Source organism: Mercenaria mercenaria, chromosome 9 (genome assembly GCF_021730395.1).
Source record: "Mercenaria mercenaria strain notata chromosome 9, MADL_Memer_1, whole genome shotgun sequence".
Taxonomy (NCBI): Eukaryota; Metazoa; Mollusca; class Bivalvia; order Venerida; family Veneridae; genus Mercenaria; species Mercenaria mercenaria.
The window spans coordinates 39,391,135-39,508,904 of record NC_069369.1 but is presented as its reverse complement, the minus strand read 5'-3'; the positions used below and the strand labels follow the sequence as shown (position 1 = coordinate 39,508,904).

Here is a 117,770-nt window from a genome sequence, read left to right as displayed (position 1 = left end):
ACTGAAAATCTAATTACCGAATACCCCTAGACTGGCTCCCATCTCAATATTAACAAGAGCTGTCCTTAAGACAGCCAATGCTGGACTGTTGTTGTCCCAGAAGCAGGAATTATACCCAAAATGTTGAAATATCTATAGAGTTTCAATCCAATATCTGCATTAGTTTTGGAGATAGTAACTTGCATGCAAAACTTTACCCAGGATTTTCTAAGTCCAAAAGGGGGCCTAATTTGGCCAAAATACCTGTCAGAGTTATGGGACTTGACTAAAAAAAAAATAAGTTTCAAAGCTATATGCCTTTAAATAATAGCTATATGTACCTTTCAACCTAGGATTTTTAAGTCCAAAAGGGGGCATAATTTAGCTTAAAATGCATGTCACAGTTATGGGACTTGATGATATCGCCTAGTTTTATAACAACAAAGACACATGTGAAATTTAAATTCAATATCTATTTTCGTTTTGGAGGTACTAAAACTTTAACCAGGATTTTCCAAGTCCATAAGAGAGCCTAAATTTGGCCAAAATACATGTCAAAGTTATGGGTTTTGACTAGTGAGGTAAGTAATTGACTTGGAAATAGAAAAAATAAGCTTCAAAGGTATATGCCTTTAAATGGTAGCTATACATACTTACATTGCACTTTAAGGTGTGACGCCGACGCCTGGGTGAGTAGAATAGCTCGAACTATTCTTCGAATATTATTCTGTGATATTCCTCACATACTAAGTTTTTTTCATTAATGTAGTTCTGCACATCTGATAAACCTAAAGCAATGGCGTCTCTTGTCCGGTTACTGTAGAAAAAAGCCTGGGCCGGTATATGGAAATGAAAACCATTTTATGAATTAATGGCAACCCGTGAGAAAATGTATTTAAGCTGCATTATTTAAAGGTAAAATATGATATTAAAACATTTAGCATGTTAAGTAATTCCAACTAATGATAAAATCAGCATGTGATGTACAGATCTTTAATCATTGGCAAATATCTCAAAAACGAGCGCATGGACCTTTACATTTTATTTCACCATTATAGACCACGTTTATTTATGACTGTGATAAGTTCAGCAGAAAAATTATTGTTTGCGAAAAAGTTATCAAAATTGTGGTTTTTCCGTACACACCCATTACGGGAACTTGTACGAGGTTCAAATCTTTCAAATCAGTCTAGCAAAAAATCAAGCAGTACACGACCCTATACTTTTGTTTGCCGAATTTTCCTAGTACATTCTGAAATTTTGAAAAATCAGGGTTTTATCAAATTCTACATTTTAGAATAATTTTTATTCAAACGTGCAGAACTACATATACCTTAATGGTGGAAGTATAAACTTCAGGTTGTTTATATGATGAAATTATTGGCCTTTGCTCCAAACAGGAATGGTTCAGCCATCAGATGAAAGTGTTTCTAGTTGTGTATTTGCAATATTTATTAACTAAGCTCCATGCTAGAATATCCTGTGGTGCCATTTTGGTTGTTACATAAGTCATAATGTCATGATGTGACACTTCAGAAAAGCAGTAAAATCGATATTTACTAGGTGTTTTCTCCTGTATAATGCATGATGGCCTTAATAAAATTCAATACAGTTTCAATTTTACAATGTGTTTGATAAGAAAAAGTCAGAAATATGTGTTTAACTTTTTTATCCTTAGGTAGTTTACAGAGAAGTTGCCATATCATAAAATTTGACAAAGGAGCATAACTTCTTTGAAAATTACTGAACAGTCTATAATGCACATAATAAATTGGCAATGATCACTCCTGTAAGGTTTTGTGGAAATCCGATCAATAATATGAGAGAAGCAGCCAGACCTTCGTAAAAATTGATGGATTAAGGACCTTATAATGATGTTACAGACGAAGATTGATGAAGATCCATCAAGTGGTTCATGAGAAGTTGTTTAAAGGTATTTCTATTTTTAGCTCTAGCGGCCCTAAAAGGGGCCAAGTGCCCCAATTTGAACAAACTTTACATAGGACCATATACTGATTCTACAGACCATGTTTGATGAAGATCAATCAAGCGGTTCATAATAAGAAGTCAGTTAAAGGTATTTCTTCTTTTAGCTCCCTAAAAGGGCCCAAGTGCCCCCATTTGAACAAATTTGGGAGAGGACCTTATAATGATGCTACAGACCAAGTTTGATGAATATCCATCAAGCGGTTCATGAGAAGAAGTTGTTTAAAGTTATTTCTATTTTCAGCTCTAGCGGCGCCTAAAAGGGGCCAAGTGACCCCAATTGAACAAGTTTGAGAGAGGACCTTATAATGATGCTACAGACCAAGCTTGATGAAGATCCATTAAGCAGTTCATGAGAAGAAGTCGTTTAAAAGTATTTCTATTTTTAGCTCTATCGGCCCTAAAAAGGGGCCAAGTGCCCCCATTTAAACAAATTTGGGAGAGGACTATATAACGACACTACAGTCCAAGTTTGATGAAGATCCATCAAGCAGTTCATGAGAAGAAGTCGTTTAAAGGTATTTCTATTTTAATCTCTAGCGGCCCCTAAAAGGGGCCAAGTGCCCCCATTTGAACAAACTTGGGAGAGGGCCATATAATGATGCTACATACCAAGTTTGATGAAGATCCATGAAGCAGTTAATGAGAAGTTGTTTAATGGTATTTCTATTTTTAGCTCTAGCGGCTTCTAAAAGACGCCAAGTGCCCCCATTTGAACATACAAAGTTTGATGAAGATCCATCAAGCAGTTCATGAGAAGAGGTTGTTTAAAGGTATTTCTATTTTTAGCTCTAGTGGCCCCTAAAAGGGGCCAAGTGCCCCCATCTGAACAATTTTGGGAGAGGACCATATATTGATGCTACAGATTAGATCTGATGAAGAGCCATCAAGCGGTTCATGAGAAGAAGTCGTTTAAAGGCTTACGCTAGAATTCCTTGTATATTAGATGGGCGAAAATTTTCCCAGTAACAGAATTTCTTTAAACTTTGGATATTGAAGGACAATTAAACATCTAAAAAACAAAAAAATGCAATAAAAATCATCGGTCACCGGATTCGAAAAAGAGTTATCTGCCCTTGAAAACGTCTTTTTTGGGGGAAATGCCGTTTTCAAGGGCAGATAACTCTTTTTCAATACCGGTGACCTATGATTTTTATTGCATTTTTTTGTTTCTTAGATGATTGTCCTTTAATATCCAACCATCCAGCTGGCTTACGGAAGGTCGGTGGTTCTACCCAGGTGCCCGCTCGTGATGAAATTATGCACGGAGGGGCACCTGGGGTCTTCCTCCACCATTAAAGCTGGAAAGTCGCCATATGACCCAAAATTGTGTCGGTGCGACGTTAAACCCAACAAAATAAAAAAAAAAAATAAATAAATAAATTTAATATCCAAAGTTTGAAGAAATTCTGTTATTGGGAAAATTTTGGCACCAAATTCTAGCATACGTCCTTAAAGGTAATTCTATTTCTAGCTCAGTGTCCCCATTTGAACAAATTTGGAGAGGACCATATAATGATCTTACAGACCAAGTTTGATGAAGATCTATCAAGTAGTTCATGAGAAGAGGTTGTTTAAAGGTATTTCTATTTTTAGCTCTAGCCGCCCCTAAAAGGGGCCTAGTGCCCCCATTTGAACAAATTTGGGAGAGAGGACCATATAATGATGCTATATACCAAGTTTGATGAAAATCCATCAAGAGGTTCATGAGAAGAAGTTGTTTAAAGGTATTTATATTTTTAGCTCTAGCGGCCCATAAAAGGGCCAAGTGCCCCAATTTGAACAAAGTTTACAGAGGACCATATAATAATGCTACAGACCAAGTTTGATGAAGATCAATCAAGCGTTTCATGATAAGAAGTCGTTTAAAGGTATTTCTATTTTTAGCTCCCTAAAAGGGGCCAAGTGACCCCGTTTGAACAAGTTTGGGAGAGACCTTATAATGATGCTACAGACCAAGTTTGATGAATATCCATCAAGCAGTTCATGAGAAGAGGTTGTTTAAAGGTATTTCTATTTTTAGCTCTAGCGGCCCCTAAAAGGGGCCAAGTGCCCCCATTTGAACAAACTTGGGAGAGGACCATATATTGATGCTACAGACCAAGATTGATGAAGATCCATCAAGCGGTCCATTAGAAGAATTTGTTTAAAGGTATTTCTATTTTTAGCTCTAGCGGCCCTAAAAGGGGCCAAGTGCCCCAATTTGAACAAACTTTACAGAGGACCATATACTAATGCTACAGACCAAGTTTGATGAAGATCAAACAAGCGGTTCATAATAAGAAGTCGTTTAAATTTATATTCTAAGTTTGATAACTTTATGTACACAACAGATTCTGCAGTGCATACAACAAATTTATTAATATCTACTCAGTAACTGGCAATAAACCTGTTATTACGGAGTGAAAACTCAAATTAAACTTCTGGACATAAAAGTTCACATGCTTATTATCAGAAATGTGAAATTTTGATAAGGGTGAGACACATAATATCAAAGTAATTCAAGAGCATTAACTTTGTTGCTACCGGGTGAAAGCATCTACTTATCCCCCGACGAAAGTTGGAGGGATATAGTTTTGGCGTCCGTCCTTCCGAGCTCACATTTGCATACTTAGGTGGCTATAGGAACAATAGGTAACTGTACTTTTTCTTTGATGTCATTCATTCCGTAAGGCTTTTATGTGGCTATTTTTTCTCTTACGTGGCTAAAAGAACAATAGAGAGAACAAAAGAGTAGCCACATAAGTATCCATATGTAGAAACGTCCGTCCGTCTTTCCGTCCGGAGCCATATCTAGGAAATGGTTGGGAATATGTATTTAAAACTTCATTACATGTTCACCACTATGAGTTCTTGCGGCCCATCAAGATTCAGTCAGATTGCCCAAGTAACATCAGAGTTATGGCCCTTAGAAGTTTCTAGTGTTAACTATATAGGGTACTATAAATATGGCAATTTCTGCATCATAACTTTTGATATATTTGACCTAGAACTATGAAACTTAAACAGAATTTAGATCACCATAATGTGGCTGTGTACACACAATTTCTTCCGAATCGGATTAATTTGTAAATTAAGAGTTATTGCCCTTTAATTGTATAAAAATCCACATATTTGTACATAACAAACTTACCATTTGGTAGAATTTCATTAAATGTCTTTCATTCTTTTCCATGAACTTTTATTGTAAACATGTGAAGTTGTGTACCCACACTAGTCTCTCCATTACCTTGATCACTACCCTCCCCCTCCCGATCCTCACCCCCCACACCCCCAAAAAAATTTATTCCTTATTTTAGATTTTTTTCAAACTTCATATACATGTTCACCACTATGAGGTTATGGGGACCATCAAGTTTCAGATAGATTGCCCAAGTAACATCAGAGTTATGGCCCTAAGAAGTTTCTAGTGTTAACTATATTGGGTACTATAGATATGGCAATTTCTGCATCATAACTTTTGATATATTTGACCTTGAACTATGAAACTTTAACAGAATTTAGAACACTATAATGTGGTTGTGCACACATAATTTTGTACGGATTTCTTTTGTAACTTCAGAGTTATTACCCTTTAATTGGACATCTGTTCTTTTAAGTTCAAATGTACATGTTAAACAGCAACACCTGGTGCCAAACCACTCAAAGACAATATTTCGTTCCAGTTAAACTTCAAGCTCACATTTCAATTAACTGCATTTAATCTTAAAAGCTAAGCTTATTACAGTAAGCATATCCCATTCAAAATAAATTCTTTAGTCAGGATCAAAGTAATACCATACATTTATTATGTACTCTTTAATTAAACATTTGTTTTCTGTTAAATTGATTTTGACTAATGAAATTATTTGCTTCTTATTAACATCCTTAACTTTTTGCCGGATATATTTTTTTGCCATTCCTCACCACAAACCCTTTCAGCCGGGGATACCAATTCATCGAATTTGCTTGTTTTATTTATTTTTTGTTTTTGTTGTTGTTGGGTTTAAAGTCGCACTGACACAATTTAGGTCATATGACGACTTTCCAGCTTTGATGGTGGAGCAAGACCCAAGGTGCCCCTCTGTGCATTATTTCATCATCAGCAGGCACCTGGGTAGAACCAACAACCTTCTGTAAGCCAGTTGGATGGCTTCCTCACATGAAGAATTCAACGTCCCGAGTGAGGCTCGAATCCACATTGATGAAGGGTAAGTGATTAGGGTAAAGTTTAATCAGCTACATATAGGTCAGGTCTCTTTCAACAACACTGAATGATGAATCATAAATATATAGTCGAAACTCAGTAACTCAAATTTCAAGGGTTCTAGGGTTTTACTCCAAGATAACCCAAATGTGGCTTAAAATGATATTTTGTGCATGTATTTTCGGGACAGGACTAGAAAATTTCTTCGAGATTGCCAAAATTTTGAGATAAGCAAGTTCAAGATGTCGAGTTTCCACTGTAATAGAAATCTGCAGACAATTTTTTAACACATTATGACAAGTGATCTATGATGGTCACATCTCTTGTAAAGATATAATGCACAGAAGTTAACAATGATAAAAAGGAATTTTACAAATTTATTTGCGGATGTACAGATTACTCAAATACACCTATATTTCTTACAACATTTTTGTTACACAATTATACAAATATTGTGTACACAATTATTTTGCAGTTACAGAAATCTGTGTCTATGTATAAATATAAACAGAAAGAAACACAAAATTTAATGCAAATAGTATTACAAACTGATGCTCACAGAGCTGGGAAAGAGTGCATGAAAAATAGAAAATTTACAACAGAAATGAATGCAAATAATCCGCTTGACATTGTTCTCTCACAGGACAAGCTATCACAATAATTATGCAGATATTCTTCTTAATCCTGGTCATAAATGGATTGCTGGCCAAGGATTACTTTGGCAACCTTCTCAGTTCAAGTGCCAGCCATGTTGCCATACTAAGTAACACCACAGAGCCAGACTGGTGCGTGGCTGCCAGATGAGTTGGTACATACCACAGCAACGTTAATATTCCCATTGTGGCCTGAAAAATAAACAGGAACATTTTTTTTTTTCAAAATTTGTCTGTTTCCTTAAGTTAAGTCACAAAGACACAATTAAGGTTATAAAGTAACTTTCCTGCTTTGAATGATGGAGGAAGACCCTAGGTTCTCCTTGTACATAATACTAGCTTACACACAAAAGCTTAAATACCAAAATTTTCTAAGTTGAAAAAAGGGGAAATTCTGTAAACTGTAAGTTAGAGACATAGAACCTGGTTTAGAATGTTCATTTCATGATGATAAAGACTTGTAAAGTTTGTAGCATTCAATGGTATGTAACAATAGTTCCTGAGAAACTTGCTCACATGTGAAATTCTTATCAAAATGTCTAAAGTGAAAAAGAAGAAGAATGTTATTACTATATACTAGATTTATATAGCCCCCTTTTCATGATAAACACATTCAAAGGCACCTTACATGTTTCCAAATTTAAGCCATGTGAGGACATCTTGTGAAAATCCAAACACTGTTGTCAGTATTTTTAAAGACCAAGGTCACAGTAACATTGAACCACTATACCAAAGCACCATCTTTTACTTGTAAAACATTATACCTGTATGAAGGCCATTCCAGCCAGGCAGTTGACTGCTAGACGTGCACGTATTGGAAGTGGGTATTTCCTCACCATAAGCCAGAATGCACTTATTAATACAACTGTGCCTTGGGCCTGAAATTTGTTTTACAACATATGATCATAAACCTTTGTTTGATATGGATTTCATTTGGAGTTCATGTGACACGAACAATAAAATATGATCAGCAAATCAACAAATCCAATTAGCAGTTTACGGCTAATTTGCCAATCGTATTCTGTCAGTCATTTTGCATTAACTCTGAAAAAAATCAGTTCTTTTCACATGTTTATATTTCCTTTTTATAGGTTTTTTATTAATTGTACATATTCTATTGTATATAACCCAAGAATAACTGACAAGAAAGCAAAACTGACTTCATCCAAGGAATGTGCTCCCCGACCATATGCGAGCATCATCAAAACAGTGGTATGTTATCACTAAGCAGTGTTATTGTAACTTTGGCGCCTCTTCTTTTGCAGTTCGTCATAATTTTAAATGGAATTAAGATATAATGTAAAAGTTATATAATAAACACACCCTAGGAAAAAGTTAAATTCACACAAGTGCTGCTAAACACAGGGAGTCATTAAGAACCTCCAGACTGTAACTCCAATAACAAACAAACCAGGTATCTATGGTTGAACTGTACAGTTGTTGCATTCTCAAATATGTTTTTCCACTTGGGTGAGATTGCCAGCAGATCATCAGGTATCCATCTATCAGCCATTTTAGGCCAGGAGTTGTAGGTAAGGCCAGCATCCAGGCCAGCGACAAATGCACCTAAAAACATGTAAACCATAGCATAGTCAAAATGAAGTTTTTAAATACATAGTGTAAGAACATATATAATCAGATGGATAAACACATTTATCAACCAAATTAAAAACATATATGAAGCCCATAATGATTAAAAATTCTATAAAATTTGCTCTCCTTATCTTTATGTTGAATTTCAGACATTTCATATTTGATTAAATTCCATTCTTCAGGTATGCAATGGCAGCAAGCACAGGTTATAAGTTGAATTCAGCAGTTTAAAGATATGAATTTCGAACAACTGTTAGCGCAGCTCCAAATTAATATCTTAAAACTGCTGTATTCAACTTATAACCGTTCTACAGTTAGCCCTAGGTACAGGTACAGTGTTATTGGGCGGAGTCTATTAAATCCCCAGATCTGAACGAAATGGAGCAATTCCATTGGCAGAGCAACTTAGGCAAACTGTAAATTAATCTGAACATTGTTCCTGGTTTCTTTTCCAGTACTAACTTGGTCGCTGTAATTAAATGTCAATTTCCTCTTATGCATCAGGAAATCTAAAATGGAGAACCATTGATTCAAGGTCTTGTGCTCTACAGACAGACCTTGCCTGGCCCGCCAAGTTTATGCCTGCAACAGGACAATCAGTAAGAGTACAAACATGCAGTAGAGAAAGAATTCCATGACTCCATGTAACACTATGTAACATCATTTATGAAATAAAATCCCACATTCTGTATCAAATACAGTAATTGAATATTTTTGTTTAGCAGATCTATTGTGTACTTAATACTATACACTTATTAAAGGGCAATGACGGGCCTGAGCTGGTTAGGAGCACAACTAAACATATACTGCCCAAGGCATAGCCCGAGTGCAAATAAAGATTTAGGAGTTCTAATAATCATATTTTGTTGTAGTTTTGTTACTATTTATAGTAAGGAATATAATATAATAACATTTAGGAAAGTTTGGTGAAAAGATGCTAAATATCAGGTCAGGTGTAATTTTTACAAAACATTATGACTCAATGCCAACAACCTTGAATTTGTTCAAATACACAACTTACCATATCGTTTTGTTATGTTTTACCCCGACCATTGATATAAATAACAGATCTGTGGAAGAATGATTGATCACTGAGGTAAAACCCGATCTTGCAAATAAAAAATATTCATTGGTGACTAATCGTCATGGATTACATGGTTCAGTCAATCTTGAGATAAAATTCCAACGAACAAGTAAAATTCACACTCACAAATTTACACCTGCTAGAAATAGTCATTTGGCTAACAACACAATGTATTGTGCCTGAGAAATAAATTGAATTTACAGTACCTGATAAAGCAGTTACAAACACTGCTGCCATCAAGCCATGAGCCATTCCTCTCACTCTAGCCAACTGCTTGAAATCTGGTATCTGAAATATTTTTATAACATTAGTTTTCATCATCCTTAATACTGATTTTATTTGTTTTGCTTCGTTAGATCACACTAACACTAGTGAGCTATTAGTTAGATCAGGTGGTTCTAATGTTGTTTCATGATGAAATTTGCACAAATCAAGGGTCACAATTCTGCTGAAAATCATTCACCAGTGCATGTGTCATGGTTCATGTCATATAAAACTCAAAGTACAAATTTACAAAATTTAATTGTTCCTACTTGTTAAATTTGATTTTTTAAAACTCACAAAACAACCATTTTTTTCAACATTTCCCAACATTTATTAAATTAAAGGTCCATTCTTTAAAATCAGTATCGACTTATAAACCAACAATATCACATACCATCCAATTATTTTGATATATGGGAATGACAAGATTATACTGGACAGGTTGCCGCACTAGGTTTGACACCCCTTTGTGAAGGGTTTAAAATGTTACCAACAACACATACATTGGCGTTATGCAACATGAAAATCTTTTTCACCTTTATCACTGGAAAAAATGTTCATTTATTTATCGTTTATAATTAAACAGTTTAGGGACTTAAACAGATTTTGATTCTCTTATCCAACAACTGAAACTCTATACATTGTATGTCCAAATTAAATCCAAAAATGAGCTTTTTGTGAATAGTCATGCTTCATTTAACACAGAAAAATTACCACCTAATACTCTTATTAATTTTGTTTCATAAATATATGCATATATGCATTCCTAAAATCTTCTTGGATCAAATTTTCCAATTGCATAGATGGGGCATTTTTAAAGTCATTGAGTGTACACTGAAATTATATATAACCATAAAAATAGCAAGAACATGAGACAATAAAAGAAAACATAGACTAGAATCATCATTTACAATGCTGAGTCTTTAAAAAATAAGTCCCACTACCATAACCTATAACATTTTGGAAGATTGATATTAACATTTGCTATAGAAAGGGAGAGACAAGCCTACAGTGTCCTGTATTTACCTGTGCTGGTGGTAAAACATGGGCCAGTCCATTCCACAAGAACAGGGTGTACAGCAGTAACGCAGAGCCAAGATGTGATGCCAGTCTATACTGGCTCACCCGTGGAATATCTGTAGAATTTGGTTGTTCTTGCAGTCCACTTTTCACCATATACCAACCAAGGAAACCCTATGATAAAAAAGTTATGTTCACAGCTAGAGAGAAAAAATTATAACAACCACTCATAACTTCAGTGTAAAATTGTCTAATGTTAATTAATTTGAATTTCTGTTGTCTACTGGCAAAATTATAAATTATATCATATCATATTTCATTACATTATTTATTTCTTTTTATATCTTTTATCAAACAGAAAATCAGTATGGGTCAGCTGCCAATGTTTTTTAATACCCCAGTCACACATACGGCGCGAACTGCTGCGTCTAGCCACGGATAGAAACATAGTAATCCGTATCGATCCGTACCTGAGCCGTACCTCTAAGTAGTAATCCGTATCAATCCGTACCAACACTTGGGATAAAACGTATTCAAGACTTGTCCCAAACTTGCAAGTTTCTCCAACCTTTGAACATGCACAAAAGTTTGAGAGATTCGTAGCCATTTGAGGGTGACTTCAGTCCAACTTGGTTGAAACTTATTCATCCGTAGTTAAACATGCTAAAATGTAGTTATCTGTACTGAAACGTATCTTGCCGTAGCTGAACGTAATTATCCGAGGCTGCCCGTTCTTAAGCATAGTTCAACGTAATTCACCGCAGACCCGTCCTAGCGTTCGGCGTTGCCAGATGAAGTATAACGTATTTCAACGTAGTACCCTGTACCTATCCGTACTTATTCGCATCCTGTATTGTTTTGTTTGTTCCATGTTTCTCACCATTTTTCCCGTACTAAGACGTACTGCTCCGTACTTAAACCCCCAAGACCAATCCCATCCGCACCGTACCTCAACGTATGGACATATCCGTATGTGTGACTGAAGCTTAAGTTTGAAGAACATAAGCCAAGTAGATAGTCGTCAATTATTAAATGGAAACATGTTCCTGTATTAAAGTCAATGTAACCATGACCTTGACCTAATACTACTGTTACCTACTAATCAGGCAATTCTGTGTACCAAATAGCCCAGAGACAATCATGATGAACAGTATAATAATTATTCAAAGGCAGCCATGAATATTTGGAAATGGCGTTTTTCTGAATATTTTTTTTCTTGCTTTTGCCTTTCTCAAGGTAAGAAGTCTTTATTACACTTTGACATTTCTTCATTAGAATTTATGGTCTGTTATCCAAAAATGAATTTTCTTTAACAACTGTGCTTTAACAAGAGCTCGTAGAACACGAAATGCCCCCCTTGATGCATTCAGTAATTGCACAAGGAACAAAAATTATTTGGTCACTGTGCACAAAACTTCTACTGTTCTTGGTCAAAATGACCTTGACCTTTGACCTATTGACCTCAAAATCAACAGGGGTCATCTGCTGGTCATGATAAACCTCCCTATTAAGTTTCGTGACCCTAGGCCCAACCATTCTCAAGTTATCGTCCGGACACATTTTAACTGGCCCTGTGACCTTGACCTTTGACCTAATGATCCCAAAATCAATAGGGGTTATGATCAACCCCCCTATTAAGTTTTGTGATCGTAGGCCAAAGTGTTCTCAAGTTATTGTCTGGAATCGATTTTACTGTTCCAGGTCCCTGTGTCCTTGACCTTTGGCCTACTGACCTCAAAATCACTTGGGGTCATCTGCTGGTCATGATCGACCTCCCTATCAACTTTCATGATCCTAGGCCCAAGCGTTCTTGAGTTATTATCCGGAAACCGTTAAATTGTTCTAGGTCAATTTGACCTTGACCTTTGACCTACTGACCTTAAAATCAATAGGGGTCATCTGCTAGTCATTATCAACCTCCCTATCAACTTTCATGATCCTAGGCCCAAGCGTTCTTGAGTTATCATCCAGAAACCGTTCAACTGTTCTAGGTCACTGTGACCTTTAACCTACTGACCTCAAAATCAATAGGGATCATTTGCTGGTCATGACCAACCACCCTATTAACTTTCATGATCCTAGGTCCAAGCATTCTTGAGTTATTATCCAGAAACGGTTTAACTGTTCTGGGTCACTGTTCTTAAGCATTCTTGAGTTATCATCCGGAAACAGATTGATCTACATACCGACCAACCGACAGACATCTGCAAAACAATATACACCTCCTTCTTCGAAGGGGTAAGGTGGGGGGGGGGGGGGGCATAATTAAACAAAACAAATAACATACCTTTTTATCAAACATCTACAGACTTGAAAACTGTTCAAGAAAATTTCTGGGTTGTTTTTAAAGGGTGAATGGAGCAAACTATCCTTTAGAAACATAGCTTTTTTCAGTGGTAGTGTTAAAAGTTAACTATGTACATCTTTCACTACACTATTTTATCATTAGATATAACCTTGTTGTTGTTAAATGGTTTTAACTTATTCAGTGTGTATGTAGGTCTGCACTAACAATTAAAGACTGTGTATTAACACACATTTTAGAAATAATATAAATTCTTACCATGGCAAGTTATACACCTACAAAGTGTGTTCTATTTTTAACCCAACACATTCAGGGGTGTAAAATTCTTTTTCACACCACTCGCCCTGCAGGACTAGTAGCTAGTAAAATCTACTCGCCCTTAGTGGACAGTCACTCGCCCTAATAATTGACACTTCTAATACTGTCACGTTTTATGGAAGGAGTATTATGTACAACAAGCAAATTTCAAACATAACACATAGCTCATACACTACGTTTCCTTTTTGATTATTCATTTTTGTTACTCTTAAATTTTCTTTTCACACCAGACATTTTTCTTTCACTAATTTTGTCATCTCCACCATCAAGTTGTTCTCCATAATAACTGCATTGATAGTAAAAATAATCACAGTCTAACCCCAGGCACGTGTCCAGGTGGGGGGCCAGGGGGCCTGGGCCCCCCCCAGCTGGCTGGCTAGTTACGATTTTTATTACTATGGGCCCCTCAATTAACAAATTTATACACCAGCGCAATTGGCTTGATTTGACAGCAATACACAGGCTAAAGAGCCATAAAACCGTGTCCGGTAGTGGAAATTAGCCCCAGGCATGTTACAGGTAAAAATTTATCTGTACATGCTTCATAGCCTGGGAATCCAGTCTGACAATTTCTAATGCTACATGCTTCATTGATCGCTTGCTTTTTAAACGTGGTATTTGATTGGGTAGTGGGTAGTTTTTCATTATATTTGCTTAGAACACAAGAAATGCAGAAAAAGTTCAAAAAAATATTTTTGTGTTTTTATTTATTTTATTACTAATACTTACTTGTGAACTTAGTAAATCATTTTTCTACAAATCATGTCATTTTGTTTATCAGTTTTGAGCAGTTTTTGGTAACTTTCTTTTTAGTGAAATTACACTTATTTTTATTTTTAAATTTAATTAAAAAACAGTTTTTTTTATATTATGATTGAAAGAAAAGGGTAGAATGAATGAAATTTTATTCATTTGATTAAAATGTAGTATAATTATTGCTGACAATCATATAGTTTGTTTTATTATGATAAATAAAGTTGATTTTCAAACCACTAGCTTCTTTATTACTGGTAGCTGGTTATACATTGGACTGGTAGATATCAGAGCCAATACACTGAGACCTGGGTATCATACAGAAAAATGAAGTCCATACACTGTGACTGTACAATCATACATACATTGAAAAGGCTTGATGAAATGATTAAACAAGAGCTGTCTCCGTAGGATGACACATGCCCCCGATGGCACTTTGAATGAATAGTTATGGCCGATGTTAGAGTTTAGGACCTTTGACCTACGGAGCTGGGTCTTGCGCGCGACACATCGTCTTACTGTGTCACACATTCATGCATAGTTATTTTAAAATCCATGCATGAATGACAAAGATATGGACCGGACATGCCCATCAATGCACGATCATGAAAAATGATCTTTAACGTCTAAGTGTGACCTTGACCTTCGAGCTACGGACCTGGGTCTTGCGTGTAACACGTCGTCTTATTGTGGTACACATTCATGCCAAGTTATTTGAAAATCCATCCATCGATGACAAAGATATGGACCGGACACGCCCATCAATGCACTATCCTTTAACGTCTAAGTGTGACCTTGACCTTTGAGCTACGGACCTGGGTCTTGCGCACTGCACGTCGTCTTACTGTGGTACACATTCATGCCAAGTTATTTGAAAATCCATCCATCGATGACAAAGATATGGACCGGACAGCCCATCAATGCACTATCCTTTAACGTCTAAGTGTGACCTTGACCTTTGAGCTACGGACCTGGGTCTTGCGCACTGCACGTCGTCTTACTGTGGTACACATTCATGCCAAGTTATTTGAAAATCCATCCATCGATGACAAAGATATGGACCGGACACGCCCATCAATGCACTATCCTTTAACGTCTAAGTGTGACCTTGACCTTTGAGCTACGGACCTGGGTCTTGCGCACTGCACGTCGTCTTACTGTGGTACACATTCATGCCAAGTTATTTGAAAATCCATCCATCGATGACAAAGATATGGACCGGACACGCCCATCAATGCACTATCCTTTAACGTCTAAGTGTGACCTTGACCTTTGAGCTACGGACCTGGGTCTTGCACACTGCACGTCGTCTTACTGTGGTACACATTCATGCCAAGTTATTTGAAAATCCATCCATCGATGACAAAGATATGGACCGGACACGCCCATCAATGCACTATCCTTTAACGTCTAAGTGTGACCTTGACCTTTGAGCTACGGACCTGGGTCTTGCGCACTGCACGTCGTCTTACTGTGGTACACATTCATGCCAAGTTATTTGAAAATCCATCCATCGATGACAAAGAAATGGACCGGACACGAAAATTGCGGACAGACCGACAGACGGTTCAAAAACTGTATGCCTCCCTTCGGGGGCATAAAAATAGACTTTTCCTTAATTATATTATACATTCATGCATCCTTAAAGGTGTTTCAGGTAGCAGGAAAATGCATCTTTTCATGTACCATATTAAAAATATTTCGACATCGGGAGGGGATACCCCTTCCAAACCCACCCCAGGTTGGGCCCCCCAGCAAAAAAATCCTGGACACGGGCCTGAACCCCTACCGTAGTTTCCCAAAGTGTCTGGAAAGTTTTAAATATCAGTTATTTTCATTTTCTCAAGACTTAGATTTTTCTATTTCCCGAAAAATAATTATTTTGAAAAGTGTCTTAAAAATATGGACACAATAATCATCATCCACCTACCCGTCTTGAAAGCGCAAAAAAAGTTGACGATCATCGGTAATTATTCTGTTGATAAACTAAGTAATTGGTTTGTTTTCATCATCAATTAACATCCTCTCAAAGAGCTAAAAGTGTGTCGGTATCATGAAATCTGAAGTGGAGATCAAAGCGGTATTGTTGCACGAGATTGTCATGGCATTACGTCATATTACAGTTTTCGCGCCATGTTACCTATTTGCCCTCAAGGAATTTACATTATCGTTTGAGAAGAATATTTTATATAAAAAAAAATACATGTACATGTACAAAGACTCATTTAAAACATAGGCCCCATCTAACGGTATCCTTATGGTATAGCATTATATAGTAAGAAAAGAAAAGGTAGGACACTTCCGAAACACCAAATCTGATTTGAAGCTAATATAGAACGTACGGTTCAAACGATACATTTAATTAATTGATATTATTGTAATAAACCTACGGCATAAGTTTAACCTTTATCACTACAGTTTTTTTAAAGAAATCAGCGATTTTCCACGAACTTAAGATTTCTACATCTTCCCTGCTTGTATACATCCGGTTTGCAACGGAGTGAATTTGTAGTCCTTATTGCGGTGGTCAAAAATAAACCTTCGGTATCGAAGGTATAAAATTTCGTGAAAATAAATCGAAAAATTTATATTCTGTAACGGCTTGGCCCGATATAATAATGTTGTGGTCACGCTTAGCAGCGCTCCTTAGTTGTTCTAACTGAATTGACATTTTTGTTTATTATTGTTTGTCGCTATTTTTTCATTCAGTTCTATTGAAGTAATGATGATGAAGGTATATAGCCGAGTTATATCGATTTTCCCGGTATCTGTCAAACTATACCTATTAACCAATGAAATCGCAGAGGATATTCGCACTGTAGATCCGGAAACAGCGAAGCAAAGCAAATGTTGGACTCGATTCAAAATGTAAAACATCGATTTTATAGCTATAATAGGACTTATTTGAACACTTTTTGTAATATATTTGTTAAAATTAATATTTCCAAATAACGTTTAAATTTTATTCTATTGAAATCGATCATATATTAATGAACAAGAGAATATGGCTATTCAGAAGTGTCCTACCTTTTCTTTTTTCTTACTATATAAATGCTTTACCATAAGGATGCGTTAGATGGGGCCTGTGATTTAAAACTTATTAAAAACCGCAACAACATCATTTTGTTTTATTTTAAAACCACATTTCTATTTACGTCCACGAGGTCACGTAACCTATTCCGCCGCACTAACAGAAACCTTTTTACCAAAAAATCGTTTTACTCAATGTATTTAAATTACTGCCGCTTTTTCATTATTTAAGATTTTTTAATTCTGTTTTTTGTTCTTTCTAGTCAAAAGTCTGAATTTTATGCCCATAGCATGTATCACTTATTTTCTCTTAGAAAGAAATCAGTAATTAAGATCGCGCTGTTTGAAATTTAACAAATGATTATATGCAAATTCGACCGTTTTAATACAAATTTGCTTACATTTCCGTCGATATTTTATTGAAATATTAATAGAATTCAAATTGTATTACTTCTCAAGCGGTGTTAAAAAACTGAAGCGATAATGTTAAAAAATGAATGCACTATGCGCGTTTTTGTGTACGTGTCGATAAAAGTAACGGAGATGTAAATTTGGTATTAGGATAGGTCGCACGTGCTCTCGGAATGGAAAATTACCGGCATGACGTTTTGATATCTTTACGATTCGCGGGTAAATTCCAGTCAATCAAAGTCAATGTTTGTTGACGTTTTTCAAGGTGTAGTTTTTGAATTTTATTAAAGCTACGACGTAAAAACCACTCGCCCGATCGGTCGAGTATACAGCGAGATCCACTCGTCCTATCCAGACTTTAACTCGCCAATGCGAGCGGGCGAGTGGAATTTTACACCCCTGGACATTCCTGCTAATACACACAAACATATTTTGTGTTTACATAGATGCTGTGTAGAAATTTTTTAATTGATGAGATGACAAAACTATGGTTTGTAAATATCATGAGAAATATGAGAAAATAACTACCTGAAATCCAATAAGAGCTGTATATATTGCTAATCTGGGCTTCAGGGCTTTTGAAATCCAACCTTTCTTTAAGAAGTATAATGCTGGTAAAGCAAACACAAGGCCCACACCTCTTCCCCACATCCTGTGACCCCATTCCATGTAATAGATAAACTTAAACTCTGATAGCGTCATGTCGCCTTTTTCCTGTGCAACACTGAAAAAAAAAAATCAAATGTTCAGGTACTGTTAACTGACCTATTGTTGCATTTTTTTATCTAAGTATTTCTTATGTACAGTTGAACTTCATTCACTCGAACTTGATGGGACCAGCAAAATTTGTGCATATTATCAAGAGTTCAACCCACTGAACAAAATGCTCTATATGGGGATTTCGTCAGGATCTGACGATGAGTTCGAGAAAAGGTAGGTGTTCGAAGTATCCAAGTTAAGTGAGTGAGTTGGGTTTTACAGCAAATCAACACAAAATCCAAGTTAAAGCATAGAAGTTTGACTGTATTTGCTAAAATGGCATTGCAGACAAGGCCATATTGATAGTCATATGACAAATTACCAGCTTCAACTAAGCTCTTCTTGGCACTGCCTTTAGCAAAGATGGACAGACAGGTATACTTAACCTGATAAGAATTCAATTAATTCAAATATGGAATGCACCTTAAATCTTAATGGGCTTTCTCTTTCAAAATTTATCCATACTGTCTTGTAGCTGATATCAGAATTCATACAGATAAAAAACTACATCTCTGCTGTTAATAACATTTTGAACGTTCATGTTTATTCACAGTTTAACGCCATGTTTCACCAGCATTCAGTTATGTAATAGCTGGCAGTTACCCCAACTATTTTTCCTGGATTCTGTACCAGTACTAACTTGTTCAAGTAACTGTCAACTTCTCCACATGGCTCGGAGGCAGAGGACAAATGATTTCAGACAATATAATGTCTTTTATCAATCATCATGGACAACAAAAGCTTCGCACTGGGATCAAACTCAGGCAGATTCAATCCATTGATATATGCTTTCCCTACTGAGCTAATCATGCGGGCTTACGTTCATTCAGACTACATGTAAATAATTATCATATATTATGGCTTTGTTAATTTTAAGACATCTTAAACTTCATTAACTGGCTCTTTATACCTAGCATCTTTTAACTAGTTGTACAAGTACCTACTACTTATACTCTGGATATTGTTTATATATTTCAAACTCTTCCTCCCACTCTTGCTGTGACCGTGGAGGCTTCATGTCCTTGAACAACTTCCAGTCAACCATGGACAGACCAGACTCTGTCAATCTGTAACAAACATTATTCTTTTACAGAATGCTGCAATTTTGATTACGTAAGCAAACCCCAGTTTCAGAATCTCCTGGTATAATGTGACCTTTATATAGAGAATATTTGTTTGTTTTAGTGAAATATCAATTTTATTTTACAAGTGAGCATCAAAAACTGATATTTTCACGAGTGGCATAGCCACGAGTGAAAATGACTTTTTTTTGGTGCTCACAAGTGAAATAAAATTGATATTTCACTGACACAAACAAATTTTCTTTTTATTTCATGTGTAAAACTCTACTTTTGTTGCGTAATTTATAAAGTGTCGAAAATCGCGGGAAAGGTCAACAGAAAGCATAAACACAAATGACGTCATTTTAACCCCGTCATCGTCATTATGGTCCCTGGTATTCATAACACTCGGTATACAATTTGACGTCAGTTGCGACGGAGAACCGGAACTAGTTCGGCAAAAACAGTGAAAAATAAAAATGATAATCTACTGTTTCAAAACTGTGGATTATCACTTTTATTTTACTGAGAAAACTCTATAATTCACTGGAAAGCATAAAATAAAATGGCTTCATTTGTCTCCAGATGTGTTTCTTTTCTTTTATCATTTAGCACGTCTTAAACTTATATAACAGCTTTCGAAATTATTTTCTTACAGCTATTAAGTGCAGAAAGGACCTAGGCACAATACTCAGGAGCTCAAGGTTATCAAAATAATACAGTTGAATATCGTTACCTCGATATCGGTTAGCTCGATACTCCGGTTAGCACGATGTATTTGAGTCGGTCCCGATATTTCCCTATTTATCTTAATGTTATTATTTATCATTACCTCGATATGATTAGCTCGATATTTTGTTTAGCTCGATGAGATTTTTCAGTCCCGTCAACTTACCTATACTGTTTTCACACCTGGTTTTATCGATATCACAGATTGTCAAAAAATATCCATGTTATTTGTACGGTGTGAAAATCAACCTATTGTTGCCCAGCGATGTATTAATCATATTCAAGTTAGTTTGTGTTTGTTTTGTTTGTTATTTAATCTTTAATCCAATTTTAATGTTAGGAAGTTATTTAACTCCCAATAATTAGTCTTATAAAACAAAGAAGTATAAAATAAAATTTATTTTTATAACGCTTTGTATAAAAGCAGGAAAGCTGTTTTCCAATAGAACAACTAATTTGGATGAAATATTTTCTGTTTGACGGAGGAAAACTCTGCCATTTAGGATTGAGTAACGGTATGCATACTTAACAGGCATATTTTCGTTATCGAAGCACTGTCAAAATGACTACTCAACTAGGAACATTATCGCTGCATTCGGACTTGTTTAGGGAAGGAATAAAAATGTTAATATTTAAATGTATATTTGAAAAATTAAAAAGTTGTATGTATGTATGTATTTAAATAAATTAAGATGCTTTGTTTGTCAATAAGATTAAAATCGTATTTACGTTTTATATTATTTCTTTCCCCCTTTAAACCTTCTGGAAAAAGCATTGGATATAATGACAATATAGACGTCCGACAAAAGTACAAAGTAGTCCCAGATATCGTCGATATCATCGATATCGTTACGTCAAACTTCGGATACGTCGATGCAATTTTTACAGTCCCTTGAATATCGAGGTAATGGTATTTGACTGTAGTTTCTTTATCAATTAATTCAGTAAAAATCTTTAAAACTGTCCTGGCTTCGAGACTGCATTTTAACCTTGGAACTTGTAAATTTGAAGATTAAGTTCCAAAACACTTCAGCTGGTGCCAAGTCTTAATATGTAAACTTGCCACTGGACAGTCTCAAAATTAAGCTCACATCAATCAAACACTGGAATTTTGTGACTGGCTCATGGAGGCTCAAACCAAAATCTTCTCATTAAATAACTTTTTTAAAAACCAAAACCACTTCATGGCTGAGAGGTTCCTCATACCTTGTAATACCACCCAGGAGAACAGCTCCAGCACACATGCCAGCACATGACAATAACCATCCTCCAACAATCTTCTGGGCTTTCTGGGAAATTTCTGGGGCAGCTGCTTCTGCTGCTGTGGCTGACTGACGTACAACTTGAGACAGCAAGCCAGGAAACAGCTTCTGAAAATTAATATAACCGTATATTGTAACTTATTACTGCATGACTTTTTAAAACCTGAAGAATTCACTGTCAAACCAGTCCATTCCAAGAAATGAATATTTTAAATTAGATTATGGATATTTTAATCTAATGATATAAAACAAACTTAACTTTTTATACCTTATGTCTTGTAAAGTGCTGTCTTGCAGCATTTAACCTGCTGTAGCTCACTCTACCTGTTGTAAAACATCTATGGAACCTCTGGCAACATGGCCCAGGCTGTAAAAAAAATGGAACAGCATTATACAGGCTTATCTGTATTATATTATACTGACTATCAACTATTATGTTAACACTTTAAGTAAAGAAAAAGGGGTTTCTTATAGGGTCGTAGATGATCAACATTGTGTTGTGAAAAGCATTTTAATATTATGATAATATGGTATGTACTTCAAAAGATTTGCCCATATTCTTATATGAGTAGAAATTGGCTCCAGTGGGTAAAACTTGCTCTAATACTTATCCTATAGGAAAAGTGCAATTTTTGGCCAAAAGTATGATAAATCCAATGAAAATGGAACCACACAGAAGTCAGATACAATTGAAAAAGGAAGTTTATTTATTGCCACAACTCAAAACTCAATCCTGTTCAATTAGTCATTATGATCATATCAGCTAGATACTCCATTGTCCATGACATGACTCCAATTATAAATGCAGAGTTTCCACTGGACCTTAAACTGATACAGTGGATAAATACAGTTTTTCCTTAGTGAATTGAAGTTGTGACAAATACAAATTGCAGTTTAGTACTTATAAGCAGCTTTTCCAACAGGACTTTATGTAGGACAACTTGCTTTCATAGAATTTGTAGAGACCTGGCTTGTTTTACTTCTAGAAATCACTGCTGTATGTGTTCATTGGCCACCAAATCACTGTATATATTTGTAAAAATCTCAAGCAGAAAGATTTTATTTTAATATTTTCACTTTGCAATATTAATGTTCCATTCCCACTACCTGTCAGCCAGCTCATTGATAACCTACCAGGGAATTGCTAGATGCATTAAATGCACATTGTTGGCATACAGATGGATGATTGGAATGATGATATTTTGCTATATCTTTTTAACTGGAAAATGACAGGTCAAATGCTGGCTGTCAGTCACAAAATACAGCACAACTGAATTAGATGAATATAGTTTACTTATTTTCCATCCTGGAAAGTCTATGGGTGTTGGTTGTCATAAAACATCAGATAACATCATATCTGATCAAACAAGAGGACCATGATGGTCCTGAATCGCTCACCTGTTCCCACATGACCCAGTTTTGAGTATGACGTTGTTTTTTCTATTATTTGATATAGTGACCTTGTTTTTGAGCTCATGTGACCCAGTTTTGAATTTGATCTAGATATCATCAAGATAAAAATTCTGACCAATTTTCATGAAGATCCATTGAAAAATATGGCCTCTACAGAGGTCACAAGGTTTTTCTATTATTTGACCTATTGACCTAGTTTTCAAAGGTACGTGACCCTGTTTTGAACTTGACCTAGATATCATCAAGGTGAACATTCTCACTAAATTTCATGAAGATCTCATGAAAAATATGGCCTCTAGAGAGGTCACAAGGTTTTTCTATTTTTATACCTACTGGCCTAGTTTTTGACCGCATGTGACCCAGTTTCAAAACTGACCTAGATACCATCAAGGTGAACATTCAGACCAATTTTAATGAAGATCTATTGAAAAATATGGCCTCTAGAGAGGTCAAAAGATTTTTCTAATTTTAGACCTACTGACCTAGTTTTTGACCGCAGCTGACCAAGTTTCAAACTTGACCTATATATCATCAAGATGAACAGTCAGACCAACTTTCATACATATCCCATGAAAAATATGGCCTCTAGAGAGGTCACAAGGTTTTTTCATTATTTGACCTACTGACCTACTTTTTGAAGGCACGTGACCCAGTTTCGAATTCGACCTAGATATCATCAGGATGAACATTCTGACCAATTTTTATGAAGATCCATTCAAAAGTATGGCCTCTAAAGAGGCTACAAGGTTTTTCTATTTTAAGACCTACTGACCTAGTTTTTGACCGCACGTGACCCAGTTTCAAACTTGACCTAGATATCATCAAGGTGAACATTCAGACCAACTTTCATACAGATCCCATGAAAAAATTGGCCTTTAGAGAGGTCACAAGGTTTTTCTATTATTTGACCTACTGACCTAGTTTTTGATGGCACGTGACCTAGATTCGAACTTGACCTAGATATCATCAAGGTGAATATTCTGACCAATTTTCATAAAGACCCCATGAAAAATTTGACCTCTAGAGTGGTCACAAGGTTTTTCTATTATTTGGCCTACTGACCTAGTTTTTAACGGCACGTAACCCAGTTTCAAACTTGACCTAGATATCATCAAGGTGAACATTCTGACCAATTTTCATGAAGATCTTGAGAAATATATGGCCTCTAGAGAGGTCACAAGGTTTTTCTATTTTTAGACCTACTGACCTAGTTTTTGACCGCACGTGACTCAGTTTCGAACTTGGCCTAGACATCATCAAGGTTAACATTCTGACCAATTTTCATAAAGATCCGATGAAAAATGTGACCTCTAGAGTGGTCACAAGCAAAAGTTTACGCACGGACGGACGGACGACGGACGCTGCGCGATCACAAAAGCTCACCTTGTCACTTTGTGACAGGTGAGCTAAAAATGCACAGAATGCCAGTACCAAACCTTAGATAATTTCATTATTGGTGGCAGAGTGTTTTTTTAAACTCTGGGGGAATGGTGGCGGGGCCTGTTAGGAGGGGAGAATTGCGCCGTAACTACTAAAATAGGGGGGAAATTGCACCGTGATAAAGGCAGTGTTTTTCATAAATAATTAAGTTACAATAAAAAAAAAAATTAGAAATACATTGTCTCATGTTTTAAATGGTACACTTTACTTTATCATGTAGCTCTACATCTAGAAAGGGTTTTGTTGGTTGGGATATTTAATTTTGTTTTTTTATGGCAATTTTTTTTCAGAAATAGGGGAAAAACATATTTTTTGACAGTGGAATGGGGCCGAATTTTGGTCCCAAAAACGGCCTAAAAAAACACTGTCAGACAACTGGACACATACAGTTTTGGACGCATAGGTCGAGATGGCTAAGATGCTTTCCTACGGAGGTGAAGGCCCTGGGTTTGATTCCTTGTTACTCCCATTGCGGTGTGTCCTTGGGCAAGCCACTTTAATAAAGATTTCCTCAGACAACACAGCTGCAAATTGGTGTCAGCAAATTGCTGGGGGTATAATTGGTTTTAACTGTTCTTAAAATAGGGTCGCCAAAAAGCTCTATAGAGCTTATGTAAATAAAATTTACTTTTACCTTTTGGAAGTGGCTATTCTTACGGTCCCGTAGGAATAGCCTTGCAGGCTATTCTTATGGCTCTCCCGTAAGAATGGTGAAAAGCCCGCAGGTGGTTATTTATATGGCAGTTTTGTATTACAATACATTGTACTGAAGTCATTCAACTGATATATTTTCAACCGATTTCGGAAATAACATGTAATCAAACGTCAAGTATAAAACTAAATTAAAGGGTAATAAACATGTTTAGAACTTGGTAAGAGATTTGTACGGTTGTGAAAAATTTGCATATATATATACACAAAACATGATCAATAATTCTCTAACTGGTTTAGTTGAAAACACTTGGTTAATATTTTTTAGGACGTGTTTCAATATTACTAATGCAGTACTATGTGAACGAACAATCGTTTTCCGATTTATTTAGAAGACAAATTTCAGTTAAATAAGTATTTTACACTTACGATGAATTCGTTGTATTAAAACTGTTTGTTTATGTAACAAATGGAAGTAATAAAATGTATTATACAAGGGGAAAAATCACTTCTCTTTTTTGTCTTCTCTGGATTTCCTTACCAGAAAAGTAAAGAAGCTGTGTGTAAGTAGGAGAGATCGCTGTGACGTCACGCATTAACACCTGTTTATCTGGTGGTAGGCAAACAGATGTTATTACATCGTTTATGTATGGGATCGGAATTTTTAATTTTTAATAACTTTTTCGCTAATACATGGATTTTAAAAATTCAAAAAGTTTTGAAATGCTTATGATTTTCATATTTCCTTATTTAAATATCTTTTTAAAATGAGTAACCATTTTAAATGACATGTGATTTTAATAGCACCATAATGATGCTCCAAACTTTTAGAAAAAACACTGTAAGTTAAGCGTTCATAATGAATCCATTTTATTTCGAAATAATAATTAAAAGTAATCAATAAAGTGCTTACAAGTTTTATATCCTTTCCATTGATCAAAAAAGTTATTGATATCATTTGTATTTTTAAAAACTTTAAGCCTTTAGAAAAATATCACTGTTTACAAAAAAGAAATAGACGCTTGGCGTCTGCCCACCCGACCTTTGTCTTATCAGTTCTAAAATTTACTAAAAATAGAAAATACAATGGATTTGCATACAAACACGATCTCTCTTATCATATCAGTCAGAAGAATTCAGTTAATGCGTAACACAAAACTGCATTAGGAATAACCACCTGTGGGCTTTTCATAATTCGTACGGGAGAGCCGTAGGAATAGGCACCTGCGGGCTTTTCACTATTCTTACGGGAGAGATGTAAGAATTGCCTGCGAGGCTATTCCTACGGGACAGTAAGAATAGCCACTTCCTTACCTTTTTACCTTGGAAGTGTCTAAGGGTACGGATCCGTACCTCTAGACAAGCCAGTTAGGGGTTTTCTAGGGGTACGGACCTCCGTTTTTCTAGAGATTAAGGGTTATTTACATTTCAAATTTTGTTGAAAATGGAATAACAAATAAGACTTTATCAGTATTCACCTTAAACTAGGATCTAAATTGTTTATAGATACCAACGTCACCTGACTAGTTACATTTTCTTTTCGAAACGTAAATAACTGAGGAACACCAAATAAATCACGAAGATTCGAACTGGCAGAAAAAAGGTTAAAGATTAAACAAAATAATGTTAAATTATGTTGTGAAAAAAACTATTTTTTAATAATGATTAACCCTTAGGGTATTTATGTTTTCCACACATTTGATAGCCGATACGAGATACAAGGAACGTTTTCACAAACAGTTTCTTTCACTTATGTCGGTTAAATGATTATTAAACAATCAGTTCCGTGCCGATTATCATTATATCTTGTTAAATAACAAAATAAACAGGTGCTCATTATAATGCCTAATTTTTTTTTTCTGCTGAATTTCAAATATATAATTCATTCCAGTGATAGTCGGAAATCGACGGTTGGATGAAAGATGTAGATGTAGATTCAAGGTTTAGAATCAGTCATTAATCTGTTATCAACTGTTTATTTTACAATAAACTAATCAACATGGAAGAGTGTATTCATTTGGAGCTCCTCGGTTATTTAGGTTTTGAAAGAAAAGGTAAACAATCGGGTGAATGCTGGTATCTGTAAACCATTTAGATCCAAGTTTTAAATGAACACTTATTTGTTATTTCATTTTCAACAAAATTAAAGATGTAAATAACCCTAAATCTCCAGAAAAAGGAGGTCCGTACCCCTAGAAAACCCCTAACAGGCTTGTCTAGAGGTACGGATCCGTACCCCTAGACACTTTCTTTTACCTTTACATAAAAGTAGGGAGAGCATTGTTCTACAAATCGCGAGGTCCCGAGTTCGATCCCTGGGCAGGGCAAATGTTCTCCGTGACTATTTGATCAAACACATTGTGTCTGAAATAATTCGTCCTCCACCTCTTAGTAATCATGCGGGGAAGTTGGCAGTTACCTGCCGAGAACAGGTTTGTACTGGTACAGAATCCAGGAACACTGCCACTGGTAACGTTAACTGCCCGCCGTTGCATGACTGAAATACTGTTGAAAAACGGCGTTAAATCCAACACAAACAAACAAACAAACAAACAAAACCTTTACATAACTTATGAAGTTATGTATGTCATAACACGCGAAAACATATGATAAATATCTATTTTGAACATATCATACCTTTATAATTAACGGCATCACATTTCTTCCAATGGGAGAAATTTGTATTAACAAATTCTGCATCTTTGATCAGATGACAACAATGTCTAAGCTTATAAATGAACGAAAATATTGTACTTGCGTAAGCTGTCAACAAATCAAGCGTTTTCCGGCGTGAAATTTGATTTGCAAACATTTAAGAGATACAGATTTTCCCGGAAAAAATTATGGAAGTTTGCATTGATTCTGTGCAATCAGCTATTCACGCAGAGAAAGGAGGTAAACATAATGCTCTTCTTATAATTTCGATGTTTTAACCCATATGTTTTTATTTAATTTAGGTTTTACCTATTTGTAAAATCGGCATGCCTGTAATATTGTAGGGGCAATCGGCTGGTGTTTTTTCGGATACTGACTGTTTCTGCTGTCAGGAAGGGCTAATACGGGGAGTACACACTCTGTATAAATCAATACATTTATCAGTATATGCTGTCGTCCCAGCAAATATCAACCAATCGTTAGCGGTCGATATTTTGTTTTCGCCACTATCGATTAGCATGTACAAAAGAGTTATAAAAATAAATAGATTGGCAACTTGAAAGGCAGATATAGCAAATCTTGCCAACATCCCGCGGCTGCAAATGAGATCTCCTTACCGGAAGTTCTCCACATGCCATTTTATATGCGAAAGATATGACACTCAGTTATTAGTTATCACCGTATGACCACGCTTTTTTGAAAGTAAGAAATGTGTATTTTGTGCTTAAGACTATTTCATATTAATCAAATGTTGTTTTAGAAGCTAACATGTATTTTACATGTAGTTTTAAAGGTACAAATTGTAACTCCATGCTCGCTTCACTAAGATAACGCCGAATCACGCTCGGACACGAGATTACAGGCAGTTGCCATTCTGTATATTTTATACTTCTTTGGCATGTAATTAGCATAATCACCTAATGTTAAGGACACATCACGGCTGAGATAGTTTAGCATTATTACAATACACAGTCGGTATTGAAATTGTGTTTCCAATACACGTGCTCATTAGATAAATCCTCAATATCTATGTGAAAATAAGGGATGTGTTTTGTATGATTGCAACACTGCGAGTTGCTCTAATTACTGACAAATGACTGAAACAATAGGAATTCGTATGAGACATGGATAGACAAAACGACAGTGAGGTAACAATATATTCTTTTATTGTTTTAATGTATGAGTTGTAAGCTATAATATAAAATACCCATTTTATGAAAATCAAACTGGAAGTTAGAAATAACAGAAAAAATTTAATTAGGTCATGAGTCATCATATACCTGTCAAAATTTGTCATTAGTTTTCATGAGCTGTCAAAATTATTTTTATCTCTCTATTCTGCAAATGCATTGTTTTTGAAAGTATCTTGGTCGGATGTTGTAGTGTGTAACTTACTTTACATTCCACATTAATATTTGTGCTTGAAATTGCTTTGTTGAGCTCAGCGAAGTCACATATGAATGTCTATTGTTTTAGTTTATTGTCTGTTATAAAGGTACCAACTCTCAGTATTAAGATATAAGAATTGTTCCTTTCTGGTAGACAAAGGAAACTATATGGTTGAATCATAATATAACGGTTTTTGGAAAAAACTGAATATTCTCTGGTTTTTTGTTATTCACCGGAAATTCAAAATGTGACATCACCTTAATCATGGAGGTACCGCATTTGTTGTTCAAAGGGTTTATCAGTCACATGTTAATTAGATGATCAGTGTTTGATCTAAAGAGACAGCATGTGACTGCATGTGGTGATATGCTTAATTATTATAAATTAACTAGAGCTCACTCCCCTGTATAAATATTTCACCATGTAACTTCGAACCTTTATCAAAGGACTGAATTTTGTTGATTTGAATAAACAAAATGTCAGCAGAAAGCTGACACTATTCTTAATCTTGTAGAACCATGTTTATAATTATTCTTTATAATGTTAGATTTCTACATACAGAAACATTATTTTTGTACGTGGAGAATAACTCAAACAAGATTGTTGTTTAAACTTAAAAAGAAGAAAATGAATTTAGTCGTAAATCCGATGAGTGAAAAATATGATATATTTACATTTAGTATAATAACAATGTTTTTTTAAAGAAAAAGGCCAACAATGAATTTATTTAAGTTGGAATTCCCTGCAATCGAGAAGGAAATATAGCAGTTTGGTTTTATTTTATAAAATGGTTCATAATCATGTTGATGTCGGTCCTAAACAATATCTCTCTCCAATCACTAGACAAACTAGACATTACCATCATTTACCTCTGCAAATACTTTCTACCACAGTTGACTACTACAAGTACTCATTCTTCCCCAGAACTGTGGTAGAGTGGAACATCTTTCCATCTAATGCAGTCAGTGTTGAAAGAATCATCGGATTCAAATCAGCACTGGCTGCATCGATGTTCCAACCATAATTACTATACATGTATATACCGGTACTTGCTTTTATCCTGTTTTTAATCCTACTAATATTTCCTGCACAACAGCTTATGTATAATGTACATGTTTTTACATTTAGGGCTATAAGGTGTTAGGTTTTGCACATTTTTTTTATCACCAACTGTCAGGGAGTACTACCAAGTAGGTGGATTGAGTAGCTTGGGAAACCTGATAGTCTTTCACTTTTTAACCCCCCATGCATGGTCAAAATGTATTAGTAATTGAACGAGGCCATTATCATAAAAAAAGAATAAGAAGAACTGAATCGGGTCCAATTTTCAAATGACAACTTTTGATTTCTCAGACTTCAAGTCATGAATTCATTCCTTCCCCGTGTAGAAAATACTAATAACAATAAAAAACACCATTATCATTATAAACAAATGATCTGATAGAAAGTTTTTACTACACCAATTTTTATCCTTCTGCTATCTGTTTCATACACAGTAAAACAAGATCTCATTCAGTTCCCACGTGATGTTGGCAAGATTTGCTCTATATGCCTTTCAAGTTGCAAATATATTTATTTTTATAGCTCTTTGGTTTAAATCGGACACCAGAAAATTCGTAATTTTGGAAATTATTTCATAATTTTTACATAAATCAATTAGGAATTGAATCCCCTTTTGATTGTATGTAAGTTTTATTTGAATATATCTCGCAACAAATCAGCAGTTAAACCCAAATCAGCAGTGATGATAATTTCATCGGAAATTTCCTCCTATTATTTTGGTCATTCGTGTGTTTGACCCAAGTGAAGAGATATTTCCCATAAGAAAATAACTCAGTATTTCCTAGGATCGCGTCAGATTAGTTGTACTAAATATGGACCATGCAATACAATTATTAGAAGACCAGTTAAACACAAAATTTAATATGGATAACGTCCGCAGTATTCTTCTCACCATTACAGTTGTTGCTTGACTGTAGATAGATCATCGAAAGTAATTGCCTCATCCCGTCAAGAGTGTATTTACAGTTTGATAAAACTATTGTACATACACATTATAAGCCGCAGGCAGATCTATCTCGATTCCAATATTTAATACCAGTTCCTGTATGTAGAGGAGATAGAAACATTCAAACCAGCTGGTAAAATGCCACAGAATGTAGTAGATTTCTGCATGAGTTGACCAGGCAGCTGGGACTATTTGGAAACCTTTCAGTATAGTCTGATCAACTGCAGCTTGAGGCAACTTGTTCCAGTTCATTTAAGATCATATGCTGCTAGTCTGGGCATAGTTGTTTTCCATGAATCTAACAGTTCTCCATTAAACCATCTCAAGTTGGTTGATAGGGCTTTGGGAGTCATACTCCACAAATGGACAGACATAGATCTTGAATGCATTGGCTTTGGTGCTGTGGGGGCTGGAATGGATGTTTCTTTTGTTAAAATACATGGTGAACTTCCCATTATGGGTCAAAGGTTAACAGGGTCTGTTTCGTGTCCGGTCCATAACTCTGCCATTCATCAAGGGATTTTGAAATAACTTGGCACAAATGTTCCCCATAATGAGATGACGTTTCTTGCGCAAAACCCAGGCTCCTAACTCCAAGGTCAAGGTCACACTTACAGGTCAAAGTTTAACATGGTCTGTTTCGTGTCTGGTTCATAAATCTGTCATTCTTCAAGGGATTTTGAAATTACTTGGCACAAATGTTCCCCATAATGAGAGGACATGTCAGGCGCAAGACCCAGGCCTCTAGCTCTAAAGTTCAAGGTTGTTTCTTGTCCGGTCAATAACTCTGCCATTCATCAAGGGATTTCAAAATTACTTGGCAATAATGATTCCTATAATGAGTTGATTTGTCATGCGTAACACCAAGACCTCTAGCTCCAAGGTTAAGGTCACCTTTGGAGAGTTTTTTATTATCTGATCTGTAACTTTTTAGCTCACCTGAGCACGAAGTGCTGAAGGTGAGCTATTGTGACTTACCATTGTCCGGCGGTGTCTTCCATCAACATTTGCCTTGTTACCGGTAACACTCTAGAGGCCACAGTTTTTTAACCAATCTTTATGAAACTTGGTTAGAATGTTTATCTTGATGATCCCTAGGACAAGTTCAAAACTGCTTCATATGGGATCAAAAACTAGGTCAGTAGGCCAGATCAAAGGAAAATGTTATTAACACTCTTGAGGCCACATTTATGACCCTATCATCATGAAACTTGGTCAGAATGTTTATCTTGATGATTTTTAGGCCAAGTTTGAAACTGGGTCAGGTTGGGTTAAAAACTAGGTCACTAGGCCTGATCAAAGGAAAATCTTGTTAACATTCTAGAGATCACATTTTAAGTTTGAAACTCATGAGAATTGGTCAGAATGTTTGTCTTGATGACCTCTAGGTCAAGTTAGAATTTGGGTTGTATGGGATCAAAAACTAGGTCACCCAATCAAAAATCAAAGAAAAACCTTTTGTATGCAATAGGGGCTGCATTTTTCACTGGATCTTCACTTTGACCAACTTTGATGAAAATGTTGTCATTTTGAAATAAGGTCAATTTCGAATATGGATCATCTGTGGTCAAACACTAGGTCACTTGGTCGAATCAAACATGCATAGGGGCTACATTTTTCACAGAATAGTTGTGGAATTTGAACAGAATGTTTGTCTTGATGAAATCTAGGTCAAGATCGAATATTGGTCATCTAGGGTCAAAAACTAGGTCACTTTGACCAACTTTGATGAAAATGTTGTCTTTTTGAAATATAGTTCAATTTTGAATACCGGGTATGGATCATCTGTGGTCAAACACTAGGTCACTTGGTCAAATCAAACATGCATAGGGGCTGCATTTTTCACAGAATAGTTGTGGAATTTGAACAGAATGTTTGTCTTGATGAAATCAAGGTCAAGATCGAATATTGGTCATCTAGGGTCAAAAACTAGGTCACCCGGTCAGATCAAAGAAAAATTGTGTATGTGCCTAATAGGGGCTGCATTTTTCACTAGATATTTGTAAAATTTGATCAGAATGATCTTCTTGACGAAATATAAGTAAAGTCCGAATATGGGTCATCTGGGGTCAGAACCTAGGTCACCTGGTCAAATCAAAGAAAAACCTTGTGTATGCAATAGGGGTTGCATTTTTCACTGGGTAACCCTTGCAACCATCAGGCTTAAGTAAAGGTTAAGTGCATATTTTTGCCAGTTTTTAGACACAAGTTGATATTTACATTCATATGACCAATGCATGCATGTGTTGTCATGGGCCATTTGTACTATCCTGGTTCGAAAGAACCAGTCTGGTGCAAAAGAGGCATCTCTCCAAACCTGCCCTTCCACACTGGTGTCTGAACAGAAAAAAAAACTAAACTGTATGTTGTGTGTATTTGTGCAGCAGAGGTAAAATATACCAACCATCTGTCATAATGCTCCTAATAATTTCTGTAAAATTAGAAGCCCGAGAAAAACGTAGGGAGTGCCTTCATGGCTGAGTGGTTAACGTTTCTAACTTTGAATCATTATGCCCCTCACCACTTTGGGTTTGAAACCTTGCTTGGGATGTACAATTCTTCATGTGAGGAATCCATCCAGCTGGCTTACAGTAGGTCAGTGATTCTACCTAGATGCCATCTTGTACCTGAAACAGTGCTTGTTCAATGTTGGAGCCCCCGCCCACTTAGCTCAGTAGGGAGGGCGTTGGTCTACGAATCGCGGGGTTCGATCCCTGGGCTGTTCTCTGTGACGATTTGATAAAAGACATTGTGTCTGCAATCATTCGTCCTCCACCTCTCATTCTTGTGGGGAAGTTGGCAGTTACTTGGGGAGAACAGGTTTGTACTGGTACAGAACCCAGGAACACTGGTTAGGTTAACTGCCCGCCGTTACATGACTGAAATACTGTTAAAAAATGGCATAAAACCCAAACCAAACAAAGAAAATTTATGTTGGAGCACCTGGGGTCTTCTTACCCGTCAAAAACTGGACAAGTTTGTGAACATTTTATTTTGAGCACTTTACATCTTGTCTTGCGTACACTATATTTTATCCCGAGCACACACCATTTGACAATGATCACACAACATACCTTGTGCACACAGAATACAACATGAAAACTGATTGAATGAAATCTTATCTTAAACTTATCACGAATGCACAAAATCTTATCTAAAGGTCCAGAAGTAAGAAAGTGTCTTAAACATATCACTGTAAAACCATAGATAAAATGAGATTCAAATAATATAATAATTGCACAAAGAATAATTCATGCCTGTAGTGTTTAATTGTCATATGGTTAACCTAGGGATGGGTACTGATGGAAATTAGCCACTTGCTACTTGCACTTTTTTTGGTCATAATATTTTTGATAGAACTTCCCTCAGAATTTCAAGTTCTGCAGTACTTAGTAGTTAGAATGATTAACAAACATCAAAATGATTTATATTATTGTTGGAATTATACATTATAACTTGAAGATTACCAATTCGAGTCTGCGATTATGTTTCTTCTCGGTTGTGCTGTATGCTTCTAAAAGATATATTTACAGATTTTATTATATGTTTTAGGTGCAGTTAGGGTAGAGCTATGTTCAAACTTAATGGAGGGAGGAACTACACCAAGTATTGGTAAATATTACGTGTTTGTATGATGTTTAGATGAGGGGTAGCTTCTAAGATAAATACATTCATTCTTGCATACGAATTTAGCTTTCTTGTTCAACTACATACAGAATAGAAATTTTCAAAGCTTTCAATTTTCAAATTTGCCAAGACAGAAACACATTAAATAGAGAGAAGAAATTGATTCATAAATCCTTCAAATAACCAAAAATTTAAGTTTTGTTTATATATCAATATTTTTCTTTCACACCCATGTTTGCAACAAAGAATGACAACTCTTGCCACAGATAGTTATTCATCGGGTTCTTTAAAGCAGTGATAATCTATTAGTTTACCTCCCTTGCACTGTCACTCTGGATTGAATTGAAATTGAAAACAGCAGTAGACACTATAGGATATATTTTTCTGTGTATGATTTACCCCTGAATGACTGTATCAGGTGATTCTGTTAGCTTACTACAGCAGTGGGCGGGAGCAGGTGGGAGGATGGCGTCCACTAAAACTGTCAGCTCTCTAACTTGAGCAGTTCGGGGGCAGGTAGGAGGATGGCGTCCACTAAAACTGTCAGCTCTCTAACTAAAGTGAGCAGTTCTTATCCAGTGTTCACCAAAACTGGTCACACTGTTTGTGGGCATAATGTCTCAGTGAGATCAAAAATCAGTTGGATAGTATTTAATGGCTCTGAAGTTAAGTCTCTTGAAGTAGAAAAAATTGCAAAAAATGTCAGTGTCCACTATTTAACTTGATTAGTTCTTATTCCATATTCACTACTTTTGGTTGCAGCCTTTATTGGCATTATATCACTGCCAGTTTTTGTTGAGCCCGCTTGTGGAAGCAAAGACATAGCCGTCCAAATGGCTATTCAGTGAATGTGCATGCATCCGTGCTTGTGTGCGTGTGTCTGTCTGGATTTGTTTGTCCAGACCAAAACTGTGACATGCATGGAGCAATCTTGTTTAAATTTGGCATGATTTTTAACCTCAGTGAGACAAAGTGTCATGCACAAACCCAGGTTCTTATCTCAAAGGTCAAGGTTACACTAATAATAGAGGTCAAATTCAATAATTACTTTGTTTGGAGCATTTCTTCATGCATGGAGGGATTTTGATGTAACTTGGCACAATTGTTCATCATATTGAGACAAAGTCATGCGCAAGAACCAGGTCCCTAGGTCTAAAGTCAAGGTCTCAGAGGTCAAAGGATACAAGAATGACAACTTTGTCTGGAGCATTTTCTTCTTCATGCAAGGTAGGGATTTTGATGTTACTTGGCACAAATGTTCACTATCATAAGACAGAGTGTCATGCACAAGAACCTAGAATTACTTCCCTTTGTTGTTACTATAAATAGATTATATTGTAATTTTTTTTATGCCCCAAAGGGAGGCATATCAGTTTTCAACTGTCCGTTCGTTCGTTCGTTCGTTCGTTCGTTCGTTCGTTCGTCACAATGTTAACTTTTTGCATGAAGGCACTTTACTCGCGAACCACTGCACCCAGGACCTTCAGACTTCACATGCTGATAGTACTTATTGAATACACGACCTCTATTGACTTTGGGGTCACCAGGTCAAAGGTCAAGGTCACCAGGTCAAAGGTCAAGGTGCTGCGGAGGCATTTGTCACCATTAGTGACAGCTCTTGTTTATTACAAGACCAATTTTCTGTAGTACAACATGCATGTTACATCCAATTTTGAGCTGTATTTTGACCTATCTCTACTGGTAAGGATTTTTGTTACTTCCCTTTGTTGTTACTACAAATAACTTGTATTGTAACTTTTTGCAGTCTTTTTTATGCCCCCGAAGGGAGGCATATAGTTTTTGAACCGTCTGTCTGTCGGTCTGTAGGTCTGTCGGTCTGTCCGCAATTTTCGTGTCCGGTCCATATCTTGTCATCGATGGATGGATTTTCAAATAACTTGGCATGAATATGTACCACAGTAAGACGACGTGTCGCACGCAAGACCCAGGTCCGAAACTCAAAGGTCAAGGTCACACTTAGACGTTAAAGGTCATTTTTCATGATAGTTGGGCGTGTCCGGTCCATATCTTTGTCATCGATGGATGGATTTCCAAGTAACTTGGCATGAATGTGTACCACAGTAAGACAACATGTTGCGCGCAAGACCCAGGTCCGAAACTCAAAGGTCAAGGTCACACTTAGACGTTAAAGGTCATTTTTCATGAAAGTTGGGCGTGTCCGGTCCATATCTTTGTCATCCATGGATAGATTTTAAATAACTTGGCATGAATGTGTACCACAGTAAGACGACATGTTACGCGCAAGACCCAGGTCCGTAGCTTAAAGGTCAAGGTCACACTTAGACGTTAAAGGTCATTTTTCATGAAAGTTGGGCGTGTCCGGTCCATATCTTTGTCATCCATGGATGGATTTTCAAGTTACTACGCATGAATGTGTGGCACAGTAAGACGACGTGTCGCGTGCAAGACCCAGGTCTGTAGCTCAAAGGTCAAGGTCACACTTAGACGTTAAAGGTCATATTACATGATAGTGCATTGATGGGCGTGTCCGGTCCATATCTTTGTCATTCATGCATGGATTTTAAAACAACTACGCATGAATGTGTGGCACAGTAAGACGACGTGTCGCGCGCAGAACCCAGGTCCGTAAGTCATAGGTCCTAAACTCTAACATCAGCCATAACTATTCATTCAAAGTGCCATCGGGGGCATGTGTCATCCTATGGAGACAGCTCTTGTTTTATTTGGCATTTGGCATAGATTTTTACCTCAGTGAGGCAGAGGCAAAGTGGCTCAATGGCTTTGAAGCTATGTCCCTTGAATTACTCAACATTGCAAAAAACTTACAGTGTCCACTCTAGCTTAAGCAGTTCTTATCCAGTGTTAAAAAAACCTTTGTCACAATGCTTATGGGCATAATGTCTTGGTGGATCCTCCAAGTCTTCCTGGAGTTATGGCCCTTGAGTTACTCATAATTGTGAAAATTGATAATCAGCTCTCTAACTTGAGCAGTTCTCATCCATTGTTCACCAAACTTGGTCACAATGTTTTATTACATTATCTGGAGCAGGTTTAAAAACCAGCCAGAAGCTCACGAGTCACTTTTAAGTTATGGCCATTGTGTTACTTGAAGTTGTGAAAATTGACAGTGTCCTCTCTCTAACTTAGTAGATCTTTTCCTGTGTAGACCAAACATAGTGAAAATTGACAGTGTCCTCTCTCTAACTTAGTAGATCTTTTCCTGTGTAGACCAAACATGGTCACAATTTTTGGGGTCATAATATCTCAGGCAAGTTCAATAAACAACTGGATACTCAGTCTTAAGTTGTGGCCCTTGACATACTTCAAACTGGAAATTGTCAATTGTTAACCAAACTAATAGCTGTTTATTGTTTGTTTGTTTGATTGTTTTATGTTAAACACTGTTTTTTAGCAGTATTTCAGTTATGTAACGACAGGAAGTTAACCTTACTAGTGTTCCTTGATGCTGTACCAGTACAAACCAGTTCTCCGCAAATCGTTACTGAGAACATATGACCCGCGCGGGAATGAAACTCACCATCCAGTGATCTGAAGATCTGTGCTCTCCATACTTGGCTTAGCGGGCAGGCAGAATGTTTATTGGTATTGTTGGTATTATTTTTTGCCAAGTTAGATAATCAGCCAGATGGTCTTTGTTAGTCTTTAATTAGTTGAAATTGAGAAAATTAGAAACTTTTCTGCCCAATAAGAAGAGTATTTTAAAAGTCAAAAGTAATTAGCTCTGACAAGGCTATTTTGTGACAGCTTGCCACTCTTGTTTTATAGTAAAGATACTTTTACTTGTAACAATTTATCACATTTATGTACAGGTGTTGCAGTGCATCACATGTAATATCAATAAAAAAGTGTAATTGTTTAGGTCTCTAGTACCAATGCCTAAATATTACTAATTTTGTCTCACAGGGAGACATATTCATTTAATGTTGTCCATTTGTCTGTCTGTCATGCCCATGCAACTCCTCAGGCACTTTCAGGCGTATTTACACCAAAAATTATCTTTGCGAAGCCTAGTATCTTTGTTACAGTTCGGTGATTTTTCAGCTATGGCTCCTTTTTCATCAAATTTCATGGTGTAATTACACCAAACTTCATAAAAGAGATAATTGCCAAACCATATTGTGCATGTTGTTTGCATGTTCAAGTTCAGTTATTTCCAGCATAGTCATGGCCCTTAAATATTTGACTTGTAGCATTGTGTAGTCAGGTTCTCTATCAAGTTTGTTCAAGTCATACTTCTAAGGTAAAAAATTAGGTTTTTATACCCCCACCAAACATGTTTGAGGGGGGTATATAGGAGTCAGTTTTGTCGCGTCCCGTCCCGTCCCGAAATATATTATCTCAGTTATTACCAAATGGATTTGATTCAAACTTAAAATACATGTTCCACCTTATCACCCACATCATGTGACACAAGGTGGATAACTCGTGACACCAAGTTTTCATGAATTATGTCCCCTTTTAATTAGAATTTAAGGTTAATTTTGTTGTATTTCACTATATCTCAGTTATTACTGAATGGATTTGATTCAAACTTAAATAGATGTTCCACCTCATCACCCACATCATATGACACAAGGTGCATAACTCTGACACCATTTTTTTATGAATTGTGCCCCTTTTTACTTAGAATTTAAGGTTGATTTTGATGTATTTTCACTATATCTCAGTTACTACTAAATGGATTTGATTCAAACTTAAAATAGATGTTCCACCTCATCACCCACATCATGTGCCCACATCATGTGACACAAGGTGCATAACTCTGACACCAAGTTTTCATGAATTATGTCCCCTTTTACTTAGAATTTAAGGTTAATTTTGTTGTATTTTCACTATATCTCAGTTATTACTAAATGGATTTGATTCAAACTTAAAATAGTTGTTCCACCTCATCACCCAGATGATGTGACATAAGGTGCTAAACTCTGACATAAATTTTTTATGAATTATGTCCCCCTTTACTTTAAATTTAAGGTTGATTTTGATGTATTTTCACTATATCTCAATTATTACAAAATGAATTTGCTTCAAACTTAAAATAGATGTTCCACCTCATCACCCACATCATGTGACACAAGGTGCATAACTCTGACACCAATTTTTCATGAATTATGCCCCTTTTTACTTAGAATTTAAGGTTCATTTTGATGTATTTTCACTATATCTCAGTTACTACTGAATGGATTTGATTCAGACTTAAAATAGATGTTCAACCTCATCACCCACATCATGTGACACAAGATGCATAACTCTGACACTAATTTTTCTTGAATTGTGTCCCCTTTTACCTAGAACTTAAGGTTAATTTTGATGTATTTTCACTATATCTCATTCTGATTGGCTTAGAGCCAAAAGGAAGTAACCTTTTTTTAACTTTTGTTCTGAGTTTCTTCCCCTTAAATTCCAGGAATTAGTCTATTTTTAGAAATCCTATTTTTAGATTTTCAATATTTTAGGTATTTTTCTAACTTTTTTATTGTAAGTCCTATGTAAAAAGTAAAAACATTTTTCTGTGGTAACATGGGTCGGTAAGACACCTTTTTGTATTCACTTTTAGTGTATCTCTAATATTAGAGATTTAATATATTTACTAGTATTACTATACTAGTATTATACTAGTATTACTTTAGTGGAAGCCCAGGATGAAGTACTCCAAAGTATTTTTAAGATTTCTTATGGTTGCCATTTTTCTGTGACAAGACCGTATGGTGGGGGTATGAGGCACTCCTGTGACAGTTCTAGTTTTGTTTGTCTTACATTATCTTACATAAGAAAAACTTTAAAAGTCTTCTTGTCTAAAACCTCAAGGCCTTTAGCTTAGACAGTTGGCATAATATTCTCAGTGCATCTAGAAACGCAACGTTTTTACCCTTGATTTTTTCATACTTTCCTTGTACATGTATTTTTGAATTTTGTTTAGTAGTATCGTAAAATTGTGTAGAAACCTGACCATCATCTAAAACCATAGCAAAAAAAACCTAGTAAGTGCAGATTTCTTGTCAATTATCAGGTTAAAAAATTGACCTTTGACCAAGTGTTGCATTTCTAGATGTACTTGGTATAGTTATAGGATTTTGTACAGGTCCTCCAGAAATCATTTACTAATTTGAAAAACTCCACCATACGATATTCCATTAGCAGGACATAACCCCTCCAGTGCATTTAACAGAATAAACATAGTCTAACATTATAATGTATGTAATTAATTATAAACATGTGTCTCCCCTCATTGTTTTTGACCTGTCCATCCATCACACTTCATTTCCAATCAATAACTGGAGAACCATTTGACCTAGAACCTTCAAACTTCATAGGGTGACAGGGTTATGGAGTAGACAACCCCTATCATTTTTGGGGTCACTCCAAAATTCAAGGTCACAGGAGCCTGAAAATGGAAAATCATTTCAGATCAATAACTTGAGAACCTTTGACCCAGAATGTTCAAACTTCATAGGATGATTGATCATGCAGAGTAGATGACCTCTATTGATTTTGGGGTCACTGTGGTAAAGACCAAGGTCACAGGGGCCTGAACATGGAAAGCCATTTCCGATCAATAACTTAAGAAACACTTGACCCAGAATGTTGAAACTTCTTAGGATGATTGGAGTGCAGAGCAGATGACCCCTGTCAATTTAGGTTTTACTCTAACAAAGGTCAAGGTCACAGGGGCCTGAACATGGAAAACCATTTCCAGTCAGTAACTTGAGAACCACTTGACCCAGAATGGTGAAGCTTCATAGGATGATTGGACATGCAGAGTAGATGATCCCTTCCGATTTTGGGGTCACTCTATTAAAGGTCAAGATTGCAGGTAATAGAACACGGAAATCCATTTCTGGTCAGTAACTTGAGAACCATTTGACCTAGAATGTTGAAACTCAATAGGGTGATAGGACTTAAAGAGTAGATGACCTCTATCGTTTTTAGGGTCACTCTGTTAAAAGTCTAGGTCGCAGTGGACAGAACATGGAAATCTATTACCAGTCAATAACTTGAGAACCATTTGACTAGAACCTTCAAACTTCATAGGGTGATAGGATTTACAAAGTAGATGACCCCTATTGTTTTTAGGGTCACTCCATCAAAGGTCAAGGTCACAGAGGGCTGAACATAGAAAACTCTTTTCAATCAATAACTTGAGAACCACTTGACCTAGAATATTGAAACTTAATAGGATGATTGGACATGCAGTGTAGATGACCCCTACTGATTTTGGGGTCACTTAATCAAAGGTCAAGGTCACAGGGGCCTGAACATGAAAAACCATTTCCAATTTATAACTTGAGAACCACTAGGCCCAGAATGTTGAAACTTAGTGGGATGTTGGACATGCCTAGGTAGATGATGCCTATTTCAGCCAACCATCGGTGTCTCTTTGACTTTTGCTCCTGTCACATACAGACTTCTTGCCTATACGGCTATGCATTGGGGGAGACATGCGCTTTTCTACAAAAGCCTCTTCTTGTTAAACCTTACTGTCCATGGAAATATCTTAGAATATGAAAATAAGGAAGTTTTGTGGGAAGGGTGTTGTCCACTTACACAAAATTCAGTGGGAGGGATTTTGACCTACACTAGTCTTGTTTTGATTCTTGTATTTGTTCACCCATATCTTTGTACAAAAATTACAAAAACAAAATGTTATTTTGCAGTATAGCCCAGTTTTAACCCTTATCATGCTGAACACAATTGATTCATGCAGTCTGGTCAAGATCTGCACTGTTCGCCATTCAGTCACTTTCTTTTTGGTAAGCACACCTTTTAACAGTTAATGGTACTGTCCAAATTGAAAGATGGACGAGTTCATAATAGAAATATAGCAGGGTAAGGGTAAATTTGATAGTGATTGGTAAAAAAAGAGTTGAAGCAGTGCAAAGTGGATTCACTAGAAAATTATTCCAGCATGAAAGTTAAACTTTTTCTTTCCTCTTATTTACAAATAGGCATGCTGAAGGTTATCAAAAGGTCAGTTAGCATACCTGTGTTTGTGATGATACGACCACGTGGTGGGGACTTCATATATACACCCAAGGAGTTTGATGTGATGTACCAAGATTTATGCATGCTGAAGGAAGCTGGCGCTGACGGATTTGTGTTCGGGATTTTAAATCAGTTGGTAAATTTGAAATATCTAGTTGTAACATTTTAAATATTCTCTGCCCCAGCCTGAAATCATTTGTTCATCAGTAAAATGACTACTGTTCCTCTGGGGGGGTGGGGAGTGAAAATTTTGTCAAATTTGTTGTTGTCCATGTAATTAAATTCTGATAAACAGAACTGATGAAATAATATACAGTCAAACTTGTGCTAGCGACCACCCATGAGTAGCGACCACCTGTTGACAACGACCGGTCCCCGATCCCCTCATAGAAAAATGCTCATAAAAAGACCGTGAATAGCGACCATCTGGCGACCACGACCAGCGACCAGTCTAATTCATTCCCAAGGGTCATATTGGTCCCCCAATAACGACCAAGTTTGACTGTTCTGGCATAATCTAAAATGAAATATAACATTGCATTCTTCGTTTCCAAAATTTAAAGGTATTTCTGTATTTCATTCCAAATGAGTGTAGTCCCATTTCTGAGTACCTTATGATGGTGATGATGTTGGCACGGGTGGTTTTGATTTATAAAAGGAATTAATACATAGAACATAAAGAAAGCAAGTGCTGTAGAAGCTGTAAAAATACTTTTTATCAGCATAATAATGGCTAACTGAGAAGTGACACTTCCCCCCGAATAAAGACCACTTTTGCTTGTTCCGATGAGTGGTCTTTGTTCACAGGTTTGACTGTAATGTTTAAAATTTGAAATCCACAGATTATTGTTCCCTTAGAGTAGCTATTTTACTCAAAATCACAAAATGTTACGCCAGCAAAATTAAATGATTTGATCATGCCACACCAAGCTACAAATGAGTTGTATTTTCAAATTATCTCTTCAATTTCTGGTCACTTCTGTTGTGCAGAAACTCGTGACATATTTTGCTATGCGTGTTTATTGCCAATGCTGATATTTACAAAAGAAAATTCAAATATAAAACTATGAGTTTTTGCCCTGGATTGATATAAGTGCTGGGACAGAGAGAGAAAAGAATATTTGCTAAAATGTAATTTCTTTTGATGTTCAAGCTGTTGTCAGGACTAAACAAGAAGATTCCAATCTTTCTTTGTAAAAAGTTTAATTTCCCAGACAAGCAGTAACTGTTGCCTATCTGTGAACAAGCTGTGTCCTTGAAAACTAATGGAGTAAACCTGTGACTGCTCTGTATCTCTGTCAAAGTCAATCCAGTATGATAAAACCAGGTTTTGTCCAGGAAAAAAATGGTCTCCTTTAGAGATGGTTTTTATATGCCTATTTGAAACACAGGACATGTTACGGGAAAGCCCATGGCAAGCGTGCAAGTGATTTGCATCCACAAGCTTGTTCGGAGCATGTCTCCTTTATGCATGGAGGTATTTTGATGTTAATTGGCACAGATGTTCACCACCATGAGACGGAGTGTCATACGCAAAAACCAGGTCCCTAAGTCTAAAGTCAAGGTCACAGAGGTCAAAGGTCAAATTCAAGAAAGACTTTGTCTGGAGCATTTTTTTCTTCCTCCATGGAGGGATTTTGATGAACTTGGCACATATGTTCACCACCATGAGATGGAGTGCCATTTGCAAGAACCAGGTCCCTAGGTCTAAGATCAAGGTCACACTTAGAGGTCAAAGGTCAGATACAAGAATGACAGCTTTGTCCGGAGCATTTCTTCTTCATGCATGGAGGGGTTTTGATGTAACTTGACACAATTGTTTACCATCATAAGACAGAGTGTCATGCGCAAGAACCAGGTCCCTAGGTCTAAGGTCAAAGGTCGGATACAAGAATGACAACAGGTCAGATACAAGAATGACAACATAACAAGCTTTCGACAGACGTATTTTGTGACTGTGGCACCATTGTTTATTTACAGATTGTAATTAAGTCTCCCCATTTCTTGGGAGACATATTGTCATTGATTTCACTGTCTGTCTGTCTGCCTGTCTTTTTATTCATCCATCTGCTGTCTGTCTGTCTGTCTGCTCCAAATTCACCTGGACGGATTTCATTTAAACTTCTTTGAACTTCCCAGGAGTCCAGTTTATTATTAGTATCAAACCTAGTTGTGCAAATTGTCAAATTATTTTCTTGCAGGTTTATGGCCAATTAAATTAGAAACAAACTTTCTTGCCCACTTTTCATATACTATTTGTGAGACTTAATAATGAATATTTAGCAACAGGTGTAGTTGCATTTGAATGATTTGTCTCTATTTTATAGCCTTTTGATTTTGATATATAAAGTCTGCAGAGCCCAACTCATAATTTCTGTATCACAGTAACAAACCTGTTTTGTATAATTATGTAAACCTTTACTGTCACATTCTGTTTCCTGAAACATCTACCTTCACAAGTTTAGATGCATTTACAAACAAATGTATTTTAATATTAAAAAAAAACACCCATCTTAAACTAATGGCTGTTAGAGGTCTCTGTTCACAGATGTACAGACTGAGGCAGAAATTCAGTTGATACTGTTGTAATAATATGTATGCATTGTAGAACAGGCTGATGTTTACATTCATACACATATAAAATATTTTTCTTTAAATATCCACACAAAAATATTATTTCTTGAAAAGCTGTAGATGATTGTGTCAAAGTCTTGTAAAATATCTATAATATTGTAAATAAACAAACATGTATCATGTATGCAGCATGGTTTAAACTTTCACTGTAAATATTTGCATTATGAAAAAACTTTATATTAAAGACATTTTCTACTTTAATGCCTACTTTACAAGATGCGCCCGAGTGGTTATAGGTCACTGACTTAGAATCACTTACTAATCAATTCTGTGGGTTTGAGACATGTTGGGTTCTCACATGAGGAAGTCATCCGGCTGGTGTGTGAAAGTGGTCTTTCTCCTGCATTAAGGTAGTTCTGCACGTTTGATAAACCGGAAGTGATGGCGTAACGTCATTTATCCGGAAAACGTAGAATAAAGCCTGGATTCGAATTACGGAAATGAAAATCATTTTATGAATTAATGACACCCTGTGAGTAAATTTATTAAAATGGCACTGTTACTATATTTCTAAAGTCAAAATATGATATTAAAACACATGACACGTTAAATAATTCAAAATAATGTCTCAAAATTAGCGTGAAATATTCGGTTCACTTTAAACATGGTCAAATATCTCAAAATTAAGCACACGGACCTGTTAATTTTATTTCACCATATTATAGGCCATATGTTTATTTACAACTGTGAGAAATTTCATTAAAATCTACATTGTAGAAAAATTTCTATTCGCAAAAATATTATGCAAGTTATGATTTTTCCATAGACTCCCATTATGAAAAATTGCATGGGGTCCAAATTTTTCAAATCAGTCCAGAAAAAAATCAAGCACATGACCCTATCCTTTTTATTTGCTGAATTTTCCAGGTATATTCTGAAGTTTTGAAAAATCGGTGTTTAATCAAATTCTACATTGTAGAAAAAATTTCGATCCAAACGTGCAGAACTACCTTAAAGCCGGAAGCAACCATGTGACCTTGGTATGACTGGAAACCAGATAAAACATAACTAATATTGTAATGAGTTAATTGTTTGTAATTATAAAAATGATTAACCTTTAGAGAAAAAACAAAACAACGTTTTATGGCTGTACAACTATATTATTTCAATGGTTTCATCGTTGATCGCCTATTCTTACAGAGATGGTTCAGTGGAACAAGAGATGTGTGAGGAACTCATTGGTAGGAATTTTTTTTTAAAAATTGTTTCTCAATATGTATATGGTGGAAATTTAAAAAATCTTCTTTTGTGAGACTGCTGCCTTGATTTTAAGATATTTTACACAAATGGTCCTTCTATGACCCTCTGATTATTTTGATTTGTCAAAAAAACATGGCCGCCAGAGAGCATGGTTACCTTTCCCTATATGTATGTAGTGGAAACTTTAAAGATTGTTTGACATGTATATATAATACAGGCTAGCATAAAAGAAACCCAACGCTGTACTTGTACCAATTAATTTATAGAAATGCAATTGAAGCCTAGTACAGGTGAGCGCTAGAGGGTCAATGACCCTCTTGTTTCATTCTTTTGATTTAAGATGGTAGACGGTCCTTCGAGTGCAGGAGGTAATGGGTTCGATCCACAGCCACTTCATACCAAAGATGTGAAAAATAGTAGCAGTAGCTCACTTGCTTGGTGATCAGCATTAAAAGAGAAACTGGCCATGCTTCTCTCATACCTTCATGGCAATTAACTCCATCAACAATAATGTCTTGAGATTGATTAACCCTTAGCCTGCTGGCGGCAAGTGATTCTGCCTTTGCGACCAGTGCAGACCAAGATCAGCCTGCACATCCGTGCAGTCTGATCATGGTCTGCACTGTTCGCTATTCAGTCAGTAAATTTTCAGTGAACACCCCTTCAAATGATAAATGGTATTGCCCAAATTGAATAAAAGACCAGTCCATTTTAGAAATTTAGCAGGCTAAGGGTTAATATAAATTGTAGATATTGTGTCAAAATTAACCTAAAACAAATGAGTATAATCCATTGATATTAACCTTCCACAAGAGGCTGTAAGTTATACCAATACAGTGTACAAATAGTCTGTCTACATCTCCAGTAAGCATGGGTAGTAGACTCACTAGCTCAACATACCTGAATTCAAATCTTTTCATCTTTTCTGGTCCTTTGGGATCATGCAGTCCATTCCAATTTACTGTGACAGAATTCCGCTCAAGCCTGTGCCAGAGGGTTTGAACGGTGTTGCACAGTTCAGTTCCTCTCATGAAAGACTGTCAAACGGAGTCTACCAATATTGTGATTGCATTCTGTGCTTCCAAAGGATTTTTGTATATATTTTATTATGCCCCCCTTCGAAGAAGGAGGGGTATATTGTTTTGCAAATGTCGGTCGGTCGGTCGGTCGGAATGTAGACCAATCCGTTTCCGGATGATAACTCAAGAACGCTTGGGCCTAGGATCATGAAATATAATAGGGAGGTTGGTCATCACCAGCAGATGACCCCTATTGATTTGGAGGTCTGTATGTCAAAGGTCAAGGTCACATTGACCCTGAATAGTAAAACGGTTTCCAGATGATAAATCAAGAACACTTGGACCTAGGATCATGAAAGTTGATAGGGAGGTTGGTAATGACCAGCAGATGACCCCTATTGATTTTGAGGTCAGTATGTTAAAGGTCAAGGTCACAGTGACCAGGAGCAGTAAAACAGTTTCCTGATGATAACTCAAGAACACTTAGGCCTAGGATCATGAAAATTAATAGTTAGGTTGGCCATGAACAGCAGATGACCCCTATTGATTTTGAGGTCATTAGGTCAAAGGTCAAGGTCACATTGGCCAGGAACAGTTAAACGGTTTCTGATCTTCTTGTCCAAAACCTTAGGGCCTAGGGCGTTGATATTTGGTATGTAGCAAAATCTATTGGTCCTCTACGAAGATTGTTCAGATTATTTCCCTGGGGTCAAATATGGCCCCACCCCGGGGGTCACATGGTTTATATAGACTTAAATAGGAAAAACTTTAAAAAACCTCTTGTCCAAAACCACAGGGCCTAGGGCTTTGATATTTTGTATATGACATCATCTAGTGGTCCTCTACTAAGATTATTCAAATTATTCCCCTAGGGTCAAATATGGCTCCGCCCTGGGGGTCACATGGTGTACATAGACTCATATAGGGAAAAACATTGAAAATCTTCTTGTCCAAACCACAAACACTATGACTTTGATATTTTGTAATGTAGCATCATTTAGTGGTTTCTATCAAGTTTGTTCAAATTATCCCTCTAGGGTCAAATATGGCCCTGCCCCAGGGGTCATATGGGTCATATAGACCACATGCATAGGTTTGTGTACCGAAAAAAAACTTTGACCTTGTTATTGACCTAGTGACCTACTTTCACATTTCCCAAGCTACAGCCTTCAAATTTGAACCACAAGCATAGTTTTGTGCACTGAAATGAACTTTGATATTGAGATTGACCTAGTGACCTAATTTCACATTTTTGAAGGCACAGGCTTCAAATTTGGACCACTTGCATAGTTTTGTGTTCCGAAATAAAATTTGACCTTGATTTTGACCTAGTGACCTACTTTCATATTTCTCAAGCTACAGCCTTCAAATTTGAACCACATGCATAGTTTTGTGTACCGGAATGAACTTTGATCTTAAGATTGACCTAGTGACCTACTTTCACATTTCTGAAGCTTCAGGCTTCAAATTTGGACCGCATGCATATTTTTGTGTTCTGAATTGAAATTTGACATTGATTTTTACCTATTATCTACTTTCATATTTCTCAAGCTAACAGCCTCCAAATTTGAAGCACATGCATAGTTCTGTATACCATAATGAACTTTGACCTTGAAATTGATCTAGTGACCTGCTTTCACCTTTCTCAAGCCACAGCTTTCAAATTTGGACCACATACACATTGTTTTGTACTGAAATGAAATTTGACCTTTATTTTGACCTTGAGCTAGTCTTGAAATTTGGAACATTCAAAAATGGCTCAGTGGATGGCGCCAAGATCACTCTGTAATCTCCTGTTAGGTTAATAGGTTAAAGGTCAAGGTCAGATTAAACCAGAATGGTAGAACTTTTGTTTACAATGAGCTTATAATTTCTGTTCATTTTGCTGTTACTGAATGCATAAAGGGGGGCATTTTGTGTTCGACGAGCTCTTGTTTACTAGCTAATATGCAGGAATAAATATTAAATGGCAATAGAATATGGCATTTAAGGCGCATATAAGTTACTTGCATAATGGTTCCTATATGTATCGTAGGTTAATATGTGACAAATAAAGTTTTTCTTTTTTCAGACTATGCCAAACCTTTACCATGCACGTTTCATAGAGGTAAGATTCTTACAGTGTTTATTAATCCCCTGCCATGAGTGGTGGGGGGTTATAGGAATGGTCTCCGTCCGTCCTTCCTTCCGTCTGTCCGTAACACTTTCGTGTCCGCTCCATATCTCCTAAATCCCTTGAAGGATTTTCATGAATCTTGTGTCAAATTTTAAGTCAGCCATGCCGGCTCAAGGTCAAGGTCACAACTCGAGGTCAAAGGTTTGAGCTCTGTATCTTCTAAACCCCTTTAGGGATTTTCATGAAACTTGAGTCATAATGATCACCTCATCAAGAACTTATGAGTCAGCCATGTCAACTCAAGGTCAAGGTCACAACTCAAGGTCAAAGGTTTGAGCTCTGTATCTCCTAAACTTCTTGAAGGATTTTCATGAAACTTTGGTCAAATGATCACCTCATCAAGATGATTTGCAGAATTCACGAGTCAGCCATGTCAGTTCAAGGTCAAGGTCACAGCTCAAGGTCAAATGTTTACCCTTTCACTATCCATAACAGTGGCGGGGGATTTAGCTGTCTTTCAGACTGCCTTGTTCTTATAAATATGTCTCCAATATCAATGTCTTAGCTGTATTTGTCATGTAAGTATGTAAATATCAAACGACAGCCCTACACTACAGTATATATGTAAGGGTGACGGCCCTACACTATGGTATATATGTAAGAGTGACAGCGCTACACTACGGTATATATTTAAGATTGACGGCCCTACACTACGGTATATATGTAAGAGTGACGGCCCTACACTACGGTATATATGTAAGAGTGACGGCCCTACACTACGGTATATATTTAAGAGTGACAGCCCTACACTACGGTATATATGTAAGAGTGACGGCCCAACACTACAGTATATAAGTAAGAGTGATGACCCTACACTACGGTATATATGTAAGTGATGGCCCTACACTGCGGTATACATGTAAGAGTGACGGCCCTACACTGCGGTATATATGTAAGAGTGACGGCCCTACACTACGGTATATATGTAAGAGTGATGGCCCTACACTACGGTATATATTAGAGTGACGGCCCTACACTGCGGTATATCTGTAAGAGTGATGGCCCTACACTACGGTATATATGTAAGAGTGATGGCCCTACACTATGGTATATATGTAAGAGTGACGGCCCTACACTACGGTATATATGTAAGAGTGATGGCCCTACACTACGGTATATATGTAAGAGTGATGGCCCTACACTACGGTATATATGTAAGAGTGATGGCCCCACACTATTGTATATATGTAAGTGTGACTTCTTTTTGTTTCAGCTATTGATATGACAAGCAACATCAGTGAAGCATTAGAAAAGGTTATTTCCCTTGGTTTCAAGAGAGTTCTCACAAGTGGAGGTGACTCTTCAGCATTAGAGGGACTTCCAGTCATAACAAGCATGGTCAAACAGGTTTGTCAAGAAAGCAATCTTTGCTCATTTGTCTTTCCAGTTCATCAGTTAGATTCATGTCCATAAGGTCTGCTATGTGATGAAAATTTATTTTGTAAAATTTCAAAATGGAAAGTTTTACAGATTATGCCCCTTTCATACTTATTTTTTTTACAAACTTTGTTTTCTTGACATAATTTGTTATTATATAAGATAATGACTAGAAACTCGCCTAACAATCTCAATAACTCTTATTTGTGTTCTTAACAGAATTATGCCCCTTGGTGTATCTTCCTTTTAAAGTAGAGGTCTCTTATTGAAACATATATTCATTTTACTGTCAAATCACCGAATAGTGGAGCACGCTGTCTTATGGACAGCTCTTGTCTTGTTTTCCTGTTACAAATTTATTGTTAATTCAGCATGAGAGTATATGATTCAGCAATGAAGTTAGTGGGATAAACTTACATAGATCCATGATGATGCAAAATGCAAGAAATTATTGCAAATTCTGTTAATATAAAAGATTTAAAAGTGATTACGTAACATTTATTTTAACTCATATGTTTAAAAGATTATTTGAAGAAAACTCTTTAAGAGTGCTTCCCTGGACAAAGCTGTATTGATAATCGAATAGAAGGGGTCCATCATGTCAACCAGGGACCTACAGAAGAAGCATTAGGCATTTTGATCTTACTCTGTACAGAAGTTTAAACTTGGGATGTCAGTAATTGAAACTAAATGTTTTTTAGCTCACCTGTCACATAGTGACAAGGTGAGCTTTTGTGATCACCCTTCGTCCGTCGTCTGTCGTGTGTGCGTGCGTGCGTCCGTGGGTCAACAATTTCTTGTCTGCACCATAGTGGTTTCATTTATTATTTTATTTTAACCAAACTTAAGTACAACTTGTATCACCATAAGATCTCGGTTCCTTTCTTGAACTGGCCAGATCCCATTATGGGTTCCAGAGTTATGGCCCCTGAAAGGGCCAAAATCAGCTATTTTGACCTTGTCTGCACAATAGCAGCTTTATTTATGATTTGATTTTTACCAAACTGGCACACAACTTGTATCACCATAAGATCTTGGTTCCTTTCTTGAACTGGCCAGATTCCATTATGGGTTCCAGAGTTATGGCCCCTGAAAGGACCAGAATTAGCTATTTTGCCCTTGTCTGCACAATAGCAGCTTCATTTATGATTTGAATTTAATCAAACTTGCACAAAACTTGTGTTGCCATAAGATCTCAGTTCCTTTATTGAACCGGCCAGATCCCCTAATGGGTTCCAGAGTTATGGCCCCTGAAAGGGCCAAAAATAGCTATTTTGACCTTGTCAGCACAATAGCAACTTCATTTATGATTTGATTTTAACCAAATTGCACACAACTTGTATCACCACAAGATCTTGGTTCCTTTCTTAAACTGGACAGATTCCATCATGGGTTCCAGAGTTATGGCCCCTTAAATGTCCAAAATTGGCTGTTTTGGCTTTTGCAGCCATATAGAGACTTCATTTATGGTTTTATTTGATACAAACTTCCAAAATATCTTCAACAACAATAAATCTTGGATTCCATGACAAATCAGATCCATTCGTAGTTTCCAGAATTATTTTATATCTGATTACCTCCCCTGATTGTTGTCAAAATGGATTTATATCAGTAAGTACTTACAGGACTTATTTGAAATTTCATTATTGTCATTAGTTGGACCGAGCCAATCAGGGTAGATAACTATGGACTGATTTTATGTCAAATTACCTCCCTTTATTTTTGAAATTAAAATGGGTATATCTCCGTAACTAATGAAGATACTGATCTGAAATTTCATTTATGTTAACAGATTTATTTGGCAGATCCTTCTTTTGTTAACTTACAATAATTTTCTTTTGAATTACTTCCCTTTTACGTTACTATAAATAGCCTATTTTTAGTAACTTTTTTATTATTAGCTGTAGGGAAAAACCAAGACCACTTTTCTGTGGTACAACATGGATGGTACCGCCAATTTTTAGCTCGACTATTCGAAGAATAGTCTAGCTATTCTACTCACCCTGGCGTCGGCGTCGGCTTCGGCGTCACACCTTGGTTAAGTTTTTGCATGCAAGTACATACAGCTATCATTTAAAGGCATATAGCTTTGAAACTTATTTATTCTTTTTCTAGGTCAATTACCAACCTCACTGGGTCAAGTTCCATAACTCTAACGTGTATTTTGAGCAAATTATGCCCCCTTTTGGACTTAGAATATTCTGGTTAAAGTTTTACATGCAAGTTACTATCTCCAAAACTAATGCAGATATTGAATTGAAACTTCACATGTGTCTTCGGGGTTATAAAACTAGTTGATAGCACCAAGTCCCATAACTCTGACCTTCATTTTGGCCAAATTATGCCCCCTTTTGTACTTAGAAAATTTTGGTTAAAGTTTTGCGTGCAAGTACATACAGCTATTACTAAAAGGCATATTGATTTGAAACTTATTTTTTCTTTTTCTAGATCAATTACCTACCTCACTGGGTCAAGTCCCATAACTCTGACATGTATTTTGAGCAAATTATGCCCCCTTTTGGACTTAGAAAATCCTGGTTAAAGTTTTACATGCAAGTTACTATCTCCAAAACTAATGCAGATATTAAATTGAAACTTCACATGTGTCTTCCGGGTTATAAAACTAGTTGATAGAATCAAGTCCCATAACTCTGACCTGTATTTTGGGCAAATTATGCCCCCTTTTGGACTTAGAAAATCCTGGTTAAAGTTTTGCGTGCAAGTACATACAGCTATTACCAAAAGGCATATAGCTTTGAAACTTATTTATTCTTTTTCTAGGTCAGTTACCAACCTCACTGGGTCAAGTTCCATAACTCTTAACATGTATTTTGAGCAAATTATGCCCCCTTTTGGACTTAGAAAATTCTGGTTAAAGTTTTACATGCAAGTTACTATCTCCAAAACTAATGCAGATATGGAATTGAAACTTAACATGTTTCTTTGGGGTTATTAAACTAGTTGATAGCATCAAGTCCTATAACTCTGATATGCATTTTGGTCAAATTATGTCCCATTTCAAACTTAAAACTCTTTTGATATTTAACATTTTGGGTAATAATTTCCTGCTTCTGTGAAATATTTCGAATAGTCGAGCTTGGCTGTCTTACGGACAGCTCTTGTTAGGTGTATTTTGACATATCTGTACCTTGTAAGAATTTTGTTTTTCATTTTGGTTAAATTTCTTTCCTTTGTTGTTCCTGTCCTTTGGACTTAGATATTTTTTCTGAGGACCTTCTTGTCCTCAAGTGCAATGATAACAGGTGAGCGATATAGGGCCATCATGGCCCTCTTGTTTATTATGGCATTTGCGTCTGTCAGTCTGCTGTTTGTCCCATCATACTTTGTGTGGAGAGCATAACTCGGTAAGCATTCAAGATACCGGTATTGGCTTTAAACTTGGTATATGGATGGGTGGCATTGAGACAATGAGCAGATTGAATGAACCAGGTCTGTAGGTTAAAGGTCAATGTCACATGATCTTAAAGGTCAAATTTTTCCTTCAATTTTCATATCCAGAGCAGAATTTAATAACCATTTAAGATACGGCTTCAGTGTTGGTCTTTGGGCAGGTGGCCATAAGATAAATTGCTTAGTGTATAAGGCAGGTCTGTAAGTGGAAGGTCAAGGTCACAGCAAGATCAAATCTGTCTGTTATATTATGTCCAGAGCATAAACTCAAATTTGGCATAAGGGTTACTAAGGCGACCATAAGATGATTTTAGGAGTAAAACAAATGTTTAGACATAGAAATATGCTCCTGTAACAAAGTTTTGCTATAATTGAGTTTGTTATTTCATATAAATGATACAGGATAAAAGTACGAGCAGAAAAATGAGCTTTTTATTAACAGAGATTTCCTTATAACCACATTTGCTATAAGTGAGTTTTAACATTTAAATATTCAAGCCGATACCCTTACTAATACCAGATTTGTACCTATATCAGTTTAAATCAAAATTAATGAGCTCCTCAGGCATCTTGAATAAAAAAATATTTGTGCCAGAATTTAAAATGTCCACTGCAGTAAGAACACTGAATATACTTACAGTATTAGAAGTGTTGTGACAAAATAGTCATCTGTCAGTAGAGAAATAGATGCAGTATATTTTTCAGAACATTTAAACATTAACCAGTTGTCAAAATAATAGAATATTGACATCACAAATTTTAACCCAAAATCTCTTACCATTTCATCTCATTGTGATAATTTTTTGTTCCAGGCAGCAGAACGGATTGTAATAATGCCAGGTAAGACAAGATACAGCTTGAGAAATGTTGAACTGTATCCTTTCCTGTAAGGAGACCCTAGTCTCCATAAATCATTATGTAGAATTCTGGTAAAGTTTTTCTCTTGTTGATTTTAGACTAGTCATAAAATGAAACAAGTCAGTTAAAACTTACATGGTAGATTTTCTAAGATTTTTCAACATTATATTAGCTTGACAATGTGAATTTTTTCATTTAGTAGAGCTTTTTATTGTCACCCTTTGGTCTTTTGTCTATGTCATAAAGTTTTTCAAGCGCATGTTCCTCAAACACTTCTCGGCAAAATGCATGTTATACATGTTTTGAAATCATGAGGTGACCTCAGGGAACAAGTAACATAACTCTTACTTGTATTTTGTCAAAATTATGCCCCATTTTAACCTAGAAACTTTGCGGAGGTATTGCATGTATTTGTTAGCATGGTTCTCAGAAACTCATCACACAAGTCTTTAGCATCAAGAAGTGATCTCACAGAGCAGGTTTTATAACTCTGGTTTACATTTTGTCAAATTTTCATCACTTCTTAACATAGTAATTTTCTGAAAATTTTGTATATTAGTCTTTTGCTTAGAAACTACTGGACCATTATGTTTTCAAACAGTACACACGTCTTAAGTATCTGGAGTTGACCACACTTGACCAAAACTATGCCCCTCTTTTGCTCAGAAATTTTGGTGTAAATTTGGCATGTAATCAGAACTGTTGTACTGAATGCTTACAGTTTTAGCAAGGTTCTATATGTATGGCGTAAAATTTACAAATAATGCCCTCTTTTTTAACCTGAAAAGTTTTAATAAGGCTCTTCAGTGCACCTGAGCATGAATAGCTTATGGTGAGCTTTTTGGATCAGTGGGTGATTTTTTGTCTTTCCGTCCATCTGCCTGTAATCTATCTATTGTCCACAATTTCTTAAAGAACATCTTCTCCTAATTCACCTTGTCAATTTCAATCAAATATTTCAGGAATGTTTCTTGGATGGTCCCCATTCAGATTCTTTCAAATCTAGGTTATCCATGCTGACTTCTTCTCAGAAACCTTTGGCCCAATATTGAAATGTTCCTTTGATGACCCTCTTCCAGAACCCTTCAAACCTGTTCTGTGAAAAAACATGGCTGCCACAAAAAGTTATTGTTCTTGACTGTGAAAAATACACACAAAGTGCTTTAAAATTTGTGTTGCTTATATCTTAAAAATATTTCGCCTAGAGTCATGACATCATGCAGGAATATTATCCAACATGTGAGTTTGTGCACCTGAGTTTTTTTGGGGGTGGTTAACTTCACTTCTAAGACCCATGACTTAGTCAAAAATTGAAAGTTTTTGTCCCATGTTTCTCAAAATGTACTTGATGTAGAGTCATAAAACAGAGGATTGTAATATAGCATGTGAAGTTGTGCACCTATAATGTTCTCTTTGGGATTTCACTCAGCTACATAACAGTTATGATTCTTCACTTAGTGAAAAATACACATAAAGTATGTGCTTTAATTTTTGTGTTGCATTTATTGTAAAATGTATTTCACCTAGAGTCATGAAGCTATATACATTGACAGGAGTAGGCGGGTACTTGTGTAGTATGGACACACATCTAGTTTCCTATATATTTGACATGAAAAATACATGGATATAACAAACTCTACATGTATCATATTGTTATATGAGCCATGCCATGGGCAAACCAACATAGTGGGTTTGCGACCAGCATGGATCCAGACCAGCCTGCGCATCCGCGCAGTCTGGTCAGGATCCATGCTGTTTGCTATTAGTTTCTCTAATTCCATTAGGTTTGAAAGCGAACAGCATGGATCCTGAACAGACTGCGCGGATGCGCAGGCTGGTCTGGATCCATGCAGGTCGCAAACCCACTATGTTGGTTTTCTCATGGCGCGGCTCATATTTATCTTGCATTACTTGGATGAAACTAGATACAGAATAAAACACTTTCCAGTTTCCTGCCATTGACAATAATATTCAGATACAATCAAACATTTTAAGCACAATTTATGTTTAACAAAATACCAAGAATTCAACAAAATAAGGTACTAAGTACAAAATTTCCTTATAAATCCCCCGCTACGAGTGGTTGTAGGATTGGTCTCTATCCGTCTGTCCATCCATCCGTGTCCTTCTGTAACATATTGTATCTCCTAAACCCCTTGAAGGATTTTCATGAAACTTTGGTCAAATGATCACCTCATCAAGATGATGTGGAGAACTCATGAGTCAGTCATGTCGGCTCAAGGTCAAGGTCACAACTCAGTGTCAAAGGTTTGAGCCTTCCATTTTGTGTCCCCTCTGTATCTCATAAACCCCTTGGAAGATTTTAATGAAACTTGGGTCAAATGATATTCTTATCAAGACAATGTGCAGAACTCATGCAGAACTCATGAGTCAGCCATATTGACTCAAGGTCAAGGTCACAAGTCAAGGTCAAAGGTTTGAACTTGCCATTTTGTGTCTGCTCTGTATCTTCTAAATCCCTTGAAGGATTTTCAAATTCATTGATGTTGTCATACATGGACTATATAAAATATACTTAAAAATGTCAGTGCTTCCACCCAATACCATCACCCCTTTCACTATCCATAACAACGGCTGGGGAAATAGCTGTCTTTCAGACTGCCTTGTTTTATTACAAAATGATACCTAGTAACAACTTAAGGTAACTTTTGTACATGCACACTTAGGAGGAAAAATTGATGCATATCGATGAAAATATTTTTTATAAAGATTATGAAGACTGCATTGCTAGAAGAAACAGATATAAATCAAGCTGTTACAGAATGCATATTTGATTTGACAAATACACTCTTAGTGAGATGAGACTCAGAATGTGTGTTTGTTCAATTGCTGTTTTAAAAAAAAAAATTCAACAGTATCTGAGTTATGTTATGGCAGTCATTAGACCTTACTTATATCTGTATTCTTGTTCTTCTCAGGGGCCTCCGTGACCGAGTGGTTAAGGTCGCTGACTTAAAATCACTTGCTCCTCATTGATGTGGGTTCAAGCCTCACTCGGGGCATTGAATTCTTCTTGTGAGGAAGCCATCCAGCTGGCTTACGGAAGGTCAGTGGTTCAACCATGGTGCCCACTTGTGATAAAATAATGCACGGAGTGGCACCTGGGGTCTTCCTCCACCATAAAAGCTGGAAGGTTGCCATATGACCTATAATTGTGTCAGTGCGACATTAAACCAAACAAAATAAAATAAATAAATAAATGTTCTTCTCAAGCAATGGACAACATCCAGACATGAATAGGATGGTAATAAGACAAATACACAAATGGTTTCAGATAAATAATAACTGAAAATATGAACTTAAGACTGAAGAAGACTTGATTAATAACTGAAGAATGCTTTGGACTAGGACTGTCAAATGTCATAAGATGGTTGCCTGTAAATGCCCCCTACTGTGTTGAGGGTCATTAGTTCAAAAGTCACAATGACCTTGAGGTGAAAATTATTTCTTACCAATAACTGTAGAATGCTCGAGTCTTAGGCAGTCAAATACCATAGCATGATTGTCTTTGGTCAATAAAAGATTTTGAAGTAATAAAGTCATAGGTGAAGTCACAATCTACTTCAGAATTCATATCGCCATGACATAGCCATTTATGCCAAAATCAGAAAGTGGTTGTTTTGGCCAAAACCACTAAGTTTCTTATCTACGAAATGCAAGAACTTCTTTGTTGTGCCTGAAAGTTGCTCGAGAATAAGATATAGTGTTTGTAGCTCAACTTTTTTATGAAAAATAGTTATTGTCATCACTTGGTCAGCGTCGGCATTGCCTGGTTAAGTTTTATGTTTAGGTCAGCTTTTCTCCTAAATTATCAAAGCTATTGCTTTAAAACTTGCAACACTTGTTCACCATCATAGCTGATTCTGTACATCAAGAAACATAACTCCATCCTTCTTTCTGCAAGAATTATAGCCCCTTTTGGACTTAGAAAATACCAGATTTCTTGGTTAAATTTTGCATTTAGGTCAACTTTTCTCCTTAATGGTCACAGCGATTGCTTTAAAACTTGGAGCAGTTATTCGCCAAAGGCTCAGGGTGAGCAATTGTGTTTGCTCACCGTCCGGCATCCACCACTTTCCTTAAAACAACATATCCTTCTAAACCACCAAGCCAATTTTGATGAAACTTCAAAGAGATGATTCTTGGATGGTCTTCTTTAAAAATTGTTCAAAGAATTGAATTCCATACAGAACTCTGGTTGCCATGGCAACCAAAAGGAAAAACTTCAAAAATCAAAACCACAAGGCCTAGGGCTTTGATATTTGGTATGTAGCATCATCTAGTGGGCCTCTACCATGATTGTTCAAATTATCCCCCTAGGATCAAATATGGCCCCACCCTTGGGGGTCACATGGTTTCTATAGACTTATATAGGGAAAAACTTTGAAAATCTTCTTGCCCAAAACCATAAGGCCTAGTGCTTTGATATTTAGTATGTAGCATCATCTAGTGTGCCTCTACCAAGATTGTTCAAATTATCCCCCTAGGATATAATATGGCCCCGCCCTGGGGGTCACATTGTTTCTATAGACTTGTTTAGGGAAAAACTTTGAAAATCTTTTTGTCAAAAACAAAAGGGCCTAGGGCTTTGATATTTGGTATGTAGCATTATATAGTGGGCCTCTACCAAGATTGTTCAAAGATCCCCCTAGGGTGAAATATGGCCCTGCCTAGGGGGGTCACATGATTTATATAGACTTGTATAGGAAAAAACTGTAAAAGTCTTCTTGTCTGAAACCACAAGACCTAGGCTTTTGATATTTGGTATAGAGCATTGCCTTATGCTTCTCTACCAAGATTATTCAAATTATTATCCTGGGGTGAAAAGAGGCCCTGCCACGGGGGTCCCTAGTTTTAAATAGACATATATAGGAAAAAACTTTAAAAATCTTCTTGTCTGAAATTGCAAGGCATAGGCTTTTGATATTAGGTATGTTGCATTGCATAGTGGTCCTCTACCAAGATTATTCAAATTATGCCCTAGAGTTGAAAAGAGGCCCCACCCAGGGGGTCCCAAGTTTTACATAGACTTACATAGGAAGACTTCAAAAATCTTCTTGGTATGTTGCATTGACTGGTGGTCTATTACCAAAATTGTTTAAATTATGCCCCTGGGGTGAAAGAGGCCCTGCCCTGGGGGTCCCAAGTTTTACATAGACTTATGTAGGAATAACTTTAAAAATATTCTTGTCTGAAAGTTCAAGGCCTATGCCTTTTATACTTTGTTTGTATCATTGCCTAGTTGATCTCTAACAAGAGTTTTCGAATTATGCCCCTGGGGTGAAAAGAGGCCCCGCCCCAGGAGTCACTTGATATATGAGTTATATAGGAAAAATACTTCAAAAATTATCAGATAATATTTCCTAGACTGTTTAATTATATTTACTGGATGACCCCAGTGATAAGGTGTCACCTGACAGTGACCTTGACCTACTGATCTACTTTCTTGTTTTTTAAGATGCAGCCTTGAAATTTGGATGACATGTACAGTTTTGCACATGGATTTTAAAACTGACTTTCAGTGACCATGAATATGACCTATGACCTACTGACGTACTTTCTTGTTTTTTAAGCTTTAGCAAAGAAATTTGTTCAAGCAAGCAATTTAACTCGGGTGAGCAATATAGGGTCATCATGGCCCTCTTGTTCTGTAGAGTTATGGCCCTTGATTTGTCAAATTTATGTTTTAGCCTTTTCTCTTGTATGATAGCACAGATTTACACTAAAGCTTACAGGAATGATCAGTGCCAAGTCGCATTATGTATATTATTGTCATGTTCCAGTTCAGTGATTTCATGGAAATTATTACCCTTTATTTGTCAAACTTTATATTTTGGGAACTTCTCTTAGAACACTAAGCAGATTTTCACCAAACCTTATAGGATTTACCAGTGCCAAGCCTAGTTATATTTTTCATGGGCATTTTCCAGTTCAGTGATTTTCAGCAGTTATGGCCCTTGATTTGTCATACTTCAACGATCATCACGAGTGATTAGTGTGAAATGTTTGTGGATATTATCGCCATGTTCAAATTAGATAATTTTCAGTGGAGTCATATCCCTCAATTTTTTTAGTACTTTTATTTGTGCTAGTTCTCCTATACTACTGAGTGAAATTCCATCAAACTTCTCAGGAGTTACTGCTGCCAAGCCTATATAGGTATCATATAAATGTTATGGTTCAGTGATTTTTCACTGAAGATACGGCTCTTCATCATGTGGCATTTTACAATTTTTGCATGGTAAGTGGTGGGAGGTTTTTCGTGGAAAGCAAACTCTAGTTATCTAAGTGAAATAGCAAAAGATATGAATTTATTTCATCAGAAAGTATCTGTATCTTACATTTCAGGTGGAGGAATAAATGAAAAAAACCTTCAGAGAATTTTACAACAAAGTGGTGCTAAAGAATTTCACTGCTCAGCTCGATCTAGTGTTTCATCTCATATGACTTTTAAGAAAGAGGGAATTTCCATGGGAGCAGCCTTGACACCACCAGAATTTAGTGTCAAGGTCACAGATGAAAGAAAAGTGAAAAGCTTGGTCACAATGGCTTCAGATCTCTGGGGCACTTAAAATTCTGTAAAGACATAAATTTTTACATTAAGAAAATGACTGCCATATTGAGTTTATAGACAACAAATAAATAGCATCTATGAGTCAGTGTTTATACATATCGTGTAGACTTAAGTGTAACATATTTTATAGATTTATTGTATCATCTTGATCACTTGTATCTGAGGAAATTTAATATTCAACTGTTCTTAACACTTGGCCTTACAAGGATATGCCTCAAGATGTTTTTTTCAAGCTTTAGAAGTAAGTAAGAAATATCAATATTTAGTAGCTTCTATGTTGTTTTTATACTGTATAGACTGGATTATATTCAGAAAGGTTTTATGTTTTGCTACTATTCATGTTCAGAGTGACTAATAACTCAAAACTCTGGTGAGTATTAACTCTTACCCTGCTAAATTTTTAAAATGAACTTGACCATCTTTCAGTTTAGACAGTACCATTAACTGTAAAAAAAGGATTTTTACAAAAAAAGATACTGACTGAATGGTAAACTGTGCAGATCTTGATCAGACTGCACAGATGTGCAGGCTGAACAAGATCTTCCCTGGTCGCAAAGGCAAAATCAATCATGTCCAGCTTGATCAGGGTTAAGAAACGTTATTGTTTGCATTGCATTCACTTGTTTTTGCCATTGCTGGATAAAGTCCTCTTGCAAGGCTATATAATTATGCTGAAATTTATGAATGAATGGGTAAATTCGTATGCTACTTTAATAAAAATGTGCTTAAAAAAGCATTTGTTTTGTTTTATTTCTTCTATTAATTAAAGAATATGGTATGCAAGAAAAAGAATTTATCACAAGTTTAAGGTGCGGATGGAATATAACTGTTCTGCAGTAACTAGCAAGAGCCTTGTTACCACCTAGACAGTTACGCTGGAGCCAGATGTTTCCATCCACACCTTCAACCAGTGAAAGATTTCTTCTATTCCAGAAGTACAGACAGAGACTTAAATGCGAAATCTCAGTAGGGCGAATAAGTCTACTTCCTATGAAATTGGGAAATAAAAGAGGCTTGAATATTACCAAATATTATTTTTTAGCTCACCTGAGCACAAAGAGCTCAAGGTGAGTTTTTGTGATTGCCCTGTGTCCGTTGTCAACAATTTGACTGTTAACACTCTAGAGGTCACATTTTTGATCCAATCTTAATGAAACGTGGTCAGAATGTTACCCTCAATAAAATCTTGGACGAGTTCGATATTGGGTCATCTGGAGTCAAAACCTAGGTCACCAGGTCAAATCAATAGAAAAGCTTGTTAACACTCTAGAGGCCACATTTATGACAGTATCTCTATGAAACTTGGTCAGAATGTTAATCTTGATGATTTTTAGGTCCGTTCTAAGTCTAGGTCATGTGGGGTCAAAAACTAGGTCACCAGGTCAAAAAATCAAAGGAAAGCTTCTAAAGGCCACAGTTGTATTGTATCTTCATGAAACATAGTCAGAATGTTAATCTTGATGATCTTTAGGTCAAGTTCCAATCTGGGTCAGGTAGGGTCAAAAACTAGGTCATCAGGTCAAATCAAAGGAAAAGCTAGTTAACACTCTAGAGGCCACATTTATGACCATATCTTAATGAAACTTGGTCAGAATGTTAATCTTGATGATCTTTAGGTCAGGTTCAAAACTGGGTCAGGTGGGGTCACCAGGTCAAATCAAAGGAAAAGCTAGTTAACACTCTAGAGGCCATATTTATGACCCTATCTCTATGAAACTTGGTCAGAATGTTAATCTTGATGATCTTTAGGTCAAGTTAGAATCTGGGTCATGTAGAATGTGACCTACTGACCTACTTTCTTGTTTTTAGCTCACCTGAGCAATGCTCAGGGAGTTATTGTGATCGCTCGATGTCTGGCGTCTGTCTGTCGTCTGTCAACATTTAGCTTGTGTATGCGATAGAGGCTGTATTTTTCAACTGATCTTCATGAAATTTTGTCAGAATGATTACCTTGATGAAATCTAGGCCAAGTTTGAAAATGGGTTATCTGGGATCAAAAACTAGGTCACTAGGTCAAATCAAAGAAAAGCCTTGTGTATGCGATAGAGGCTGTATTTTTCAACTGATCTTTATGAACTTTTATCAGAATGATTACCTTGATGAAATCTAGGCCAAGTTTGAAAATAGGTCATCTGTGGTCAAAAACTATGTCAGATAAAAGAAAAACTTTGTGTATGCGATAGAGGCTGTATTTTTCAATTGATCTTCATGAATTTTAGTCAGAATGATTGCCTTGATGAAATCTATATTAATTGCGAATATGGGTCATCAGGGTTCAAAAACTAGGTCACTATGTCAAATCAAAGAAAACCTTGTGTATGCAATAGGGGTTGCATTTTACACCGGATCTTCATGAAATTTGATTAGAATGTTTGTCTGGATGAAATTTAGGTTGCGATTGAATATGGGTCATCTAGGGTCAAAAACTAGGTCACTAGGTCAAATTAAATAAAAACTTTGTGTATGCAATAGGGGCTGCAATTTACACTGGATATTCATAAAATTTAGTCAGAATGATTGCCTTGATAAAATCTAGGTCAAGTTAGAATATGGGTCATCTGTGTTTAAAAACTATGTCACTAGGTCAAATCAAAGAAAAACCTTGTGTATGCAATAGAGACTGTATTTTTGAATTGATCTTCATGAAACTTGGTCAGAATGATAGCCTTGATGAAATTAAGGTCAGTTTGAATATGGGTCATCTGGGGTTAAAAACTAGGTCGCTAGGACAAATCAAAGAAAAACGTTTTGTATGGGATAGAGGCTGTATTTTTCAATTGAGGTTCAACCTAGGGCCATCTTGGCCCTCTTGTTTAAGACACAGCCTTGAAATTTGGATGACATGTACAGTTTTGCACACCAATCTTAAAACTGACTTTCAATGACCATAAATTTGACCTACTGACCTACTTTCTTAATATTTTAGCATCAGTTTGACATTAGAAACATGTAGCTCCTATTACTCGGGTGAGCAAGCCAGGGTCATCATGACCATCTTGTTTATAATATTCTTGAACATGAAATTGTAGTATTCACATACCCAAGACAGGATGTAGTAGAAAATGTATGTACTTAGTAATACATGCCTTTTCATAATATTCGTAACTGTACTGAACATTTTTCTATTTTTGGTGTTATGTTGCAAGTTTAAGTCCATGTCTATTGTTTATTGCTGTATATGGATTAAGTGGAAATGTTATTCTGATAGATTTCTATAGACACTTCACATGTTGTTGTTGAGTTATATACCATTAAAACATTAATGTAATTCCAGTATGCAGCTCGGGCTAAAAAAAAGAAAAAACCTTTAATTGACTTTTTCTCATGAACAGTGGTTTGATCTTCTTCAAACCTGGTCTGTAGCATTATTATAAGGTCCTCTCCAAAGTATTTCAAGTGGGAGCACTAGGCCCATTTTAGGGGCTGCTTGAGCTAAAATCAGAAATACTGTTAAACCACTTCTTCTCATGAACCACATGATGGATCTTCATCAAACTTGGTCTGTCACACCGTTATAATTAAGGTCCTCTCCCAAATTCTAGTGCAGTTTGTTCAGTTGGGAACAGTTAGCCCCTTTTAGGGTCAGCTAGGGCTACTCATCATTTTTGTCCAAGTAGGGACAATTTGCTCCGTTCAGGGGCCACTTGAACTAAAATGAATTATAGTTGATCTTCATTAAACTTGGTATATAGTGTCATTGTAAGGTCCTCTGCCAATCTTGTTTAAATGGGGGCACTTGGCCCCTTTTAGTAGCCTTTAGAGCTAAAAATAGCAAAACCTGTCATAAACCACTTGATGGATCTTTATCAAACTTTGTCTGTAGCATCATTGTAATTTAAGGTCCTCTCCCAAATTTGATTGTACTAATGGTAACCCATTTTTGGGTCGTTACAGCAAAATATAGAAAAAAAACTTTAAGTAACTTATATTTTCATGAACTTCTTAAAGGATGTTCACCAAAGTTTGTCAAAAGCAAGTTCAGATGATTAAGGTCCTCTTCAGGTCAGAGCAACATAGGCCCATTTGGGCCTCTTGCTTATCATTTCCTTATAAAGTAGAAGGAGAAGGTTACAAAAGGAAAATATCTCCGAGATGCTTCTAAGAATTATGATAAAAATAGAAATTTTCTTTATTTCCATGTATTCATTTTACCAGTAGTGCATCTCCATTGTTATTTTAAGTGTAAGATTAACATTTTATATCAGATTCTAAGTAAATGAAAATATCCACAGTTTTCTCACGAAAATTGTAAAGGAGAAGCTTTAAGGTATAAGAAGATGGAGTTTCGCTAAACTTCATTATCATATATGTAAAATATCAACTGAAATAATGCTGAGTTATTATATCCGATTGATGTAGGAACTCTGAGGGATTATCCAGTCAGGATGGCTAAACCAAGGGATCGTGTAGATGTTATAACATGTAACGAACATACATTAACCCTATTCTAGCGTAAAACTAAAACATGTAAAAAAGCTCATAAATGAAGATATTGTGGAGTAACATCAGTAAGAGGAAAATGATTTTTATGAAATTGAGAAAAGAAGTGGGGAAATTAAGTTTATACATACATGAAAATGTGCAATATTTAGAAATGGAGAGAGTATGTTGTACTTGCACATTGCAGGCAGTTCTACAAAGAAACACATTTAAATTGTTAACAAGATTCTTTATAAATGAAACATGTTAAGTTAGTATTATTTTAATCAAGTAATCCTTCAAACCTACTCAAAAGGGAGGCATATTGATATTGCATTGTCCATCACATTAGTTTGTTTATTTCCTTGTGTCTGTCTGTCGAACACAAAGTCATATTATGCCCTAGCTGTAACTTCTGAATGATTCACATGATTATAGTTGGTTGATGCTGACATTTTATACGTTAAAACTGATATTTAGTTAAATAATGCTGATAGTTTCTACATTAATACTGATACAGTGCAACCTCTCCAGAGGGACCCTCTCTATAGCAAAAAGCTCTCCACAACAGCATCATCAAAATTTCCCATAGCTGAAACTTACTATCAGTTTAACCTTTATAGAGCAACAACTCTCAACAGAGGTCAATATCTGCATCTCCCAAAGGGTGTTGCTTTGCAGAGGTTGCACTGTATTTAGTTGATTTTCCACATTAATACTGATATTTAGTTGATTTTCTACATTAATACTAATATTCAGTTGAATGATGCTGACATTTTCAACATTAAAACTGATATTTAGTTAAATAATGCTAACATTGTCTAGGTTATGATGTTGATGTCATTTTAAGTATAGATACATAGGTTAAGTTGACTTTGTCTACACTAGGTGCGGAAGGAATAAATTCTGGCGTTTCAGCAAAAAAAACTAACATATTCAACTTATTTAATAAATTCAGTATTAAAAGACATTCATGTAAAATTCTTTATATGGTTAAGTGAAACACTGAAATGCTGGTAATAAAGGAAGTCAGTGTGTTTATTTGTTGAGTTAAAACTTATTTTGAATCACCCCAACTGGCACTTTAAGATACCATCTCCACACATCCCAAGTAAATGTTTGTATACTTTAAACAGATTAAGTAAACGGTGATAGATTCACTGGGATGCTGAAGTGGATAATCTCTACTTAGTGTCAAGTACAGTACTTTGTGTCAGATATTATCAGTAGCTCTTTCTGTGAATATAGGATCCTGTATTTTTCTTAATAAAAGCATATTGCAACAACTGTATGACATTAACTTGAATACTGTAAAGTCACATATTTTCACTGGGTCAAAATTTCACAAATTTGAAATGTTGAGTATGTTCTTGAGGTTTAATATTCCCGAAATTGTAAAAATGGTATCCTACTTGAATTTGAATCATACTAATGATGGAATATTTCTACGAGGATTAATTTTCCCGATTATAGGGCTTCGCGAATATAGCAAAAATTAGACCCTCAAGAAAATTTCTGCTTTTACAGTATGTATGAAGCAACTGTCTTTTATTTGAGCAGAAGTTTTTGCTTGTTACACACATGCATAGACCCAGTCTCAAAGGTCAAGGTCACATTTAGGGGTCAGATGTCTTTTTAGAGCTTGTCTGAGCCATATCTTGCATGCATGGAGTAGATTTGGTTTTGATTTGCAGAAATGTTTGATTCAGTGAGACAGAATGTCTTGTGTGCCTACTATTTCAAAAGTCAAGGTTACACATGGGTATCAACGGTCATTTGTTATCCCTCACCGTCCATCCGGAGCCATATCTAGGAAGTGGTTTGAAATATTTTATCGAAACTTCATATGCATGTTCACCACTATAGGTGAATAGGCCCATCAAGTTTCAGTCAGATTGCTCAAGTAACACCAGAGCTATGACGCTTAGTAGTTTCTAGTGTTAACTATATAGGGTACTATAAATATGGCAATTTCTGCTTCATAATTTGTAACATATTTGACCTAGAACTATGAAACTTAAATTGAATTTAGATCACCATTGACAAACAATTTCGTCAGGATCTCTTTGGTAACTTCAGAGTTATTTCCCTTTAATTGTTTAAAAATCCATATATTTGTACATGACAAACTAACCAATTGGTAGAATTTCATTAAAATTCTTTCTTTTTTTCCATGAACATTTCCCCTCCAACTCCCCCACCCCGCAATTTTTTTTTTCATTTTTTCTTCTTTTTTTTTAAATTTTAAACCTTCCATGAATATTCATCAACATGCAAAGTTGTACCCTCCCCACAACTTGCTCCTCCAACCCAATCATGCACCCACCCACCAACAATTTTTAGCTCACCACATGTAGTGACAGACTGAGCTTTTGTGATTGCATTTTGTCCGTCGTACGTCTGTCCATCGTTCATTCACAATTTCTTGTGAACACGATAGAGACCACATTTTTTGAAATCAGTTTGAATTAAACTTGCACACAACTTGTGTTGGCATAATATCTCGGTTCCTTTCGAAAACTGGCCAGATCCCATCATGGGTTCCAGAGTTATGGCCCCTTAAAGGGCCAAAATTTGCTATTTTTGGCTTGTGAACACGATAGTGACCACAGTTTGCAATCAACTTTAATCAAACTTGCAGACAACTTGTATTATAAGTTGCAAAATATCTTTAACAAAAATAGATTTTGGATTCCATGACAAGTCCGTCATTAAATCAAAGGTTCCGGAGTTACGGCCCCTGATTGACCCCAGAAAGAGCAAAAATTTGTTAACTTTTACTTTGTGAACACAATAGAAGTGACATTTTACATTCGATTTTAACCACACTTACACATAACTTAAGTCACAATAAGATCATGGTTGCTTTCGAAATCTGGTTAGATTCCGTCTTTGGTTATAGAGTTACTGCCCCTGAAAGTGGCAAAATTTTCTATTTTGCCCCTTTCAGCCATATAGAGGTTTCATTTATGCTTTTATTTGATACAAACTTGCACAGAATGTTTATCTTTATGATCGCTAGGCCAAGTTAGAAACTGGGTCATGTGGGGTCAAAAACTAGGTCACCAGGTCAAATCAAAGGAAAAGCTTGTCACTCTAGAGGCCACATTTATGACCCTGTCTTCATGAAACTTGGTCAGAAGTCCAAGGTCAAGTTTAATAGGTGATCGATATAGAGTCATCATGACCCTCTTATTCACTGGATCTACATGAAATTTGATCAGAATGTTTGTTTGGAGCAAATTAATGTCAGGTTCGAATATGGGTCATCTGGGGTCAAAAACTAGGTCACCCGGTCAAATCAAAGGAAAACATTGTGTATGCAATGGGGGCTGCTTTTTTCACTGGATCTACATGGAATTTGATCAGAATGTTTGTCTGGAGGAAATCTAGGTGAAGTTCGAACATGGTTTACCTGGGGTCAAAAACTGGGTCACCCGCTCGAATCAGAGAAAAACATTTTGCATGCAATAATGGCTGTATTTTTCATTGAATATTCGTGGATTTTGATCAGAACGTTTTGGATATCCAATGAATGTCAAAAAACAAAGAATATTCAGTTCTTTCTAAAAATCGTTTATGTTATGATTCAACCAGATAGTTTCCTTTTTAGCTCACCTGTCACAAAGTGACAAGGTGAGCTTTTGTGATCGCGCAGTGTCCGTCGTCCGTCCGTGCATGCGTGCGTGCATCCGTAAACTTTTGCTTTGTGACCACTCTAGAGGTCACATTTTTCATGGGATCTTTATGAAAGTTGATCAGAATGTTCATCTTGATGATATCTATGTCAAGTTCGAAACTGGGTCACGTGCCATCAAAAACTAGGTCAGTAAGTCAAATAATAGAAAAACCTTGTGACCTCTCTAAAGGCCACATTTTTCATGGGATCTGTATGAAAGTTGGTCTGAATGTTCATCTTGATGATATCTAGGTCAAGTTCGAAACTGGGTCACGTGCGGTCAAAAACTAGGTCAGTAGGTCTAAAAATAGAAAAACTTTGTGACCTCTCTAGAGGCTATATATTTCACAAGATCTTCATGAAAATTGGTCAGAATGTTCACCTTGATGATATCTAGGTCAAGTTTGAAACTGGGTCATGTGCCATCAAAAACTAGGTCAGTAGGTCTAAAAATAGAAAAACCTTGTGACCTCTCTAGAGGTCATATATTTCACAAGATCTTCATGAAAATTGGTCAGAACGTTCATCTTGATGATATCTATGTCAAGTTCGAAACTGGGTCACGTGCCATCAAAAACTAGGTCAGTAAGTCAAATAATAGAAAAACCTTGTGACCTCTCTAAAGGCCACATTTTTCATGGGATCTGTATGAAAGTTGGTCTGAATGTTCATCTTGATGATATCTAGGTCAAGTTCGAAACTGGGTCACGTGCGGTCAAAAACTAGGTCAGTAGGTCTAAAAATAGAAAAACCTTGTGACCTCCCTAGAGGCCATATATTTCATGAGATCTTCATGAAAATTGGTCAGAATGTTCACCTTGATGATATCTAGGTCAAGTTCGAAAGTGGGTCACGTGCCATCAAAAACTAGGTCAGTAGGTCAAATAATAGAAAAACCTTGTGACCTCTCTAGAGGCCATATTTTTCATGGGATCTGTATGAAAGTTGGTCTGAATGTTCATCTTGATGATATCTAGGTCAGTTTCGAAAGTGGGTCAAGTGCCTTCAAAAACTAGGTCAGTAGGTCAAATAATAGAAAAACCTTGTGACCTCTCTAAAGGCCATATTTTTCATGTGATCTGTATGAAAGTTGGTCTGAATGTTCATCTTGATGATATCTAGGTCAAGTTCGAAACTGGGTCAAGTGCGGTAAAAAACTAGGTCATGAGGTCCAAAAATAGAAAAACCTTGTGACCTCTCTAGAGGCCATACTTGTGAATGGATCTCCATAAAAATTGGCCAGAATGTTCACCTTGATAATATCTAGGTCAAGTTTGAAACTGGGTCACGTACCTTAAACAACTAGGTCAGTAGGTCAAATAATAAAAAAACCTTTTAACCTCTCTAGAGGCCATACTTTTCATGGGATCTGTATGAAAGTTGGTCTGAATGTTCATCTTGATGATATCTAGGTCAAGTTTGAAACTGGGTCAACTGCGGTCAAAAACTAGGTCAGTAGGTCTAAAATTATTAAAATCTTTTGACCTCTTTAGAGGCCATATTTTTCAATGGATCTTCATGAAAATTGATCTGAATGTTCACCTTGATGATATCTAGGACAGGTTTCGAAACTGGGTCACATGCGGTCAAAAACTAGGCCAGTAGGTATAAAAATAGAAAAACCTTGTGACCTCTCTAGAGGCCATATTTTTCATGAGATCTTCATGAAAATTAGTGAGAATGTTCACCTTGATGATATCTAGGTAAAATTCAAAACAGGGTCACGTACCTTCGAAAACAAGGTCAATAGGTCAAATAATAGAAAAACCTTGTGACCTCTCTAGAGACCATATTTTTCAATGGATCTTCTTGAAAATTGGTCAGAGTTTTTATCTTGATAATATCTAGGTCAAGTTCAAAACTGGGTCACATGAGCTCAAAAACTAGGTCACTATGTCAAATAATAGAAAAAACGACGTCATACACAAAACTTGGTCATGTTGGAAGAGGTGAGCGATTCAGGACCATCATGGTCCTCTTGTTTCCAGAAGGGAACAATGCTTATATCTTAATATCGAGGTTTGGTACCTTTATTACAGACAATAAATTAAATCAATAGAAATTCTTACGTGACTTCTGTGAGCTCAAAAAGCAGTTTCAAGCACAAATATTGATGTGAAATGTAAAGTAAGTTACACACTACAATGTCCTACCAAGATACAAAAAAAAAATGGAGAGATACAATCATTTTGACAGATCGTGAAAACTAATGACAAATTTTGACACGTGTATGATGACTCGTGACCTAATTAAAAATTGTTGTTATTTCTAACTTCTAGTTTGATTTTCTTAAAATGGCTCTTCAGTATTATAGCTTACAACGGGTAAATTAAAACAATAAAAGAACATACTGCTACCTTGCTGTCGTTTTGTCTATCCAAATCATGTAAGATTCCTATTGTTTCAGACATTTGTCACTAATTAGTGCAACTCACAGTGTTGCAATCATATAAAACACATCCTTTATTTTCACATAGATATTGAGGATTTATCTAATGAGCACATGTATTGGAAACACAATTTTAATACCGATTATGTATTGCAATAATGCTAAAATTTCTCAGCCGTGACGTGTTCTTTTTAAGTTCAAATGTAATGAAATTATTTGCTTCTTAGTAACATCCTTAATTTTTGCCGGATATATATTTTGCCATTCCTTAACACATACCCATTCGACGGGGGGTACCAATTCATCGAATTTGCTTGTTTAAGTCATATTTTGACATGCTTATAGCAATCTTATATTCAACAATTGTTCAAAGGCAAAAATTTGCCGCAATGAGTTTTGAGTGTCGCACGCAAACACCAGGCTCCTGTCTCAAAGAACAAGATGACACATGTTGTTAAAAAAAGTAAGGTTAAAGTTTGATCATTTGTTATGAGTGGAATAGCCATCTTTAGTTTATTAACATGGTTAAAATTATCTGCTAAAACTTCAAATTTATATTACTATTCACGTGAGACGTGTCTTTGCCAGCAATATAATTTAACTTAATTCGGCCCTTCATATCCAAACACCCTAGGCAGGATTTCATAAAATGTTGCCTTCTTGGGCATTGCATCAGGAAGTTTATTTGAGGAGCCAATTAAGTTTATTTACCAACTAAGTTGTTGTTTCAGGTAGTTTAATAGGAGGGCCAAGATGCTTCCTAGGACATTGACTCAAGTAGTTCATTTGAAGAGGCAAGTTTGATTTCAGGTAGTGTATTTGAAGAGGCAAGTTGCCTCCGAAGGCATTGCTTCAGGAACTTTATTTGAAGAGCCAAGCTGCTTCCTAGGGTATTGAATCAGGAAGTTTATTTGGAGAGCCAAGTTGCCTCCTAGGGCATTGATTCAGGTAGTTTATCTGAAGAACTTAGTTGCCTTATAAGGTATTGTTTCAGGTAGTTAATTTGAAGAGCCAAGTTGCCTCCTAGGGCTTTGCTTCAGGAAGTTTATATGAAGAGACAAGTTGCCTCGTAAGGCATTGTTTCATGAAGTTTCTGTGAAGAGACAAGTTGCCTCACAAGGTATTTTTTCAGGTAATTTATTTGAAGAGCCAATGTTCTTTCTAGCGCATTCAGGTAGTAGTTTATTTGATGAGGCAAGTTGCTTTCTAGGACATTGATTCAGGTAGTTTATTTGAAGAGGCAAGTTGCCTCCTAGGGCATTGATCCAGGTAGTTTATTTGAAGAACTTAGTTGCCTTATAAGGTATTGTTTCAGGTAGTTAATTTGGAGAGCCAAGATGCTTCCTTAGACATTGAATCAGGTAGTTAATTTGAAGAGCTAAATTGCCTCTTAGTGTATTCTTTCAGGTAGTTTATTTGAAGAGCTAAGTTGCCTTTTGGGGCATTGATTCAAGTAGTTTATTTTAAAAGCCAAATTGCCTTCTAGGCCATTGAATCAGGAAGTTTTTGAAGAGCCACGTTGCCTTCTAGGGCATTGAATCGGGTAGCTTATCCAAGTTGCCTCCTATGGCATTGCTTCAGGAAGTTTATTTGAAGAGCCCAGTTGCCTCGTAGGGCATTGATTCAGGTAGTTTATTTGAAGAACCAAGTTGCTGCATAAGGTATTATTTCAGGTAGTTTATTTGAAGAGCCAAGAAGTGCCTCCTAAGGTATTAAATCCGGTAATTCATTTGAAGAGGCAGATCGCCTCCTAGGGCATTGAATCAGGTAGTTTTGAGCCAAGTTGCCTCCTAGGGGATTGATTCAGGTAGTTTATTTGAAGAGCCATGTTGCCTCCTAGGACATTGATTCAGGTCGTTTTGTGTTTAAGAGGTAAGCTGCTTTCTTGGGCATTGTTTCAGGAAGTATTTGAAGAGCGAAGATGCCTCCTAGGGCATTGAAACAAGTAGTTGATTTGAATAGGCAAGTTGCCTCCTAGGGCATTTCTTCATGAAGTTTACTTGAAGAGTCAAGCTGCCTCCTAGGGCTTTGAATCAGGAAGTTTATTTGAAGAGCAAGTTACTCCCTAGTCTATTGATTCAGGTAATTTATTTGAAGAACCAAGTTGCCTTCTATGGCATTGATTCAGCTAGTTTATTTGAAAAGCCAGATCGCCTCCTAGGTCATTGCTTCAAGAGTTTCTTTGAAGAGGCAAGATGCCTCCTAGGGCATTGTTTCAGGTAGTTTATAAGAAGAGGCAAGTTGCCTGCTAGAGCATTGCCTCCAAAAGTTTTTTGAAAAGGCAGGTTGCCACCTAGGGCATTGAATCAGGTAGTTTATTTGAAGAGCCAAGTTGCCTCTTAGGGCGTTGCTTCAGGAACTTTATTTGAAGTACCAAGTTGCCTCCTAGGGCATTGCTTCAAGGAGTTTCTTTGAAGAGGCAAGTTCTTCCTAGGGCATTGTTTCAGGTAGTTTATATGAATAGGCAAGTTGCCTTCTAGAGCATTGCTTCCAAAGGTTTGTTTTGTTTTGTTTTTTTTTTTTTTGAAGAGGCAAGTAGCCACCTAGGATATTGAAGAGCCAAGTTGCCGCCTAGGGCATTGCTTCAGGTAGCTTATTTGAAGACAAAGTTAATTTCTGCGGCATTGAATCAGGTAGTTTACTTGAAGAGCCAAGTTGCCCCCTACGCCGTTAAATTGAATCTATTTTAACACCTAAATTGCCTTCAAGGGCATTAAATCAGTATATTTGAAAAAGATAATAGGTAAGGGTAGATTTCTCGGAAGCACAGAGCACCACAAACACAGCCTCAGAGCCACGCATTTGCAAAGTAGGCCCACAACAAAAAAGCTGTAACGGAACAATATTACAGACGGGTTGCTTCAAAAATCCAACAAGCACATTTTAATTTTATGCAAAATATAGATAGAGGGGGAGGAAGGGGTAGAAAGGGGAGGGGAGGGTTGAAGGGGAAAGTAGAACAAGGATGAATATACAAAGGGAATGCTACGTTCCTTAATCACAGTTACACTACAACGTAAACCACAGTAGCACAGACATTCATGTACCAAAGACAAACACCCACACACCCACACACAAATAACTAACATAGATAAACAGACAAGTAAGATATAACAACACTGCAAGGCACCGCCCAAGACACACAGATGCACAAGCACACAAACGCACACATATAAGCAGGAAAAAAAACAATCGGGTGCCGCCTTAGGATTCCGGCAGCAAAAATTAAGATGAGCACGAAAACTTACTCATTGTTAAAGGTGGAGGGGATGCCAAAACAAGGGAGTGCAATTGCAAGGAGAGAGGACGGGGGCTATAGGGGGTGTGAGGAGAAAGAGGAAGAAACGCTAAGAACAAACAAGTCAACATACGCAACACAAAATACAAGCCAGACAGAAAACAAGTTGAAAATAGGGGCACCGCCTTGGAACGGTCAGTAACCTATATTAAGGAAACTGGGGGTTTAAACGCGTTTAGGGCATCCCAACCTCGCACTTACTCTATTTTCAACAAGTTAGACAACACAATGTAAATTAAATTCCCGCTGAGAAAGGCTCTAACATTAGTGCAAAACATAAAATTAAAGTAAATCTAAGGTATAATTACACCAATGTACTCAACAACTTGTCTGAAGTCAGAGCACCAAGAGCCTAACTTTTAAGGGCACGACTAAGAAAGCTGCAAGACAAAATTCCACTCCCTCCGTCCGTTTGATGTAGGATTTAGGAGAAAAGCATCATGAAGTTTTACACTTCATTAGTCATCGCACCATCAAATAGGAAATCGTAGCGATTGACTGTAGAGGGGTCAATCACCAAACATGCACTGTGCCTCACGATTTTCGCATCGTATCCTGACACTACTCGGATGCCGTTTCAATTCAAACAAGCAAATTCGATGAATTGGAATCCCCAGCCGAAAGGGTTTGTGGTGAGGAATGTCAAAAAAATATATCCGGCAAAACTTTTTAACACATTTTACAAATATCTGATTAAAATAGGGACTATGTTTAATTTTCCGAATTTTATAAACTACATCTCCATAGTATTCCGGACGTGTAAGTCCAAGTTTTAAACGTGTTTTAGGTTAGTATTATATTTCTCTAACAGTTCGGACAATCTGTAGTAAAATTTACTGAAAGCTTTTCGTAGCTAATAGTAACGGTAACCCTCTTGTAATAATTTTTCGGTGATATGAAGATTTCTATCATCAAAATCCTCCATCCCTGAGCAAGCTCTTGCAAAACGAATAAGTTGTGAAATATAGACACTGTATGATGTTGCTCGAGGGATATCTCCCTCAAGGTGTGGAAAGTTGACAATTTCAAAAATAAAATCGTCCCTTTTATCATATATTTTCGTTTCTAGATTAATATTCACAACAGTTAGATTTAAGTCCAAAAATGACGCTTCTAAATCTGAAGTATTAGCCTTGTTAAGCTGTAACTCTTTTGGGTAAATGTGTTTCACCATTTCTGAAAAATATAGGTTGTCCATATTTAAAATATCATCAAGATACCTCGAGGTTCCATTAAAAGCTTCAATAATTTCAAATTGTGTCTCAGTGGATAAACTAAGTATGAAATCAAGTTGCTTTCTTGAAGATTGTTTCAGGAAGTTTATTAGAAGAGCCAGGTTGCCTACTTGGGCTTTGTTTAAGGAAGTTTATTTGAAGAGCATATTTGCGTTCTTGGGCATTGAATCAGGGGCCAAGTTGCCTTCTAGGGCATTGCTTTGGAAGTTTATTTGAAGAGCAAAGTTGCCTTCCTGGGATTGTTTCAGGTACTAGTAGTTTATTTGAAGAGTCGATTTGCTTGCAAGGGCATTGTTTCAGGACGTTTATTTGAAGATCTTAGTTGCCTGCAAGAGAATTGTTCAGGTCATTTATTTGGAGTTACCCCCTAATGACATTGTTTCAGGCAAAGGCAAGAAGCAATCCCAGAATTTTGGACATATCTATTAAACAGCCCAACTTTCTACAATTCTTGAGGGTAAAGCTCGAGACAGGAAGTTTGGTATTACCAACTGAAATTCAGCAAGCCATAAAATGTAAAATATAATATAATATATAACAATTAAATATAAAGACAGGTCATAGAAATATCTGACATTTGTTTATAATTGTTGGGTCGCTAGCTTCCCAATTATATAATGATTTTCATCATATATGCATGCTCTGTGCCAAATTATCAATTTCTGTGTTTCTAGTGGGTGGACAGCTAGATAGAAAACAATAAAAAAAATACAGTGTCTGAAATGTTACTATTTTGACCGATATGTTATTGATTCCTACATTTCCCCAGGTTTCCATGAAAATATCCTATTACAAATGTATATCTAGTTTTAATGTCGTTTTTTTTTTAAATGTGTTGATGAAGCAAATTTGTTTTGTAAATCTTATAATATGTAGTTGCACATTTATAATATATATTTCTATGTATATTTTAGAATGTGCATGTATTGGAAACAAACCGTTTAGGTGTTGCATTTCGACATATGTCTATAAAATGATACCAAGCCTGATTGAGTTGTTTTGTTATATTGTTGCAGCGTCAACAGAGTCTCTCCAAAACATCTATACTCGCTGGTATTATGTAGATCTGCACATTTTTCTTACAATTTGTTTTTTCTAAAATGGCTTTAAAGTGCATGCACCATTGGTACTGTAGAAATTCAAAATTTCTCCGAAAAGGACACCTAAACCACTACATTACTTAACCGGCCATCCCTATCTGTCCTCCAATTATACAGTTTAAACACAAATGTGATTTTCAACCTGAATTTTGAGAATTTGTATGTCTGAAATGGCTTCAAGGCACAACTTCTTTCCAGTAGTCGGTTAAAAAGCTCAATCAGAGGTTATATTGTATTGTTATATGCCCATTCTCGCATACCAGAGATCTACCATGGTTCCCCGGTATCGGGATTTTGACGAACCTCTGATGGATGAGAATGTATATGTCTTGCTGACTTAAAATAAAACTTATCTTATCATATCTTATCTTTGAAATGTAAACCTGATCATGTATCTTAATTATAACCTTGAAAAAAGGTATAGATCCAAGGTAAGCAGAAAGCTAGATCGTATATGAAAACTGACGTTTGTTATGTCAAGTGTTCTCTACCTATTTATCTAAATCTACTACATATCGCTTTTCGACAGTAAGATACTTACTCTTTCTATCTATCTTCCGTAGACGTCAAACCCCTTGCGGGAATGTAGACGTTTTGCGCGTCAAAATCAAAAAGAGAAAGAATATAGCGGTAAAATTTAGAGTGGAAGAAACTAAAAAATAACTTTGGTGATATAAAAAGGTTAAAACTTGAGTTTGCAGGATAACTAGGGCGAGGCGTGTTCAAGATTGCAAACTGCAGCACTGAACTGCTCTAGGGTAGGGAGGTGGGCGACACTGGGGAGAAGTTGGTTCCAATGGTACACTGTTCTCCGAAAATAAGAAAACTTGTAATAGTCAGTGGTTGCAGTAATTAATCTATATAACTTAGGGAATGGCCATAGCGGACACATCGGGTCATTGGGGAGAGGTAATCTACGATTGGGATAGCAACCACATCATGATGAATCTTATATATAGAAGAGTGATAACCTAGAATCTATACGCCTTAAATCCAGTCGACGAAGGTTTAGGGAGTGTAGCATATCTGTTACACTGGAAGTACGGCCGTAGTTGGTCTTGATCTGTTTATGTGATTGTCCCATGATAGGTCATTTGAGATATCCACGCCTAGGTATTTAGCTGAGCTGACCAATTCAAGTTGGACTCCATGTAGGTAATACTGGTTAGGGATAGGATGTTTCCTTCTAGTGGGGTGGATCACTTGACACTTGGAGGGGTTGAACTCCATATCCCACTCCAACTCCCACTTTCAAAGGTGTCAGTACTTTTTTTTTTATTTTTGTAAATCCAAAGAAGTATAAAATACTTTATTTTTACAGCTCTTTGGTAAATCCCTTTGCCTCTTTTGCGTTTTAAGGAAAATGTTCTTCCATTCCGCTCGTTAATGGGAACCGGGATATTTACACGGATCCAGACCGTGTGGCAGAATGCCGGAATTTATCATCGTAAAGGGCAAATGACTCTTGTTGTAACGGGGTTTTCCATAATTTTTGGCAAAAATAAATATGAACAGTAAAAAATGTCCTCAGGTTTGATTGTGATAAGTAGTGACGATGAACCTGTTACCGAAATCTACAGCAAAGTTAGACAACGCGTTGGCAGCCCCATTAATCAGGACGCAGAGGTAAAGAAAACTCGTTCCGTCCAACAAAAAAATGGCAACATGTCCAAACTTTGTAAAGTTTTTATACCATATATTTTACGCCGTGACCCATTTTATTTAGAAGACTGATACTTTTGTTGTAAGGCATTTATTTTCAAGTGACAAACTCCATACTAGATCACAGTTTCTGGCACAGGACGGGGTGAATAGAATGACTGGTAGTCCAAATAATATCCTGGCGTTACCAGTTCTCGTTAATCTAACAAACAAACTCCGAACAGCAACATAAACAATGCAACAGTACGCTTACCTTCTAGTTCAGACAATCATATAATATCTGATTTCTTATTATAGACCACAAAAAGCATGCCTTATTCAAATTTCAGACCAGGAACACATGAACTGTAAAGGCATGTTTACAATCAGCTTCCAAAATGGCGTCACCTGTTCTCGAGCTATTTATAGATCTGTAAAATGCTATACCATACAGTACTGGAAATGCAAATTTGTTTCAGATTAAAATACAATAATTAACCTAGTGATGTTTGACCTATTAATATTTTATTTCTGATGCACACATTTCATATTATATACTTTACAAACAACATTTACACTTGAATTCAGTATTTTTCCTTACAACTCTCACAGGAGTACAGTATTTCAAGTGAACCCAGTGATCACATACATCACACTGGGCCCACTGGGTAATGCACAGAGTTCCATCTCTTAATTCACGAGGTACATAAAAATGTTTACATACACAGCAAACCTCAGATTCATCAGATGAGTCAGTCTGAGAGTTACTTGCAACAGAACTGCTATCACAGGCTAAATTTATATGTGATGGTCCTGGAAGTGGTTTGCATGCAGTCTGTGACAAATCAGTGAAAGGTTTGCTCAACTTTTTTGAAACCTTCTTTTGTTTTACAGATTGTTTTGATTTTACAGATTTACATTCATGGGGTTTTTGCTTTACAGATTCTTGGTGGTACTTCCTTAGTTTTTCAACAGTGTCACCTTCAAGTGCCTTTCCACCAACAATATTGTTAACATTTCTTCTTTTTTTAGTTACCTTCTGAACTACAACACCTTTACGTTTACTAAAAAACTGTTCAGGTACCTGCAAGGCTTCATCCTTACCACCATTTGTGTCATTAACTGAAGTTTCATTATGCTCATTGTTTGGTAAAGCTATATCCTTATCATTTTCTGTACAACTATAAAGCATTGAAGGTTTTGTTTTAGTACCCAGTATTTGACCAGCCTGTTTTGGTCATAACACCATCAGCGCCTGGAGTTTTACCGTCCATAAGACCATCTACAAGTCTTTCCCCTGGAAAGACAAAAAATGGTGGAATACTCTGGCCCAAAGCATTTCCTCCACCAATGACAGTCACAGTTTTTGAACGTTCAGCCATGATAGCTTGTGGCTTGGATGCTTTACCTGCAACTACATTAGGTGGTTTAAATTCCGTATTGATACCCTTTTCGTCAATGTTATAGATATTCTGTGGTTTATCACTTAGGGCATACTTGCTGACTATTCTGTTAAGTTCACAGAAATAATTGTAAATACATGTATCACTGGCACACTTTGCACGTTGCTCTGACAAACTAGACGGACGAACTACATTCAGCTCCGGCCACCTCTTCATGAAACCATAAAACCATTTCATGCTGAAGGGATTGTCAACATTTCTTTTTCCAAGTGCAACTGCATAGTCAGAGGCTAATGCTATTGTTTCAGCACGGGTATATCCATAACCTACCTCTGCTAACTCCTTCAGATGAGCACAAAGTTTGGCTTCTTCCTCTAAGGTTAACACTGGCTCTGGTCCAGACTTAACAGTTTCAATAGAGACTCTATTGTCAACTCTATCACGCAAGGTTGAAGTTGGGACACCATGTAATTTAGCAGCCATGTATACAGAGACACCCCTGTCCTTCACCAGGTTATATGCATTAGTCATGCTGGTGGGAGAATACTGACGTAAGACAGCTTTTTCAGAAGTAGGCTGAAGCTGAAAATCAAAGAAAAATGTGCCTAACACACATCTGTCTTAAGGCAGTATACTCCACAGAACCCACTCCATAGATAAGAAATAATACGGTACGGTAGTGGTTTTTATGTGACGTAACGCAGTCATAATGTAGGTCATCACTGATGCAGAGAGACCAGAAAAATACGTTGAGTTTAATAAAATACAGAGTGAATATTAAATGGAATAAATAGTGTTTAGTTAAAACAGGTAATTTTACATCAGTTTATGTATTTGTTATAATGATTTTACCTTGATACGCAGCAGGCTGCTCATTTTCTTTAGAGTGCAAAAGTAGCGTTTGTTTACAACGGAAGTGGGGTTTCCTAATGTCAAAACGCGTCATAGCCTCACTTTCAGCGCGAAATGGGAAGTAACTCGAGAATAGGTGACGCTCGAGAACGGGATACCCGACGATATGAATTAAGACACTGCCTAGCATGGGGATTTATCTTTTATATATATCTACTTACGAAGAAATGTTCAACACTCAAAAGAAATAAAACTTCGCGCTTATCAGTTTACATTTAGTGTCATCATACCTCTTATAGCGAATATCATACTTTGCAAAATTTACGGAAAGCCACGACGGTGACGTCATGCACCGCGTTCTTGCACTGGCTTTAGGATTTTATTGTTTGTTTGCACTCCATGCAGAAACTTGACAGCCTTTACACTTCCTAACTGTTTTAAAAGTGTTTTTCAATTACATGTACAGTTTTCATTACATAAAAGAAGTAAAAAGAATCATGTTGGCGCGGTTTTTCACGAATTTCTGTGACTGATTCGGGGTGCTCGGATGTTCTTGCAGACAACCAGTCTGCGTTTTGTACATAAACCGGAACTGGAAAACATCGAAAAAATTGCCTCAGTATATGCAGACAACAAAAACGAATAACTATATACGGACGTTACCGTCTCGGGGATTTTCATCCCCTAATAGGACGTTTTGGGACAGCATGATAACTTTTGATTGTCGCTGTCTCCATCACGTCCAAACTTATTCTGCATATTTCTGTTAGGAAATCCCCAATTGAAATCCGTTGGGAACTTTTTCTGGTACATATACTGGTTGGCAACTAGTTTCCTGACAGGACCAGTTTCCGGACACATGTAATATCCATTTTATTCCATTGTTATTCACGTAATTGTTTCATCCACATCATTTAGATGTTTGTTCTTCATGTCTACAACAAGCCACTATATTACAAGGCTGTATAGTATAAGGTTTTATGATGATACCTCACCTGTGTTTATAAAACAACTTTCTGTCTTAATGGGGCATGAAGATAGCAATGTGCATGTGCAATAGTTTACACTTGCCGAGGTATCAAGTGGGGAAGAAATAATTAAACTACATATTGATTTTCTGCTGATAACATGTGCTACTTTTAATTTCCTGGTAATAGTTACATTAAGCAGCATTCCCATTCACGCAAAAATCCTCATAATTCACGCATAAAAAGTCACCTGTACGCAAGTTTTAAAATTCCACGGGTACAATGCACGCGTAAAAAATCTGATAGAAAAAACATTGTTCGTCGATAAAGAGTCGAAATTCAAGTAACGAGACATTTTTTTTTTTTCCGTACACGCAAATTACCACAATACACACTGTTGACAATTTGCTACATGTCAAGACGAGTTGAATTTACATGCCGATAGCATAATTTAAGCTCGGCCTACTCCAGGTACTTGTGAGATTTTCGCGAGAACTGTGACAGCGAATCAAATAATTTGTAAAACTAGACGTGATAGTATTCAGCCAATCAACGATGCAGTTGCATCTTTGACACTTTCCGATAATTGTCAACATGTGCGAGTGCAAAAACAATGATTTTGGACGTTTTTTCAACAAATTGTTGAATAATTAAGTGGTCAGCTGGCGTCCACTACACAATTATTTGGTCTCCATTGTAAAAGAAAGACTCGTAAACTGCTTGTTTATTAATATTTACAAAATGACTGGTTGTGGACTGACTTTCATCGGGCAATTTTTCATTTTTATTCGAGTCCGATACTGTTGAGTGTTCATGCTAAATATTACCCGTCGAGTTTTTATTTTATAACATTTTTTTGTTGTCGCTATAATGTTGCAGCAAGACATAGCAGCAAAAAAATGTTATAAAAACTCGGCGGGTGATACTTATCAGCGTCTGCTTGAATTTTTGAAAACGTTTTTTTTTTCAGAACTATGGAATAAAGAAAAAATCTTTGCATGGAAAATGATTATCTAAGAAAATGAATGGTCACATCAATAGTTTTTATCCATATTGAAACAAGAAAATTATAGCCATCTTTTCAAATTGCTTCACAAGCTTGCTGGGTGTGTGTGGGGGGGGGGGGGGGGGGGGTGTATACTGAGTTAGAAATGATGTTCATAAATTTCTATTTTTCAACTAGAAGTCTGTCCACTTTTCTATAAGGAGAAGTGACTTTTAGCTGTATCCCTGTGGTGCATGTGTAAAACAAACCACTGTCATTAACACAGGCTGAATAAAAGTGTCACTTCCCATATACTTCTTTATAATTTTGTTTCAGTTGGAACATTTTTTTCAATTTGTATGGTTTGTACCCAACTTTTTTATCATGTACCCACATTTTCTAAAGTATGTGGGTACATGTACCCACTTTTCAAAAAGTCAGTGGGAATGCTGATAAAATGCAGGGCTGTCAATTTTTGCACTGATTTAATTCTATAATTATCTATTTGAATTATCAAGAATTCGTGTTACTGTTAGACGAAATTCGAGTTTTTATAGTCAACTTCGGTTTGCTTTCGTAGCTGCTATTGAACGTCGGGTTATATTTCATGTGCATTTTTGAAGAGATTAATGATAGAGAAATGTGTAAAAATAGTTTACTTACTTATTTCGATATCAAAATAACAGCAAAACATTGTGAAAATATTTGTCCGGATACTGGTTTAGTTCATGGGGAAAATAACTTCTTTTAGTGACCCCATTTGAGGCCTCCTGGAACCCATATTTTACGTCACAACGCAATGCTGATTACAACATCGGATGCGGAAGGAGCTGAAGTTTGTGCACTGTGGGCTTCATTTATGTCAAATATTTTTTTAGGGAATGATAGAGCCGAAATATGAAAATGTGTCCGGAAAATGGTTCCCAACCAGTACAAAGTTTTTATAATGATTACATCATTCTCTATAAATGAATTTATGTTGACATTAAAGCATAAACTTGCCTCGCTGACATTTTATGAATGTATATTTTGTGTTTTGTTTCTGCAATTTAGTGAAATCGGATGTCTGTTGTTTATTGAAACTAGTGTCAGGGTAGATATGTCCTCCCACCTGTCACATCATATTTTCGAAGATTTAAGTCTCTTATTTTAAAATCATGAATTAAATTCAACCCTTCTGAAATAAGTTTCTACATGAATATTAATGTATAATTTATTAAAGCAAGTAAGTCTGACCGGTATATTATGGCTTTTTAGATCACATGTCACGAAGTGACAGTGTGAGCTTTTGTGATCGCGCAGCGTCCGTCGTCCGTGCGTGCGTCCGTGCGTAAACTTTTGCTTGTGACCTCTCTAGAGGTCACATTTTTCACGGGATCTTTATGAAAGTTGGTCAGAATGTTCATCTTGATGATATCTAGGTCAATTTCGAAACTGGGTCACGTGCGGTCAAAAACTAGGTCAGTAGGTCTAAAAATAGAAAAACCTTGTGACCTCTCTAGAGGCCATGTTTTTCACAAGATCTTCATGAAAATTGGTCAGAATGTTCACCTTGATGATATCTAGGTCAAATTCGAAACTGGGTCACGTGCCTTCAAAAACTAGGTCAGTAGGTCAAATAATAGAAAAACCTTGTGACCTCTCTAGAGGCCATATTTTTCATGGGATCTGTATGAAAGTTGGTCTGAATGTTCATCTTGATGATATCTAGGTCAGGTTCGAAACTGGGTCAGCTGCGGTCAAAAACTAGGTCATTAGGTCTAAAAATAGAAAAACCTTGTGACCTCTCAAGAGGTCATACTTTTGAATGGATCTTCATGGAAGTTAGTTAGAATGTTCACCTTAATGATTTCTAGGTCAAGTTCTAAACTGGGTCATGTGCCATCAGTAACTAGGTCAGTAGGTCAAATAATAAAAAAACCTTGTGACCTCTCTAGAGGCTATATTTTTCATGGGAACTGTATGAAGGTTGGTCTGAATGTTCATCTTGATGATATCTAGGCCAAGTTCGAAACTGGGTCAACTATGGTTAAAAGCTAGGTCAAAAGGTCTAAAAATAGAAAAACCTTGTGACCTCTCTAGAGGCCATATTTTTCACAAGATCTTCATGAAAATTGGTCAGAATGTTCACCTTGATGATATCTAGGTCAGGTTCGAAACTGGGTCATGTGCCGTCAAAAACTAGGTCAGTAGGTCAAATAATAGAAAAACCTTGTGACCTCTCTAGAGGCCATATTTTTCATGGGATCTGTATGAAAGTTAGTCTGAATGTTCATCTTGATGATATCTAGATCATTTTCGAAACTGGGTCAGCTGCGGTCAAAAACTAGGTCATTAGGTCTAAAAATAGAAAAACCTTGTGACCTCTCTAGAGGCCATACTTTTGAATGGATCTTCATGATAATTGGTCAGAATGTTCACCTTGATGATATCTAGGTCAAGTTTGAAACTGGGTCACGTGCCGTCAATAACTAGGTCAGTAGGTCAAATAATGGAAAAACCATGTGACCTCTCTAGAGGCCATATTTTTCATGGGATCTGTATGAAAGTTGGTCTGAATGTTCATCTTGATGATATCTAGGTCAGGTTCAAAACTGGGTCACATGAGCTCAAAAACTAGGTCACTAAGTCAAATGATAGAAAAAAAATGACGTCATACTCAGTTCAAAACTGGGTCATGTTGGGACAGGTGAGCGATTCAGGACCATCATGGTCCTCTTGTTTGGAGTTTTAAATGTCTTCGTTTTCCTAACAGTAAAATGCAGATAAGGTAAGGCTTAAAGGGATGACACCTCTAAAATATCAAATCATATTTATAAGTCATCCCGATAAGCCAAATGAGTAAGGCTAAATGACAGGATAACACCGAAACACCGGAAAGCACTCAAATTTCTTATAAAAAAATGTAAGAGAGATGTAAGTGCTTTAAATTGATTAAGTATTGAAAAAATCATATAATTTGATAAACTTAGGCTAATTAGGTTTCATATATTACGGTAGTAAGACAATATACATTATGCCAGTGCTTTCTGAACCTGCGATCCTGGCAATAAAAATAAATAGATTCGCAACTTGAAATGCATATAGAGCAAATCTTGCGAACATCACGTGGGAACTGAATGTTTTTTACGACACAAATTTTTATTCTTCTGCTTTCTGTTTCATATATAGGTAACGGCCGACCGAATCGAGTCCAATTTTCAAACAACCACTTTTGATTTCCCAGACTTCCAATCATAAATTCCTTCCTTCCCTGTGTAGAAAATGAAAACTCTGTTATTGTTATTAACAAACAATCTGATAGAAAGTTTTTCTAAAAACCCGATTAGAACACTTTTATGTTTTGTTTTTTTTTTTAGTAAGAAATTTGTGTGCTTTCTGGTTTTCAGGGCTTTCTGGTCATTCTATTCACTGCACAGGACAGTCATGCCAAATTTAATTTTCGTAATTTACATGTGACATGATGATCAATCATTCTGAAATTTTTGTTATCCATATGATTTTACCAATTGTATGTTTGAATTTAAGATTTTTTAAAGTTTTTCCTGCTTACCAGATCTCAAAAGCACAGATTATTCGACCGTTTGTTGCATGCCACCATTTGATAAGTTTTCAGCAGGGGTCAGGCTGTCGATTGCCACTTGAGCCATTTGCAACAAAAAATTAAATGTAGCTCCGAAAATTTCTAATTGGTGAAAATGGCCCGAAGCTATGTCTACAGGTCTGCAAAAACAATAAATTTTGCCAGTTATGCAGTGTTTGTGAAAAATCCATTATCTGTGTAGACAACTTTTGTACATAAACAACATCAGTGGACCCTTTTGCAATAATTTTATTTGATAAGGCAGTCAATTGGCAATTATGAGATTACTGAATAACAAATTGGATAATTATAATCATTATTTTGTGTGCTTGATACGATTGTATGAGCGTTTGGCCGTTTATACGATCTGTAGCAATTTTTTTTTATTGCTGAGGCTTAGTTTGGGGAAAAACTAAAAAATTGGTCATTTTAATGTTGTGTCGCGCCTAATCTCCAATAGTATTTGACCTAGAGTCACCAAAATTTACAGGAATGTTGGTCAACATTGTGTAGTTGTGCACCTGGGGCTTTGCTTCCGGATTCATTCAGTTGTGTAGGAGTTATGGCCCCTGACTTAGTAAAAAATTGGTCGTTTTAATGTTGTGTCGCAAGTAGCTCCAAAAGTATTTGACCTAGAGTCACCAAAGTTTACAGGAATGTTGGTCAGCATGTGCAGTTGTGCACTTGGGGTTTCACGTCCGGATTAATTCAGTCATGTATTATATGGGCCCTGATTCTGTAAAAATTGGTCATTATAGTGTTGTGTCGCGCCTAACTCCAAAAGTATTTGAGCTAGAGTCACAAAACTTGGCATCATTTAGGGTTTAGGGGCCCGCTATAAATTGTAGCTAAAAAGAAATACCTTTAAATATCCTCTAGTCATGAAGCGCTTGATTGATCTTAATCAAACTTGGTTTTAAGTACTATACTAACATATTCTTGTGTAAATTCCTTGGCCCATATAGGGGGCTACTAGAGGTAGAAATAGAAATATCTTGAAATGACTTTATGCCTTAAAGTGCTTTGCAGATCTTTATTTAAACTTGGTGCATAGCATCCTTGTAAGGCCCTCTGTCAGATTTGTTCAAATGGGCCAGGGGGCTTTTGACCTGTTTTATGTTTTTCATATTAATCACTGACACAGTTTTTATGGTTCATTATTCAGTGTGTCTTTCATATATTCAAAGTCAAGTAGTCATGGTCGGGTGAGTGACTTAATGCCATCATGGATCTCTTGTTGAAATAAATCAGTGTATTGATAGTTGATACAGTATGAATATTATGATTCAGTATTTTATCTGTCTTTGTAGGATGTTCAGTTATAAATTGGATTAAGGTGTTCACCAATCTTACCAGAAAGTCTAACAGTTTGTGTCTAGTATCCTCAGAGTAAAAAAAACAGGGAGTGTTTAATTAGATGGCATTTAATTTAACTTCTTAAATTACTGGCTTTTTCAGGTCCAATACATGAAAAGTTAGTCAGTGTTCAGACCCTGTGTTTTGTTCAGAGGAGGTAACTCTTGAGGCTATTCAAATTTTGTATAATTATGTCCCTTTTCTTCTCAAAACAGATAATCAGAGCCAAGACTGATGAAGTCAAAATATATAACAGAATTATTTTTTCTAAAAAAAAAATTATCTGGTCAGTAGCCAGACTAATGAAAAGTAACAAAATGTCAAATGGTCTAGTTAAGTTGTGTTGTGAAGTAACAAGATAGCATTGTGCATTATCAAGGTTATGATACTGTTCGTAGGTTGCGACAAAGTTTATTTGTAGTTCCTTTCATATGGGCATCATCTCTGCCACAAGAATGTTTAAACCTTAGCCTGCTGGCGGCAAGTCATTCAGCCTTTGCGACTAGTGCAGACCAAGATCAGCCTGCACATCCATGCAGTCTGATCATGGTCTGCACTGTTCGCCATTCAGTCACTATCTTTTTGGTAAGCACGTACCCTTTTAACAGTTAATGGTACTGTCCAAATTGAAAGATGGACAAGTTCATTATAGAAATTAAGCAGGGTAAGGGTTAATAGTGATTTTTAGCTGGAGGTTAGTGAAAGATACAGAAGATGCTGCAAATGCAGAAGTTTCCCTGATTCTTTAGCTTGTCAGGTGTAAAGCACCCACATAAAGGGCCCATATCAAAAACAGTTTTACTAATTTTAGTTAGCAGAGCAGGGATCAAACTCTTGACCTCAGGTTTGGTAGTTTGGCTTCTCACCACTGGACCATGATTGTATCCATCTATGTTTATACTCATGTTGCATAATGTATGAAACTCAGATGTTTGCACTTTGTAAGGTGACATTGAATTTATATCTCTTATCAGCTTGATATTTTGATAACCGATATAAATAAATATGTATCAGTTATTTGGTTACTTTACTCCTGTAGATTTTGTGGTGTGTAACTTTTGTTGTGAGGGAAAGGGGGGATGAAGGAGAGATTTTTGGGCATGGCAGTAAGGTAAGAGGTAGACTGCCTATATTCTTACTAACACAATTTTGCATGAAATGTAAGTTTGACAGTGTCAAATGTCTAAGTAAGTATCCAAGTATCTTTAAAAAAATCAATGGAGTTACATCTAACATTGCAGATCATCAGTCTGTTATCTCTAAAATCATGTGAGGTCTTCTTCACTATCATACATGTAATTATGTTCACATCAGCAGGTGGTATTATGTTACAGATAATATTATATTTCTTAGGAATGATGTGTAGATTTATTAAAGCTGTTTCTCAGTATTTTAAGCTTGCCTGAATTGCTAAATCTATTTTTATGCCCCCGAAGGGAGGCATATAGTTTTTGAACCGTCTGTCAGTCTGTCGGTCTGTCCGCAATTTTCGTGTCCGGTCCATATCTTTGTCATCGATGGATGGATTTTCAAATAACTTGGCATGAATGTGTATCACAGTAAGACGACGTGTCGCGCGCAAGACCCAGGTCCTTACCTAAAAGTTCAAGGTCACACTTAGACGTTAAAGGATAGTGCATTGATGGGCGTGTCAGGTCCATATCTTTGTCATCGATGGATATATTTTCAAATAACTTGGCATGAATGTGTACCACAGTAAGACGACATGTCGCGCGCAAGACCCAGGTCCGTAGCTCAAAGGTCAAGGTCACACTTAGACGTTAAAGGATAGTGCATTGATGGGCGTGTCCAGTCCATATCTTTGTCATCCATGGATGGATTTTCAAATAATTTGGCATGAATGTATACCACAGTAAGACGACGTGTCGTGCGCAAGACCCAGGTCCATAGCTCAAAGGTCAAGGTCACACTTAGGCGTTAAAGGTCATTTTTCATGATAGTGCATTGATGGGCGTGTCCGGTCCATATCTTTGTCATTCATGCATGGATTTTAAAATAACTACGCATGAATGTGTGACACAGTAAGACGACGTGTCGCACGCAAGACCCAGCTCCGTAGGTCAAAGGTCCTAAACTCTAACATCGGCCATAACTATTCATTCAAAGTGCCATCGGGGGCATGTGTCATCCTATGGAGACAGCTCTTGTTTAAAAGTTGTCTAGTAAATTAGTTTGAAAATCATTCAGGTTGGAAAAATAGAAAGCATTAAGTAAATGGTAGTATGTAGTGAGTTCAAGTCTTTTGCAAAGGTGCCAAAAATTATTTTGCTGGGGGCGTACTCATCAACGTTTCAGGTCTGAAATTTAGACTTAGACTTAAGCCGCTAGAATTTCTCCGTGTTCTAGCTTGCTTAAGTTAGCATAGATTGTAGTGAAACTTTACATTCATGTCTGTGCATTCAGTACCAAAAAAAACCCAAAACAATTTGCAGCTTAAGTTTATTAGTGTCAGCTATAAACAGTATTGTACATTCATTCATATTTCACATTTATATTCATTCATGGTAACAAGTTGTAATATACAAATTACCAATAGAAAATGTAATACAAAAATTGTCAAGGCCACTGGTTTCCTGGTGATGAGGGTGGAGTTACGTTAATTGTAGCATAACCTTTTGTTCTCATGTTTTAGCTGTAATTAATACCATATTACAGTAGGAATGAAAGTACAGATGTACTCATTTAGGAGCAAGATGTTAATTTGATATGCTACTGTCCTTGAAAAATCAACAATTGTAAAATTTTATATTTGCAATACACGAATTAACAAACTTGTACTATACTCTAAAGGGTTTCTAGACTTCAGAAAAAGATATTAAAGGAAAAATCACTAAAAATAGTAACACCAAGGAAAGGTCACTAAAGGCTCGTCTACACTATTCAAGAAAATCTTGTAGAGCCCATAAATCACTAGATAATTTATATCTTGTACAAGCAATTAGTGCTTTGCAATATTCCTTGAACTTGGAAGACACAGTAAGTTTAAATGGAGGGAAATCATGACAGGTAAATAAAAAAGATGGCCGAAATGATACCGGTACAAAGTGTTTATAAAGATCAAATATTTGTACATTTAAAAAATGAATCATTCAATGGTGAAAACATTGATTGAGAAAAACTCTAGTTGAAGTGATACATATCCAGTTGAAGAATAAAGCTACTTAAAAGATATTATTTCAGGAAATATGATAAAACAGTCATATTTTGTTAATATGTAACCTTGTGAGAAATATCATTGATAATGTAAAAATTCTTTTTGAGAACACCGAACTTGCTGATGTTACTCTTCCACTGGAGTACTAGATATAATTTTATTATTGAATTAAATAAACTTGGCTTTTGAGCATATGTCATTCATTTCAAACATCTTTTTTTCTGTTGTCCACACTGCCATGTGTATTGTTAAGTTATCAAAGCCAAACATTCAATGATGGTTTTATTAGATCTCAATACACATTTAATGAAAACATGTAAACAAAATACCATACTGGGCAGGTGCTCCTCATCAAAATCCCTTTATCAGAGCATTTGACAGCACTACCATCCAAGAAAAATAGGATGAGTTCTAAATGCTACAAGATCTTGTAGCCGAAAATTATCTGGAAACTGCCACTCAAAAAAACACTAATGGGGGACACAATGTACTGTCTACACTATACAAGTTGCTGTGATTTATATCTTGTGCAAGTTTTCTTGAATAGTATAGACAAGCCTTAAGGTTAGTCATCTCGCTTTTATAGTGCAATAAAGGAATGAGTTTTTTTCAGAAATAGTGCATTGTTTTCTTCTAGAGTTGGGGCCGTGTAGAGGCCCCATCTTCTCAGAAATTTTTTAAATACTTGAGATTTAACTTTTCCTGTTAAACTCACTTTACATCAGGGTTTTAATTCCCCTTTTCCGAAATACTGAGCTGTTTTTCCCCTAAATAACATTCCAAGACCCCTTAATTCCCTCCTTGGTAAAAAAATGACTACTGGCGCTGTTAGCTCATTTCGTAAAGCAATAGACTTTGAATGGAGAAGTTGCAAATATGATACCTGTGCAAGCAATGCTGTACATGGCAAGTTGACCGACGGCATTGGTGCCTGAAGTCATTGGTTTGTGACCTCTGATTCTAGGACTAGGTGGAGGGAAGTTGTCAGGTACTTACAGAGAACTGATCATGGTCTGCACTGTTCGCTATTCAGTCATTAAATTTTTAGTGAAAACCCCTTTGAAAAGTAAATGGTACTGCCCAAATTGAATGATGGACCAGTCCATTTTAGCAGGGTAATGGTTAAAAAAAAAAGCATGTTATGACACTCAGCAGTTTCAGTGTGATTACGTTTCAATGGGTGGGAAAGAAGTCTTAAGTGCATATTAATAAAGAAGGACTTAGATTTCTTTTGCATTCACCCTTTGGTATTGTCTTTTCCCAAAGCAGCATGCTTTCGATATAAATGCAGCTCAAAGCATACATGATTTTCAGTATACACTGAAGAATGACGCAATTGCATAACATGCTGATTGTCCGCTACCTTAAACTCGGGTGGGAGACTCGGCATGTTCAATCTATTTTAAATATTTATGGTACTGGTAGACAAATTCACATCTTTTTGGAGTCCAGCAGCAGACTTGTAGGATGGGGAAACAATGTTTATACTGAAATTACAGATTTAGTATAACACAAGTATTACCATCATATCAAATTTCATAAAAACTTTTTACATCAAGCATTGATCATATTTTGCACTTTCTTTTATGCTACCCATAAATCAATACAAATTAATCATTAATGCAGACTTTATCAAAGAGAACAGCTGTTGCAAATATGCAGTATACTTAAGTTAATTGACAGTGCACAAGATTATATGTAAAATACGAACCAAGCGGGTAAGGTTATTGATTTTCAGTCACTTGTCCCACAGCATTGTGGGTTTGACCCCCCCCCCCCCACACTTTGGAAAGTCTTTTGTGTTAGGAAGCTACCCAGCTGCCTTGCCAGAGTCAGTGGTTCTACTTGGATGCTAGCCAGTTTCTGACATAACATCAAGAGGGACTGCCCATTACTAGGAGCTTTGTTCATTTTAATCCTCAACCATCACCACTGACTTACTGAAATTCTTAAATTATTAAAAATTTAGAGTAGGTTGGGATACTGGAAACAAACAGTTTTTTTAGGCCTTAACTCACAAGTCCATATGTTGGCTACAGGTAAACTTATGACCAAATGTTGGCTACAGGTTAACTCATGACCATAATAGGGCAACATGTTCACTGACACGGCTATATAATGACCTTCATATATTGGCAACAAGTGCACAGACCACTATTAAATGGCTACTGTTAAACTGACCATCATATAATGGCTACATGTAAACCAGCTATAGGCTAACTGACCATCACACATTAGTGACATGTTAACTAACAAACCATACTGTAAAAGCAGAAATTTTCGCGAGGGTTTAATTTTCGCTATATTCACGAGGCTCCTCACCTCGCAAACATTAATCCTCTCATTAATATTAACCATTAGTATGCAAATTAAGCAAATCTCGTCATTGCACGAACCTTCCCCGACATACCAAATGGAAACGGCCATATTTACAAAAATTGGCATTACACGAACCTTCCCCGACATATCAAATGGAAACGGCCATATTTACAAAAATTGGCATTACACGAACCTTCCCCGACATATCAAATGGAAACGGCCATATTTACAAAAATTGGCATTACACGAACCTTCCCCGACATATCAAATGGAAACGGCCATATTTTCAAAAATTGGCATTACACGAACCTTCCCCGACATATCAAATGGAAACGGCTATATTTACAAAAATTGGCATTACACGAACCTTCCCCGACATACCAAATGGAAACGGCCATATTTACAAAACTTGGCTAATGTTTAAAGTGTTTCTGTAAAAACTATAGAATAGTATAATTTTAAGACAAACGTAATAAACGACATAACTGTTCACTTTAGGAAGATTTGATAACTTTTATGGTTGCAGTATGTTTAATCAAACAAACATTTACATCTCTACCCCTGGATATGGATTACATGTAAAGCCGTCTTTGTTAGAGGTATAGATCAGCTTTATGCATCATGGCGTGTCTGCACTTTTAGCTCATAACAAAACAGGGGTAAACACCGGGGATTGCGGATAAGTCACTCCTCACTAATTGATGTTGAACTATATAGAATTGCCAGTGTTTACATTAATTAGCGGTGCTAAAACATCAATACAAATTTGTGAAATTTTGACCAGCGAAAATATGTGTTTTTACAGTATGTTGGCTACAGGTTAACTGGCCACCATTTATTTACTCCAGGTTAACTGGCCAACATATATTTACTCCAGGTTAACTTACCACCATATTATTGGCTACAGGTTAACTGAAAACCATATATTGGCTACATGTTATCTGACCAATTATATATTGACTACAGGTTAAAGGTATATTAGACCCAAATTTCATATTTGAAAATGGCCTGCCCGCTTAGCTTAATAGGGAGAGCGCAAATCTTACTGCATTGGATAATTAATGTTAACTGACCATTCTATATTGGTGACATGTTAATGACAAAATAATATATTGGCTGCAGTATTTGATCACCATATATTAGCAACAGTTCATCGACACCATAATATATTGGCTACTGGCTAACTGACTGCTATAATAGGTATTGGCTACAGGCCAACTGACCATCATGTATTCACAGGCCACAGGTTAATTGATCACCATATACTGGCAATAGGTAAACTGACCATTGGGTACAGGTTAACAACATGACCATCATCTATTACCAAAATATCTTTATAAAAATGGCATTAAACGAGACAGAAAAGAAATTTATATCCATATGAAATATTAGTGATGGATAAATTGTGGAAATAGTATAAAAAAAACCGCTGTTACCTAATTGCTATGAAATTTGACTGAATTAGTTATCATTGATTTTAAATTATTAATGACACAAAATTACATTCTATTGATTGTTAACAGTTGCGTAATAAAACAACTTTTTATCACATGTTTATTGATATTATTTAGTTTATTACCAAATGACATTACTAATTTTGAATTATGATACAACTTACTAATTTTACCCCCAGAAGGCTCCGTAGGTATCCGACAAAGACATATACAAATACTATTCAAATAGGGGCTCTTGGCACCTTTTAGGGGCCACTAGGGCTTAAAATAGAATTATACCTTTCAACATCTTCTTCTGAAGAACTGATTGATGAATCTCTATATCATTATTGTAAGGTCCATTCCCAAACTTTTTCATATTAAGGTACGTAGCCCCTAAAGGGGCCGCTAGAGGTTAAAATAGAAATACTTTTGGATAAAATCTAATTACAGTCAAACCTGTGTTAAAGACCACCTCTGAACAGAGACCACCTGTCTTTAAAGACCACATGTTTTGTTTCCCAATTTAACGATCACAGTGTCTTTCAATCTGTCAGTAAAGACCACCTCCCAATAAAGACCACATTTTGACTCTCCCAAGGGTGGTCTTTATAGACAGGTTTGACTGTGTGTCTGGCTTGATGGATCTTTTAATGTTTACCAAATTTGGTCAGCATTAACATTGTAAGGTCCTCTTCCAAACTTGTTTAAATAGGGGCATCGGCCCTATTCTTGGGACTACCAGGAAGAAATACAGAAATACTTTAAACAACTTCTTCTCATGAACCGTTGGATGTAGATAACCGTTATAAAGACCCTCAGCCAGCTCTAGTTGTCTCTTGTGTGTTTTTATACCCAATTTTAAAGACCTGAGAAACATAATAGTGTTTGAGTTGTTTGTCGTCTGTCACACTAATTTATGTAATAAAATTCTGCTTGATGTGGAAGTGTATGCCTGGAGCATATTATGGTCAGCTTCCAATGTTGCACTCTCTCTAGCCTATTATAAGCTCTGAAACTCAAGAGAGCCATCTAGGGCCATCTGACATGACCATCATGGCCCTCATGTTGATTGTAAGATTATCAAAATTGATTACTGATTCAATGATTATCATAAAAACAAAGCTTAAATACACAGAATCTAATGTGACATTTCAATAATTTTTCAAATGATTGTATGTATTGCATAATGAAAAGTTCTGGTCCAATTTGATTTAATGTTGAAAAATCTGAGTGAATTTCTGCAGCCACTACAGTAGCACGAGATGTGTGTGCATGACTGTGTACGCATGCATTTGTGTGTGTGTTTTCACAGACACCTGTGTGTTTGTGTTTTTAGCTCACCTGATTTTTTGAAAAAAAAAAGATGAGTTATTGTCATCACTTGATCGGCGTCGGTGTCGGCGTTGCCTGGTTAAGTTTTATGTTTAGGTCAGCTTTTCTCCTAAACTATCAAAGGTATTGCTTTGAAACTTGCAACACTTGTTCACCATCAATAGCTGACCCTGTACAGCAAGAAACATAACTCCATCCTGCTTTTTGCAAGAATTATGGCCCCTTTTGGACTTAGAAAATATCAGATTTCTTGGTTAAGTTTTATGTTTAGGTCAACTTTTCTCCTAAACTATCAAAGCTATTGCTTTGAAACTTGCAACACTTGTTCACCATCATAAGCTGACCCTATACAGCAAGAAATATAACTCTGTCCTGCTTTTTGCAAGAATTATGACCCCTTTTAGACTTAGAAAATATCAGATTTATTGGTTAAGTTTTATGTTTAGGTAAACTTTTCTCCTAAACAATCAAAGCTATTGCTTTGAAACTTGCAACAGTTGTTCACCATCATAAGCTGACTCTGTACATCAAGATATATAACTCCATCCTGCTTTTTGCAAGAACTATGGCCCTTTTTGGACTTAGAAAATCATGGGTAGGACTTTTTTTCTATTATACAAAAAGATCAGATGAGCATCAGCATCCGCAAGGCGTTGCTCTTGTTTAGTTATTGTAATACTTTGTAACTAATTTGCCAAATATTGATTACACCTGATACCTAAGAAAACAGCTATTACCTGGAAACACCTGTGGAGTCATTTAATTTCATTGTCATAGAAACTGCCATCATGGGTTTGGTCAAAATAGCTAAATTAATGGATATCATTGTTTAAAAAAGACATAAATAGAATTTTCCTTAGCTTGTTAGGATTTAATTAAGTTCAGTGACACAGCCACGAACATTTGTCCCCTAGAAATATAAATGATTCCAAAGTATTTACAGGGTTCATGCTGTTTTCACTGTTATTGCAGTAACTGTTTGATCTAAATGGTGAATATTTTATTATTTTGATGACAGAAACAGGAAATTATTTTATTCATGCAGTGGCTGCATTATTTATTTTACTCATGGTAAATCAATAAAGCAGGTATTTATTTCTTGTGTATTCCAAACCGGCATTTACACATGCTATGCCAGTAGTACCATATAGCCTTTGGCGCAGCTCGTGCAGACAATAATCAGTTTACTGTTGGAAACCTCTTTAATTGCCATATAATAACCAGCACTTTACTATGCGAAGAATGCAGCCGACTATTGAATTAAACCAATTAGTAATTAATTTACTGTTGAAAATTTCATAATTACCAAGTACTTACTGCCGTCTTTGCGACTTCAGCGTTTCTGTATGTAGTTATACGTAATTCTATAATGCATTCCGACTTTAAGTTGTCCTTTAGAAAATGAAATGTTCATGTTGTGCTAGAAGAACATGTACATACATTTCTATAATGATCAAATGATTTATGATTTTAAGGGTTGCTGTGCATGTAATGATTTACACATGTAATTTATGTGCAAACAAATGTGTGAAAAAAGTTGATGGCCAATTCTTGGTTGGTGCGATGACATTCTCGCATAGATAACCTCGCTGTTTCATAATTAAAGCGACTAAACTGAATATCTTGTCAAAGTCGGTAAGTATTTAATGTATTTACAATATGGTCCTGAATTTTTGTTTTCCACTTGTCTCTGAGGATTAATGCTTTAAGAGTCCATGTGCAAGCAGCAGTCTTGTGAGGGTGACCCACGGATTTATAGTTATATGAGCCACACCATGAGAAAACCAACATAGTGCGTTTGCGACCAGCATGGATCCAGACCAGCCTGCGCATCCACGCAGACTGGCCAGGATCCATGCTGTTCGCTAATGGTTTCTCTAATTGCAATAGACTTTGAAAGCGAACAGCATGGATCCTGACCAGACTGCGCGGATGCGGATTCGTGAAACCACTGTCAACAACTGACAAAATACTACCAGTATATTTTCGAATGTTTTCAAATATCTTTCTGGTAAAAGAATTAATTTTATCTACTCCTGTGAGTCTGCTATTATTCTTCTTGGTTGCATTCTTTGCTTCCAAAGGATCTTTTTGCAGATTTTATTAGTCTATAAAAAGACAAATTTTAGGTACCGCTTTTTTGGCCTCTGTAGATCATCTTGTCCTTTTTAGCCCACCATCATCAGATGGTGGGCTATTCAAATCACTCTGCGTCCGTGGTCCGACGTCCTTCCGTCCGTCCGTCCGTCCGTCCTTCCGTTAACAATTTCTCGTTATCGCATCTCCTCAGAAACTACCAGGGGGATTTTGACCAAACTTTGTCAGAATGATGTATTGGTACTCTAGTTGTGTCCCCCTGGAAATCAGACTGGTTCAACAATTTTTTAGTGAGTTATGGCCCTTTGTTTATTTCTATAATTTACATAGATTTATATAGGGAAAAACTTTGAAAATCTTTTTGTCCAAAACCACAGAGCCTAGGGCTTTGATATTTGGTATGAAGCATCATCTAGTGGTCCTCTACCAAGATGATTCAAATTATTTCCCTGGGGTCAAATATGGCCCCACCCCGGGGGTCACATGGTTTATATAGACTTATATAGGGAAAAACTTTGAAAAACCTCTTGTTCAAAACCATAGGGCCTAGGGCTTTGATATTTTGTATGTGACACCATCTAGTGGTCTTCTACTAAGATTTTTCAAATTATCCCCCTAGGGTCAAATATGGCTCCGCCCTGGGGGTCACTTGGTTTGCATAGACTTATATAGGGAAAAACTTTGAATATCTTCTTGCCCAAACCACAAAACCTAGGGCTTTGATATTTGTTATGTAGCATCATCTAGTGGTTCTCTACCAAGTTTGTTCAAATTATCCCCTAGGGTCAAATATGGCCCTGCCCTGGGGGTCACATGGTTCATATAGACTTATATAGGGAAAAGCTTTTAAAATCTTCTTGTCAGTAACCTACAACATTCAAATTTGGACCACATGTATGGTTTTGAGTGGCAAGATGAACCTTGACATGAGTTGACCTTGTTATTGACCAAGTGACCTACTTTCACATTTCTGTAGCTACAGCCTTCAGATTTGGACCACATACATAGTTTTGAGCACTGAAAAAAACTTTGACCTTGACATTGACCTAGTGACCTACTTTCACATTTTTGAAGGTACATGCTTCAAATTTGGACCACATGCATAGTTTTGTGTTCCGAAATGAAATTTGACCTTGATTTTGACCTAGTGACCTACTTTCACATTTCTCAAGCTACAGCCTTCAAATTTGGACCACATGCACAGTTTTGTGTACCGAAACAAACTTTGACCTTTACATTGACCTAGTGACCTACTGTCACATGTTTGAAGGTACAGGCTTCAAATTTGGACCACATGCATAGTTCTGTGTTTTGGACCATATGCATAGTTCTGTGTTTTGAAAAAAATTTGACCTTGATTTTGACCTAGTGACCTACTTTCACATTTCTCAAACTACAGCCTTCAAATTTGGACCACTTGCATAGTTTTGTGTACCGAACAAACTTTGACCTTTACATTGACCTAATGACCTACTTTCACATTTTTGAAGGTACAGGCTTCAAATTTGGACCACATGCGTAGTTCTGTGTTCCGAAATAAAATTTGACCTTAAGATTGACCTAGTGACCTACTTTCACATTTCTCGAGCTACAGCCTTCAAATTTGGACCACTTGCATAGTTTTGTGTACCGAAATGAACTTTGACCTTAAGATTGACCTAGTGACCTACTTTCACATTTCTGTAGCTACAGGCTTTAAATTTAGACCACATGCATAGGATTGTGTACCAAAACAAACTTTGACATTGACCTAGTGACCTACTTTCACATTTCTCAAGCTACAGCCTTCAAATTTGGACCACTTGCATAGTTTTTTGTACCAAAATAAACTGTGACCTTAAGATTGACCTAGTGATCTACTTTCAAATTTCTCAAACTACAGCCTTCAAACTTGATGCACATGCATAGTTTTGTGTACAAAGAACTTTGTTCTTGAAATTGATCTAGTGACCTACCTTCACATTTCTCAAGCTACAACTTTCGAATTTGGACCACTTGCACAGTGTTGTGTACGGAAATGAAATTTGACCTTGAGCTAGTCAGTAAGTCTTGAAATTTGGAACACTAAAAAATGGCACATTGGTGGGCGCCAAGATCACTCTGTGATCTCTTGTTCTGAATATAACTTTAATGGCATTAACGGAAAAGTGACAAACTGATGTTTATTTTGATATTATTTACACAGATAAGTAAAACATTGCCAAGAAAACTGCAGTTTAGTGTCGAGATTATCTCGCTATAACATGTATATTTTTATGCCCCCGAAGGGAGGCATCTTAGTTTTCAACTGTCCGTCCGTTCGTCTGTTAGTCACACCCAACGTTAACTTTTTGCATGAAGGCACTTTACTCGCGAACCACTGCACCCAGGACCTTCAAACTTCACATGCTGATAGTACTTATTGAGTACAGGACCCCTACTGACTTTGGGGTCACCAGGTCAAAGGTCAAGGTAACCAGTTCAAACGTTAACTTTTTGCATGAAGGCACTTTACTCGCGAACCACTGCACCCAGGACCTTCAAACTTCACTTGCTGATAGTACTTATTGAGTAAACGATCCCTACTGACTTTGGGGTCACCAGGTCAAAGGTCAAGGTCACCAGGTCAAACGTTAACTTTTTGCATGAAGGCACTTTACTCGCGAACCACTGCACCCAGGACCTTCAAACTTCACATGCTGATAGTACTTATTGAGTACAGGACCAGTCACCAGGTCAAAGGTCAAGGTCACCAGGTCAAATGTTAACTTTTTGCATGAAGGCTCTTTACTCGCGAACCACTGCACCCAGGACCTTCAAACTTCACATGCTGATAGTACTTATTAAGTACATGATCCCTACTGACTTTGGGATCACCAGGTCAAAGGTCAAGGTCACCAGGTCAAACGTTAACTATTTGCATGAAGGAACTTTACTCGTGAACCACTGCACCCAGGACCTTCAAACTTCACATGCTGATAGTACTTATTGAGTACACGACCAGTCAGTAGGTCAAAGGTCAAGGTCACCAGGTCAAATGTTAACTTTTTGCATGAAGGCACTTTACTCGCGAACCACTGCACTCAGGACCTTCAAACTTCACATGCTGATAGTACTTATTGAGTACACGACCCCTACTGACTTTGGGGTCACCAGGTCAAAGGTCAGGGTCACTAGGTCAAAGTTCAAGGCGCTGTGGGGGCATTTGTCACCATTAGTGACAGCTCTTGTTGATTATACATGTACAAAGAAAATTCCATCAAAATAAGGGGTGTCACAAAAATATTTTGGGAAACCCAAGTCCCAACTTGTTTCTGACTTTAGTTACATGGCTAGATGGGCAATGAGAAAAAATGAACAAATAAATTTGCTTTCATGCTACCAATTTTGTAAGTAAAAATCTTCAAAAATACATAGAAACATTAATATTTTATGAATTTAGAACTAAAGTCCTGTTCACAAAAACCATAACTGTATAATTGGTCCAGGGGTTATTCTCATATGACACCAGGGGCAGTACTGGTTTTCCAGGAAGAGGACTAGAGATTGTTTACAATAAGCTTGAAGCTTTCATCACAATCAAGCTAAAACAAATTAGTATAAACTAAACTAATGGTCCTTAATACCAAATATCGTATTTTTGTGACCTGATTTTTCTTCCTTTTGGACGGATTTCATTCGATTGTAGGTGTGGTAAAAAAAAACTCATGAAAATTTCTTTTCTCAAGAAAACAACCAGTTAACTCGCCTTAGAGACACAGCAAATGACAAGATTATGGTTTCCAGGTATGGAGTTTGAACCTAATTCCACACCAAAAATGATCGTCGTGTACAGGTGAAATATTTATCCAGCAAATGCAGCCAGAATCTGCAAGATAGTTACATTTTAAGGTCTTAAGTTAATGTGGAAATTTCTTGTACAAGGTCCCCCCTAACACCAACTTTTGGAGCTTTTTTTCTTACCTCACACAGTAACTGTTGCCCTGCAGGAAACTGCCACATTTGCAAAAGTGAGGAATACATTGAATACATCGCAATGTAATAATAGGTTGATCTATATCAGTTCAGTGACTATGCTAATGGAAGGGCTTTATGATGTGCTTCAATTTGTTTGGTCGTATTGGCCTTGCAAAAGTTAACGTGTTGTTAGATTATTGGAAAATGGAAATAACTATATTCATGTGATTTTGTGATATAAACGTTGTCTTTTGTGCATGAAAACAGTTGACGTTTCACAGTTATTGTGCATCGGATTTTACAAAAGTAGGTGTTTAATTGCATTTATTGTAGATTAAAAAATATAAAAAAATTGCTGATAGGAAAATGTAAAAAAAAAATTATTTCCCTTTTTTCTTTTGTAATTATGTTGGAAGTCATTTACAAAAATGACCACCCCTTATTTTTCAACAGAAAAAAATGAGGCTAATCATTGCTGATAAAATAGAACATGTTAAGATATTCATGCTTTGTGTAAAGGTGGTTTATCAGATTTTGGTTAACAAAATTAATGTACTTTTAACTTGTTCAAAACCTAACCAATTGATCATTAAAATTTTACAGTTCTTAATATAGGTCAGATTATCCTGGAAGTATTTTGAAAATTTGATTTTCCTATCCTGGTTGCCCAACCAAGGTAGCATTATTTCAGGATAAGTGTAAATCAAATAAACATATTTTGCCTAAAAAATAATATGAATATAAGCACATCTGTATTTAAGCTGACAAAAATTTGCACTGACAAGTACACATTTTGCCAAAATTAATTAGAAATGCAAGTTTATAAATTATTGTTACCTCCCTTTATCTCATTCTGTCTCAGTTGCGCAACCAAGATAGAATTAAAATAGAAGAATTTCCAGTCTACAAGCTGTTTTAAAACTTGCCTTTTGTTTCAGATAGTTGAAATATCCAAATTTTTATCTAATGCAAATGCATAACTAGAAATTATATTGAAATCAAAAGAAATAGTCCAATTTTTGTGGGCAGCGAAGCTTGACCACAGGTTTACCATACCACAAATTTACGGACAAAATGTCTTATCCAAAACTGAAGAACAAGTAGTTCCATGCCCTCCATAGATTTTACGTAATTCAAGTCTGTGTAACTTTCAGAAAGTTTCTGAAATTCAACTTTATCAAAAAATACATTATATTTGTCGTTTTCTATATTTTATAACAAAAGCAAAGCGTATGAAAATGAGCACGCTTGCTTTGATCACATGACCAAAACATTTCTTTATCAGGTGACAAAAAAAGCTATAAATAGCCTACAAAAATAGCACTTCAGCACCATCCGCGTAGATCTACATACATTTGTATATTGCATCAACGGAGGAGGTGTCATCTTATTTATTTTTCATAGAGAAAGATAAGATCCTTTCATAATATTTACATTAATAATTTTTATTTGAACGACTTTAGAAAAAAATTGCAGCCGTAAGGGAGGGGGCAAAAAATTCGTACCTGTTTCTCGAAAATAAGAACATAATTTATGCACTTCAATTTTATTTAATTTTACATTCTAGCTGGTGTTCGTGACTGACATATCATTAAAGGGTATAATTAATTGAAAGAAACATTATTTTAAACAAGTTCGCCTTTTAATCGCTGGTAGATTGCGGTGTTTTAGTCCCCAAATATTCACGAACTGGTGTACGATTTCTTCTCGGATAATAAACAGTAGCAGGCTTCGGAAGACTGCAATGAAATCATTTGATACAGTTCAAACTAAGTCTGAAAACTTTCAAGTTTCAGTATATGCATTTTTAACAATAAAATTCGTAAAAAGATCCTTTGGAAGCATAGAATGCAACCAAGAAAAAAGAATAATAGCAGACTCGGTTTGAATGAGTCTGTTCATGAGAGGTAATGAAATGTGCAACACCCCTTGCGCCCCCTAGCACCGGCTTAAGCAGAACTCTATTACACATAATTATGTTGAATGGACTCCATGATCCTAAAGGCAGTTTCCAACCAATAACATTAGAAGCATTTGACCCTGAACCTTCAGTCACAAAGATCACAATGATAGGAATTACAGAGTAGATGACCCTTGATGTTTCTGGGGTCACTTGGCTTAAGGGAAAGGTCACAGGGCCTGAAGATGGAAAACTCTTTCTGGTCAATGACTCGAGAGTCACTTGACCCAGATTGTTGAAATTTCATAGGATGATTAGACATGCAGAGTAGATGACCCCTGTTGACTTTGGGCTCACTCGATTAAAGTTCAAGGTTACAGGGACCTGAACATGGAAAACAGTTTACTTGAGAACCACTTGACCCAGAATCTTGAGACTTCATAGGGTGATTGGACATGCCAAGGAGATGATCCCTATTGCAGCCAACCATTAGTGTCTCTTTGTCTTTTGCTCTTATCCTCTATTGACTTCTTGCCTATTACGTCTATACATTGGAGGAGACATGGGCATCTTCTAGTTTGAAAATTAATTGTCCAACCTTGAAGGAGGAGGGGTATATTGTAAATATTATTGTTTGACGATAGATGTCAGTCGGTCTGTAGACCAATCCGTTTTCAGATGATAACTGGAGAACGCTTGGGATAGGCTCATGAATGTTGATCGGGAAATTTGTCATGACGAGCAGATGACCCCTATTGATTTTGAATTCAGTAGGTCAAAAGTCAAGATCACTGACACTAGAACTTTTTGCCAGAAAACTAGATAATGCTTTTGTCTAAGATCACATTTCATACGGAAGTCATTTAAGACTGGTAAATGACCCATAATTATGATTTAAGGTCAGTATGTTAAATGTCCATTGTGCAGTGATCAATAAATTCTGTTCCTTGTCAGTTACTTCATGCAAGTGTTCTACAAGTTCTTGTTATAACTAGAATCTCCAAACATCACATAATTATCAATTAGTCCATGACCTTTGCTTACATTAAACTGTTCCAGCAAAAGCAGTTTTCCCATTGATTTGTTAAAAAATGCTTATAATTCAAAAAAGATGTTGAGCAAGATTAACCAAACCTCACAAAATCTTCAATAAGCACATGAGCTCCATATATTATTTTATCCCCTTTGACAAAGTAAAAACTGAGTTTTGCCCCTTGATTTGGTAAAAAATGGTTGAAAATGCTTATTAATAAACAGTAGTTTAACTAGAATCATCGAACTTAAGCTAATTATTCATGCCCATTACCAGAAGCGGTCAAATGCTGCCCACATCAGTCCTCTCAGTGTTTTGATTGAAAACTTGATTATTTAATTTTATATTAAAGCGAGATAATTACAAAATTTCATTAAAAGTAATAAAATATACATTTCCAATAGGGACTGGGTCTTTTTATTCCTAAAATAAATTTTTAACAGAAAAACTGGATAATTGATTAAACTGAAAAATGTCATAAAATGTTGCTAAAATGTGATTGACCACCTTTAAATATTGTCATAAAGGGAGATAATTAAGAAGTTATTTTTGTGTGAACTGGTGCAAAATGAATGTTCAAATAAGAAATGTAAATTGGTTGACCTGCCTGAAAGTAATTAATATTCATCAGTCAATATTATTTGCAGACAGGTCAACAAATATGCATTTTATATACAGGTCTTAAATTGCTTGTTGTTCTGGGGTCAAAATTATTTGCTCCAGATCCGAAGGACAAAAGGTAAATACTTTATTCAAATGACTAGCAAGCCATCCAATCAGTGTTTTATTTTATTAGAAATTAATTCAAAACTTTTTTAGTACATCCAGCAAACCTATGTTGAACGACTAGTCAACAGCACAAACTATGGACCAGCAGTTGACATACAATTATATATTAGCAATTAGGAGTGACCTGTCGCTTTTATTTTTAGATTTGGATTTTCTAGACTGTTCCATTTATTAAATAAGGGTTTGAAAGATATTTGACTTATTTAAAACTATAAATATATTCCAAACGCTAAACAGATTGAAATTGCATTGATAGCTCAGTTGGTAGAATTGCGGAGTCTTGCTAGTGATTTAACTTTTGCGATTAGGAGGCTGTGGGTTCGAATCCCACATAAGGCGATTTGTTTTATGATTGAATTTGTTTTACATGTGTATTTATATTTTTTTCACGTTTTTGTTTTAATTTCATTTTATTTCATTACTTCAATTTCATTTTTAATTTCATTCATACAATTTCAATACATTCAATACATTTCAAACACACGCGCCCAATGGAGCATCCTCACACTCGCTGGCGGTGTCAGTTTTATCCGAATCAGTGTCATCAGCTAGTTGAATGACCAAATTGTCAAGAGCTATGTCAACCATGTTGAATCATTCACAATCAAAAAGATATTTTGAAAAACCTATGTTATATGCGAAAATTGCAAAATGATTTGTCAAGTAATTTAATTCAAATAGAAAGTATCTACGGGTACGGATCCATCCATACGAATACATCTTTAACATTATTATCATTTTAAATGCATGTTACCAAAATATAAAATGAAAAAAATATAAAATGAAAAAAAATATTGATCTCCGTTGTAATTCGAACTCACAAAAGTTTGATTCTAGAACAGTCATGCTTACCACTGCACCACGGCGTCTAATTGTCGAAGAGGCAGTCATTTAAATATTTATTATAAAATAAGTTATAAAAAGGTAGGGTACCCCTTTACTGAAGTGGTTTATTCCAGTAACCTTTCAAATCCATTAATAAAAGCGACAGGTCACTCCTAAATGCTAGTACATAACCCCGCAAAATTTAGTGTTAAACTGCAGACTGGTCAACAGCACAAACTATTGACCAATAATTTATATAAGGAGTCACCTTTAAAGTGTCAGATAATTGTCCTATATATTATTTATTATGTATAGAATATTGGTTCACTTTTGTCATAAAACCAACCACTAATAACAATACATCTGTTTGATTATTGTATGGTTAATTAAGTCATGGTCTACATTGTATTTAGATTACAGGGCACTACAAAGTATTGGTATTTATGATGCTATCAATGGGATAATCTGACAGCTTTATGACATAACCCTGGACAAACCTTGAAATTGGATATAAAAACATCTTGCTGCATGTATAGAGGATTAAGTTTCACTTTGTTATTAATAGTAAAGGTGCAGTGTTTAAACATCATCACAGTGATAAAGATGTTATTTCAATAACCAGGTTGTAATACCTTACATTTTGGATGTAAAAATATTTTATGTAGTGTGCAGTTTCATGTAAGTGATCAACTTGAGATTGCAAAGGGATATACTTGACAAAGATAAAAGGTAATTTTTTGTAACATTGTATGGAGTCAAAAATAGATCAGTTGTCAGTCATAGCTATTTTTAGTGTGGAAATTTGAGGAATAGTATGTCACTGGAGTTCATGACTATATAATGAACTGGATAGTTATATTTGTAAAACAAACATCTCACAGTTTTTGCCTGTCCAGTTGTACTGTCCAGTAATTAAAATATTCTTTTAAAAGTTGCCCCCATGCATCCCCCTAAAAAAATATAATAAGAGACAGAAAAGTAAACAGTTTTCAAAATGTTTAACCTGGGTATGTGAAATTTCAGCACAGGGACTTTATTCCAAGTGCATCAAAATGAAGACATGTAACAAGTCTAAAACTTTTGAAAATGATGAGTTTTTAAAGGGACTGACCTGTCTGGAGGATGGACGTTTTGGCCACGGATGTTTTGGCCTGGACGTTTTGGCCTAGGATGTTTTGGCCAAGAAAATTGTTGAGGTAGGATGTTTTTGCCAAAAAAAAAATTTATTTCCATAATATGCAAAGTAAGATCTGGATATTAATATGTTATCATAATTATGTTACAGTATAATTGATCATACTTTTTAGAAAAATAATTGTGAATAAAATTTATGGCAGTGGCTAGTGAACCGTCACCGGTGCAGCAGACCCGAGGTCTAGTGCACCGTCAAGGGTGCAGCAGACCCGAGGTCTAGTGCACCGTAATTTTTGTTATATATAAAATATTGCCTTTATGTAAAGTTTAATCAAAAGATATTTTCACCAGTAAATTGCAAGAACATAACTAAAAGAATGAAGTAAGATAAACCTCGACTTACCTGTTAATTTACCCTTTTACCTTAAAGCGCTGATCTCCGTTCTTCGGCAACAGTGGTATCCATCATTTACTAAGCTATTTCCGAATGACATAATGAATTTCATTGATCCTTTTTTTTTTTTTTTGATTTTTATGAATACCGTATATCGTTATTTTTGTCAATTAATTTCATTCAAGTTGAATAAATAAGATTAATTATTGTCTGCATTTGGATATATATGTATGTATATCAAAACTGAAATTCGATCTTAATTTCAGATTTATTATGTCAGTGACAATTGACAATTAACTCTTCGTGAAACCTGAAACTCGGAAATGTTGACATCTTGCAAGCACATATTTTATAATGTACATTTACGGTGAAAACTGTTATGATTTCAATATTTGTTATATTCATTTCATTTCATTCATATTATTAATGAAAAAAGCTACATCTTACGAAATCTATGATAAAAACTGTGAAAAACAATAAAGATTAAATAAAAACAATAAATGGAGGTCTACAAATGTAGGCTTTGTTGGTAGCTTGTTAAAGTTATTTAGTAATTAGCTTGGGCGTGTTTGTCTTTTGTATCGGCAGCTATGATCACGAGATAGTGAATCTAAAATTAAGTTCGGATTTCAATTTTGATGTATCCAGATACAGACAATAACTAGTCTTAAATGGACATAAATATACTAGTATGCTATTTATGAAAATTAAAAAATAATTATTTCTTTCAATGAAACTCATTCTGTCATAACTGAACGTTCTTCTTAAGAATATTTCCGCCATAATAAACTTTCTATTAATAGACCATATCTGATAGCGGCACAATGTTTTTAATCGGTATATCGGTAAATTAAAAGGTAATGTCAAGGTTTATTTAAATTAGAATCATCTTACTTCATTCTTTTAATAATGATCATACATATAACTGGTGACAATAAGTTATAATTCAAAGAAAAGCTATATTTTATATATAACAAAAATAGCTGTATTTTATATATAACAAAAATGACGGTGCACTAGACCTCAGGTCTGCTGCACCGGTGACGGTGCACTAGACCTCGGGTCTGCTGCACCAGTGACGGTTCACTAGCCACTGCCAAAATTTATTTTCATAACTCTTGGTTTGTTGTACAGTACACACACACATACACAATGTATATATATTGTAATGCCCCCACCACTGTTATCTGTCAATGCCTCTAGAAATGTTACAGAACAATGAACTGATTAAAAGTAGCTGACAGATAGCCTGACAATTTAAACATCAGAAATAAAAAAAAAAACTACTGATAGGCCGTAAAAGCAATACAAAACAATTGCATGAAAACCAGGTTGTGAGGCATCATGCCTCACAATATATAAATATATATTATAAAAAATAAAAATAAAATACAATGAGTATGTTTTATTATCAGTTTAATTTATTCACTTATACTTTAACATTCTTTAGAATAATCTCCAGAACATATTTTTTATGATGGAACCACAATTCATTTTTGGCCAAAACGTCCTACCCCAAAAAAATGCCTGGCCAAAACATCCTAGGCCGAAACGTCCGTGCCAAAATATCCGTTGGCCAAAACGTCCTACATTCGACCTGTCCAGAAGTGTGGCCTCTTCATGTGGTATTTTCCCCAGTATTCAAGCATATATCAGTGAATTGACAGTAGTTTTATATAATAATGTACATGTTTTATATGTATAAAACAACTCAGATCTAGTGCTGTTCAAATTTCAAAACTTCAGTTAACTACTGGATCCTTAATATAAACGTTTAACTGTAGACACTACTTAAATTGACATGCATTTCTAATATCACTACAAAAAATATTGCTGTTTTAACTCCCCAAAGCAAGAATTACAATCATGAAAACAGAATAAAACATTTATTCCCCAGTGCATCTTTAATTATACATCTTCAGAAATAATCCAATTTATGCATCTATTTTATCTAAAAAAGAATAAATTGGATCCACTGTTTTCATTTCCAGTTATCTCTGTACAGATGTTTAGCTTTGAATTCTTTATGAGGCGGGTAATTTGCTAATTGACTGTGTAGATGTGATACATTTTTATACGCCCGAAGGCAGGGGGGGCACCAGTCTAGAACGAAGACGTCACCGCCGAGGCGTATAGCGAGCGCTGAGAGGGGGTAGGTATTGGAGGGTGCCTTTGCCCATGTTAGGGGGGTCAGTTGAATCTGCCCCTGGAATTTATTTGAAATACAGGTATGAAATGGTGGCCTCAGGTGCATTTATTGGTGGCTGTACTCCCCTCATTTTAGGAGGGTCAAGGGGCTCTGCCCTGGATTTTTTGTGAAATACAGGCATGAAATGGTGGCCTCTGGTGCATTTGTAGGTCTAAATTTTGAGGTAATGGAGGGGTTTCTCTCCTCTTGATTGGTGTGGGGTTCAGGGGGCTCTCCCCCTGGAAAATTTTGAAATACGGGTATGAAATGGTGGCCTCTGGTGCGTTTCTGGATCTAAATTTTGAGAAAAAATGATTCCTTTGCCAAGATAGTAGGGTGCATCTTTGATGAGTATAGGTCACTTCTCAGCCAACTGGGGGGGCACGAGCCCCCTGGATCCAGGCCTGGAAGGGAATATTATGTTATACCCCCAGTGTCCGTCTGTCAGTCTGTTATCAATTTCGTGTCCGCTCTGTAACTCTTTAATCCATTGAAGGATTTCTTGACACAGATGTTCACCACATCGAGACGACATGCAGAGCACATGTTCTGGATGGCTCGCTTCATGGTCACACTTAGGGATCAAAGGTCATTCAAAATTCAGCTTAGTTTTTCAAGCAGTTAAATATCAAGCTATATCATGCCCCGGGGATATCCCATCTGAATTAACTCCAGTAAATAGAATCTGTCCCCATCTGAAGAAGTACCTTTGTTTTTCCTCAGTTATGAAAATTATGTTTTAGAGAGATTCTTTAAAATTTTCCAAAGCTGCTGACTATTTCTCGCAGCAGATGATATCCATATAAGGGTGTGGATGATAAAATCTAGTGATCGAAATCTACAATTGATTTTGTAAACTTCTGGTAAACTAGAGGGAATAATTCCCAGCTACAAAAATTTTGGGTTACAGATTTGTATGCAAATAAATATCATTTTATATCTCAGTAACAGCTTAGTACTTTTAATATAGTGGATTGAATCTTCACACAAAACATCTTTCTCATCCAATGTCCTTTTATAAGTTAGCGTACTCTTGGTTGAAATTATTTCAAATTTATATGCCCCTATTTATTTAACTTAGAAACATTTGTTTGAAGTTTTACATCCAAGTTTTTGTACCCCCCTACAACAAAGTTGTAAGGGGGGGTATACTGGTTTCAGGTTGTCTGTCTGTCTGTCTGTCTGTCCGTCTGTCTGTCTGTCTGTCTGTCTGTCCGTCTGTCTGTCTGTCCGTCTGTCCGTAGACGCAATCTTGTGCGCACCATCTCTCCTTATCCCCTTGACACAATTTAATGAAACTTCACACAAGTGATCAGTACAAACAGTAGTTGTGCATGGGGCATGTTAGGTTCTTTTAGAAAAAAATTTTGCAGAGTTATGGGACTTTGTTTTTTTGTTACTATACTATATACATAGACACAATCTTGTGCGCACCATCTCTCCTCATCCCCTTGACACAATTTAATGAAACTTCACACAATTGATCAGTACCAACAGTAGTTGTGCATGGGGCATGTTTTTAGAAAAAAAAAATTGCAGAGTTATGGGACTTTGTTTTTTTGTTACTATACTATATACATAGACACAATCTTGTGCGCACCATCTCTCCTCATCCCCTTGACACAATTTAATGAAACTTCACACAAAAGATCAGTAACAACAGTAGTTGTGCGTGGGGCATGTTAGGTTCTTTCAGCGACAAAAATTGCAGAGTTATGGGACTTTGTTTCTTGTTAACATACTATGTACATACAGTCTGCATATGCAATCTTGTGCGTGCCTAATCTACCAAACCCTTGCACACAATTTAATGAAACTTCACACAAGTGATCAGTACCAACCCTAGTTGTGCATGGTGCATGTTACATTCTTTTAGATAAATATTCTGCATAGTTATGGGACTTTGTTTTTTGTTACTATACTGTATACATACAGTCTATATACATACAGTCCACATAATTATGCAATCTTGTGTGCGTCAAATTGCAATGTACTGTGTCAGTGCATGTGGGGGGTACATTCATCACCTTTAGTGATAGCTCTAGTTATCATTGGTTTAATATAAAAATTTTCATTTGTAATAAATTGTAATAATTCAGTTTTGAAAAGTCTTGCCAAGTATTATGACCCTTGTTTGACTCGGAAGTTATCGAATAATTGAGCACACAGGAAGTAAGCTTTCATGGGTTTTATGATCGAAAAATAATATGTAGTTATCACACATGCACCTGCATGCCCATGCGCGCGCACACACACTATAGATCAACTTTATGTATCGAGGCATGCCTGACTTTAGCTCATAACAATACTGCGATAATCACCAATGATAAAGATAAGTCGCGCCTCACTAATTGTTGTTGAATTATAACATACAATTTTACATGACCAAAACATAATTTCTTGTAATCAAGTGGGTGATTATTGATTATTAGTTATAAAGCTTTAAGGAGGCAGTGAGATCTTGTCAGTTGTTAAGAGGTTCATCATCCTGCCTCTAAAGTGTGACACAAACATCTTGATCCTATAAGTATTTAAAGTGCTTGCTTGCTTGCTTGCTTCTTAGATAGGGAAATTAATTATTGAGTTAACAATGATTTTAATATCATAATATAGCAAGGCGTGGATTAATTTATTAAAGTGAGTGAATACAAATATATTTCAAGATTGACATAATTTAGACATACTCATTGATTGTTTGTTAAATAAATAGCAACTTAATCTGGGAAATATCATTGTAAACAGGTATACATTTAGATTTTAATCTCTGCTAAAAAAAATTAAGGTTTCAGCAGGTTTCATGTTCCAATTGTTTTAAGCCAAGGTCAGGATCATAATTGAAGATAAAAAAGTTTTTCAAGTCAAACAATTTTTCCCCACTTTTACTTTGTTATTTAGGGGTGAGCTTTTAGTATTTGTTCTACAACCATCATAAATCTGCGTCCATCATCCTGTGTCTGTATTTTTACTTAGCTGCCAAGATTGTGTAATAATGGGTCTTTCATTGCTTTTTAGGTAAAATAACTTTACCACTAGAAAGACAGTGTATATAAAGAAGATATAGAGAATCTGTTATTGGTCTTCGGTTAAGATCAGAAAATCCAAACCCAAGGACGCACCACTCATGTCTTAAACGAGGCTTTGCCGAGTTTAAGACTTGAGCGGTGCACCCAAGGGTTGGGATTTCCGATCTTCACCGAACACCAATGATGGATTCTATTTCTCACTTACCACAACAGAAACAATAAAAACAAGCATGAAAATATGGAACTATTTAAAACGCGGGAAATTGATGTCCGTAAGCAGAAGTGACGTCATGACATTTCAGTGACGCATAATAACAAAGTTCCGCTTTAGTTTTATCATTGTAGTGTAACGGTACGTTCTTATCACAAAGTAACGAATTTTGAATCAAGAAATACACTATAAGGAATGGAGAGAAAAGATAAAGGTACCTGATTTTTAATTATTTTACATAAATACATGTATATTCAGTGCATGAAGTAGTCCGTCACAGGAGTGTGGAATAACCCATGTGAGATAAGATTTTCCAGCATTTTTTTCTGTCCAATAAGTGAGAAACTCATGTGTAAAATAATTGAGGATAAATCACAGTACACCGTCATGTAAAGTTATTGGTTTTATCGCTTGCACATGTGTGTAACGTTTATAGTGTTAAGGGGAATTATGATAATTTTACATAAATTAATGAGGAATTGAATCCCCCTTTTGATTAGTCTAAATAATGAGACCGCGGGTAGCCCGATTTTACATTTTGATATTTTACGTTGTCTACCTAAAGGGGATATAGACCAGTCAAAAAATATAACGATATTCAACTTTGAGTACAATAATTATTTGGTCTACCTTTTGATACATGTAAGTTTTATTTGAATTTATCTCATATTCGCAACAAAATCAGCATTTAAACCCAAATCTAGCGACGACAATTTCTTTCGAGTGGAGAAAATAACTCGTAACTGTTTCCTTGGATCGCGTCAAATTAGTTAGACTAAGACTCACATAATTATTCCGTAAGAGATTGCCGACTTTTTTTCAGCTAAAGAGGCATAGTCAGTTCCGGGATCCCAGAATCGAAGTTATTCCATTCAATCAATGATGAGCGAATCCAACAACTCGAGTCAGTCGCGTTTTATAATTATTGTGAAAACTAAACACGAGATACATTATTTAAAAGAAAAGTGTGCAGCAAAATGTACTGAAATTTAGGCAGAAAAAGGCCTGTAATATATAAGAGGGTGTCTTTTTTCACATCCACGCTACCTAAATGTAGTGTGCATTATGGCAAGATTCATTTAAATTTTAATGAAGACTAGATCTAGTACATCTGTCACATTCCAGTTAAACATCCGTTCCAACAGTATTTAAATCAGCATATCTCGGTCATGCAGCCAATGTAAACAAGTTCGTTCAGTGTATTTTTACTCGTATCGGAAAGGCGGAGTTACAGTCCTGTAGACGAGATCCAAAAATAGCTTCAGCATCGCTGCTTTTGTGACGTAAAGGTAAAGTCTATCGATTTTAAAAAAAGGCGAAAGGGCAATTTGATCTGCAAACAGTAGTATTGTAACCCACAATATTTTTTGGTTATATCAAGTTTAAAGTATAATGTGTGACAGATTACCTGATAAATGTCATGTAAGGGATTGCTTCTTTTCAAATACCCATGAATGGAATACACTTTATAAATTGCAAGCCTTTCATACTATATAGTATTAACGATTAATTGTTTGAAAAAAAAATGATGTTATTATTTATAATACTATATAGGTTGGTGTTATGGGGATGTGAAAACAGTGATTTGAAGTTTTTATGTCTTTGTTCTGGCTTTCTGTAACTGAAAAATTAGGATGGGATGCAAAGTGTTAAAGGATGAGCAAATCGAGACCACTTTTCTGTAGTACAACATGCATGCTACATCCAATTTTGAGGTGTATTTTGACCAGTCTCTACCTGGTAAAGATTTTTGTGAGGACTTACAATTTTTTTTTTTGATTTTTTTTTTTTTTTTTTTTTTTTTTTTTTTTTTAAGATTAACTTCCCTTAGTTGTTACTATAAATAACTTATATTGTAACTTTTTTATAATTGACCGTAGGGAAAAACCAAGACCACTTTTCTGTGGTACAACATAGATGTTACTTTCCAATTTTAGGTGTATTTTAAGGTATCTCTACCTGGTAAGGAGTTTTTTTGTGGACTTAGAAAAACAAAACACTTAGTTATTACTAAACAACCACAAAATTAAAATTCCATTTGCAAATACAGGTGCTAGAGTAAAGAAATTTGCTGTGACGGGCGTATATTGTGACATTCTTGCACTCTTGTTAATTAATATATTTAAGTTTTAATCTTCAGTTTCAAATTTGACTGGTAGACAGTATCCCCTTGTGAAATTTTGAAAATTTATTTTTTCAGGATTGTTTTCCGATATTGCCAAAAAATACAGTAACTCTTCATTGTACCCCCCGACAACAAAGTTGTAAGGGTGGGGGGGGGGGGGGGGGGGGTATACTGGTTTCAGGTTGTCTGTCTGTCTGGCCGTCTGTCGGTAGACGCAATCTTGTGCACACCATCTCTCCTTATCCCCTTGACAGAATTTAATGAAACTTCACACAAGTGTTCAGTACCAACAGTAGTTGTGCATGGGGCATGTTAGGTTCTTTTAGAAAAAAAAATTTGCAGAGTTATGGGACTTTGTTTTTTTGTTACTATACTATATACATAGACACAATCTTGTGCGCACCATCTCTCCTCATCCCCTTGACACAATTTAATGAAACTTCACACAAGTGATCAGTATCAACAGTAGTTGTGCATGGGGCATGTTAGGTTCTTTCAGAAAAAAATTTTTGCAGAGTTATGGGACTTTGTTTATTTGTTACTATACTATATACATAGACACAATCTTGTGCGCACCATCTCTCCTCATCCCCTTGACACAATTTAATGAAACTTCACACAAGTGATCAGTAACAACAGTAGTTGTGCATGGGGCATGTTAGGTTCTTTCAGCAACAAAAATTGCAGAGTTATGGGACTTTGTTTCTTGTTAACATACTATGTACATACAGTCTGCATATGCAATCTTGTGCGGGCCTAATCTACCAAACCCTTACACACAATTTAATGAAACTTTACACAAGTGATCAGTACCAACCCTAGTTTTGCATGGTGCATGTTACATTCTTTAGATAAATATTCTGCATAGTTATGGGACTTTGTTTTTTGTTACTATACTGTATACATACAGTCTATATACATACAGTCCACATAATTATGCAATCTTGTGTGCGTCAAATTGCAATGGACTGTGTCAGTGCATGCGGGGGGTACATTCATCACCTTTAGTGATAGCTCTAGTTTGTTATGTTTAAACTTTTGTTTACAGTTTGTTTTCACCAAATTATAACTGAAATTTTCCAAACAGTAGAGTGGCAAAGTGCGTGTATGTTC

The 117,770-nt window shown here is 36.2% G+C and overlaps 2 protein-coding genes across 3 annotated transcripts; one reads left to right on the top strand and one right to left on the bottom strand.

Moving 5' to 3' along the window:
- Nucleotides 1-6,510: 6,510 nt before the first annotated feature.
- On the bottom strand, nucleotides 6,511-27,682 carry LOC123546924 (cytochrome c oxidase assembly protein COX15 homolog). Its single transcript, XM_045333580.2, has 10 exons — nucleotides 27,535-27,682; nucleotides 21,662-21,760; nucleotides 21,338-21,501; nucleotides 19,286-19,408; nucleotides 18,111-18,306; nucleotides 10,772-10,939; nucleotides 9,688-9,769; nucleotides 8,216-8,370; nucleotides 7,569-7,682; nucleotides 6,511-6,996 (listed from the first exon to the last, which is right to left on the bottom strand). Exons 1-10 carry the CDS (start codon nucleotides 27,595-27,597, stop codon nucleotides 6,865-6,867), a joined length of 1,296 nt encoding a protein of 431 aa, XP_045189515.2. The 5' UTR covers nucleotides 27,598-27,682; the 3' UTR covers nucleotides 6,511-6,864.
- Nucleotides 27,683-27,696: 14 nt separating this feature from the next.
- On the top strand, nucleotides 27,697-62,456 carry LOC123546927 (copper homeostasis protein cutC homolog). Of its 2 annotated transcripts, XM_045333592.2 has the most exons (8): nucleotides 27,697-27,792; nucleotides 34,502-34,561; nucleotides 42,526-42,694; nucleotides 46,337-46,377; nucleotides 49,487-49,522; nucleotides 50,805-50,938; nucleotides 55,192-55,219; nucleotides 61,607-62,456. In XM_045333592.2, exons 1-8 carry the CDS (start codon nucleotides 27,741-27,743, stop codon nucleotides 61,828-61,830), a joined length of 744 nt encoding a protein of 247 aa, XP_045189527.2. In that variant the 5' UTR covers nucleotides 27,697-27,740; the 3' UTR covers nucleotides 61,831-62,456. The 2 variants fall into 2 exon arrangements, with proteins under 2 accessions (XP_045189527.2, XP_053407253.1); XM_053551278.1 differs by lacking the exon at nucleotides 49,487-49,522.
- The last annotated feature ends 55,314 nt before the right edge of the window (nucleotides 62,457-117,770 follow it).

Coding starts and splice junctions, on each gene's coding strand:
- LOC123546924 (XM_045333580.2), bottom strand. CDS start 27,597: ATGCAGAATTTGTTAATACAAATTTCTCCCATTGGAAGAAATGTGATG. Junction 21,761..27,534: donor TGATGCCGTTAATTATAAAG/GTATGATATGTT, acceptor TTTTTTTTACAG/CCTGGGCCATGTTGCCAGAG. Junction 9,770..10,771: donor ATGTTTTACCACCAGCACAG/GTAAATACAGGA, acceptor AAAATATTTCAG/ATACCAGATTTCAAGCAGTT.
- LOC123546927 (XM_045333592.2), top strand. CDS start 27,741: ATGGAAGTTTGCATTGATTCTGTGCAATCAGCTATTCACGCAGAGAAA. Junction 34,562..42,525: donor AGGAACTACACCAAGTATTG/GTAAATATTACG, acceptor ATTTACAAATAG/GCATGCTGAAGGTTATCAAA. Junction 50,939..55,191: donor TAACAAGCATGGTCAAACAG/GTTTGTCAAGAA, acceptor TTTTTGTTCCAG/GCAGCAGAACGGATTGTAAT.